The following is a 144179-nucleotide window of genomic DNA, read 5'->3' on the forward strand; positions in this document are numbered from 1 at the left end:
CAGGTTTCGCCGGTGAGGTACGTATTCTGAGATTTGGGAAGCCCCTTTGTTCATCGTAGCTTACCTGACTTGAGCGTCGGAGGGCCGTCGCCGGGACACCCCTCCCGGCTCGGTTTTGCTGCAGGTTCACCGGAGCACTCGAGGATCCAGCAGGGAGCGCCGCATCCCCAGCGTTCGTTGACTCTTGGTTCGGACAGGATCAAGAGGTATTAGTATTCAAAAGAACAATGGTGTAACAAGTTCAGTCCTGCATTGACATTTCGGTTGAGGATGGTATCCAACCTTATGGCAAAACCAAAAACATCAGTAGGACCGGAGCAACAAGCAACATCTGCGTCGGTGGCCGAGCGGAAGCACCCAAGCCACCGTCGCATTCCCTCGGGCCTTATTTCGCACCCCTGAAGTCGCACCACTCGAAGAGATAGAGGATCTTCTTCAGACGAAATGCCAAGGCGGGATGACAAAAAAGCCCGGGCGGACTCATCTCCCGGCGGATCAATCGCCAATTCTCGGAGGCTATTCTCGAGACCCTCTACCCAAGCACTCGTGCCTCCGACGATCGGCGATGCAGTGGAACAATGAGACCGGATGATCATCAGGTAAGTTCGATAACTGACTCGCTCCATCGGATATCTGAGATGGAGTAAAGTCTGAGTCTTTCTTACGACTCTCTGGGATCGGCTCAGCGGTGGTTTCGGAGGTTGCAGACGGATCCATCACTAGAGGATTTCCGAGCGGCCTTCCTCCACCACTTCGCCAGCGGCGTTACTGGAAGACAAGTGTCGACTTGTTTGCCATCAAGCAAGAGCCGAGAGAATCGCTTGAGCTTACATCCGGCGATTCAACCAAGTGGCGATGGATATCCCGACCACATCGGAGGCGATGATGAATGCCTTCACACAAGGCCTTGTAGATGGGGACTTCTTCCGGTCATCATCCGAAAGCCGCCTCGAGATTATGATCACATGTTGCATGCCAATGAATACATAAGCGTGGAAGAAGCGCAAGCCGCTCGGAAAAACGAAGAAAGAAGTAGTGTTCTCTCCAATACTCATTGCGACCACCTAGAGGACCGAGGGCTGAAGCAATCCGATCCCCCACGCCGGTCGCGTACAAGAAGTGGGCTGCGCTCAAGCCAAAGAAGAGGTGGACCCTATGTTCGCACCTTCCACGGACGGATACACACAACACGAGGATTGTGAAGTCTTCCCGTGGTCAATCCCGTTCGGAAAGCGAGCGGTCTCCTCCCATCGGCGGAGACAAAGGACCCATGAAGCCGACCGGACCCGCCGGCGACATCAGAACACCGTCGGCACGGATCTCGAGGCAGGAGAATCGCGGGCGTCGAAGCAGTCGCGACCGTCCACTCGAAGAGAAAGCAGAGCAATACTTCCGGGCGAGATCAGCGTTATTCTTTGGAGGGCCGGCGGAGGACTCAACCGAGCCGAAAGGCGGGCGTTCGGCTACTGGATCCACGCGATGGTGTAGCCAAGGCGGGCAAGTGGACGAAATCACTTTCGGTCCGGAGACTTGGAAGGGTAGAAGTGCCCCATGACGCTCCGTCATTAAGCGGTAATAGCAAATTATACTATTCACCGCATATTTGTTGCCACAGGGAGCTCGGTCAACATCATATTCAAGAAGGCGTTCGATCGGCTGCAAATTGAGCTGCTGCCCATGACGACCCGCTCTACGGGTTTCACGAACAGAAGTTGACGGTCGGACGGATCCGGTGGCTACCTCATGGGAGAGGAGCCGCTCGGGAGGACAGACAATAAACTTCGTGGTGGTCGACTCTCCCTCGTCCTACAACGTCATTTTGACGGCCGGCGCTCGGCGAATTCCGAGCGATTGTCTCAACTTTCCACGGAAGATAAAGTTCCCGTGGAGGACAAAGTAGGAGAAATGCGTGGAGATCAGCTAGCAACTCGGCGGTGCTATATAGAGATGGTCCGGCGGAGGCTTGTTCCGCTCGGAAGGCGCCCTGAGGTACACGCCATAACCCAGAAACCTCCTGCTTTAATTTACGATGAAAAGGAGGAAGTTCAGATCCATCAACCCGATCGGAGGCCACGACTTTTATCGCCGCGATCGGGAGAGCGAAGGAGGAGCTGATCAATGCCTCCAGCGAAATCATGATGTTTTCGTCTGGTCGACACATGAGTTGTCGAATTTCGCCGAGCCTAGCGCGGCATGGGTTGCATGTCGGCCGGACGCTCGGCGATGAAGCGAGAAAAAGGGACTTGACGAGCAAAATACCATCATCGGCGGAGTAGAAAAACTTGGAGGCCGGCCACATCTGTGTCAGGTTCAGTGGTAACGTGGTATTGGTCTCCAAGCCGGGCGGCAAGTGGAGTCTGCATCGACTTTCGGGACTTAAACAAAGCATGCCCCAAGGATTTTTATCCCTTGCCCCGGATAGATCAGCTGGTGGACTCTACAACCGGTTGTGAATTGATTTGCATGCTCGACGCATACCAAGGCTATCATCAGGTGCCGCTCGCCCGCGAAGATCAAGAAAAGGTTAGCTTTGTGACTGCCGACGGCACGTATTGCTACAATGTGATGCCGTTCGGATTAAAGAATGCTGGGGCCACCTATCAACGCTTGATGAACAAAGTGTTCAGGGAGCAAATCGGGCGGAATCTGGAAGTCTATGTGGACGACATTCTTATTAAATCCGCCCGAGCGGCCGATCTTTTCAAGGATATGGAAGAAACCTTCCGAACGCTGCGCAAATATGGAATCAAGCTAAATCCCCAGAAGTGCCTGTTCGGAGCCAAAGGAGGGCGTTTCTTGGGGTACATAGTGACCGAGCGGGGAATCGAAGCAAATCCCAGCAAGGTGAAGGCTCTGCAAGACATGCCGCCCCCAAGAAATACAAGAGAAGTGCAAAGGTTGACCGGTCGGATAACTGCTTTGTCCAGATTCATCTCCAAAACCGCCGACCGGAGCCTTCCATTCTTCAAGATTCTGCGCAAGGCTACTAAGTTCCAGTGGGATGAAGAATGTGATCGAGCGTTCGGAGAATTGAAGACATATCTTAATTCTCTGCCAGTGTTAGCCAAGCCGATCGGGGGTGAGTCACTTTATATTTATTTGTCGTCAACAGAGCATGTTGTAGGCTCAGCACTTGTGAGGGCAAGCGGCGAAGAGCAGGTGTATTTTCTAAGTCACATTTTAAAGATGTTGAATCTCGCGCTCGAGAAGTTGGCCTTTGCTTTGGTTCTAGCCGCTCGGCCGTATTTCTTGGCTCACACCATCATTGTCCGGACGACAGTCCACTCGGAAGAATCTTGTTAAATCCGAAGCGTCCGGACGGCTCATCAAGTGGACGACAGAATTAAGTGAATTTGACATCCAGTATCAGCCCCGCTCGGCGATCAAAGCCCAATCCTTGGCTGATTTTGTGACCGAAGTGCAAAGGCCAGAGCCGGAAGCTATGTGGAGAATATATGTGGATGGGTCCTCCACTCGGCTCGGAAGTGGGATTGGAATATTGCTGCTCTCACCTCAAGAAGAGAAGATGCACCTATCCGTCCGGCTGGATTACAAAGCTACCAACAACGAAGCAGAATATGAGGCCCTCATAGCCGGATTGCAGGCAGCCCGGCATGTGGGTGCCGGTCGGGTGACTCTCTATTCGGATTCACAGTTGGCCGCTCAGCAACTTTCTGGTACCTTTGAAATTAACAGCGCTCGGCTTAAGCTCTACGCTGAAGCCTTTGAAAAACTCAAAGCCACTTTCCGAGAGGTCCTTATTCAAAAAATTCCCCGAACGGAGAACCAGGCAGCAGATGACTTGGCCAAGCTAGCAAGTTCTATAGTGCCGGTCACCATTCAGCAACCTATTGAAAAAGTAATGCTGGTAGCGCACGTCGACCGGATGGAAAGCCTTATGTTTCCCAGCGACTGGAGGACACCCATCATAGAGTTCCTTCGCTCGGGAGTCACACCGGACGATCGGGATGAAGCCCAGCTGCTCAGGAGGAGGGCCGGTCGGTTCACACTTATCGGCGATCAGCTCTACAAGAAGGCTTTCTCTCGCCCATTGTTGAAATGTGTGAGCTCGGAAGATTCGGCTTACATCTTCCAGGAGGTACATCAAGGATCGTGCGGAGGACATCCGGGCGGACGATCACTAGCCAAGAAGATTTTGCTAGCTGGATACTTTTGGCCGACCTTACAAATGGACGCCGCTCGGACAGTATCTACGTGCCTTTCATGCCAGAAGTATCACAACTTCTCTCACCGACCGGCAGAGGAGATGAAAGCATCAACTGTTTCATGTTCGTTCGATCAATGGGGAATGAATATTGTGGGTCCATTTCCAATGGCGACCGGGCAGAGGAAATTTTTGCTGGTAGCGGTCGATTATTTCTCCAAATGGGTAGAAGCCGAGCCACTAGCCAGGATCACCGAACAGATGGTCAAAAAATTCATATGGCAACACATCATCTGTAGGTTCGGTATCCCTCGCCGATTGGTTTCCGAACAGGGAAGATGCTGGAAGATTGGTGCAAAAGCTACGGCATCGAGCAACACTTCACGTCCGTGGCTTACCCCCAAAGCAACGGTCAAGCCGAAGTAGCCAACCGGGAAATTCTCCGTATTCTGCGCGCTCGGCTCGACCACGTGGGAGGAAGTTGGCCGGATGAAGTGCCGGGTGTTTTATGGGCCATCCGGACGACTCCTAAGGAAGGAACGGGCGTTACACCTTTTCATCTGGTGTACGGCGGTGAAGCGCTCATTCCAGTTGAAGTCGGTGTAGAGTCCGTCCGGGTCCAGTGTTATGATGAAGTCAACGCCGAGCGGAGGAATATGGAGCTGGATATGGTTGACGAAGAGCGTGCCAAAGCATCCGTTCGGCTGATGGCGTACCGTCAACGGATGAAGCAAAACTACAACCGGCGCGTCATTCCCCGATCATTCCAGGTCGGCGACCTTGTCTGGAAGAAAGTCAAGCCGGTAGGCGACGTCGGCAAGCTTGAAGCTCCGTGGGCGGGTCCCTTCAAAATCATCGAAAAGTTCCGCTCGGCCGCGTATTATTTGGAAGATGAGGACGGTTGGCAGCTAGATAGGCCGTGGAGCGCAAACCACCTCCAGCCTTACCGGGCGGGGTGAAAGAAATGAAAAGTCAAAAGAACGAATATAAAGCATCGTCATCAAGGAACGAAGGCCCCGCGCTGCTCGGCCGGAGGTAAAAGGGTCGAACCGAGCGCGCGAGTATCGAAGGCCCCGTACCGTCTGGACGAAGGGAAATTATCCGAGCCAAAGTGCTCGACGAAGCAGATCCTGAGCCGTTCAGCTAAGCGAACGTTCTCCAAGTCGGGCGAAAGGTGCGCTAAATACAAATTTATATACTTTTTGGTCGCCTATGTACTTGCGATGCAGGAAGTAGAAAGAGGAAAGCACATTGAGTATTCTCTGCTGAAAGGAAGGCCAAGGTCGCTCGACCTGGCAAGGAGTTAAAAACCGTCTAGCCAGACGTTAAACCGTAGAGACGCCGACCGGAATACCGACGAGCTCGTCGTTAAAGATCAAGAGACGCAGGCGTCTATAAACCTTCCGAGCGGAAGACCGCGAGCTCCGTCGTTAAAGATCGAGTCGTTATCCAGGCCGCTCCAAGGCTCCGTCGTTAAAGATCGAGAGCTGTGCCGACCGGCTATAAATATCCGCGACGAGCTCCGTCGTTAAAGATCGAGAGCCGGGCCGACCAATATCCGCGCCGACGAGCTCCGTCGTTAAAGATCGAGAGCCGCGGCCGGCTATAAATATCCGCGCCGCGAGCTCCGTCGTTAAAGATCGAGGCGGCGTCTATAAACCCTCCGCGCGAGCCGGCGAGCTCCGTCGTTAAAGATCGAGCCGCGCCGACCGGCTATAAATATCCACACCGCGAGCTCGTCGTTAAAGATCGAGAGCCGCGCTAATATCCGCGCGCCGACGAGCTCCGTCGTTAAGATCGAGAGCCGCGCCGGCTGGCAATAATCGCGCCGACGAGCTCCGTCATTAAAGATCGAGAGCCGCGCTGACCGGCTATAAATATCCACGCCGACGAGCCGGCGTCTATAAACCCTCCGAGCGGAAGACCGACGAGCTCCGTCGTTAAAGATCGAGAGCCGCGCCGACCGGCTATAAATATCCGCGCTGACGAGCTCCGTCGTTAAAGATCGAGAGCCGCGCCGATCGGCTATAAATATCCGTGCCGACGAGCTCCATCGTTAAAGATCAAGAGACGAGCCGGCATCTATAAACCCTCCGAGCGGGAGACCGACGAGCCCCGTCGTTAAACATCGAGAGCCGCGCCGACCGGCTATAAATATCCGCGCCGACGAGCTCCATCGTTAAAGATCAAGAGACGAGCCGGCGTCTATAAACCCTCTGAGCGGAAGGCCGACGAGCTCCGTCGTTAAAGATCGAAAGCCTCGCCGACCGGCCATAAATATCCGTGCCGACGAGCTCCGATGTTAAACATCAAGAGACGCATCGGCGTCTAAAAATAATCCGAGAGGAACATCGTCGACACGACAATTACCTGCAGCCGATATTGTTAGACCGACGCTAAGTTCCGCTCAGACTCGAGGTATAAAAGGTTCTGGTCGGCCTATAACGAGCGAGTCTTGCTAGCAACACAGAATGATATTCGGCCGCACGGAAGGGCTGGGGAAAGCACTTGCAAGAATGCACCTCGAATGCCAAAGGGGTGAAAGCGGACGAGCGGACAGCACAGGTATTAGCAAGTGGACAGTGCAATAAGATAGAGTACACGAAAGGAAAACATTTCATTAAAATTAAAAACCTTAGGCCGAGTGGCCTAAGTACAAAAAGATTTATGTTCAGCCGAGCGGCGAAATTACAAGAATTACTCGATGTAGTCATAGAGGTCCCTCGGAATGTTGCTCAAGAGCCCCACTTGATCGCCGGCCGGAATATTGGTGGACTCCGGAAGAAGGCCCTTCGACTTCAGATAGGTCATAGTAGCCGTAATGGCCAAGTCGAAAGCCGAGCATATCCGCTCGCAAATTTTCTCCGAGAACTCGGGCGATCGGATGTGGCTTTGTCGGAGAGCGGCGACTCGGCTCGGCTCAGCATCCTGGTATTCTTTGAAGGTCGCCTGGGAGCTTGTGAAGGCCTCATTCAGACTTTCAATCTTCTCCGCATCGGCCGAGCGGCCTGCCTTCTCCCGGTCGAGCTGCTCTGTCAGCTCCTTTATCTTCAACTCCAGGCCCCGGGCCTCCACGTTTTTCTTCTCCAGATCGGAGATGGCTGTGTTCTTTCGAGTGGTGGCCAGAGTTATCTTCGTGTCAAGCGACTTAACTTGTCGCTCGGACTCTGCTAGAGCGTGGGCCTGGTCAGCTGTTTTCTTCTGCTCAGCAGCCAGCAGAGTTTGAGCTTTCTTCAGCTCTTTTTGCAGCTCGGAGTAGGAAGGGCCTTGGGAGCCGCTCGGACCGCCTGCCGCCCTCAGTTGCCTTATCTCCTCATCCGCCATAGCCAGGCGGCTGGAAACTGCTATCTCTTCCACCCACCTCTGAAGCAAGACGCATTTGTTAAAAGCCGGGCGGAAATATTCAGACAAAACTTCAAAAAACAACAAACTTACCCCCGTAGCCGCTTGCATATGGCTGTTGGCTAAGTTATGGAGAGGGATCGAGCATCAGCCCACATCTCGGCGAGGGCCCTTTCAAAGTAATGGTGTGCTCGGGCGCGGTGGGCCGGTCGGCTAGCAACTCTTGATTGGAAGATGAAGAGTAACTCGTATTGTGCGGCCGTGACCAGGATAGCCGGCGCGGAAAATCGCGAATGGATGGTCGAGCGTTGGACTGAACGAGAGGGGAGAGTGTCGACCGGAGTGGCCTCAACCGGAGTAGGCAGCTCGTCCCGAAGGCGTCCGATCGGACGAGATGGTCTCGAACCGGCGCCTTGCCTTTAGCGATCGCGGCCCGGTCGGGGTTGGACCGGAGGTAGCCGTGATCTCCACCGCGCCTCTTTGCGGTGTTGTTCCTCCTCCCGAGCGGATCCTTCCTCGGTGGCGTTGGTTCCGCTGGGGGCAGCTCCGATGGCCAGAGCGGCCGATTCAGCCTGGGTGCCGCTCTCTCCTTCGTGAGAACCGACCGGTTGAATGCCCAGCGCCTCCATTTCCCACCGCCGCTGCCTTTCTCTTTAGAACGCCGGCCATCACCGAGTCCATGACGATTTCATTGCATGAAAAGAAGAAGAAATCGGTTAGCAATTAAAGCAAGTGCCCAAGCAAATTTCGAAGCCGGTCGGAAGTGGGGTCCGTATAGGACTCAGCCCAAAAATGTACATCACTCCCTCGTGAAGAAGTTTGTTGATGTCAAGCCGCAGACCGGCTAGTACATTTGCGGCGTGAAGATAATCCGGTCGGGTCTTGAATTTCTTTAACTCGGGAGTAGGAGGTAGACTGACCTGCCACTGGGTCGGAAAGTTTGGCTGACTGGGCATGCGGATGTAGAAATAATAGTCCTTCCAATGTTTATTGGAAGTGGGTAGTTTATTGAAGAAGACCAAACCAGGCCGAGCTTGGAACATAAAGGTGCCCGGCTCGGCTTGTTTAGGATAATAGAAATAAAAAAAGACCTCCGGGCGGAGGGGAATGTTGTGAATCTTAAACAAAACGACAACGTCGCAGAGGAGACGGAAGGTATTTGGTACTAAACTTCCGAGCGGCACGCCAGGAAACCGCAGACCGGCGGTAAATTGGTCGCGGAAGACACAGAAACCACCGCGCGGCGGTCTGTGTGGCCGAGCGGCGGGACCAGCTAGACGAACTTCGATATCCTCGGGTATTTCGAAATTGTCAGCCAAAATATCAAAATCCCGTTGTTCGAAACGGGACCGCATGGTAGTATACCATGGGCCTAGGGATTGTTCTTCGGGATGAGAGGAACTGGCCATGATCCGGATAGGAGAAATCACAAAAGGAAGTTCCAAAGACGAAGAAATGGAATTTCAAAGACTGAAACTAGGGGAAGAAAGGCGAATTCGATACCGAAAAGGAAGGAGGAAAGCTCTAAAACCTTACTGAAGGGAGATGGATCGAGGAGAGGCGCCGGAGAGCGTCAGAGGGCAGCAACAAGATCGCCGGAGCTCCAAAGCGCAGAGAGCAGCAGTAGAGGTAATGGAGGCGTGTGAAGGTGAAAAGGAAACGAAGAATTTATAGGGTGAGGGCCGGGCGGCCTCCACCGTCGGATCCAGGTCACGGGAATCAAAGCACACATCTAGCCGTTTATTTCGAATTGCTTCGATCACATCACAATATCATGCAACCGCCTCCGTACTCTGGTGGCCTTGCTCCACGTGGCAGTCAATCATTCGGAGCATTTAATGAAGGTATGATCGGCCTTGACGGCGAAGATTGGCGCAGAACGCGAGGAGATCCGGTGAAGGTCATCGTTGATTCATTCAAGGATATTTCTACGGCTAACCGAGCGGAGAGTATTAGCATTGAGGAGCCGTTCGGCTAGACTCACAGTCCAGTCAGTCGGACTATTCGCCTCCTTCGACTAGACTTGAAGGGGAGGCAAGTGATCCGGTAGTAAGAGCGGGCCCCCCCTTCTTGCAAAGTCAACGCCAAGTGAAAGTCACCGGAGCAGCCGCCCATCCGAGGAGAGTGTGGTCCGACCGGACGGACGACCGTAGACGGCCGGCCCGACCGGACTGCCGGCCGGCCGATGGAATCGAATACCCGGATGGGTCCGGCCGGCTCGCACTTATGGTTGGAAGACACCCTGTCAAATCGGGGTTCCGACGCTCAGTTAAAAAGGTCACGGACCGAGCTGACCTTTTGACCGGCCACAGTCATAAAGCGCCCCTGTTTATTAGTCTCCACAAAGCACAGGTAAACCACTGCGTATGTCCGGTCGGATGTTGAGGGAGCTGTCCGCTCGGACGACAAGTTTGGAGCAAGGAAAAAGACCCGAGGATTTCTCCTCTGACAACCGGTAGGTTTCACGTGTGTGTCATGCTCCAAATCTTGTGACAGGGGATTCTGCTGTCCCATCGAGGGCATGCTTTGACTGTAGCGATATGGGTCAGGTAAGTTTTCTGACAGCCACATACCTAGGAAAGGACAGGTAAGCTTTCTGACAGCCGCATACCTAGGAAAGGACAGAGGACACGTATGCACCTAGGTACGCGTGCCCAGACCCTTCATAGCTCTATATAAAGAACCTCAGGTTTCGCCGGTGAGGTACGTATTCTGAGATTTGGGAAGCCCCTTTGTTCATCGTAGCTTACCTGACTTGAGCGTCGGAGGGCCGTCGCCGGGACACCCCTCCCGGCTCGGTTTTACTGCAGGTTCACCGGAGCACTCGAGAATCCAGCAGGGAGCGCCGCATCCCCAGCGTTCGTTGACTCTTGGTTCGAACAGGATCATAACTTATCATTAAACATTGATAAAATGTTTACTTATTCAAACTTGCACTCTAACTAACTCTAAACTTAATTCTAATTTAACTTTACTTTAATTAATAATTTAACTTAAGTTAAATCTAATCAAAACTTAAAGATGAATTAAAATAAAATTAAAACTAATACTCTCATTGATCAATTAACTTAGTTAATTAAATAGAAATTTAAATTGATTAATCAAATAAGTGAATTATGAGTTAATCAATAAACTATTACTAAGTTACTAACAAATCATTTCATTTAATTTGAAATTTAATTTTAACCTAATTAATTACATCTAAGGTTAATTTTTTTATTAATGATTAATTTAAATAATCTTATTTTATTTAATCAAAATTAAATTATAATAAGTATGCATAAATACTTATATAAATAATATATTTACTGAACATAAGTGTTACTAATACTAAATCCCCTAAACACTTAAGTAGAACTTCTTATTGCTAACAAAAATAAATAGAATGTGTAAGTTAAGGTGAGGAATAGCCTTAAAAATATGTTACAAAATTTAATATACTCAAACTGTAATACAAATTAATGGAGAATGTTAACTTAAGGGGAAGAGAATTCAAATACTATGAAAAATATTTTCACTTTATTCTGAAATATATTTTAAATTTTTTTCTAAAAATTAATTTACTGAATTTCTTTGAAACATTGCTTCAAAAACCCTTTTCAAAATCTACTTTGAACTACTTACTTTTAAAACTTAAAAAATTATTTTGAATACGTACTTTAAAAATTATTTTGAAAATCTTTGAATTTGAAAGTTTCCTTGAAAAAATATTATGGAAAATATTTTAAAAATAACTTTGAAATAGATTTTTAAAATATTTAAAAAATTATTCTGTTTAAAAATTATCTTCAAACTCTGCTTGTAAAAATTATCTTTGAAAAATTTAAACATTTAAAAAAATATTTACAAAATTTTGAAACTCCTTTCAAATTTGTCTTGATCGGATAATTTCTTTCATAATATTTTTGCAAAGTAAATATTTTCAAAATCATTATTTTGCTTGAACAATATTGAAACCACTTTTAAACATATTTTGTAAAGTAATTTTAATTATTTATCTTGACAACTAGTTGGTTAATTTTAATTGCAAAATCAATTTTTAAAATGTTGAAAAACTCTTTAAAAATTATTTTGAAATTATTGCAAAAGCTACTTTAATATTATTTTGTAAAAGTACTTTGTAAATCACTCTTCAAATATTTTTACAAGTTAGTTATTTGAACACTATTTTAAAAATATCTTGGAAACTACTTTAAAACTTTAGACTTTAAATTTATTTTGCAAAAGTTAGCTTTTCCAAAATCTGTTATAAATTTTGAAAACTTCTTTTTCAAATTGAGTGGATTTTTTTTAAAATTCCTCCCCCAATACACCTGAGAGTTTTGTAATATTTTTGCCACAATTTTATTACCTTTCATATTTATTTTACAAGACTTATTACATTTTCATATTTTGATTCATTTATCTACGCTTTTTTAATGAATATCAAAAAAGAAAGGTTAGAATTTAAGTAAAAAATCAATCTTAATTTTAAAATGATAAAGAAAATAAAAATTTACCTTTTTATCTTTATTTCTCTTAAAGTTATTTTAGTTTTGCATATCATTTCCTAACTTTAACACATGTTGTCATTGTATCAAAAAATGAGAGATTGTTGGTACAATTTGCACTAACAGTCTAACTCAGATTTTGATGAATGACAAGTGAATTAAATTATGTGTTATTGTGGTTTAATTACTTTACCAAGTGTGTAAGAGTTGACAGTCTTAGAGGACTTGACATCAGGATGAAACCCAACTAAGTCTTAGGACCCAATAATTGGTACGAAACTCAGATAGATCAAAGGGCCGACTTGATATCTGGCAGGAAGTCTAACTGGATCTACGAGGGTTGACAGCTGACCCAATGTCCACGAACCTGACAACTGACATGAAGATCTGGTGGGTTGTGAGGTTAATCAACTGACTATAAGTTAGTAAGTGAAAGTAAGTCACTGGAAAAAGAATGACTCGGTGAGGACACGCCCCAGTTGAGGGACAATAGGCGCTGGTCCAGCTAGGTCTATTTTTGATCCCTAAACTGAGACCTTGACTAGTTCCTGGTCCTGGGAGGGCATGAACTAAGTATTATTGCTTATTACTGTGCTAGCACTGTCTTGCAAGTTATTATTTGGTTTATTGGACTAACCAACCTTGTAGGAAAAAAGAAACAAATAAGACCTCCGGTGAACAGTACTTGAGGTGCCTTCAAGCATTGGAAGACGCCTTCATACTGTTTATGGAAGGCACCTTCGATGCTATGGAAGGCACATTCTGATGGATGGAATTTAACTTCGGCGATAAGAATCAGCACCTTTCAGGATCAGATTATACACGTTGGAGGTGTTGGTGCAATATCCCCTGGGTCAGGTTGACCTGGTTGACTAAGCTTGAGTTGACTCAAGGTTGAGTCTTGATATTTGGGTTTCGATGTTTGACAATAAATGGAGATTACAAATGCAATTGTCTGATTGGGGAGATTGTTGATACAATTCTCCTTTGGTCAAGGACTGACCAGTTTGATGTGAAGAAGAATCAAGTAGGTCAAGGTTGACTGGATACTTGACTGGGAAAGTCCTAACTGGATGTTAGGCAAGGGAAAATCCTGGTGAGTGAAGCCAGGTGAAAGACTTAGTGAGTGAAGCTAGGCAGTTGGAAAATCTTGATGCGTGAAGCCAGGTGAAAGACCTAGTGAGTGAAGCTAGGCAGGTGAAAGTCCTGGTAAGTAAAGCCGGGCAATGGAAAAATCCTGATGAGTGAAGCCAGGTGAAAATCCTAGTGAGTGAAGCTAGGTGAAAGTCCTGGTGAGTGAAGTCAGGCAGATGGAAAGTTCTAGTAAGTGAAACTATGCAGAAGGAAAGTCCTAGTGAGTGAAGCTAGGCAGATGGAAAGACCTGGTGAGTGAAGCCAGGCACGTGGAAATCCAGGTGGGTCAAGATTGACCGGACACCTGGTGTTGGGAAGCCCAAGTAGGTCAAAGGATTGACTGGATACTTAGCACGAGAAAATCCATATGGGTCAAGGGTGACCGGACACCTGGTGGAAGTCCAAGTGGATCATGGGGGCCCAGACACTTGGCACGAGATGATAAGTCCAAGTGGGTCAAGGTTGATCTGACACTTGTCACAAAGGGAAAAGTCCAAGTGGGTCAAAGGATTGACCGAACACTTGGCAAAGAAGTCCCAGTAGGTCAAGGTTGACCGGATGCTAGGCACAAGGAGTCCCAATAGGTCACGGTTGACTGGATGTTGGGCTTAGGGCACCTTAGACGTGACTCGGGCAAGCTAAGGTTGGTCAATTTGATCAAGTGATCAAATTGGACCGAGCCCAATCGATCAGCTGATCGATTGGGCATAATGTTGTGACAAACAACATCCCAATCAATCAGTTGATTGATTGAGAAGAAATGTCGCGAGCACAAAACGACCCCCAATCGATCAGCCGATCGATTGGGCACCGCCAATAGATCAGTCGATCGATTGGGTGCTGGAAATCACGTGTGACGCGAGAGAGCTTAATCGATCGAGCGATCAATTCATGCCATTTTCCAAAGAGCATAGAAGAAGGCTGAATCGATCAGCCGATCGATTCAGCCTCCCCAATCGATTGGGAAACGACCGTTACGCAAGATAAAGTCGTTGTCAAGCGTCTTCCTCCTCATCTCTTCCTCTCCACTTCTTGCGACAATTTCTCACAGGTTCACGCAAGATCTTCAAGCTTCTTGGAGTAAAGTGTTGTTGCACTTCCAAGGTTAAGAGGTGTTCCACATAAGGAGAAGCAAGCTAGGGTTTTGTAAATCTTGTAAGATTTGTATTGTATAAGCTTGTTTTCTTTATTCTTGTATTGAGAGGTTGTACAAGACTTCTCTGCCTTCGGTAGTTACCGAGAAGGAGTGTTTTATTAGTGGATGAGTGAGTGAGGGCTGGATCCTTGGATTAGTCACCTCTTCTTGAGGTGGATAGCAAGTAAATCCTAGCGTTAGCGTTGTGAGTGTGCTTTGTGTGTATTTCTGCTACATATCATCATCATCAAAGCAAGACAACGAAGCACGACAAGCTATTCACCCCCCTCAAGCTACAAATCGACCCTAACAAGTGGTATCAGAGCGAGGTCGCTCTTCACCGGAATCATCGCCGGAAGGGGCAACGAGCTAGAGGGAGAAGAAGTTGAAGCTCCAAAAGATTCAAAAGGTAAAATTCTCAAGAGGAGCAAGTGGAGACAAGAGCAAATCCAAAGATGTGAGGCCAATGATAAAGTGACCAAGCTATTGGTCAATCTATTACCTAAAAATATCTTGAAGCAAGTGGGAGAATTTAAAGATGTCAAGGAGCTTTGGAGCAAATTGGCAAAGATTCATGAGATCCCCTCCACTATACCAAATCAAGAAGGATCCAAAGAGTGTGACTCATTGGATCAAAATCAAGAGGAAGAGGACTCCGAAGTTGAGAGATGTTCAACTTCCGAAGAAGAAGTCCAAGAAGCTTTATCCTCAAAGGAGTGAAGGTAGGTAGAAGAAAAGTCCTAGTGTATAGGAGAAGAAAAGTCTTAGTTGTTAGGATCGACGGATGGCGGCTAGAGAGGGGGGTGTGAATAGCCGACCCCAAATTCGCGTTTCTTTCTACAAATCAAGTTAGCGCAGCGGAAAAATAATAACAGAAACGTAAATGGAGAAATCAAACCTCAAGCACAGCGATGTAACGAGGTTCGGAGATGAAACTCCTACTCCTCGGCGTGTCCGTAAGGTGGACGAAGCCTATCAATCCGTCGGTGGATAAAACCTCGGATAACCGGCTAATATGAACTCCTTCTGGGTGGAGAAACCTCACCACAAAGTCTTTGCAACAGCAAAACAGAGGAGTACAACAATAGAGGAAACAAACAAGAACAATAGAAATTGTAAACACACTTGCTTGACTTCTTGTCGGAGTCCGTTGATGAAGCAGCAGCTTCACGGCTCCAGCAGCTAGAAAACCAGCACGAAGCTCACGCGAAGCTTCAGCAAACTGATAGCTCAGCAAAGCTCAAGTCGCAGTTAGGAGGAAGAAGAAGAAGATCCACTGTAGAAGCCCTCGACCTCTTTATAACCTGCACCTGCTCACCTGGTGACAGAGTTCTGCGAAGAAGACGGAGATAGCCGTTGTGACTCAACGGCTATTGCCTGGACCGATCACCTGATCGGTCCAGGAGAGCCCTGATCGGTCCACAGACCGATCAGGCTAAGCCTGAACCGATCAGACCATATCCTGAACGGTCCAGGAGGGATCTGATCGGTCCCTGGACCGATCAGTCCTTTCTCTCCTTTTCCTCTGTGTTGCTTCCTGATCGGTCTCCAGACCGATCAGATAACTCACAGTACCACACTGACTGGTTACTGATCGGTCTGCAGACCGATCAGCCGTATCATTGGATCGGTCACCAGACCGATCCAGGTTTAGAGCTCCCAGCCCTAACCCTACCTGGTCCTGAGAACGAGCTACCGAGCCCTCTCTGACCTAGTCCGGAGAACGAGCTACCGAGCCCTCTCCGACTTCGTCCGGTCCAGAGAACGAGCTACCGAGCCCTCTCTGACCTAGTCCGGAGAACGAGCTACCGAGCCCTCTCCGACTTCGTCCGGTCCAGAGAACGAGCTCCCGAGCCCTCTCCGACTTCATCTGGTCCAGAGAACGAGCTCCCGAGCCCTCTCCGATCTCCGGTCCAGAGAACGAGCTACCGAGCCCTCTCTGACCTAGTCCGGAGAACGAGCTACCGAGCCCTCTCCGACTTCGTCCGGTCCAGAGAACGAGCTACCGAGCCCTCTCTGACCTAGTCCGGAGAACGAGCTGCCGAGCCCTCTCCGACTTCGTCTGGTCCAGAGAACGAGCTCCCGAGCCCTCTCTGACCTAGTCCGGAGAACGAGCTGCCGAGCCCTCTCCGACTTCCCATGCCAAGCTTCCATACTTGGACTTCTCCCGTGCCAAGTCTCCATACTTGGACTTTTCCCGTGCCAAGCTCCCTGCTTGGACTTTTCCGTGCCAAGTCTCCATACTTGGACTTTTCCCGAGCCAAGCTCCCTACTTGGACTTTTCGGTGCCAAGTCTCCATACTTGGACTTTTCCCGTGCCAAGTCTCCATACTTGGACTTTTCACCAGATGTCTGGTCAACCTTGACCTATCTGGATTTCCCTTGCCTGGCTTCACTCACCAGGACTTTCCAACTGCCTGACTTCACTCACCAGGACTTTCCAACTGCCTGGCTTCACTCCCAGGACTTCCCGAATCAGGTCGACTCACCTTGGGTCAACTAGGTCAACCTTGACCAAAGATTGCACCCACAATCTCCCAAGTTTGTATTCTGTCAAACATCAGAATACAACTTTTCTACTCTCGTCAAACATCAGAATAGAACTTTTCTATTCTCGTCAAACATCAGAATAGAGCTTTTCTATTCTCGTCAAACATCAAAATACAACTCGAGTCAGGTCAACTCGAGTCAGGTCAACCAAGTCAACCTTGACCTAAGGTTGCACCAACATTAGTGAGTGAAGCTAGGCAAAAGAAAGTCCTAGTGAGTGAAGCTAGGCAGATGGAAAGACCTGGTGAGTGAAGCCAGACACGTGGAAATCCAGGTGGGTCAAGGTTAACTGGACACCTGGTGTTAAGAAGTCCAAGTAGGTCAAAAGATTGACCGGATACTTGATACGAGAAAATCTAGATGGGTCAAGGGTGATCGGACATTTGGTGGAAGTCCAAGTGGGTCATGGAGGACCGGACACTTGGCACGAGACAGTAAGTCCAAGTGGGTCAAAGGATTGATCGAACACTTGGCGAAAAAGTCCCAACATGTCAAGATTGATCGGATGCTAGGCACGAGAAGTTCCAGCATGTCAAGGTTGACCGGATGTTAGGCTTGGGGCACCTTAGACTTGACTCGGGCAAGCTATGGTTGGTCATTTTGATCAAGTGATCAAATTGAACCGAGCCTAATCGATCAGCTGATCGATTGGGCACAGTGTTGCGACAAACAACATCCCAATCGATCAGCTGATCGATTGGGAAGAAATGTCGCGAGCACAGAACGGTCCCCAATCGATCTGTCGATCGATTGGGGGCTGGAAATCGCGTGTGAAGCGAGAGAGCTAAATCAATCGGGCAATCGATTCATGCCATTTTCTAGAGAGCACGGAAGAAGGCTGAATCGATTCAGCCTCCCCAATCGATCGGTCGATCAATTGGGAGACGACCATTACGCAGGATAAAGTCGTTGTTGAACATCTTCCTCCGCATCTCTTCCTCTCCGCTTCTTGTGACGATTTCTCACAGGTTCACGCCAGATCTTGGAGCTTCTTGGAGTAAAGTGTTGCTACACTTCCAAGGTCAAGAGGCGTTCCACACAAGGAAAAGCAAGTTAGGATTTTGTAAATCTTGTAAGATTTGTATTGGATAAGCTTGTTTTTTTTTCTTCTTGTATTGAGAGGTTGTATAAGGCCTTTCCGCATTCAATAATTATCGATAAGGAGTGTTTTATTAGTGGATGAGTGAGTGAGGGTCAGATCCTTGGATTAGTCACATTTTTTTGAGGTGGATACTAAGTAAATCCTGACGTTAGCGTTGTGAGTGTGGTTTGTGTGTATTTCCGTTGCATATCATCATCGTCAAAGCAAGACAACGAAGCGCGACGAGCTATTCACCCCTCCTCCCCCCTTCTTGCTACAACTTGACCCTAACAGGAGGCACCTTCAGCCTTATGGAAGGCGCCTTCAATAGTTTATAAAAGGAGTGCTCGACCAAGATTCAAAATACAACTTTCATACAAGTTTCTACGCGTCCAATTGAGATTCTGACTGCTCTAGCTTCCTATTTCTGCCCTGCTACGACTCTGCTATGCCCGATTGACGTTGAGAAGCTGCCCAAACACTGAACTCAAGCCGACTGACTACAAATAGTGTTGGGGTAACAAAAGTTAATTTCTCTAATTTATTTCTGCAATCGGAAAGTGTAGCGTGTTACACTTCTCCGAATATTTTACTCGATCCCCTCTTCCAATGGTTCCGGAAGAGAGTTTTAGTGAATTATCTGTCAATAGGTCTGCAGAACTTGAGTCTTGGAGTAGAAGTCGTAGAAGGCTCTGAACTAAGAAAAATTGTACAACTTAATCCAACAATTAGTTTTTTTATTCCTTTGTATATTTTTAAATACAAAGCATGTAAACTGATTTGAAATAGAATAAATAGATACAACAATCTTTTCTTTATAATGATCCAGTCCAAAAGTGGGAAGGTGGGAAGGTGGAAAACTGGAAATGTGACGGCTTCGCTGACTGGCTAAAGACCTCACTCCACTCTGTAAAACTAGTAACGTTCGTATCGAGTCAGGGAAGGGATCCCCGGCGTTGTCCCTCCGACGCTCAAGTTAGTCACCGGAATGTGGAGAAAAGTGGAACAACGATAGAACTATGTGCAAACAATAGATAACGCGTACCTTCGCTGATGATGGACCCTCTTTATATAAAGCCCTGGTGGGCGATGTGCGATCACCAGGTCCCGTTGTCAGGAAAGGACCTGTCAGGAAACTACCTCAGACAACATACCTTAATAGGGCATGTATATCCCTGACGAAACAGTAGAAGTTTCTACCGTATGATCCATCTATCGACCATGCCTCGTGTCAACGACACTACCTCCCAAAAGGATGTCGAGAGATACTACAATGGTCATGTTGCTTGGCCAAGTGGGGTAGCTGCTCGGCCGAGACTCCACTCCATCCATGGCAAGGTCCCGTTGCTTGGCCGAGCGAGGTAGCCATTCTGCCGAGATCCCGCTCCGTCCATGGTTAGGTCCCATTGCTTGCCCGAGTGGGGTAGCCGCTCGACCGGGATTCTTCCGCTCTGTCGACCTCAATTGCTCTCCCGTGCAATGACTGAGTAATAATCTATCCTTCCTCGTTCGGACGAGCTATCCGGTCCCCACCGGCGTCCTGCTACTCCATATTGAGCGTCGACTGTCTTACGTATCACCTCAAGCTGGATGGATGGTCTGCTCGAATATGTCTCCAGCCGATCGAGGCCTGACTGCCCGACCAACCATTGTCATTGTCCTCCGTTCAACCCTTTGACACCCGGATATTGACCACCTTGATTTTGACCTCCACCCTAGTAATTGACTCTGTGCTAAGTAGACCTCCCTCCATCGCCGCATCATATAGAATTACAATTCTCAACAAATTATGGCTTTGTGTCATCTAACTAGTTAACGAGTGTCAACCTATGCGTTTAAACATACAGAAGTGTAACTACTTTTAAAAATTAAGTTATACAGACAACTCGGAATCAAGTGGCTCCAATGAGTTAAATGATATGCTTCAAGAATCAAGATTGCCCAACATTTATAGTAAAAGAGTCGATCAGTGAGTCTACCAAGTCGCTGCAAACAGAAACTTGTATAAGTGCCTCAAGTTGGAGATGGACCACATGTAGGATTTCAACAGATAATTGAATCTACTGTCATCTAACAGAAAACTCAAAACCATCAAAACAAATACCACTTGTTTCTAATGTGTTCTGTTGCACATCATCAACAATGTTTATATTTTGTGATTGTTTGGTCCAAGGAGCACCATGTAAAATATTTTCCATTTCTGAAATGAATCTATCGAGTCCATGTTCAAGAATCTCAAGGGCATCTTTGGAAGGAGAAATTTTACTGCAACTGACTTGTGACACATGTGACTTTCTCAAAGTCAATGAATCTGGGGCACTGGAGTCCTCTACTTATGGTGGTACACTATACACTATGCCATCTTTGGCATACTTGGTCCATCTCAAAATATACTGAGGAGGTAGGAAGAGAATGTTATTATTATTAAGAACCTTCAAAGCATGCATACACAAGACACCCATTGATTCAAACTTCTTGCAGCTACATTTAATTGTAAGATTGGACGGACTAAACTCAACAATCCCAGTGCACTTTTGAGGAACTGAGACTGAAAGTATATATTGTCCCATTCATCGCAGTAAGTTCATATAGGCAAGCAAGTTGGCTCTTATACTCGTATTCAAAATCCACATATATTCTCCTCGTATATGATTCTGCGGCTTCAGCTAGAACAGGTATATCAACCAATAAGGCAGGTTTAGTTTGCCTAGATTCGTAATCTTCAATAAGTTCCTTCTCACGTAGTTGAGTTAAGGCCTTGAAGTATTGTGCAATAAATTTTGGAAGAGGCAATTTCCTGTAGAAATGAATCTTAAAGAGATTATCCATGCTTTCAGCCCATTGTTTTGTCATCATGGTAGCACAAAATGAACTGTTAAGGTAAGGAAGAGCCCATTTCTTTCTGCTCAGGTACAAATCCTTCAACCATACACTACTTCCAAGACCATGTTTAGAAAGCAAGTTGTCCCATAGCTTACTGAAAACTTCTTCAGAGCTACCTCCAAATATGCAATCTTCAAAATCTTTGTGAAAGTTGAGTTCACAATTGAACACAGAATGGTTTTTGGGAACATTTTTTAATATATGCCATAAACAAAACTGATGGGATGCATCATGGAAAGACATAGTAACTGCTTGGGATAATTCAGCACATTGATCTGTGAAAATTGTTTTTGGTTTTCTTCCAGACATAGCAGCCACAAAAGTATTAAATAGCCAAATGAAGGATCCAACAGAATCACTCAGAAGTAATGCATTCCCAAATATAACAATTTGCTTATGATGATTCACACCAACAAATGCTGCAAAAGGTATGTCAAAACTGCTCGTCCGATAGGTTGTGTCAAACAAGAATGCATCCCCAAAGTAGGCAACATCATTTTTAGACTGTCCATCTACCCAGAAGAAATTGGTCAAGCGTTCCTTTTCATCAATTTGTACTGCATAGAAAAATGATGGATCATCAGACTGTTTATTTTTCAGAAAATCTAGAACGAACTGTGCATCTCCTTTCTCAAGATCCCTAAGCCTTGTAGTGCTCAAGAATGACTGATTCTTCATATGTAATTCATTATCTTCTGTGCCATGTAACTCCTTTGAATGATTATCATGCATCTGAGATGGTTTAACCCCACATTAGTAATCTGCTTCAGTAAAATTTGCCCGTTCAACAAGTAATTTCTTTCTATGAGAACGCAACATGTGTATCTTATTTGGGCTTGAAAGTGGATGATTATGCTCTTCAACAAACTTATTTATTACCCATGCATTACAACGGTTCACTTTGAACTCAATACGAGCCAAACATTTTGTTCTCTCCAACGGTCGAGGTTTCTTAGTTACATGAGTGTGATGCTCTTGACGAGTACCTTCATTGCTACATACATAGTGTCTATCACGTATGCTATTATCTCTTCTTCGAGAAAGATGCCCCTTGCGTATGCTAAAACCTTTTCTTTTAGCATATGAATTATAGAAATTAAATGCTTCCTCTTCAAAGTGAAAAACCATACCCACCTTCGGTTCCAGCCGTAGATAATCAGTTGTCTCATACACCTTTTTCACTAGTGGATCCACGTTTCCAGTATTTTTTACAGATCCATCAACACCAATTGTACTTCTTCCTGTCGTATCTCTGTCAACTACATGTTATGTTGCTTGGAATCATCTACAGCAGTGGCTATTCCCTCTGCTCCATTGAGGCAAATTTCATTTTTTAAAGAGGCACTAATTCTTTTTGTTAATTTGTTTATTCCATTCGTACCTTCTCCCAATACATTAGAAGCCACACTTCCTTCTAATGACCTATCCATGGTCTTTGTGCTTCACACTGAACTGTCCATCGTTTTAGTATTTACTAAGGATCCATCCATATGGTGTGTTTACTATTATTTACCAATATTATTCCTGCTCTAGACGGTTACCTTCAAGCCAAAACTCCTACAATAACCATACATCTTCAACCCATGGAAATAATCAATAAACTTCAACCATATTTATTAGAGGTGCATGCTTTAGGATTTCAACCATATTCCTGCATGCTTTAGGATTTCAGAAAAACACAGTGAATATTTATTCAAACATATCTGCAGGAAAAAGAAAAAGTAAAATTATTGATCACTTAAGCTTGAGCATTTGACATCTAGTAAGCACATCAGTACATGACTGCAGACTCCAACTTGATACTTGCAGCAACATTTGTTGGCTAATGAAAGTCAACACAACCACAACAATAGGTGTTGCTGTTAAAAATATGGAAAGTAAATTACTAGCACGCATACTAAATCAAGAACATCAAAAATAGTCAAAACCCATCATGCAAAAACTTTGACAAGGAAAACGTGAAAAAAAAAATTGTAATTGCAATACAATCTAAAAGTGAAGTTCATCTAATTCAAGATTTTTGAGAAAATAAACTTATTCCATCATCATCTATGCCAAAAGATAAAACTTAAAGAAACAATTTCACACAAGTCATATAAAGAGGGGATGATGAACCCCTTGGTAAGACCAAATGTGCAACAAACAACAACTTGAAAAGATAAGATTTATCTGCTGATAGCATATCATGAATGGGCTAACAAAAGCAAAAACAAGTGGGAGGATTGTTAAGTAGTTTGTTAGCTTACGCCATCATTTGAAGATGTGATTTCATAAACCTCTTGTTGATAAATCTAATCCAGGATAAAAATGCCACTAACTTCATCGCTGAAGGAATTGAAGAAAGAGCATTGATGAAGTGCCCAATTGAAGTATACATAAATAAATAAACCATACAAATCACCTTATTTTCAACTTCAATAGCTTAAAAAATTGTGTTACTATATAGATTTATTATTGTCAGAACACTCAGTTGATACTGATGCGGATGGATTTAGTTGAATTAAATATGCTTGATTTTTTTTATCAATTCTAATGTGATTTACTATTGGAACAAATTTATTTCGTAACAAAAGCACTTCAACATTTTATAGTTCTAAACTTCACCCAGTAATTGAAAGAGCACAAAGCACTTCAAAGTTGTAAAATTGTGGTTCTCTCACCTCTTAGAACAAGCACATATAAACAATTGCCCACTGATATGACGCTCCAGTTCACAAATGAGCCTTCACAAAATGAGAAAAATTCACAGAACAAATCTTCCACGAAAACTTTCCATTTCTTCGAGAAATCCAAAAAAAAACATTTTGTGAGACGGTTCGTAACCTTTTTTTTTTTTTTGAGAAAGACAAAACTAACGGACACCTAATTCCATAATCTAAAACCAAGTCATTGCAGAAGCATCAAACAATGTATGCTGACTATGATCATAAAAGTTGTCTGGCATTTACGCCCGCAATGGTGATCGCCGTGTTGGATGACCACCGTAGGTACGGAATCATACAGTAAGAATTTAGAGCAAAATTAAGAAATTCGAGTCTCGGCCTGCATTTGGGAAACGAGTAAGACCTGTTCTACGTCGCTCGATCGCCCACGCCATCGCTCCTGAGTCCTGCCTCTCCTCAGCCAAAGGAACGTCGCCGCCGTCGCTCCTGCGCCACCGCCGTCACCGGGTAATCGCCGTCCTCAGTCCGACGCCGCCGAGCTTACGGGGCTAGGGAAAGGTTTTTGTCACTGAGGGGCCGAGAAGAGCGACGGGGATGAGCGGTCGGGTGGGGGAAATGGGGAATTCTCTGAATAGCCATGGGAGTTAGAAAACGTCTCCAGATTTGAGCTCGAGCTGATCCCAGCTCGACCAGCTCCAGCTCGAGTTGAAAAAACAACAGAGGCTCGGCTCGACTAGTCATGCTCGAGCTCATCTCGAAAAGTTCGAATTAAAATCAAGCTTTCGAGCTCGATCCTAGTGTACTTTTTTTTATATTATAAATCAAACAATAATATTCTTTTAAAAATAAACTTTTAAAATTTAAAATTTTACTTAATACTTTCCATTAATTACCAATATTTATATATATATATATAAATAATATATTATATATGGTCTGGTTCAATAGGACTTGATAAGTCCTCGAGCAAGTATTAAATGAGTTCAAGATCAACTCAAATATTAAATGAGAAGATTCGAGCTCAGTCAATTTCAAACTCGGTCAACTCCGAACTCGAGTTGAGTTTTGACCAAACAACTCACAAGCGACTTGATTCATTTGCACTCTTAAATTTGTTCAATAATATTGTCATTTTTTATTGTTTAGCCAACTTGAGTTTTGGCACTCAATTATTTTCATATACAAGAGGAAATTTCAATTTTATATTTTTCATTATTTTTTATTAAAATTTTTTTAAGGAGCTTGAAACATGATTTATATATGGAATAAATAAAATTGGAGCATTTAAAACAAAAATTATTTTAAAATATTTTTTCTTTTGTTTTCCCGCTCCTCAACTAAACAAGATGAATTAACAATAATATATTTCTTATTGTAACACAGTCTATTCTCGTATGGTAAATTTTGAATTAGTAAAAAGGGCTTTATAAGCTTGAACAAGTATCAACATTTTAGTATTCGATGCAGGGAAACAACTGTTTGTTATGAGGCCAGCAAAAACACTAATTCCTTTCTTATAGTCAAGGATGACAACATTTGGCCCGGACTGACGCAATGATTTATATAAGGATATTACTGTCAATAGATCTAGGATTGATTCTTAGATTATCTCAACTCCTCCTTACATATTATTACTAAGCAAAATTCTATATGATTTTTCTCCCTTATAAACAGTAGGGATCACTCTGGAGTCAACGAGATAACGATTTTATCTTTTACTGTTAAAGTATGACAACATTTGGCAGTGGCAAGCCAAGGCGTCGAACTCCCCCTAATCAAGCCTCTCATTTAGATCCGTCAAGATATCCAGGCGAAAGCCGCAGCAAGGGCCGGCCTTGCTAGACAAGGAGTGGTCATCAGCTATGGAAGTCTTACCCCATGCCAAAACATCAATTCACAATTTGACTTCTTGCAAATGGCGGGATACGCACCATTGACAAACTGTCGTGCGTAACTTGTAAGACATGCCCACTTTGTCAATAGATAGATGAGACATTGGACCACCACTTCTGCCATAAGTTCTTCGGGACGAGGTCAGGAATGGGCGGCATATAAGCCAACCGATGCCCGCGGCAACGACAAAGCTAACGGCTCCGCGGCAACAGCATACTCACCAAGACCTAGCACTTGGGGGTGTCATGCGCGGCGTTCTAAATTTGGCAAGTTCATAATAGATGTCAATATGAAGGTGTTACAAGCATTGATAGGATATTTAGGAAGGTCATGCGCATGTGTTTCGATTTTTGAGTGGCTATCATGTAAGTCTATGATAGACTTTTAATACAATTTACCTTTATAAAAAAACAAAAGGTTGACAACATTTGCCTCGAGACTATGATGTGATAATAAGAGGGAGATAGGACAGGCTCCTTAGGTAATAAGGATTCAAATATTATCTAAGGCACATTATATTCGGGGAGATTTTAAAACTTATGATTATGAACCGTCAGTTAAAATCCATCTGCACTTTCCGATTTGTCACCGATAAAAAATTTGCATGAGGTGAAACCAAAACAAAAACAAATATCAGAATATGAGATCATCATAAATTGAAGACAACGCTTGAAGCTCATGAAGTATGTTGATAAACATCATCATATTCCACCTGTAAAATTTCTCACCCATTCAGAAGTGTTCTGCAACTCTCTAAAGAAGAGAGGGGATGCCATTGTCAAGTTTACAAGGGCATAAAGAATACAGACTTGAAACGCCACTGCAACTCGGACAAAAATTCTGGCAGCATTGTGAAGATAAACAATTCAAATAAGTGGCTAAATCTTTTTCTTTTTTCCGGAAATCATGAAGTAGCTTCTACAAGTGCACAATGCCTGACATCCATGGCACGACAATGGGTGCATTGTGGTGATTGTTCCGGTATGACTCCGAGTACTTGTCTTTGAAATTCAATCGAGGTGTATCAGCCTGCATTTGCCAAGATTATTAAAGAAAAGAAAGAAGATGCACATGTACATTAAGTGATTGAGCAAGTTAAATCATGTAGGGAAGAGACTTGTGCCCATGTACTTTGCCAAAATCATTAAGAAAAGAAAATATTGTGACAGCCCAATTTAATCTCATAGTCGGTTGTGGTTTATAAGTTAAGATGAGTGAGTGTCAATTGTATTAAGCTTAAATATTTTAGGCCAATGGTTGGCCTTGTCAAGTTAATAGATCAGTCTTCACGAAGGTTGTGACTTCTTGCATGTTGTGACAAAGATTCAGCTTCAAGTATGTCGAGCACATTTTGCAGTTAATAGAAGAAGAGAATGATTGATCTTTGGAACAAACACATCATACTACCTGGAGTTAGCCAAATGCATGATTTACAGGCATTTAATTTTGTAGAGAAAACATAATCAGTAGAACAAGAACTAGTGGATCGTTTTTTAAGGTTTCTAATAGAATTTTTTTTATAACTACTTTCAGTAATTGACTTTACCTCGTTAAAATGAGGTATTTTTCACTTAGATAAACTTGTAGTTTCTCATTTTATTATCAATATCAGCTACATAACAATGGCTGAGCACAAATACAGATAAATCTTTCTTTTTATATTCCATAATCCACATTGAAAAAAAAAACTCTTCAAAACAGGTAATGTTTCATGTCTATCCTATTGAAAGTTGCTTACTAAAGAACCATTATCTTTTAAGGTGAGCATTTCAATATGATGAGCAGACCCCAATTTGTAGGTAAAGGTGTTGGGTTGAGGTCACTTTGCACTACTTGTTAGGAACACATGACCAAGAAACTATCACTATGACCAAACTCAACAAGGTCAATGCCTTGATCTACCATCTAGAGTTGCCATCAAAGATACAAGTCATTCTTACAAAGCCACACGACAGAAGCTAATACAGTATACAAATGCACATGAATTTCTAAAAAAAAGTAACATTAATTATATTAACAACAATGCATACATCACAAGACATATAATGTAATATTTCAACTGAATCACTTGAACAATATTTTCGTCAAACTAACAATTAAATTAGCATGCCTAACCAAGACATAATTGCATAAAAGAAAATTGCATATAACTAAACAATACATTTAGCAAATAATATAATACAACATCTTAACCAACTCATAAGTCTATGAAAAACGTAGATGCTGAACAAAGAAATAATAACTACAACAGGACTTCTTTATTAGATATCAATCAGCATCTCTAGTTGGGAGGACTGTTTGAATTGTTGATAGCCAAGTGGAAGGTATCCATGCATTAACTATTCATGTGGATGAGGGGCTCTTAGACCTCAAGCCAAGATTGTGACCTCTTTAAGGGTCATTTGAAGGCCCCGAAGGAGGGTGAATTCCTCCTTATAGGGGATGAGATATCAGGCCTATAAGATATCAGGCATTGACAAAAATAGGAATTCTCTCAACCCCAACAATGTTCTTTTGTTTATTTTCATTGTTACCTAGCATGATTATGGCATGCTTACTTTGGCCAATTCACATTCACCTCATCCTTAAAATGTTTCCTATGTTTATATGTGTTCTCTACTTGAACTGACTTTCAAATAATAAGAGATGAATCATTTCTTCAGTTACCACAGGAATAATCTGAAATTTAGCAGCAATTTAAGATGGTGATATGTGCAAAAATGAAAATTATGATACCTGCTTCAGCCAGCATTCCTGATGCTTGTGTTCATATATATCTGGTGAATAGCACCCAAATTCTGATGGGCAGTAAACCCATATATTGCATTTCATTCCCCCTGGCTTTGTGCGTTTTGCCTGATCTAAGCAAGCCTGACAACAATCTGCTGCACTTTCTTTATGGTGGGTAAGACCCCATCTAACAGCAGCTCCATCATAATCAGTATGAAGTTCAGCATGGCATTCAGGAGGAATTGGTCGACCAGGAATTATCTCTTTTACATAAAGATGCATTATAGAATTCATGAATTAGTTCCTCCAGATTGGTTTAAATGAAGTACTATATTTATACAACATAACTAGGAAAGATCATGAGACGATTATCAACTAAATTTTCACAATCATCACATAACAGAAAAGGTCAATGCTCAACAAATTATTAAAGATTTGAAGTAAATAAATTTACCAAAATCTGGTTCGTCTTTGGGTTTATCATCATGCTGAGTGTTGATAATATTAGTTGGAATCCAAAGTCCAATTCCTTCCATTAGAAGAGGCCAATTAGTCTCCAGTGCTTGTTTCAGCATCTCTACAAACCCCAGCAGTGAATTCAAGAACAATCATCAAGGTTGTGAAATAACATAAATGCACAGGCAAACGAAGAATACTTGCTTCCCTAAAAGGGATGCTTGAATTTGAAGGTTTTGAGTTTGTTGCTTTTCGAACTTCTTCAAGCTTCTGGACACGCCATATATTCACTGCAGCTGCTCAAAAGTCAAAACAACTAACATGTCAAACTAGAACTGTTAGACCCTCCAGCTGAAGTTTATTTTTCAAATAATAGCGTCCTTTAGCACGTAAATTTCCAGGCAGTGTGTGAAACCAGGATGTAAACAGCCATTGGCATCCACTCAACCAATAATTTCTTTTGTTGCCAAGATTGAGCATAGTTACTTTGTTAAAGAACCTAAAGACTACAGAAATCAAAATATAATGTTATTTACTTATTTTTGCCTTGAAAGCATATTTTGTATTGGCGATCTCCTTCCTGAAACAAAAGAAGAATTGTACACAATTACATCCATACATTCATAATTTACATACTTCTTCCCTTTGCACATTTATTATTATCAACAAGATGTCATTTTCTAAATTGACAGAATACTAGAGCGCAAATGAAAACTGTAAAACAGTGTAACAAATATTGAACAAAAAATCATCTCATTATTCAAATGACCAAGTGGCATTACTAAAATACGCAGAAAATCGAATCAAAGGTCTTTATCATGATCGAACAATGAAATCATTGTCCAGAAAGCTAGGTTCATAGTTGCCAATAAGAACTTTTGGTTACCCAAAATAAACTGTAATGTCAGAAATGTTAAAAATATGAAACAGAAAAACAGCAAGCAACTCCTGAAACATATTCTAACTATAATTTGAAAGTCATGCTACTGAAAGAAACACTTGCTTCATCTGTACCAACCAAAGGGAAACTATCAGTCTAACATCGTATAAAAATAGAGCAGTTAGGGGGAGGACAGGATTATGTTGAAGTTCAAAGTAGCTAAAGAATCAGAGCTAGTGTTATTGGATCTAGAAGTATAAAGTTGAACTTAACTAAAGTCTGGACTGAAATTTTGAAACAGGAAGTCCATAAGAATTTTAGAACGTATTGAAATATCAAAACAACCAATTTCTTAAAGATATCATTTTCTAATCCTGTGACCTTAGCTCACCAACGTCCCAACGATCAAGCTATCTATGCATGAACGTATGATCCAACTTGGTGAACAAATTCATGAAAATAACTGATCAACAAGCTCAAATAAACATCAACAGGATAACCAACCCTGTTGTTCCGTCACGTTAGTATTGTCGACACCTTGCAGCATCTGCAGAATCTCGCTGGCCAACTTATGCATCACCAGTTGTGACAACTGAATACGCCCCTTTTTCTCTTCTCTGGATAACTTCATTCTGAGCATCCTCGCCTACTCAAGTCCAATGAAACGGGAAGTTCCACCAGTTAAATCCTCAATCCCAAACCGTGTGTTAAAGAACAGAAATCAAGCCTGCGCGCTTACCGCATTAACGAGAGCCAAAGGCCCCATTTCTCTTCGTATCCGGATCGATTCTTCCATTTTCTTTGTCTGATCTGCAACAACAAAAAAGATTCAATTTTATTTTTAAAATTACCGGAAAAAAGTCAACATATGTATACCGCAACAAGAAAAGGTTGATCTTTGTACCGGCGAGATAATTTCGGTTGAGCCCAGACGAAGGGCGGAAGAAGAAGGAAGTGTAGAACGAATGAATCACGAGGAGCGCGGCAACCAGATTAACGCAGCAAATCACAAAGGTGATCCGCTTGAAGGAACAGCAGCATCTGCCGCTTCCGCCCCTCAACCACTCAACCGCGCTGACCCTCGCCATAATCCTGTCGTCGCATTCGCATCAACCGTGGTTTCATGGCATCATCTCCGGACCTCTGCCACGCTGGACTTGGCCGGACCTTGTATGGGGTTTCGCGGGGATGGAAATTCACAGCCGGTGTCCACGGACGAGGAGGATGTTGATGCCAAATAAAAAAGCTAAGATTTCCGGATGGTCACCGGCCTTCGCCTTAGGAACGGTGGAAGGGGAGAAGAGACTCCAGCAAAAGAAAGAAGAAACTCACATCAACCCCCAACATTAGGCATATTAAGAGAAAACTAAACATATTAGGTAGATACTTTTTCTATTTACTTCTTTAAACTTGTCATTTTTTCTCTCAAACATTTAATGTTACTATTTTATCCAAAATTATTAATAATAGGATTGCTAATTCATTAATTAAAGGTTAATCAATTATTCTACTTTACATCATGTCTTACTCTCAATGTATAAATATATAGATACAGATATAAATATATTGTTACTAGATATACAAAATATGTAAAAAAAAATATTATTTGACTAATTAACATAGTCTTAATTAGCTAAACTTATGATTATTATATGAAAATTGAAATAAATCACCTTAAAAAAAACCATATAACTTCGTCTGGCGTCCTCCATCTTCTGCTTCTAAGTTCAGGCTGAGATTCTCACAGATGACACCAATTTGATCCTGCCCTGAAGCTGAGTAGATGGCAACCGGGAAACAACGCTGAGGTGGTTCTTCGTCTTCGCTGATGCTCTCCTGCTCCTGCAACCACAAGTCGTTAGTGCCAAGCCGGGAGGGAATTCCCGACGACGGCCCTCCGACGCTCAAGTGGTGGATGCGCCCTCGGCGTACAACGTAATCTTGGGTTGGCCGGCCCTCAACGAGTTTCAGGCCGTAGTGTCAACATATTGCCAAAAGATCAAATTCCCTGTGGGGAACCTGGTGGGCGAGGTTCGAGAAGACCAGGTGGCGGCTCGGCATTGTTACGTTAAAATGGTCAAGTCAAAAGTTAAAGTGGCCAGCAAATGCCCCCGGTTGGAGGTGAACACCATCAGAGAGAAGCCTCCCACACTGGTGTACGACAATAAGGAGGAGGTGCAAATACACCCGAGCCGACCGGAGGCCAATACTTTCATAGCATCCGATCTCCAAGACCATCAAAAGGAGGAGCTGATCGTCTGCCTTCGAAGGAACCACGACGTGTTCGCCTGGTCGACACACGAGTTGCCCGGAGTCGACCCGAGCATGGCACAACATGAGTTGCACGTCCGCCCAGACGCTCGACCAGTCAAGCAGAGGAAGCGAGACTTCAGCGCCGAGCAGGATTTGATCATCCGGACCGAGGTCGACAAGCTCCTGGAGGTCGGGCACATCAGGGAAATTCAATTTCCAACTTGGCTCGCCAACGTGGTATTGGTCTCTAAGTCAGGTAATAAATGACGAGTGTGTATTGATTTCAGGAATTTGAACAAGGTGTGCCCCATGGATTCCTACCCATTACCGCGGATCGATCAGATGGTGGACTCGACGGCCGGGTGCGAGCTGATTTGCATGCTCGACGCCTATCAGGGCTACCACCAGGTGCCCCTCGCGCGTAAAGATCAGGAAAAAGTCAGCTTCGTCACGGCTGATGGGACGTTCTGTTATGAGGTCATGTCGTTCGGGTTAAAGAACGTCGACGCCACCTATCAGCGGATGATGAACAAGGTATTCCGGAACCAGATCGGGCGGAACTTGGAGGTATATGTGGAAGACATCCTCATCAAGTCTCTCCAATCTGTCGACCTATGTGCAGACGTAGAAGAAACTTGCCAAACACTGAGAAAGTATGGAATCAAGCTCAACCCGATCAAGTGCCTGTTCGGCGCTAAGAGCGGACGTTTTCTAGGCTACATCGTGACCGAATGGGGGATTGAGGCGAACCCTGGCAAAATAAAGGCGCTCCAGGACATGCCACCACCCTGCAATTTAAAGGAGGTGCAGAGGCTGACCGGGAGGATCACGGCTTTATCAAGATTCATCTCCAAGTCATCCGACCGGAGCCTACCGTTCTTCAAGATTCTGCGGCGGGCAACCAAGTTCCGATGGGATGGCGAGTGTGACCAGGCCTTCGAGGAGCTCAAGCTATATCTCAGCTCCCTGCCCATCTTGGCCAAACCAATTGTGGGGGAGCCACTTTGGATTTATCTATCATCTACCCAGGATGCGATCGGATCGGCATTAGTCAGGCAAGAAGGGGGGATACAACAACCAGTGTATTTTTTAAGTCACATATTGAAAGATGTTGAGTCTCGCTACACTGGTCTCGAAAAGCTCGCATACACATTAATCCTCGCCGCTCGAAGGCTTTGGCCTTATTTCCTGGCCCACTCCATAATTGTGATAACCAATAGCGCCTTGGGTCGTGTTCTGCTCAACCCAGAAGCATCCGACCGACTGATCAAATGGACCACTGAGCTCAGTGAATTCGACATCCAATACCAACCCCGGTCGGCTATAAAAGCACAAGCATTGGCGGACTTCGTCACGGAAGTGCAAAACTTGGAGCCAGAGTCCTCGTGGATGGTTCGTCCGCTCGTCAGGGAAGCGGAATTGGCATTTTACTTATATCCCCGAGAGAAGATCGGATGCACCTATCCATCCGGCTGGATTACCGAGCCACCAACAACGAAACCGAGTACGAAGCGCTTATAGCCGGTCTACAAGCTACTTGGCACATTGGGGCCACCAAGGTACTCCTACACTCGGACTCGCAGTTAGCGACCCAGCAATTGAATGGAACTTTTGAGATCAATAGTACACGACTCCGGCTATATGTGGAAGCTTTCGAGAAGCTCAAGGTGAACTTCCAAGAGGTTAGCATCCACAAGATTCCCCGATCAAAAAACCAAACAGCAGATGAGCTGGCAAAACTGGCTAGTGCAATGACACCGATCATCGTCAGTCGCCCAATCGAGTAGGTCTCCCTAGTGGCGTATATTGACCGACCGGAAGGGATCTCATTTCTGAGGGATTGGAGGACATCCATCATCGAATTCCTCCAATCAGGAGTTCTACCGGAAAACCATACGAAAGTTAAGGAGGTGAGCCGCCCGATTCACGTTGGTGGGTGAGCAGTTGTATAAGAAGGCATTTTCACGCCCTCTGCTCAAATGTGTGGGTGTTGAAGATGCTGAATTCATCCTTCAAGAAGTACATCAAGGGGGGGGGCATCCAGGTGGACGGTCGCTGGCAAGCAAAGTTATCCTGGCGGGATACTTTTGGCCCACACTCCAAGAAGATGCAAACCGGGTGGTAGCCACTTGCTTGTCCTGTCAAAAGTATCACAATTTGACACACCGACCGACCGCTGAGATGAAAGTGTCCACTGTCACTTGCCCATTCGACAAATGGGGAATGGACATAGTCGGCCATTTTCCTATGGCGACTAGTCAAAGGAAGTTCTTGCTTGTAGCTGTGGATTATTTCTCGAAATAGGTGGAAGCCGATCCGCTAGCGAGGATAACAGAAAGTATGGTCAAGAAGTTTTTATGGCAGAACATTACATGCCGGTTCGGCATTCCCCGCCGACTCGTCTCGGACAATGGGAGACACTTCACGGGCCAAGAACTAAAGGAATGGTGCGAAGGTTATGGTATACATCAAGCTTTTACCTCTGTGGCCTACCCTCAAAGCAATGAACAGACTGAGGTCATCAACCGGGAAATCCTCATAGTACTACGCGCTCGGTTGGATCACCTGGGAGGCAGTTGGGTGGATGAACTACCCAGTGTGTTATGGGCGCTGCGAACGACCCCCAAAGAGGGAACCAGCTTCACGCCATTCCATTTGGTATATGGCGGAGAAGTTGTTGTCCCAGTAGAGATTGGGGTAGAGTCCGATCGGGTGCTTCACTACGACGAGGGAAATGATGAGAGGCGGTTGATGGAGCTCGACATGGTCGATGAGACTCGCGACAAAGCAGCCGCCCGACTGACAGCATATAGACAAAGGATGAGGCAAAACTACAACCGACGAGTAATCCCTAGATCTTTTCAGGTGGGCGACCTAGTCTAGAAGAGGGTCAAGCCGATCGGCGATGTCAAGAAGTTGGAAGCGCCATGGGTAGGCTCATTCAAAGTGTTGGAAAAGCTACGATCAGGCGCCTACTATTTGGAGGATGCTGAGGGAAGAAAGCTGGATCGACCATGGAGCGCGAACCACCTCCAACCCTATAGAGCCGGGTGAAGAGGTGCGCGAGTGAATTCATGTATCCTTTCGCTTGTATATCCTTGTTGATGCAGGAAGAAAACAGTTCAGAATCTCATTAATTCCCCATCTAACCCACGCATCATCGACTGTCGAGCGGCGATCTTAAACCCTCGCGTCATCGGCGGTCGAGCGGCGACCTTAAACCCTCGCGTCATCGGCGGTTGAGCGACGACCTTAAACCCTCGCGTCATCGATAGTCAAGCGGTGACCTTAAACCCTCGCACCACCTAAATCACCCCCAAATCGTCGACTAGATAAGCGGGTATCAAGGCGATCGCTTTGTCACATTTGGAAGACAAACGTAAAAACAGCAAAAAGAAGAATGTCAAAAAGAAGACGGGTCCCAACTCTGTCTAAAAACTTTAGGCCGATCGGATAAAGGCAAACAGAAAGTACAACCAAAAGACCCCCAAACAAGGCATACAAGAAGATGTCAACACTCATTCCAAGTAATCCAGAGCATCATCCGGAATGGAGTCGTTGAGCTAGTCACGGTCAATGATTGTACCTGCCAGATCGGCGGGCAAGTGCCCCTTCTTCTTGAGTTGGTCAAAAACGTTGTCAATGGCAAGTCCAAAAAGTCGAAGAATCCGGTCTACGAACTTGTTAACAAAGGTGTCAGATCGGATGTAAGCCACCTTCATCTCCTCAAAGCAGCTAGGCTCGCTTTCTTTATGCATCTCTAGGGCCGACCGGGCGCTCTCCAGGTCTGCCTTCACCACCGCAAGATCGGCATCCTTGTCAGACAACTGGCTCCTTAAAGTGGCTTCTTCGGACTCGCGGGCTTGCCGCTCGGACGCCAACAGGTCCTCTGCCTTCTTTAGCTCGTCCTCGGTCTGTTTCAGCTTCTGCTCAAGAGCCCGGGCTTCACATTCTTCTTTTCTAGATCATCAACGGCCCTTTGTTTGTGGTTAGTGGCGAGCGTGATCTTGCTCTCGAAGGTGGTAATCTCCTTTTGAGCCGGTCGATGTACTTGGCCTGCTCAGTACTCTTGCCCCACTCGGCAGCGAGCAGCTCTTCACTCTTGGCCAAGTCGGCTTGCAGTTGAGCCACCTGAGTGTCGTTCAGATAATGAGTGGTACCCGACTGGCCGGGAGCTTCCTTCAGCCGCCTCAGCTCATCCTCCACAAAGGCTAGTCTATGGCACATCGCCAACCGTCCACCCAAAACTGCAAAAATCAAAACCCGGAGTAGATCAGAGACAAGGCCAAACTAGTTGGTGTAAGATCTTATAGAAAAACTTACTCCAATAAGTTGCCTAGTATGGCTATCCGCTAGCACACCCGTGGGCACGGTCGCCGCTCGGGCGTGTGCGTCTTCCCACACCTCAGCCAAGTGGCCTCGAATGATGATCCGGTATTCAGTCTAACCTGCCGAGCCCCCTGGTGTTGAAAGCTCTTCGGTAGGAAGGTGGAGGGTTGCTGTAACGCGTCTCCGGCCGGTCGGGGCCGAATGGGAAGAAGCCGACCGGCCTGCGCGGGAGGAAGAGGGCGCAGGGTTGATGCTTGACCTTAGAATGCGACCCTGACCTGATAGGGGCGACAGGTTGGCGATTGGAGAGGCGACAAGAGGGTCGGAGGGTGTCCGGTCGAAGGAGATATTGGTAGTCTCTGACAATATCGGTCCGGAAGCGCCAGGCCAATCGGCGATCCTCACTGCTGAAGACGTGGAGCGAGCAGCTTTCTCCGCTCGACGCCTCTTACGTGTATTCTCAAGCGGCGCTTCCGATTGCGAGCCCTCTTTTGGAGCTAGCTGATCGGTAGGAAACTCGGCGATTGGCGCATCAGTCGCAGCTCCTTCGATAGACACCTGGCCTGACTCCCCACCGGCCTCCTAAATAAGCTCGCGCTCGGGGGGTATCTGCTCTGGAAGATCTTCCTGTTGAAATCCCTGCTCGGCCAAAACTTCGACCACTACTTTGTCGACTTTGACGCTGGTAAGTTTTGATTGCCCGACCAAGCGTGCCCTCATCATGATGTCGGCTGCAAAATAAAGAAAGAAATCAGTTAGACAAAGAGAAAAAAGCAAGTGAACAGTTTACCTAAGTCGATTGGCTCGGACGAGCTGATCGGGCTAAGGCCGAAGAGTGTCAGAACTCCTTCCTCCAGCAACTTGTGAATATTGAACTTCTGACCAGTCAACATGGAGGCAGCATGCAAGTAGGCCGGAGCACTTTTATAGCGGGACAGTGAAGGTTGAGGCCCCAACGAAAGTTGCCAAGTGGTTTGGAAGGAGGGCCGGTCGGGAAAATGAACAAAAAAGAAATATTCTCTCCAATATTTGTTGGAAGAGGGTACCCTGTCGAAAAATACCAGACCGGGGCGAGCTTGCAAGAGGAAGGTGTCTGGCTGATCGGAAAGCTTTGGGTAATAAAAATAGTGGAAAATCGAAGGGGTCAAAGGGATACGATGCAAGCGGAACAAGATAATTATCCCGCACAAAAGACAAAAGGAATTTGGGATTAATTGGGAAAGGGATAAATCAAAATATTTACAAACATCTACAATAAAGGGATGGAGGGGAAGCCGCAGGCCGGTAGCAAATTGGTCTCGGAAGAAGCAGACACAGCCTCTCGGCGGAACGGAAGGCCGATCGGTGGCTAACAGAACGTGGATCTCGTAGCTAGGAGGAAGTTTAAAGGTATTGGCGAGCATCATCCTCGTCAAACTTGGACTCCATAGTGTCGTACCAAGGACCCCGGGTAGACACGAAGGCTGCGATGTACCAGCCATGGTCGAAGGAATAACCGTGAAGAGTCAGGAAGAAATGAAGATAAAAGGGACAAAGGGTGGGACAAAGAGCTCGTCGGAGGAGAGTTGGAAAGGGTAGAACAGAAGAGGGGCACAGAAGAAAGTAATGGACTCGCCGGAGGCGGAAGCAGCGAGAGGAGCAGAAGGATTCGCCGAAGATCACTGAGGAAATCGCCGGAAACAAAAGCACTAAAGGAAGAAGGCGGCAGCGGCGAGCTTATAAACATCAAAGAAGCAAGGCTAAGCAGTCCAATCGGCGGCACGAACACCTAGAAACAAATATGGCCATTGAATTCAAACCGCCAAGGGTCTTGTCCCCCCCTGTCATCTCAAACATGCGTTGGCAGGCGCATGACACGCGGCGTATGCCTATGGGACGGTTGTCAGAAGAATTAAGGAAGCATGCTCAGCATTAATGCATCAGAATTGATGCGGGTTCCAAGGCAACGACTCTACAGGTTGAGCCAACAAGAGTAGTCGACTCATGGTCAGGCGATCCCTCATACTGGCCGATTGGCCTGCTGAAGGTCTCACCTCGTAAAGAAAACTTAGGCCGATCGGTGGGTCTCCCACAAAGAAGCATAGCCGACCAAAGCGCAAAACAGGGAGTAATATTTTCACACCATTTTGTCCAGTCAGTCGGACTTACAGCCTCCTTCGACTAGACTTAAAGGGGAGACATGTGATCCGGAGATGACCCAGGAGGGCCCACCTCCAAGAAAGTTCAGCGCTTTGGTAGACGTCAAAGTCAAGTTGTGGTCAACCGAGAGACTAGCCGATCAGAAGGCCCTTCGTCCCCGTCCGACCAAAAGAGTTCGAAGGAGGTTGGCTGAGCCTACAACACACCGAGGCAAGGGACACTCACGCCGATCGGCCCAGACATAGGCGCATGATGACAAAGAAGAGGTCGGTCGGACCGATTAAGGGGAGTCCAGCGAGGCAAAGGACACTCACGCCGATCGGCCCAGACGTAGGCGCATGAGGTCAAAGAAGAGGCTATTCGGACTGATCAAGGGGAATCCGACCAGACGGACAGCCGACAAATAAGATGGGGGATACGTGTCAACATCCTTCTGAGAGTCAGTGTCGCCGATTAATGGTGCGTATGGATAGAATCTCCTTTTGGGAGTCAGTTTCGTCGACTGACGGCGAGGAAGGACAGAGGATCGTACGGAAGAAGATCCCGCCGCCATGGCAGAGATACGTTTGTCCCGTTATGGTAAGATGTCAGGGATCCTTTCTCAATGTTAGCTTTTGGGGAAAGTTTGGGAATGCGCATCTGTTCGGGAAGCGTGCAGTCTACTCGCTGAAGCCCTATATAAGGAGAGGAGCAGTCCCCCCCCCCCAGGGGTACGCGCACACGTCTTCGGAAACCACCATTCACTTCTTCTTTGCTTCCTTTGTTTTCTTCGCTGGCCAGTGTGTGACTTGAGCATCGGAGGGTCGTCGTCGGGAATTCCCTCTCGGCTTGGCACTAACGACTTGTGGTTGCAGGAGCAAGAGAGAATCAGCGAAGACGAAGAGTCACCTCAATATTATTTTTCGATTGCCATCTACTCAGCTTCAGGACAGGATCATACCCTATTGTCATTTTAGCATGTGATACTTAGTATTTGAGTTTTTACTTGGTTAGTGCATTATCTATATATCAGATAAATAATTTGTTGTGATAAATATCAAAAATAATAAAATTTATGATAATATTGTCATAAAAAAAATTTATGTTACATGTTTTTTTTTTACATTTTTCATTCTTTTATTATATAAAAAATGATATATTAAACTTTACTTAATTTATAATGTTAATGTTATTTCCTAAAGAGAACAAATACAATTATTCATTGCCCCCGTCCATAACGGAATAAGGGCTACTTCTTCTTTCTCTTATTCTCCCCAAATTTAACCCTTCATCGATTCTTAGATGAGATCTGAATCCAATTCGATGGAGATCATGGATTTTGCTCTCCAGTCGATTCTCCCTCTTCACGAATCCAATGCAAAAGTTAATAACAATGATCTCCCCCATTGACCACCACCTTGGAGGCTTTGAAGGGCCTGAGCCAAATAGGTAAGTTCACGTTATATCTCATGTATCAATTTAACTGGAAGTTTGATCATTTTAATTTTTAATTGTTTTAATTAATATTTATCTGTTCGGATTATTTAATTTTTTAATAAAAATTTTATCGCTCGATTTGATTAAAAAATCAATTTGTTTGATTTTGACTTAAATGATTTTGTCAATTCAATATTATCAACCTATTGTTAACCCCTAAACACTCTTTTTAAACTCATTAGAAAGCTCCAAGGACATAACCGAATTAATCATCATATATTATATTTGTATAATTGAATAAGAGTTGAATCTTTACGAAACCGTGGAAATATCCTTCTAGTGGTCATGAGAATCGTCAGGATGATAAATTTTATGTTTTTACTAAAGTAATGTCAAATGAAAAATTAAAAATAAGTCATGCCTATACTTTTTTTCATTATTGTAAATATATATTCACAAAATTATATTTGAGAAATAAATTTATTTTATTTTATCACATAAGTTGCAATGTATTCAAACAACACCCTATTGCAACTTTTAAGCTCATACTTGTTATTTTTGTTTTTCTTTGGTTAATGCATTTTCTATACATGACAAATAGGTTATTGATAGAGGTGATTAAAAAATTGATTACACTGAATTAATCAACCTAATCTATCAAAGTTAAAAGTTCAATTTGGTTAATATAAAAATTCAATTATTTTTTAAATATCAATCATTTTGATCAAATCAGTCTATTTTAAAAATTCAAATTTAGTTACCCGAATTGAAATGATACAACTAAATTTAACAATACCAAAAAAATTTGAGATTTTAAAATTCATAATTACATAATTCTCTTCCCCTCCAATAAAAAACGAGATATTTTTTTAGTTTTCTCCTTTAAACTTGTCATTTTATCTCTCAAACATTTAACGTTGCTATTTCACACAAAAATATTAATAATTTAAAAATCTTCCAGCAATTTTAATTATTGCTTTGGTTGCAAGTAATATAACTTTGTGAGGTAAAATAGAAAACCTAAAACAATGCATATTTTGTTAATATAATTATGAGAAACTATTACCACTTATTTCATCGATTAAAAAGATAATTAATTTATGAAAACGTTTTTAATTGTGAGTGATACACTGAATAATATGACCCTGGAAGTAGATAAATAAAGAAAGTTGATTGATATGATGATTAAAGATAAAATGTGGTTAATATTCGGGATTAGTACGGTCATATGTTTTAGTCGAGTGATTTAGCCGATGGAAGCACTGATCCAATCAGATCCTGAATCTCTCAGGATCGATGAAATCTCGAGTTGTATAAGAGTCATTTAGAGCCGAATCTTCTTGATCACACGAGGTTAGTACGGGCATATGTCTCGGTCGAGTGATCTAACCGATCGAATCTATGATCTAGTCGGATATGTTAGGCATACGATCTGACTAAACTCTTCAGTCAAGCAGAGACTAAGTCCTCAAGAGGATCATCATTCCTTAGCCGATCCAACCCCATCGACGAACAGGTCCGATCTGATAATAGAGAGGACACGGTTGACCTACTATCAAAGTATGTTAATGGAACTCAAAGGGTACCCTCGAGAGGATTTAATGGCTAGCGCATAAGGTGTTGCTATCATGAGGTATGAGATTCAAATTTTGACATAGTCGAGGTAAATGTCCCCCTCATATGTTAGTGACTATTCTAAAGGTTAGTAGTCACCCGTGATTTACTTCCTCCGTATTAGTCTTGGGACAAATTAACGGGGACGCTAGAGGCGAGCGTATCCATCTTTTTACCACCATGTTAAATTGTTAATGACACTCAAAGCCTACTGTTCTTTTTTATCATCACTGCATTCTTTTTCCTCTCGATCACTCAAATGACTTAAGCATTATAGTATCTGTGTAGGGACCCTTTCTAACCCGATTATTAATATATAGAATCGCTCGATACCTTTTACTTTCAGTTCAAAATCTTTTTATAGTGAATATCGATGTCATCTGTCTAATGTATTATCTTCTCTGATCGATCGGATTAGTGAGATTTGTTATTCCAATATTGCACGTCAGAAAATTATTTTAAAATCTAAAATATTATATTTCCAAAATAATAATTGTGCTACTTTCCTAGATTACTTGTTATGGAATCAATCTCATCTGTTTCTAAAAGTTCACGTGAATTAGTTGGGAGTTAGTGTGTTGTCCTCTTCATGACATAATTAAGTTTTTAAAATATAATAAATATGGTTAAATAAACAATTTAATCTCCTCAACTTTTATTTTCTCCTAAGAATTTCAAAGCTTTAATTTCTTCGTTTTTTTAATCATTTTCACTCCAGCTACTTAACAAAAATATCATTGAATTTTATTAGAATTGAAAAATATCATATCATTACTCAGTGTATATATTTATATTTTTAATATTATCCCTATTCATGAATACATTTTATTAAATTAATTTAAATTTAACACACAATTTGGTGAGATAATATTTTGTTAATAATAATACATGATGCCAAGCAAATGGTGCTCAATTATTGATCAAGTTTTATTAATTAATTATCTTTGAATAATCTAATTGTACTTTAATTTTGAAATACCATACTCCATCAACAACCTCCTTTGCCAATTAATTAAAATTTAAAGATACAACCGAACCAGGAGTGTTCTGGTTATAACGTTATACACTATTTGACTCCCTCGCAGGCTCTTATCAATTAAGTGGTATTGTTCATCCAAAAATCTCTTCGGAAGCTTCTGATAAGGGGTCGTTTCGACGATGGTGTCGGTCACTATAAAAAGTTTACCCATACAGTTTTGTCCCCGTGTTTCTGGGCTGGCCGCCGCGTGTGCTTCCCGATTTACTCTGATGACAGGTGAAAAACTTCCGTGGGGTCGAACCGTTCATCCCAGAGATAATCAATGAGGTTAACTAGGATTATCATTTTTTAATTAAAATTTAAAGATTATTGTAGGTGCATTAGATAAGGAATTGTGATCCAAATAAATTAATTAGAATTTGGACGTGGATCCATGAGCAAACATTAGGTTCCAAATCAGTGCTTCAATTCCTTATAGGAGAAAGAGAGAAACACTCCCTACCATTTAACTTACCTTGACAATGATCTCAATATTAATTTTATTCTTATAACCCCAACTAATCGTGGCTTTGACTAGATTGTTCACTGTCACCATGACCTCATCCAATCTGGTTAGAGTCTTTGTTTAATTTGTTGCTCGCTCTCTCGCTCATGCTTTAATTTGGTTCGAAGGTTTTTCTGGCTGACGTAAATATCGTTTTTATGTGTTAGTAATTAGCCTAAAGGTGAGTAGTCATTTCTGATTTACCTCTATTTGATAGATGTTTGATGATTTTTTATTTTATTGGAGACATCTTCTAGTTTGTTGGAAGCGTCTTCCAACTTGTTGGAGGCGCCTTGTAATCCCGGATAAGATTTTTCAGGGATTATAAAAAAGTCTCTGGACCTAAAAATTAAGTATCAACTCTTGTATTCATTTCTTAGCTACTATCTGAGCATTCAATGAGTGTAAAAGGTTTCTCTGCCTTAATCGAAGGAGACTTTTAGAACTTTTTGTTTGTCTTGTATTGATAACCACTTAGGTTGTAAGTAAATAAATCTTATGTCTCTTCTTTAATTTTGTAGTTGTTTAATTTACTTGTTATAATTATACTGTTGCTACTAATCTGAATTGAAATATCGAGAAAAACACTTCGTTTTACAGACAATTCACCTCCTCTTGTCGGTCCTGATGCGCTAACAAGTGTATCAGAGCTCAACCGCCTTAGAAGAACTAACCGCCAACTGAAGCACCGAAATGATGGCCGAACCGACAATCTTCCCATCGAAGTTCGAGGGAGAATTTACGTCTTGGAAGAAATGTATGGAGATATTTTTCAAAACTAATTTTGAAATTCTGTTAATAATTAAATATGATTTTGTAGCTCTCAAAGACTCCCAATGAAATGAAAAGGAAGAATACCAATGGACCAAGAAGGAGCAAGCAGACTTCGTAGCGAACGGATGAGCCGAGTTCCACCTACTCAGCGTACTTCCACCCTAGGAAGTAAATCAGATCAGAGATTATGAATCAACAAAGGAACTTGGGAGAAGTTCCTGGAGTTGCACGAAGGAACTTCCGAAGCAAAGCTCGCGAGACGAGATATGCTCCAGAACTAAATAACAAACCTCCTGATGGAAGAAAGTGAAACAGTTGCACATCTGCACTCGAGGATCAAAGAACTCATCACCGGACTCACGAATCTCGGAAAAAAAGGTAACGAACTGAGATTCGTTAAGGTATGCTTTAAATACATTTCTTAGGACACCCGAGTGGACATCTATAGTCGACTCATTTTACATATCTAAAGACCTTGAGAAGCAAAAGGAAGCAGCATCATTCGTTAAGGTATGCTTTATTAACACAAAATGAAGAAGCATTATGGGTAAGGAAATTCAATAGATTTATTAAATCTAATAGAGCAAGTCGCAAACAAAAAGGACTTCAAAAGCAAAAGGAAGGTACGATACTACAACTGCTAAGGACAAGGACACATCAAGGACAACTACCCCAAACTAAAGAAGAGAGAGAAAGATAAGAGTAAAATGTTGGTGCAAGTTGCACCAGAATCAAACCTGAGTTTTGATATTCTCAAAGGTTCAAGTTAAGTCTTGTTATGATCTAACAAATTGATTGAGTGTGCAGGATGTTTACTCAACCGAGAAAGATCTAGTTGGAGGCTAGGAAGGAGAAATCTTAGCAGATCGTGGAACCTAGGTGCAAGTCCAAGAAGGTCGAGGGGACCCGATGCTTGGCGGTGTGATCGAGAGGTCTGGAGGACCGAAGATCAAATGTAAAAGTCCTGGGGAGCCGATCAAGGCTGAGTGAAAAGTCCAAACTAGATCTGGAGGATCTAAGTTTGGCAGGTAGGTTGAGGTAAACAACTGGAGGAGCGACAGTGAGGTCGGGTTCCCGAAGGTAACAACCTTAGGTCGTTGATCCAACTGAAGAAACCGGGAAGGTTTCAAAGTTGAGATCAAGACAGTTCTACTGTCTTACATTTTATTCTTGCTTTATATTATTGCTCTAACATCTGTTTTACAGGAAAGTTTTTCCGTAATACTGTGCTACAGGTTCGACTGGATCGGTCGATTGAACCAGAGGTTCGGTCGACCGAACAAAGCAAACTCAAAGCAGTAATTCAGTTCAGAACAGATCAGACCAGAGTCTAGTCAAAGCATGATCAATCGATCGAAAAGTAAGATCGGTCGACCGAACCAGGGTGACTCAGCAAAGGATAGATCATCAGCAGCGATCAGCAGGAAAGGAAAAAAGGTTGATCGGTCGACCGATCCAATCAATATTAATGCTGCAATAAATAGAGATCTCGGCTGATTTCAACGAACAAGGAAAAAGCTTGTTCGATCGACTGAAAGGCATGATCGGTCGACCGAACCATTGAAGGCCAGTTAATGCAGAATATTGAGCCAGCGTCAGACTCTAGCTGGAAGGGATCGGAGCTGGTTCGGTCGATCGAACAGAGGGATCGGTCGACCGAACATCCATCATACCTATAAATTAAGGCTCGAAGTAAGAGGTCGGATAGAACTTTCTGATCAACTTTTATGCTCTTCTGCAAGCTGCTCACGCTACACGTCGTCATCAAGTTTGCAAGCAACTTCATCCAACAGTGCCGACCGAGCTACGATTTACTACTTCTATTGTCGGTATATATTCTTTTAGTACTGCACTTAATTTCTATAAGATAGTAAGAGTGTTACTATCTTACATATTTGTACTTGTACGATTCACATCTTTCCGTGGATTTCGGAAAAAAGGATTATAGTGTTTTGCCCATTGGTGAGGTCAAAGACTGCGGGCCTTCGAGTAGGAGTCGAGCTAGGCTCCGAACGAAGTAAATGCTTTTGTCTCTCTTTATTTTCCGCTACTTAATTCTGACTTTAAAAGATAAAGAATAGTTTTAAAAAGACGAGATATTCACCCCCCCCCTCCCCCCTATCACACTACTCGATCTATCAATTGGTATCAGAGCCGGTTAGCTCTGAAATTTCTTAACCAATTTTCAAAACAATTTTTAAAACTTTTTTTATTTTCTTTTAGAAATATTTTTTTTCTTCTCTATTTTCTTCTCAAGCACTACTTATCCCAAGACGAAAGTCTTGGAAATATTTTTCTCTTAATTTTTTCTTGCAAGAATGATGAACTCGTATCAAGGAGGGTACAGTACTGTCCAACCTCCACTATTCAAAGGAGAAAATTTCAGTTATTGGAAGAATAGGATGGAGTGTTACTTGAAATCTGACATCGAGCTCTAGTTCACAGTTTTGAAAGGCTATACTCCCCCAACAAAGGACGGAACAACACTAGAACCAGACGAATGGACTCCCTAAATGATCAAGAAGGCACAACTGAATTACAAGACGATCAACACCATTTAGTGCGGGCTCACAATGGAGGAGTTGAACTGAGTAGGTCCCTACGACAACGCAAAAGAATTGTGGGACTCGTTAGTCAAGCTACACGAAGGAACTGACGACTCAAAGGTAAACAAACGAGATTTACTTTTAAATAATTTATTAAATATAAAAATATTTCCTGGAGAGACGTCCTCGCAACTACACGCTCGACCGAAGGACATACTTAACGACCTCCACCTGATCGGACACAACCTGGAAAACCGCGACATGATAAGGTATACTCTGAATGTTTTTCCAAGGAATGCTTTGTGGGCATCAATTGTAGATGCGTACAAAGTTTCTAAAGAACTTTCAATTCTTAAGTTAGACGAATTATTTTGTGAATTGGAATTACACGAACAGTCTAACATAAGCCATGTCGAGAAAGGTGTAGCGTTGTATGCAGGTCCAAGAAAGGAGACAAAATCAAAAACCAAGATCGAGTCTGAAGGCGAGACAGACTCTGACTCAACAAATGAAGAAGAGTTGCTGAACATGGTGCAGAGACTTCTGACAAAGAAGAAGTTCAGAAGAAATATCAAGAAGACTCCACTCAACCAGACCCAAAACAAATCTGAAGTGATTTTTTACAGGTGCAACAAAAAAGTACATTTCAAAATCGATTGCCCGAATCAGAAGGAAGAAAAACCCAAATCGACAAGACGAAAGAAGGCTCTTCAAGCGACATGGGATGAGACTTCTTCCGGCGAATCTGACGCGGAGCAAACGAAGCACTCGAGTCATCTTGCATGTATGGCAAGAAACGAAGATTCCGGCTCTGAGTCCGACAAAGAGTACGAATCCGAGATCAACATCGAGTCCGACAAAAGTAACGGATCAGAAGATCCAAATATGGTAACAATTTATTCCAAGTCTAATTTACTTAAAGTAGTTAAATGTTTGTTTAAAAAATTATCGAAATCTGAAAAACAAAATAACTTGTTACTTAAGGAAATAGACGACCTTAAGCAACAAGTTAACTTAAGTTACTCGACTAACCAAGTTCAAATCGGAACTTCAACTCAAGTTGAAAAGCTTGAGGAAGAAAATTTCGATTTGAAAGGTCAAGTCGAGCGACTCAAGAAAATGTTGGAAAAGTTTGAATTGGGATCCAAGTGTCTAAATATGGTACTTGGATCGCAACGAGCCGTGTACAACAAATCAGGACTCGGTTACAAACCCAAACAAACAAACAAATCATACTTATCTCTAATCAGTCAAAATGTTAGAAGTCAAGTCTAAGCATGGGTTCAAACAAAACTTTTAACCAAACAAATTGAACCAAATCTATACTTGGTCCCTAAGAGTCAAATCCATTACTTAGATAGACCGTATCTAAGCTATGACTCAGGGGGAGCAAGTAGAAAAATAATATAACCAACTTGATTAACCAAACTCAACACTTAGGATTAGGTTTATTTTCTGCTTAGAATGGTTAGATGAAAAAGGTTTACCAAACCCTACAACATAGCATCGGAATGGATTGAGATGATAGTACGTCAAGGAAACTTTGTCGAAGGCATGTCTAGGCTGAATATGGAATTCTACCTGGTGCACTAGACTTAGTGGATTTGACCGAAGCTACCCTAGTCAAACATGGGCTAGTTAGACCAAAATTTAGTATTAAGTTTTTTGGGCGAGAACAGTTTGGAAAGTCTTCAGCAAGTGGTCCACTGTTGATACACAAGAAGGTCATATGCCTCACCACTGATTAACCCTAATTATCAAACCTAATTAAATTCAAACCTAATTAAATTTCAAACCTAATTAATTATCAAACCTAATTAAATTTCAAACCTAATTAAATTCCATACCTAAATATTTTTAAAAAAAAACTTATTAAAAATTATTTTTAAAAAACTTATTAAAAATTATTTTAAAAAACTTATTAAAAATTATTTTAAAAACTTATTAAAAATTATTTTAAAAAACTTATTAAAAATTATTTTAAAAACCTTATTAAAAATTATTTTAAAAAACTTATTAAAAATTATTTTAAAAATTTTAAAAATCATTTTAAAAACTTATTAAAAATTATTTTAAAAATTTTAAAAATCATTTTAAATAAAAACTTATTAAAAATTATTTTAAAAACTTAAAACTTAATTATTTTAAAACTATTAAACTTAATTTAAAAAAATTATTGTTTAAAAATAATTTAAATTAAATTTAAAAATTATTTTTAAAAAACTTTATTAAAAATTTTAAAACTTAATTAAAAACCTTTTTTTACTTAATTATCTTAAATCTTCATTAAGAACGTTTTCAACTTGATTAAAATTCATTAAATTTTTAATAACTTAATTAATGGTATTAATTCAAAAATTTAAACCCTGATTATAGCGTTGATTAAATTAATCGGTCGACCGATAAATGTTTCGGTCGACCGAACAATTTATGATCTGCCTATTTCTCTATGTTGGAAATCGAAAAGTCATTGATCTTTACTTTATCGGTTGACTGATACGGGTTTTCGGTCAATCGAACCTCTACCATGTTGCGTGAGATACCTTCGAATTTATTGGATCGGTCGACCGATCCGCTTATCGATCGACCGATAAAGCTCTATAAACACCCACAGAACCTCGAGTTCTTCATTCAAACGTCTCTTCCTATTCTTCACATCTCCGGTGATCTATCGAAATTCTGCGTTCACAAACCATGCCTCGGTATGATTTAAGGTTTAGTCTTTTCTTATCGCACATTTACTTATTGTTTTCTCTTTTCCTTTTGGTGAAAAACTGCGTAAACTTGGCCAAAAGGAGGCTAGTTCCTCCAATCCTAGCCAGGACCCTAGGTTCTCCACATAAGACTTGCATCAATCTTTTTCTAACAAAACTTTTTTAATTGTGGGTACTAGATGTCATTTTATCAAACCTACTGTCCTGAAATCGTTGACATAATCCATCATTACTCATTAGACAGTCTGGTTCTCTGTAGACATGCTTATAATCCAACCCTTTGTACTGAATTTTATCATAATTTATGTGAAATTGATGCCTATCATTTTAAAACGAGAGTTGCGTCGAGGGATATGATGTTTGATTTTAATGTATTCTCTCAATTTTTATGCATGTGTCCCTCGACTACACGTGTCTTCCCTTATCCATCATATCCTGCTACTTTGCCTGACCCGTTCTCTCATCTAACACTAGACCTCATGTATGCTGAATTCTTCCAAGGTCGTCGACCAAAGAAAATGTCTTCGATCGGTTCCATTAAGCCCGAATGACAATGCCTTATACAAAATGGTCATCTCATACATTCATCCTCTTTCATCTAGAGATCAAGCAGTTCTACGACCTGTTCATCTTTTTCTAATGTATGTCCTTAAGCATAAACTGGATATAGATTTTGGTTATTGGGGTTTTAAATCCATAATTTACTACTCTGGCTATAGTACCTCGTTTAAGGTACATATGATTCATTATCATATCCTTACAGCTTTCATAGCCCTATTGGTGTCCGATTTTGACCTCATTGGTGTACGACAAATGTCTTTGGCTGGGGTTAAGGCTAGTTCTCAGGGTCTGGTTTACAAGCGTACTCATCGTTTCGACTCTCTTCAGACGATGTTTCAGGATCAGCTGACAGATTTTCGTCAGGATATTACTCGACGAGTAGAGACGTTGGAGGCACAGCAGACTAGGATGTTTAGCTATTTTCGAGCTGCCCATGATCCTCCACCTCCTGATATCTGACTCTTTATATGTTTTTCAGGACTAGTGTGACCTATCAGACTTATGTATTTGAACCTTGTACTAAAATATGTATTTTTGGTTACTTATTCTTGCATACTTGTTAGGGATGTGCTTTATAGAATAGTTTTTCGTTTATTTTGAAAATTATTACTTAGTTTATTTTTCAAAATTTTATTTTTATAAAAATCCCTCTTTCAAAATTTTGATTTTCAAAAACTCTTAATTTTCTGGAGTAGCCTAGGTCTTACTGTAGAATTACATGATCCTATAGTCCTAGGAGCCAGCATCTCACAAGCACAGTAGGATCCCTTTTTTGATAACTTAGAATGGGTGAGATACTTAGGACTTCGCCCTAGATTTCAGATGCTTATGTCAGTGCATTGCTATAAATCTGAGCTTTAAAACAACATACATGAATCAATTTGAGTTAACTAGCTAGTAAAAACCTAGTTAGTACTAAATACTCAAATTGACCAACCTGAGTCTCTTGCTACTATCTTGTGGTAGTTAGCTATGTAAAAAGGTTGGACATTTCATCATAAGGACTTTTTTCCTTAGTCTTTTTGTCCATGCTTGGACTTTTAGGTTGTTATCAATTCTAGGGGGAGCCTTGAACTATGCATTTTTCAAAAAAAATTTCCTAATTTTTATTTTTATTTTTCAAATTATTTATATTTTTACACTTAGTAAAATTCTTTCATATTTTTCGACTTTTAAAAGTGTTCAAAATTATTTTTGAAAATCTTTTTCAAATTTTTTTTAAACATTTTACATTGAAAGTTGGGTTTAGAAATTTTAACTTAATAAAATTATTTTACTGGTAAAACTTTACTCTCTTCAAAAATATTTTTACTTAGGAATACTTTTCAAAAATTGGTTTCTTTAATATTATTTTTACCTTAGTAAAAATTTCTCTTTTTCAAAATTTTTTTAACTTAGGAAAATTATTTTTTCAAAATTATTTTATATTTTTAACTTAGTAAAATTTTCAAAATTATTTTATATTATATCAAAATTACCTTTTCATTTTCATGTATTTTTTTGAGCACTTAGTTAAAATTGTTATACATTTCAACCCTTTTTGGTTTGTTGGTCTTCCCCTGTTTTTGATGTGTGTCAAAGGGGGAGAGATAATGAATTTAGGGGGAGTTGTTTAACTCAGCAGGAGAATTTAAAAATCAAATTGCTTGTTTATTTATTTGTTGCATATTTTTAACTTAACTTTGAACCTTAGTTGCCAAACATCAAAAAGGGGGAGATTGTTGATGCAAGTTGCACCAGAATCAAACCTAAGTTTTGATGTTGTCAAAGGTTCAAGTTAAGTTTTGTTATGATCTAACAAGTTGACTAAGTGTGCAAGATGTTTATTCAACCGAGAAAGACCTAGTTGGAGGCTAGGCAGGAGAAATCTTAACAGATCGTGGAACCCAGATGCAAGTCCAAGAAGGTCGAGGGGACCCGACGCTTGGCGGTGTGATTGAGAGGTCTGGAGGACCGAAGATCAAAAGGAAAAGTCTTGGGGGGCCGATCAAGGCTGAGTGAAAAGTCCAAACTAGATCTGGAGGATCTAAGTTTGGCAGGTAGGTTGAGGTAAACAACTAGAGGAGCGACAGTGAGATCGGGTTCCCGAAGGGAACAACCTTAGGTCGCTGATCCAACTGAAGAAACCGGGAAGGTTTCAAAGTTGAGATCAAGACAGTTCTACTGTCTTACATTTTATTCCTGCTTTATATTATTGCTCTAACATCTGTTTTGCAGGAAAGTTTTTTCGTAACACTGTGTTGCAGGTTCGACTGGATCGATCGACTGAACCAGAGGTTCGGTTGACCGAACAAAGCAAACTCAAAGCAGTAATTCAGTTCAGAACAGATCAGACCAGAGTCTGGTCAAAGCATGATCAGTCGACTGAACCAGGGTGACTCAGCAAAGGATAGATCATCAGCAGAGATCGGCAGGAAAGGAAAAAAGGCTGATCGGTCGACCGAACCAGAGGACCGGTCGACCGATCCAATCAATATTAATGCTTCAATAAATAGAGATCTCGGCTGATTTCAACGAACAAGGAAAAAGCTTGTTCGATCGACAGAAAGGCATGATCGGTTGACCGAACCATTGAAGGCCAGTTAATGCAGAATATTGAGCCAGCGTCAGACTCCTGCTGGAAGGGATTAGAGCTGATTCGGTCGACCGAACAGAGGGATCGATCGACCGAACATCCATCATACCTATAAATTGAGGCTCGAAGTCAGAAGCCGGACAGAACTTTCTGATCAACTCTTGTGCTCTTCTACAAGCTGCTCACGCTACACGTCATCATCAAGTTTGCAAGCGACTTCATCCAACAGTGCCGACCGAGCTACGATTTACTACTTCTATTGTCGGTATATATTTTTTTAGTACTGCACTTAATTTCTGTAAGATAGTAGGAGTGTTACTATCTTACATATTTGTACTTGTACGATTCACTTATTTCCGAGGATTTCGGAAAGAAGGATTCTAGTGCTTTGCCCATCGGTGCAGTCAAGGACCGCGGGCCTTCGAGTATGAGTCGAGCTAGGCTCCGAATGAAGTAAACGCTTTTGTCTCTCTTTATTTTCCGCTGCTTAATTCTGACTTTAAAAGATAAAGAATAGTTTTAAAAAGACGCGATATTCACCCCCCTCTATCGCACTACTCGATCTATCATAAAAGATCTACAAGATCGAAGCACAAGAATCTGAAGGTAACTTGGGATGAGTCATCGTCCTCTAAGTCCGAGATCGAGGCCTACGCCGGACTAGCTTTAATGGCAGATCACCAAAGGGATATTGAAAGTTCCTCAGAGATGAGCATCGACGAAGAGGGAGGATCCTCTGAATAAAGCAGCGATGAAGGGGGAGCATCAAAACATAAGATAATGAGGTACGCGCCTTATCTCCTGAAAAATTATTTCAATTTATTAATGTACTTTTTAAGGATTTAGTAAATCTAGAAAAAGAAAATGGTAAGTTAAAATTAAACTTAGCAAAGTTTCCCCTAGAAATGTATGATTACTTAGCAAAGTTAAAATTTAAATTACAGACAGCTAAGTTGGTATATCAGGAACCATAGGAATCAAATTAGAAAAATCTCCAAAAATCATGTACCCCTAAATTTTTAGTAAATCCAGTAGGAAGAAACCTATACTGGGTTCCAAGATCATGCTTAGATTAAATTGTTATAATCCATTCAGTATACTCAAAAAGAAAATTAAATATTTCTTTTCATTAAGAGGTTTTGTCTAGAAGTGATTGTTGTTCCAATATCCAAGAAGGTCTAGTGTCTCACCACAACCTGAAAGTCAATTACTGAAATGAATGTTTAATTGTCTAAACTATTAAAAGGTTAACTGTTATAAATTTGTTTTTAAACATTTTAAACACTTCTTCAAACTATTCATGAATGTTTACCTAAATTTTTTCCCCAAATTTGTGTAACACTTTATTGTATTTTTCTTTTTTTTTTATGTGATTAAAGAGAGAGATAAGTAAAAGTTGAGGGAGATTAAGGGGGAGTTAGGTTTTTTTTTTTTATTTTGAATTTTACAACTAATTTGTTTATCATCATGTTATATATTATGCTATGTTTTTTTAAACCCTAACTTGAACTTGGGTTGATGCACATCAAAAAGGAAGAGATTGTTGGTACCCCGTGGTAGTTTTGATGTGATCAACCAAGTTAAGTTAGATCCTATGTATTTGATCTTTGTGTCTAAGTGTGCAGGAGCTTAAGAATACAAAAAGTCGAGCGGAAGACATAGCTAGCGAGAAGAATGGCACGGGAAGAGAGTCGACGGGTTCGGTGCATCCGAGAGATGAGGTGTTGCAAAAGAGTACACCGGCAGACAAGAAGGACGCATGCGGTTGTCCGAGGGACGAGAAGCCAGGGAGGAAGATTACTTGAGGAGAAGGTCAGAAAATAGGTTCGGGAGAGCTCTATTCTAGTTGGCCGAAATCACCAAAGCGAGCGGAGAGCGGAGCAATGGAAGAGACAAAGGAGAAGACTTGGAGCTCAGTAGTAGCTGGTGAAGGGTCCTTCAAGTGAATTAAAGGTGCCCTCGCACCCTTCTGGTTAAAGGCGCCTTCAAATACTTGAAGACGCCTTCAAGTACTTAAAGACACCTTCAAGCCTTTATGGAAGGCGCCTTCATTCACTTGAAGGCGCCTTCAACCCTTCATGGAAGACGCCGTCAATCACTTGAAGGCGCATTCGATTGGGCAAAATTGTCATTGGCAAAGGATAAAATTTTATCCTTTCTTGCCTTGCTGGAGGCGCCTTCCAGCATATTGGAGGCGCCTTCCAGCTCCTGATAAGATTTTCCAAGGGCTATAGAAAAACCCCTGGACCTAGGAATTAAGTTGCAACTCTTGTATTTATTTCCTAGCAACTGTTTGAGCATTAAACGAATGTAAGAGGCTTCTCCGCCTTCATCGAATGAGACTTTTAGAGTTTTTCATTTATCTTGGATTAACAATCACGTAGATTGTAACCAAATAAATCTGTATCTCTTCTTTCATTTTTGTAGTTGTTTAATTTACTTGTTATAATTATACTGTTGCTACAAATCTGAGTTGAAAGATCGAGAAAGACATTTCATTTTACGGGCAATTCATCTCCTCTTACTGGCCCCACTGCGCCAACAGATATTAGTGACTTGAAATCCATAGTCATGGGAGGAATGATATATCATTTAAGAAAAACCCTATTATATCTTGAAAATCAAGTAAAATAATTAATTTGATGATGATGCATAATGTACCGAATTAATTAGGATATAGGCTAGATGAAAAGATTAAATTATACCGTAATTGATTCAGGGTGATTTATAGTTCAAGATTAATATTAATTTTATCATATTAGATGATTAAAAATTATTAATAGATGATTATCTTAATTTGTATATGAATTTATACTACTGTAATGTATAAAATCTAAAGAATTGCACATATAGCATATAGACACCGTATACTCTATTGTGGGGTGAGTCATGACTTTCCAGAGACTTCAGCTTCTTTGTTTGGGAAAAATGAGATGGACTTTGGTTATTAATTAGGTCTTCAACTACTTTGAACTTTAATGACCTTTTCTCGTCATTAATTGATGCCAAATCATCACAACCTAAAATCTGTGTCGAATTAACTGCTATCTTCTGTAACCTAATCTAACTGCCATTTTTCCAAGTGTGCTTCTCATTCCATGATTGCAATAACCAAAATTCTATTTAAAATAGTGGTAAGATTTATTGCTCGGAGTGCTTTATATGATGCTACTAAACTTGGTTCGAGAAATTGATGGGGTCCTAGAATCAGAGTTTTACTTCTTCTTCTTTTTCCAGAGTTTTAGCCATACATATGCGGATAAAAGGGGATTTTATTTGATTTGCAAAAATGGAAGGAAAAGGAAAGTAAGCAATTCAGAAGAGGAAAACTATAATTTTTTTTTGTTGGAAAACAAATACAGTTGTAGTTGTATTCTAGCACTATATATGATTCTGGACTTGTTCATCAAGGCTTTTTAAGTTACTGATTTTGGTTTTATTGGTCAATTGCAGATCTACTTGTGTAAACACAGCACCAAAACTCGTGTTATTGTTTGCTTTAACTGTATTCTCTATTGTTCTCCAGGTAGATACCTGCTTGTGTGGTGGTTGCTTTGATGGGCTTAGTTGTCGATATTCCACTTTACACTGCTATTGCATTGGTAAAAAGCCCCTACATGTTATTCAAAGACTGGCAGAGGCTACTGCAGGATCTTATAAGTCGGGAAGGGCCATTTATTGAGACAGCTTGTGTCCCTATTGCTGGTCTTGCTATTCTACTTTGGCCTTTAGTTGTTCTTGGGAGTTTCCTGTTGGCTATTGTCTGAAGTATCTTCATTGGGTTATATGGATCTGTCATTGTGTATCAGGTCCTTTGCTGTCCTTAGCTATCTTCTTGGTCCATGCTTTGTGTTTGTTAAATTGCCTCTGCATTTGTTTTTGTTGAAAATAAATAACATTCAAAATTTGACTTCTTTATATAGGAAAGATCCTTCAAACGAGGAGTTGCCTTTGTGGTTGCCATAGTTGCGGAGTTTGATGAGTACACTAATGATTGGCTATACCTAAGAGAAGGGACCATTCTTCCACAGTAATGCCACTGAATTGTTTTTTTTTTTCATTCTTCTCGTAAACCATTGTTCTATACTAGATCAGCAAAAAAAAAAAAAAAAAAAAAGTTTTAAAGTTAGTATAAGCAAACTGTGGTTATGCTGATTCCTGAGCTGGTTCCATAAAATGACTTGTGGAACTTGGTCTGGAATCTTGGTGTCGTCCTTCACGTTTGGTTTTCTTCCATAAAAACTATGTTATTCTTTTGCAAAATATATTTATGGAAAGATATTTTGATTCCATGATCCTTTTGACCTACAATAAATGAAATGTCAACCGTACAGATATGGGGAGAGATTATGAAATCTTCTGAAACCAGGGGCAAGGAACTTGTGGATGCAAACATAATCACAACCTTCCATCTCAATGATTGGTTGCAAACCAAGGGATGCAGTCAAGAGACAACCGGCATTGGCCTACCTTCGTATGCTTTTCTGCACACTCTCCTCTTCTCTATCAAGTCTGGTTCTGGTGGAATATTGCTGAGTGGTGGTATCAAAGTTAGACACTTGGACCGACCACAAGATTGGTTGCTGGATTGGTTCTTCCATCCTGTGATGATACTGATGGAGCAAATCAAGGTCCTGAATTTGAAAGAGGACGAGGTTAGGCTCTTGGAGATGTTGATTTTGTTTGCAGGGAGTAGTAACACATCATCGGTGCAAGCAATGGACGACGGTGCCAGGGACAGCCAAGATGTTATTAGAACTGTTCAGATTCAAGCAATCAGTAGAAGGTAAGAAACAGTTTCAGTTATGAGCTTGTATATTGTCTTCTTTTGTTCAGATGATATTATCGCTTACCTATCTACTTCCATTACAATTCTGTTGATATATATGCTAACCGTTTTGTGTTTTTCGCCGTACAATTTTCTGTATTAAGTCTAAGGTGGTTGGTATGAAGAGAAGTGGCTCCAAGTTCCCAACCTACAAGAGAAGATTCAAACAAGTCGTCAAGGTTATTTTAGCTTACTCTCTTGAGCAAGAAGGAACTACCAAGAGAGGAAGGTTTTACAGAGCACATCCAAGTAGATCATCTGTAAGTACCCTATGATAATTTTGATATGATCAATCAAGTTAAGTTAGGTCCTATTATATTTTTAACGTGTCTAAATGTACAGGAACTTAAGAGCATAGGAAGTTGAGCGAAAGACGCAGCTAGCGAGAAGGACGACACGATAGAGAGTCGACGGACTCGATGCGTTCGAAGGACGAGGTGTTGTGGAAGAGTACGTTGGGGACGAGAATGAGGCGCAAGATGTTTTCGAGATACGAGAAGTCGGAGCAGAAGGTTTCTGGTCCGGGCGCTCGAATCACCTGGGCGCCTCGCCCAAAGGGCTATGTCAACCCAGTCTGGGCACCTGTACCAGAAACTTTATCGAAACGTGCGCTGTCACGACCCGGTACGACGAAGATAAAATTTCATCCCCTCCAGGTGTCTCGATCAGGGATATAAATACAGTGCTAATCCAAAAAGCTAAAAAAAACACTTGTAATCGATTCTAATTCAGTTTAGCTTTGTAGTTGTAAGATTTGACTACTGTAAGAGGTTTCTCCGCCCATAGGAGATTTTAGTGAGCTTTGATTTCTTTGGATTTATAATCCGCTAATTGCAAATCAAGTAATTCTTTTTGTGCCTCTTCTTTCTTTAATTAGTTTGTATTACTTTTTATGCAAGTGTTAATAAAGTTGTAAAGTTCGAGAAAAGTTCATTTTTATTTTCAGGCTATTCATCCCCTCTAGCCGGTCGTCAAGGGTCCAACAAGTGACATTAGAGCTAAGTTCTCTTCAGAAGGGGGGACCGTCAATCGAAGTACAAAAGATGGTCGGACCAAGCATCTATCCACCTAAGTTTGAGGGGGAATTCGTGATTTGGAAAAGAAAAATAGAGATATTTAACAAAACGGATTTTGAAATATGATTTTGTAGCACCAAAGGACAAAGAAGAGTATCAATAGATCGAGAAAGAGCAAGCAGACTTTGTAGCAGATGGATGAGTTGAATTCCATCTACTGAGTATACTATCCCCCCAAGAAGTCAACAGAATCGACGCCTACGAATCAGCAAAGGAGCTTTGGGAGAAGTTCCTTGAGCTACATGAAAGTATGCTCGAAGCTAAACTCACGAAACGGGACCTACTCTGGAACTATATCAATAACCTCCGATTAGAAGAAGGCAAAACCGTTGTCTCCTTCACTAAGGATCAAAGAGTTCATCACCGAATTCACGAATCTCGAAGAAAAAGTAAACAATCGAGATTCGCTAAGGTACGCGCTTAACACCTTTCCTAGGATTTCTGAATGGGTATCTTTAGTAGATATTTATTACATCATGAAACAAGATGCGTAGATCTGAAGAATGAGCCCAAGCACAACATTGCCTTAAAGACAAAAATAGATGAACAGGAATCCAAAATGACAAAACAACGTTCATAGTAAGGAAATTTAAAAAGTTATTTAAAACTAATAAATCTAATCAAGTGCAGGATAAAAGAAAAAGAAGAAAAATAAGATGCTACTACTGCAATGAAGAAAGACACATAAAAGATAACTGTCCTAAATTGAATAGCAAGGACAAAAGACCAGTCCAGAAAAGCATCGAAATCTAAAGGCAACGTGGGACGAAATGTCATCCAAATCAGAGATCGAATCCCTCGCCGGACTTACGCTAGTGGCAAGTCACTAAGAAGATGAAGATGAAGCAAGATCGTCCGAAATGAACATCGAGAGCATCAATGAAGGGGGAGTGATATCAAAAGAAAGCAACACTTCATGGGGAGTTTCAGATTATGGGATTGACAAGGTAAGTCAGGTACGATCTCTACATCCTGATAAATTATTTTAGTTTGTAATAATACTAACGAAAATTCCTGTAAATTAGAAAAAGAAAATGATGAATTAAAAGGAATTTTAACAACATCTTGACGATTAGAAGATTTCGACAAAATAATAATGAAAAATTAAAAATTGAAAGTAGAAATAGAAGATTTGAAAAATAGTGCATGCTCACATATTCAACAAGTTAGAAAATAGAATGAAATGCATTGACAGTTTAGATACCATAAGGGCCAAATTAGAATAATATTACAAAAGTGGTTGTTTCAATAACCAAGAAGGTCTAGTGCCTCATTACAGTTTGGAAGTCGATTACTAAAATGAATATTTAATTAACTAACTATTAAAGCATTTAATTATTATAAAATTATCTAATGCTTTCAAATAAATTGTTCAGTATAATTTCTCTTAGAAATTAATTAAAATTAAATTTTTTGAGAAATTAAATTTCATCACTTATCTATAGGAAAAATTTTATCCTCGTATTATTTTGAAATTTTTTTAACAAAATTCGTATTCTTTAAATTTAAAAATATCTTACAATGCTATTTTTTTTGTAAAATTTATTTTTTCTGTGGAACTTTACCATTTTCTCTATCTAAGAGAATTTTTGAAAACTTTTTTTTTAATTTATTTTTTTTTAATTCTTTCTAAATTAAAAAATTCAGATTTTCAAAACTTAAAACTTTTTGATTTTATCCTTAGATTTTGCATAGATTACCCCATTTTAACATAATCAATAGAGAAGAATTAGAGATTAAGTTTAGGGGAGGATATAATTCATTAATTTTTGCATATTTTGTACTTGCAAAATTCATTACCTTACTATTATTTATGTTTGATTTACCCTAACTTAACTTGGATTATTCACATCAAAAAGGGGGAGATTGTAAGTACTCTGCGGTAGTTTTGATGTGATCAACCAAATCAAGTTAGGTCTTGTTGTGTTTTTAACCCTTGTGTCTAAGTGTGCAGAAACTTAGGAGTACAGGAAGTCAAGCGAAAGACGCAGTAACGAGGACGCACTAGAAAGAGTCGACGGACTCAGTGCGTTCGAGGGATGAGATGCTGGGGAAGAATACGCTAGCGGACAAGAAGAAGGCGCGCGACGTTTTTAAGGGATGAGAAGTCGGAGTGGAAGGTTGCTTGAGAAGGTCAGAAAATGAGTTCGGGTGAGCCTTATTCTGGATGGTCGAAATCACCCAAGCGAACGGAACCGGAGCGGAAGAGCTGGACCAAAAAGTCAACTAAGAGTTGACTTTTGGTTCTGAGCACTCGGACCTGGTCCAGGCACCCAGACCAAAAAATTTATTGAAACGCGCGTTATCGCGATCCTGTGCGACGGAGATAAAATTTCATCTCCTTCAGACGCCTGAAACCCTTCCAGGTACCCCGATCAATATTATAAATACAATCGTGATTCAAGAAGCTAAAAAAAATACTTGTAATCGATTTTAATTCTGCTTAGCTCTGTAGTTGTGAGATTTGACTGCTGTAAGAGGCTTCTTCGTCCAGAGGGGATTTCAATGAGCTTTCATTTTGGATTAACAATCTGCTGATGGTAAACTAAGTAACGTTTTTTTTGCCTTTTTTTCTTTAATTAGTTTGTATTACTTTTTATGCAAGTGTTAATAAAGCTGTAAAATTCAAGGACATTTTTATTTTCAGGTTATTCATCCCCTTTAGTCGGCTGCCAATGTCCAACTAGAGCTTCTTCAATTGCAATTGAGATTGTCCAAACTGAAGTTTAGTGATTTTTTTTTCATCTCCTTTTATTTTAAAGTTCTTTTTGTGATTATTTGTAGTGGTAAAGTTATTCGTCCATAGGATCGGTCATTGAACAAATTCACTAACGCCTGAATCAAAATCTATTGCCCTAGGTTTGAAAATTTATCAGATTCTTTACCTTGCATTTTTAAGTAAATAATGCACTTGATTGTGATCATCATGGTGTTGCTTCGGTGTGTTAGTAAATGGATCCCTTTTCCTTCTCTCTTTTCTCTCCCTCTCTTGCGCCTCTCTCCGCAAGAATAAGCATGCCTTAGAATTTAGATGAAAATGGAAGGAAAAGAAATAATATTACTTAAATTTATTACATGCTTAAACTGTTGCTACCTCCATTTTTAATAGGAGTATCAATTCGGAAGGATCGGATGAGTTCGTAATAAGTTGAAACAAAGATAGTATAAAAAATTTTCAATTCAAAGCTGATCTGAATCCAAACCAACTTAAAAATTATAAATGAACTTTGATAACTGGACCAATTCGAATAATTGATCAACCTAAATAACCTGACTAACTTGATCGGTTTAAATATTTAAATTTAAGAGTTAAATTTTGTAAACTATGTCAAAAATGAATCTGATCCGGCAATCGAGTCAACGTGAAAAATAGCAATGCAATCCTAAATTTTAAAATTTTAAATTCTAAAACCTAAAATCCTATGTTAGATCAATTCGGATTAACTCAGGTTAATCCGAATTTGAAAATTTTTTTCAAGTCAGATTTGGATCCTATCCGATTTAATTCGAACCTTAAAATCTCTTCAGTTGGATTTATTTTTGACATCTTAATCGCTTCTCCATCCAAAATAAAATAAGAAAGACTTCTGCTTCTCTTTCTTCGGTTCTTCCAAAATAAACATGAAAGACTTCATTAATGAGCTGATACATGATAGAAGCTTAACTCCTTCTCACTTTGCCCCGATTAAGTTTTAACATCGTAAGAGTATTTTTTTTAAAACAAAATCTAAATTCTTTTTTTTTTTATAGAAGAAAAATATTATACATGATAAAATGAGATACACGATAGAACTATTCATAACATATCCAATCTAATTAGATGTGATCTGAAAATAATATTTTCATGAATATTAAAAATAAAAATTCAGGTTAGTATTTATTTATTTATTTATTTATTATTCGGTTGCTTGTCCCATACAGCTAGTCCGCGTTTTCGAGTTGGCACTGCCATTCAATAATTTTATGGGCCGAAATTTCGGGTCAAAGAAGCGTTAATTAGGCCGCGATTGCTTGCAGTTAGTCAAAAAAAAAATCTAATCCTTAATTACAATCCCGTGAATCCAACTCATTGCCCACCTATCTTTCCCTTTATATATATATATTTTGAAACTATAGAGGGCATTGTTAGAAAAATTAGATGAGCTATGGAATGAATTATTATTTTTAATTATTCTCTATATTGTCATTCTATATTTTTCTAAAATAATCTAATTTTCTTTATCGTACTTTTCTTTAAATTTTAAGTTCTAAAAAATAATTCAACAGTTTTACCAAAAGGATCCAATTTAATGTCTTTTAATATATTTTTTTTCTCTTTTAAATCTTTAGTGATCATCAATAGTTTTACCAAAAATTATTACGTGATTACAAATTAATTGGATCAGACAAAAACACACTATCTAATTATTTGACTGCAAATTGTTAAGAGTTATATTATATTTTAATATATATTTTTATGTTTATGTCCAATTCTTACGATATATCTATAAAGCTTAGTCTAAAAGTGCTAGATGATATCTTATATCATCTGAGAGAGTTGTGTAATTTTTGAAAAAAAATTGAAAAATTATTTGGGATTAAGGAACAAATTCATTGGTTCTAACATTAATATATATCATCTCTTTAAATATATATATAATGCATATGTCATATATCCATTATATTAATATTTTTTTTATTAACACATTCAAATTCATTTTAATATTAACCTTCATTATATTAAATAAATAAATAAATATATTAATTATGTTCAAAGAATATAACTCTCATCCATATTAAAATACCTAGACATTAACACTGATGTGTGTGCTAAAGGCGTGTAAGGTAGTTTGTTGGCTAAAACTGTTATATATATATATATATATAAAGAGAAAGTAGGGGTGTCCACGGAATAAAATGAAAACAAGGGGTTCCTAAAAAATATTTCTTCCAATACCGGAGAGAACAATACCCGACGTGTACGTGAGGCAAATGGCGCCGAAGCGTAGCTGGGCCCACACGGACTTCAGCATATCTACCCAATAATTAACAAGGTATTCTTTTTAGTATAAGCGAAACATTTCCTACAAAAGGAATTCGGACAGGTCGGTCGCTTCGTACCACTACGCGGAAAGCCAGCGAAGGGTTCGCGTTGGTGGGGAAGAAGTGTAAGAAGCGGCTGCTTCCACTTCGATTTACTCCCTTTCGATTCCTTGATTCCTCAAGCAATCCTTCTCGTTTTGCTTCCTTCTCTTGATCTAATCGAGATTTTCGTGGATTCGAGCTGTTTAAGGTAATGCGGCTCGCGTTTTGAGGTTTGTTTGAAGCCGCGATCTTGAGCAGGTGGAGTCGTGACTCGTCTTGGAGGCGGCTGCGGAACGGACGGAGATGGTGCCTCTGGCAGTTCTGTTGAGGAGGGAGACTTCGAGCGAGAAGATGGAGAGGCCGGACGTGTTGCATGGTCAGGCCAGCCAGAGTAAGAAAGGAGAGGACTTTACCCTCATTAAGACAGCTCTCCAACGCGATCCGGGTGATTCTGACGCCACATTCTCGGTCTTTGCGGTACGAGATCGTTTTTACTTACTTTTGTTTCGGATTCTGAACTATTCCATTGGAGGCTACTGTGAGCTTGTCGGTTCTTTGAAATTGTTCTTGACTTAAAGGGGTTGCTTGTATAAAAAATGGCATTTTGCAATATATATGCCGGATAAAATTATGTATTTTTTGTAAAATATTTTAAAGCTTTTGTTCTTATCTCAAATGAGAATTTGTTAGTGTTTGGTTGGAGACTTGTTTTTTTGTTTTTGATCCCAAATTTTGTGTTCATTTGAGGCCTCTCGATCTCTTAATTTCCTTTTCGACTGTCAGTTCTTCTTGTGCATAGATAAATGAAATGAAGTTTCTCTGAGGATATGTTCCCTAGTGTTTTGACGCCTTCTCATCTTCCTTGGATATATATATACATTTTTAAGAAAATAAACACAGAAGGAATTATTTCCATTGAATGGAATACTTCTAGGATACGTTTAAAATGCTCTTATTTGGTAGCTTCAGGACAATTCAGCTTGAATTTTCAGAATTGACCCAAATACCATTGTGTGTCTTCATCGACTGATTATACGGTAGGAGAGTCTGCCAACTGCTGATCATGTGTGGTCAAGTGGCAGTCTGATAATCTACTAATCAGTGCTAAGTCATCCAAAGAAAATAAGTCAAAGAGAAAAAAAACAATTGGATGCCTTAATTAGTTAAGGATTGACATCGAAGGTGTATATAGTGTGGAAGCATGTATCCTGAAGCATTCATTGCTTTATTCCAAGTGTTTAGATATTAGTTTAATGTCTCCAACTAGTGAGGCCCATAGGATAGTAAGGTGAGAAACTTTGACAAACAAGATAATTGTAATCTGAATGCCACTTGGTCAAGAGACTCAAGGTAGTACTTGGACAACAGTCATCTTCAATTCCTTATATCCATTTGTTGGAATCAAGAAGAGTTACTTCTGTGCAAATTATCTGCCAGAAGCAACTCTTCAAATCCTTTCTGCACTGATTGAAATCAAGAAGAGTTACTTCTGTGCAATTTACCTTCCAGAAGCAACTTTTAGTTGGTTATGCAGGTAAGTAAACTTGTTCAAAGGGAACAAAACTGTCCCTGCAGATATTCCAAATTTTGGAGCAACAATGCTAATCTATAAAGTCCAGATCCATAATGCAAGCTACACAAAACTGAATACTATTAGTTATCACATCTTGGCAGGTTTCGACAGCATTGTTGCAATGTAAAGAACTTAATCAAGTCATTTATGTGATCTACTGATGATCTATGACAATGAGATAATAAAGACCGCTTGAGTTTATTAACTACATATGATCTGAAGACAGTCAGATCAATACGTACATGTAGCATTACTATTTTATATGAAATATTTAACAATGTTGATAAAGAGGTTCCAATAAAAACTACTAAAATAGTAGCTTTGTCAATATGTGGCTTTGCAAAGATCTACTGTTTGCTAGCACATTCAATTTCTCTGTTTTAGCAAACACATTTTCTAACTCCAATATTCTGTGATCTTGCAGAATATTTATTAACATGATACTTCTGTTTACTTTTCAGCTATTTGACGGTCATAATGGTTCTGGAGCTGCTATATACACAAAAGAAAAACTTTTGGATAATATATTGGGCGCAATTCCTTCAGATCTTAATAGGGATGAGTGGTTAGCTGCTCTACCACGAGCTTTGGTCGCAGGATTTGTAAAAACAGATAAACAATTTCAAAATATAGGTACGAATGCACTGTTGCATGCCAACAATTTGGCTTGCAGGGACATGATTTTAGTTCTTACATTCTTTTCTTGCATGAAAATTGTTTTTTCATTTATCCTGAAACTTATGAAAGTAGTTGACTCTTACTTTCTTTTCTTGCACTTTGCTGACACATTTTTCTCGTTGACTCAAGCTTTTTGACCGATACTGCATTTGTAATTAATAACCATGGCATTCAATTGTGTTCTAGTTACTCACAGATCTGATTGTTCATTATGCTTGATTTATCCTCACTTTGCTATTTTGCATAGCCTAATTTAGCAAGTAGTTGCAATTATTTGAAGTTTCTATGCTACTACATCAGCGACTGGAATCATTCAATTATTAGAAGAAGATATATCAGACTACCGATGATCATTTTCAGAATTTTATGCTTCTCATTGTATTAGTATTTCAATGATTTTCAAGCTTGGTGCAGTGAAAATAGTATTTATAGTCAGTTACATACATTATATTGCCTATGTACAAATGCTAGCCTCAGATCACATTAAGAAGTATCATGCATGGTGCATTTCTGAAACATTAAAGTTTGTTCATCGTTGTTGCAAAGTTTGCTACTTATATCCAGAATTTCAACAGATCATTCCAGAACATTAAACTATTAGATTACTTTAATCTTAATTTACTTTGAGCCTGCTTTTTCTGTTTTCTTTTGAATCCTTGTGATATTCTATTTTCTGTATAAATCTCAATTTCAGTAAACTGTCTTTTGGTTGTTTTTCAGCTCTTACTTCAGGAACTACTGTCACATTTGTTATAATAGACGGATGGGTAGTTACTGTAGCATCAGTTGGTGATTCAAGATGCATTCTTGAATCTGCCGAAGGTTCTGTGCTTTATTTATCAGCAGATCACCGTCTGGAAGTCAATGCAGAGGAGTATGTTTCTTCTCTTGATGATCTTGTTGCTAAAAAATCCACCTTGTGCTGAATGTGTGATAGTTGATTCTTTTGAAGGGTTGATCGCATAATAGCAAGTGGAGGCGAGGTTGGGAGATTGAATATAGTTGGAGGCGCAGAGGTTTGTTTATTCCAGACCATTTTGCCTTATTTATTTATTTATTTATTTTCATGTTCAAAGTTGACAAAAGTAATGTATACTGATTTTTAATAGAAAAAAGGTTTAGATATTTGTATCATGTAGCTTTATGCTTGTTCATCAATTAAAAGTGAACTTTACTCTGGCAGCAAGATACCCCTTACCTATTCTTTCTCGATTTATTATAATAAAATTAGCATTTTTGGTGGTCTCAATTAAAAGGAAAACAAGAAAAAGCTCTGTTAACAAGAATATGCTGCCAGACCTAAATTTGGCTCCATAGGGTTTAAATTTGTCTTGGTAGATACAAGGAAAGCAATATTTGTACTGCTTGGTGTGGGTGATACACGGAGTTGGCATGGATAGGACCGGTAAAACATGTAACTTGTGCTCGTGCTTAGAAACTTAATTTTCTTTATAAAGCAATAGTTGGTTTCAGTTTTGGTAGATGAGTAGAAGTGGTATGTAAGCCCATGCTGACTGGCTCCAAGTGAAATTCTAAACTATGGAAGGAACATTAAACATATCCTCCTCATTTCTTGTTTCTGCATTATCAAATAACAGGAGAATAATCAAATTATCATGTTGTCACATTGAATTATAATTCTAATAGCTGCATGAGTACTCCGATTAAAGACCTATTTTTAGTTTCTCTATAGTCATGCTTTATTCTGGTTTGCTGCAACTTTTGAAACTATGATGTTCTTTTTATCTTAGTTATGACATTATACTCACATATTTCCTTTTCTTTTCTAGATCGGTCCTCTCAGGTGTTGGCCAGGTGGTTTATGTTTATCGAGATCGATTGGTGATAAGGATGTAGGTGAACTTATTGTTCCTGTACCTCATGTTAAGCAAGTGAAGGTATGCAATGATTTAAAGGGGATTATCTATGCTAGCATTATGGTCATTTGAAGCTAATTATATAAATAACATCGTCTTTTCTTTGAGTTGTTGCTTATTAAGTATCAGACTGTTGGTGGCTTAGATCAAAAAGGAAGGGATTGTTTAATCTCAACCCAAATCTAACATATTTAATAAATGGGTCAAAATGTATGATTCACATAAACGGCTGATCCGTTTACAATGGTTTAATTAAACAGCTTAGACCGCTTATAAATGACTCATGTGACATGACCTCTATAATTAAACAGGTCATAAATGGATTGAATGACACAACCCATTTAAAAATTTTAAATTACAAATAGCATACGAACTATTTTTAATTATATAAAAAATTAAAATATAATACATACGATTGCTACACTATATATTCTATTATATTATATATTTACAAACTTATATAGATTCCTATTAAATAACTAATGAACTATATATATATTTATAAATGAGTCACAAATGAGATGAACCATTTATGATCTTACCTGATCAGTTTTTGGTGGGTCATAAATGGTTTAACCAATTTAAGACCCAAACTCGATTACCTCAAATCTAAACTCACAAAATTGTGGGCCAGGTTGAGTCATGTAAATGGCTCAGGCCAACTTTTATTTTCTCTAGCTGAACCTGTTTGGAAATGGATCTTGTAACTAAGGATGGAATTGATGATTTGCAGTTGTATCTTTTTGCATTTTTCATGGTGAAATGTTGGAAAAGTAAATTGCATAACTTTAACAGGATACTCAATGTTTGAATGACCAAGTGTAACTTGGCTCTTTGTATTCTGGAGAAATCCACCATGAACAAATGGTTTCATGATTGCTGCAGCTCTCAAATGCTGGAGATCGACTTATTATCGCAAGTGATGGTGTTTGGGATGCTTTGACTCCTCAAATGGCATTGAATTGCTCGCGTGGCCTGCCGGCAGATGTCGCAGCCCATCAAATTGTCAAGGTACTTAGTGGCTTGCCTATTTTTTAGTTGTGGCACAAGCACACCCTTGACTCCTTTTGTCAATATTTGATATCCTCTTTTGCAGGAAGCCGTGCAAGTGGAAGGACTCAAAGATGATACTACTTGCATTGTGATCGATATATTACCACCAGAGAAAATAACTCCTACTGCACCACCAACCAAGAAACAAGGAATGCGTGTACTCAAACAAATGTTCAGGCGGAAGTCTTCCGAGTTATCATCTAATTCTGATAGGAACTTTGTGGAGCCAGATGTTGTGGAGGAAATATTCGAAGGAGAGTCTGCACTGCTCTCCCAAAGGTCAAAAGTTTTGGCTAAATTTCGATAACTCTTTTGCGAACAATTCTTCAGTTACTATGGCAACTTATCAAATCTTATAAGAAAAAAAAAATTAATCAAGCAAATTAGCTTGTCATGAGTCCCATGAGATTTGGCGTTTCTTGTGACACAATGAGTACTTTTCAAATGAAATGCAGGTTGAACGCAGCGTATCCAATCCACAACCTGTTCAAGCTTTACATATGTGCAATATGCCAGATCAAGATGAAACCTGATGAGAGCTTTTCTGTCAATGGAAATTCACATCAGTCTGGAAGACTGCAACCCTGGGATGGTCCATTTATTTGCCGAAGTTGTCAAGAGAAAAAGGAAGCAATGGAAGGAAGACGACCTTCAAGAGGTAAATGAAACCAATGGATCAATTTGTTCACAAAGTTCACATAGTTCCAAATACTAAACACTAACATTTTTTATACAATTCCCTTAACTATCCAGATTCTTCTTTTCGAAAAAGTTCAGGAAGTGAGTAGGCCTGTGAAATATCATTAGTGTAGAACTGAAGAATTCATGCACATGAAGCGACAGTGAGGATATATTTCCTGCATTCACTGACCATCATCAAGCTATGCTCTTGCAGAGATAAGAATGGAAGGTTTTTAATCCTTGAACTAAAAAACTGTATTTAGTTGAGCATCTCCTCACAAATTATAGAAGACTTAAACAAACTGATCTTTCTGCTTAAAATCTCTTCAAAGTTCCTGACCCAATTATTTCTAGATTTGTACATAACATCAAGAGAAAATTAGAGTGATCACTCGCATTTCTACCAATTTATATATACACTGGGCGATTGTAGAACTTCCCTCCTAATTGCTTATTGTCACATAAGATTATGCTCTCATCAAATGATTGGAGAAATTGATTAATTGGGTGTATTACTGTTTAATGTGATACTAATCTATGATATGTTCTTGGAATACTATCAGCTTCAATTTATTACTGTTCTGGTCTCTTTTTTTAGGAATATTTTTTTATCACTATTTACTCAAGTGGATTGTTTATTTTAATTCCGACTTTTAATGAAATGTTATTTCCCGGCATTTTGTGGCCGATGCAAATGATTAACGTGTTCTTCATGCCACCCAATTGGTTTCATTTTTGTTAAAAAAAAATCGATGAAAATTCATTGACAGTAAATCTCAATGTTTTCTTGAATGATTTATCATTCGATTTTGGTTTGAAATCTTAATAAATAGTTAAATATCTGCTTAGTCTAAGTCATAGGTCAATGTGTTGTTTGATTTATGTAAAATTTGTTAATTATATACTGCTTGTTTCTTCTCGCGCTTGTTGTACTTCAATAACGTTTGCATGTAAGGATGATCCCGCGGGTCATCCGAGTTGGTATGTGGCGGGTGTTGTCACAATGAGGTCGCAGGGTTGATCCTCGGGACAACTGAGGAATAAATCCTCTATCCCTATATTACACTCTGTATGTCACATGCTCGCTCGGATACTGTAATTTATCCTCCTCGTGATGATCTTGAGTCGGGTACGGCGGGAGCGCTGGGACGAGCGTTTCACCTTTTTGTCACAACGTTTGCATGTAAGAACAAGTTCCACAGACTTGTTTTATAATTATAAACACAGGCATGTCCCTCGGAGACTCAATCGTCCACTTTTAGAATTAATTGAGCGAAGACTCATATACCTAAATTAACCAAAAAAAAAAAATTATAAACACGGTCTTTCTTGTTTGAGCTTTTCATTCAGTCTATAGAAGCTTAAAAGTTTAGGGATGAGCCTAGGACATAATGCAAGTAGTGGGTGTATGATATTTTTGACGTAATGGACATGAATTGATTTTCAGTAACTGACGACTTGAGATTTATCTCACCATGTACCTAATGTCTGTGTATCTATATTTACCTCTAGCGCAGGCGATGGGTGTATGATATCTCTAGCGTAATGGACAGGGATCGATTCTCAGAAATTTTGATGAGATGGAGTTTATCTCACTATGTACCTAATACCTGTGTACTTACATTTATCTCTCTCCATATCCTTAGAGTTGACATTTGAAAATCGTTAAGATAACATATTTATCTTTAAAAGTTAAGGGACACTTCTATATCCCTGGGGATACTGGGGGCTGTTAAGATAGATCTTTCAAAGTAGCATAAATCTCTGTCGAGTGGGGGATCAGAGAAGTACTTGTTTCCTTCCTCTTCCAAGTTCCAGTATTGGTTGGGGTTTGGCGCCACGTAGCCGAACTCGGTGGTAGAATTGTCACACAGTTCGAATCCTCCAGGATTTGTTTCCGAGGAATTAAATTCCTCCCAACTAAGAGGCTATTTGATATCATGGTTTATCATCCTTCCGTGGCCCTTGACACAAACCGTGGAAAGATAAAGGGTTATCACTTTTTACCCCGACAATATTAATATTGATTGGGGTTCATGATAATAGACATTTCTGAAGCACAGGAGGAAATGGTCAGACTATCGTCTAATACAATCAGTCTAATGAAAATTATGTAAGCCTTTATGTTTTACAATGACATTTAACATTAAAATGAGAAATAATTTATAAAATTATATATACACACAATTTTATATAAAAAAAAACCTATCTAAGTTTTCAGATTGCCTCATCACTCTTTCCCTACAACAGCATTCACATCTTGAACATCAAGTTAGAAGTCACTGTATCATCATATTTATCAGGATTGACAAAAAAGGAAAAAAAAACTTGGTGTGAATGAATGAATAAGTTGTCTATGAACATATGCAAGTTTCTGTTGCTGCATTACAATGTGATTCCTCTCCATCAACTAGTCTTAGAAGATGCTAATTTGATACCAATTTATATTATTCCCTCTAATTTTTCACATTATACAAGCTGCTGGACTCCTATGAACTCCTACTACCACCCTGACAACTATATGAAAAATGAGAACTCCCATCGGATTTTTTTTCCCGAGACAATCGATCTGCAAACACTAGATTCTTACCCGGTCATGGTAACATGATCAGTGGAATCCTTTGCTATCTTTTCTGAGCAAACAATGAATACACAGCCACTAAGTCTACATAGCATATTCATACAAAATACGAAGCAGCTCAACTTGAAACTTCTGTCCAACACTTAAATTCATGGTGCAGCAAATAAGATACCATCTTTGATGCCTTCGGAATGCACAGTCAAACCTCAACCGAGGTGGCAATTGGGTCTCAACTGATCCTGCACAATTCTAGCACCTGAAACCTATTGTACACCTTGGGATTTAGGTTGCTAACTTCCACTGTGATTCGAGGAAATGGCACCGTCTTTGAGTTGCTGTAGCAAACCTTGCAACGTCCTCTGCAGTGCATCAGCAACTAGCCTCAACCTACCTTGGCTGGTGTCGGCTGCTGAATTGTCATTAGCATATTCCGCTGCTTTGGCCATCCTATGCTGGCAATTTTCCCAATCCTCGAGTCGCAACCAGCATGCTCTACCCCCGTGGCTTCCTTCCATTCCACGGAAGGAAAAATGGGCATTCTCACCAAATGAGTATCGTAGTCTAACAGACACACAATACGGTAGCCAAGCAGCTCCACCAGCAGCATTCATGTGAGGTATATTAGTGGGGTCAAGTACGAAAGTAAGAGCAAAATCTACCAGATTACGCATGCGATCGTGATGTATATTACTTTTTGCACAAGAGGACTCCACATTGTTGTCTGAAATAGACCCCGAATGATTCTCCAAGCATAACTCTATGCGCGACCTTTGGGCAGTAGCTATGTCTCCACCATGGGCTTGTGATAGTCCTTTCTTCCAAGAAATTAGCTTTAGGAATTCTTTAAGAACTGAAATAGGCAGCGTAAGGAGTGTGATGAAGGAAGCAACTCTAGAAGCATCATACGGCTCAGATGCAACCCTCCTGCTGAAGTAGTCACATATCTCGTTGATTTCTCCTTGAGCCAGTTCTTCTTGAGCATTACTTTGATTCTGCTGCTGCTGATGATGGTGAAATCGTTTCACACTCAGAACTTGCAGAAGTAGTTGAACTCTGTGCACACTGACAGCAAAGACGTAGCCTCTACATGGAAAGAAATAAATCCATTAAGTTAATGAAGTCAACTTGGAATGCCAGCTTAAATTGCAAAACGATTCAAACAAATAAGTTCGATCAATGTTTGCTACTTGATTGAATTTCTCAAAATATTTTCCTACTTAGATGTATGATGCAGTTAACCTACCAATCCTTTGGTCTCAAACCCATGAGAAGGACCGAGGGCTACATTAGCCCTCACAAACAATGTAACCTATAAAAAAAACTTGTCACTGAACCCAAACCGTTGGGAAACACAAGCTTGTTTTTATTATCATGGAAACAAATAGCAAACAGAAATAACATTCACAACAGCCTAAAAGTTGTAGCATATGTCAAAGGAACTAGATTTCTTACCCGACAAAAAAACGCAAGGCAGGCTGCTCTTGATCTAAATTCAGAAGAGCCCCTTCATTGTCCTTTAAAATTGAGCCTAGAATTTCTTTCAAGAGATCAGGCAACTGTGCAAACAACCACAAAACACCAAGATATTTGAGGATGCCACGTAACACCTTCTTTAAAGCCGCAAGAGGAACCCAACCACCACCATAGCCTCCATCATCACCGAGCCCAATAAAAGCTGTGTTAAGCTCTCCTTTCACATGAACTGGGAAACCAGTACCTGGAGGTATTCTCAAAGGTACCCCAGATATACCAGGAGCCAAACCTGAAGAGGCTAGCATGGCGCTGCTGACTCTTGTAATGCTACCCCCTACTTGATTTCCAACAGCAGAACTTGGTCTTGAAATACCAGCACCAGTTGCAATAGTTGCACGGTTAGCATTAGGTGTTAGCTGTTGCAAAACTAAATTTGCATTTGAATTGCTTGAACCCAGCTGCATACCACCCTGTGATGCACCGGAAAAATTGGGCTCCAAAGCATTCAAGCCTTGAGCAACATGTTCCATAATGAATGGTCGAAACTGTGGGCATGGTAATGATCCACCGACTGCAGGTCCTCCTTTAGGAGGTGTTGCTGGCTGTAGCCAAACCTGATCACCAGCAAAGCAGCGCATATCCACAGCAAACTTCTTCCGATATATTATCCGAATCCAATATGGACCTCTCAATACAACTGAAACATCAAAAGGCAATAAAGAACTAGGAACAAGTCCTGGCCCTCCTCTCCCTGCAGCAGATAAAACTGCAGCAGTTTGGAGACTGTGATTGCTAAGCTGGGCCATCAGTGTAGTAGTTGCAGGAGCACCAGAAGAATGTTGGATTGGAGTTGAAGGATTGGCTATTGAACCATGAGGTGAGAGAAAATGGCCCTGCCTCTGACCAAAAGAGTGGGAAGCAGTAACCACCGGAATACGAGCAGGACGTATTGCACCATAAAGAGCAAGTAAAGGACCAGCAGTAAGTCGAATGCAGTCCAAAAAAGATGCAACTTCACCTCCATTTATAAAATCTTCTAGAAACTGCATGTATAGAGTTAATTGCATCATATATCTCATTGAACTTTATCATGCTATAACAAATAAAAGGTAATCACCTTACCGGTGTGAAATGAAATACTTCAAAGGGGAAAAAAATCATCATACGCATGAAAGAGGTATACACTTGATGGTGAGAACGCTTCTAGTGCATCATCATTTATTTGTTATAGGAAAAAACAATGGAAGAACCAAATGGTGCATATAAGTCCCATGAAAAAAGGCTATGTAAATTTGATTCAAATGCAGAAAATTTAACCGAGTATTTTCATGGCAAATAGCAGTTTAAACCTTGAAATGAAATAGAAAAAAATGACGCTCTATTGCTCTATATTTAAATGCCATTATCACATGCAGATATTTATATATTGTCATTTTTAATTAGGAAATATGTAATTGCAGCGATGTTATTTTGAAAACTATGTACATACCTTTGTATGTGTCCAAAGTTGATCAGGGGAAACATGCATAGTACAACCTTCCTTGCCAGCTTCCCACTCAACAACAAAGTGAACTATAACAGGCATTGAACCATAGCTAAACCATAGACTCATCAAACCAACTGCTTCAATTTTGAAGGTTTTCCTCATCTGTTCGGATAACTTATCTACTGCTTCACTGACAACTTTAGTTTGTGTCTTTGAGTCAGTAACTGTGTTATCATCTGGTTGATCATCAGTTCCCAAACCAATGAGATTTCGCATTCCACAAGCAAATAATCGGGCATTTGAAAGCCGACGTAGATCTGATACAAGCTTCTGAATGCTATCATCTTCAACACTCTTATAACTTAACACAACACCATCTGGATCATAGTGGATGTGTGAGTCAATGTCAGATATATTGGCGATACGTACACCTGAGCCCCATGAAGTGGTATTTCCTCTGTGAAGTTCCCATAATTCCCCAAAGTAAGAATCATTGATTTTCACATCCCAGCACATGGTTCCAGGTTTACCAAGGCGCAAGCATATGTGCTGCCAAGAATCATCCCTGGCAAATGGCAATTTCAACCACAAGGTTGATGATGGAATTCTTAGGCCTACTTCTTCTACATAAGGAATATCTAGTGAACCCATTTGGCTAGTTAGCTGAGCATGCTTAATGCATAGTGAGCAGTGCCTGACAACATGTAGGAGGACAGAAACATACAACTTTGAAGGAGCAATGCCATTAATTGCTTCAGAAAGAAGATCCCCATATATATGTCCACTCGTTCTACGAGATATTTGTGAAGAAATTAGTGCAGTAGATGGATTATGAGCATCAGAGAGTTCTGATATTTTCCTCCTTTTATTGTGCAAACAACTTGCTTGTGTTCCAGAAAAGGATGGAATAAAATCAACCAGGGTGCGCTTTCTCCCCTTCTGTTTGTGGGTGGCATTGTAATCTGAGGTGTATGCTCCAGATTCTGGTGTAGGATCTATAAAATGTGGATTAGCAATGAAAAAGGTTATAGAACCAAACAGTTTAAATAAAAGGCTACTGTTACATAAGAAAAGAATCAGTCTGAAATATAAAACTTACAAGGATTAATCCAACCCGCTGAGTTATGCCCAGTAACTTTTGAAGATGCAAGCAAGTTGCCAGTTGATGAGTTTTTTAAAATATTTGGAGTCTGGCTATGGTTAGGGAGTGGAGAGCCAGCTATCCGAATGGAAGGCATTGGTTGACCTGGCACGTTCCCTTCAAGCATACTGGACTCTTTTGGTGGTTCATCCACAGAAGGGTACTGACCAGCCTCAGCAGAATATGGAGCCTTAGAATTCATGTCTTGATCAGACCTGAAGGTTGGCAATTTGTGAATGGATGGGAACTTAATTGAGCTGGAAGAGGAAAAGGAACCAGTAACATCATTCTGAATTGAGCCTTTTATGCTGTGTATCACATGCAGTGAATTAGATGAGCCAGGAACTTTTGCAAGTTTATGAACATGAGGCTGTTGTAACTCTCCTTCCAAATTAGGTGATGAAACATTAGCACTAATACCATGATAACTATTTGCATTTATTGTATTAGATAAAGGACTTTTATGAGACAAGGCCAACTGATTTGTTGAGGGCAAAGGTTTGTCAAACTCAAACACTTCATCAACAACAGATGAAAAGCTTGTTTGTGACAATCCAGGAAGTTGGAGAGTTGCTTCTGCTGTAAAAAGATGTTCTCCAGCCTGATTAAATGCGCTATTACTGGGTAAAGAATGAAGCTTCTCCAAGTCAAAAAGGCTCATATTCAGTTCATCATCAACTACTTGCATTTGACCAATATCAATTTTGTTAACGCGTATTACATTACCCGAATCATGGAATGAGTTCAAATTTCCATCTGAATCAGATCTAGATTCTAGTAAAAGAAAAATTGGCTTAAAATCTTTGTCAACTTGCATCAACAAATAATAAGAATTTGCACACTGAGGAAAACCCATTAAAAGAAAATCTGATCCATGCAATATGGACTTGGGAATCTTTAAAGTAGTCGATGAATGATCACAAGCCTGCAATGCAGACAGCATTATTTAGCAGAACATACAAGTTATAGAAGTCCACTATATCTCTAGAAAAGATCGACAATCTTAATGCAACATAAACTAGGCAGGCATATTTATGAAATGACTAGTGAGGAACATAATTTCAGTTCAGTTCTTCACTTCCATTTTTTCACAGCACACAGTTTTGACTTGATATTAGTTAGTATATAACTTCTTTCTTGCAATTGCTTCAGTTCCAACTATGTTGATACAATTGCATCCAAACTGACATGTTCCTAACAATAATATTTGTTGAAAGAGTAAACATGGTGAACAACTCTACTTAAAAATTGAAATGAGTTACACTCACTTCAAAAGAACCCAAACCTAAAATGAAGACTAATGTTATGGTTTGGCTTGAGGCCTTACTCCACCTAATCCAGAAAGAAACAAATGATATCTTCATTCTTTTCTTAGCACTTGTGTATTATTTATGTTACTCAGTCCTCTTTTAGCAAGGTTTAAATAGCATGCAAGTGTTTCAAATAGTTTAGAAACTAGCCATTTGGTTGGGAATCTAGGCAGGCACGCCCGCTTATTCAACCCAAATTTCATACACACACACCATCACGATAATATAAGCAAATCTCAACTTCATGAGCCACTATTTCCTAAAAATTACGAGCATGAGAAAGTAATTCTAAGTCTCTCATCACCAATTAATCATTTAGAAGCAAGCTAAAGGCAAAGCTCAGCTATAAAGGGGTAGCCCGGTGCACGAAGCTCCCGCCAATGCGGGATCTTGGGAAAGGGTCTATTGTACGCAGTCTTATCCTACTTTGCAAGATGTTGTTTTCGTAACTCAAACCCGTAACCTCTCAAATTGTTTACTGAAAAATGATACATAGTTTCCTATCATTAAAATAACATAGGATGAGACTTAGTCCAGCTTCCAACAAACTTAGCCAGATTCCTAGGAAAATTTATCTCAAATCTCTCTCAAACATGTTGTGAAAATTGAAGGATCACATTAATAACTATAAAAAAATGTTCAAGCAAACAGCATTACACAGATGCATATTAGGTTCGTTAGATGCAAGAAGGATCCTAGGCACCATGGCCTTCATCTCTTGAGGATCAAGGTGCTTACACAAGGGATGCAGGGACATTAGTTCCTAATAAGTCATGGAGAAATATACAGACATACATATTACATATACACTCACCAAATCTTACCATTACACGGGAAATGATTACTTCACATTAGGGAAAATGATTTAGCATGTGTGAATGTTTCATAAAAGGGCAGTCCAGTGCACAAAGCTCCGGCCAATGCGGAGTCCTAGGGAAGGGTATATTGTACGCAATGTGTGAAAGTTTCATATCCAGTGTAATTTAAGCTACTAACTTGTGAAGGGATCACAATTATAGCTAAATTGTAATTCAGAACACAAGTCCCATCCTGCGTGCAACAACAGGAGGGGTGAAGTTAAAAGATGAAAATAAGTCCTGGTGGTCTGATCAATGTGCTATTATAAAATAGAGGACGTCCAAGGTTATGTGCAAAGTGTAGCAGTTATATTAAAAGAGCAAGTAGAACTTGAAAAATTGAGTTTAAAAGCAAGGTAAGGGCTTGCACCCTCAAGCACATCAACCTTAGCAAGCGTCCAAGCAAGGATGACATAAATTGCCCTTCAAGTGATAACTAAGACATTTGGGATTTTAGTAATACTGATGCAAGTAAACAGGTAGAATTAATAAAGAAAAGATAATCCTTGAAAGTTTGCCAAACACCACAAAAATATATTGATCTTACCACTAGATATGCTTAATGCAGTCCAACCATTAGGTATAGATCAAAACCAACAATACGCTTAAGCGAGGGACAGACAAACAAATTTACCGGAGGAGAGAACCCTAAATTAATAATTTGGAAGCTTGTGTATTCATGTAGGTCATACATGAGGACTGACTCCTCACATTCAAGCCATACATCCAAAAGCCTAACTGCTTGGGATGACAAATGCTAGTGAATACCTACTGCTTTGAAGTCTCAAATAATAACATAATACATACAATCTTTTATATTCAATGCAGTAATATAGTTGTTTTATCTGAAGAGCCATGTAAGTTTTAATGTGCATTTTCTTTCTGATGTCACATTTATAAAAAGAATTGAAAGAATACCTGTAGGCCCAGAAATCTCCCAGCTGATGCAAACAAATTGAGAATACTTTTGCTTTTTAAACTTGTGAATACCTCCACCGCACTAAGGCTTCCTTGGTTTAAAGCCCCTTCAAAATCAACAAGGGTAGATGGCGAAAGGGCATTCTTGGAAGAACGTAGAAGGAACCTGCCACTCCTGTATCACAATACAAGATTAATACAACCAAACAACAGTATGCTTTCAAAGATAATCTAAGTTAAATCAGACTCAAAAGCAAGGTTTAAAACCTTTATTCATGCCATGCCAAAGTTTCGGTCTCTCACCAAAAGGATACAATTTCAGGTTGTGTCAATACAATTTTGGTGTGTATATATATTTATATATATATGGGTTTGATACCCTGAGCAATGTGCGTGCATGACGCCCAGGATATCAAGATGATCTGATATTTGTTGGCATATTACTGCAAATGCAAATCACAACAGGCTAAAAGCATGCACCTAAGTTTTGACTGAAAAAGATAGATATTAGGAGCTGAGTTATCATTGGCAAAGAGAATTCCCATGATCAAAGCTCACATAGCAATTGGTGTCTCTGCTAAACCTAGGAATTGACGTATATGATCATTTAATTATCACATTCAATATGATAAAGGAAAGAAAATTAAAAAGATGCATGTTGCTAGATGTACCTTAATTTTTATTATTCTCCAGATATGACAAGCAGTGAATTCCAATTATGTAGATTGCAGCTACATAGATCTTCTCCTGCCATTAAGCCCCAAGTAGCAATAATTTTTGCTAATAAATAATAATTATCCATATCATTAATTATGCTAAGTAGGGTTTTATGCCCTCTTCTATCTCTCATTCAACTCTTATTAATTCAATTAATCTATGGAATGCATATCATCCTAACTGAGTTTTTCCTTTTCTATATCATCCACTTACTTTGAATATAAACCAGATTCTGAGGGCCACTCGATTCTGTGCCAAATCCATGTTTTATAAATACCACAACAACAAAGTCAACACAGAATCAAAAGTTATATGATTTGCATTTAAATCCATTTAAATCACCTCCCCACTTGCACCAAATTCCCATGCTTCATCAAATAGGACAATCCAGTGATAGCCAAAATTCAAGCTGCCCATCCAAGCGTTCACCCAATCATCTTCAGGCATGTATCGTGCATTAGGCATCACCTAAGCACCTAATCATCTACAGTCGTGTATCCTGAATTTGGCATCACCTAAGCACTCAGCTTGGCTTAGGCAAGGCGAAAGGCATTTACTTGGTTTGAAATAGACAAGAGAAAGAAAAAAGAAAGTACACACGCACATCAGGCACGGCATTGCCTCTCTGACCTCAGGTCCCAGCAAGAACGTACAGCTCTTGGCAACACCAGTAAGGTCACCAAGGCACTTAATTTTCTACATGCATCAGCCCATATTTATGCATTCTCCTACAAAGCTATGTACATTATAAAATAGCCAAACTAACTGATCTACGAATGGCAAGATTACTATATCCTTTGACATGCACTCATGAAGCACTACTGAATCAAGGGTGTTATGCCTGATACAGTGAGTGGCATCATAATCATTTGTCATACATGAGGATATATTTTTCAGAAAATATTCCTTGCTGCTCCACTTTATACCTAGTAGACCTGCAGGATCGAGTCACAGGTCGAGATCCGAATCCGTACTTGGTCATGCAACACGTAAAGGGGAAGATAGGAGGAAAGACTCGTCCTAGACAGAGTTCAAATTACTCAAGTTTTTCTTCCCTTCTTCATTGATAATAACACTCTTATATAAGGAGTCAATTACATGGACTATTCAAGGAAAAAAGGAAAAGACCAATCGCTAAAGGAAACAAGGAATCAAAAATAGAAAGACCCTTTATTTATTTCTACTTATAGCAGTAGCAAATTTGGGCAGTAGCAAATTTATTCTAGTAGCTAATTAGGTAGTAGCAGATTTATTCCAAACTGACAATTTAGGCAATAGCTAATTAGGTAATAGCAGATTTATTCCAAGCTGGTAATTTGCTTTCGATTATAGTGGCATCCAACAGGCGTCCACCTTGGCGTCCACATCATCACTCCCCTCCTCGATGTTGAGCTTGTCCTTAAGCTCGAAAGCGGGGTATAATGTCACGAATAGCATAGAGGGAAATTTCCGAATCCACTTCCCCCTCTTTCTCACCTTCCCTGTCATCATCAGACACTTCAATCCAAAACAAACGTTTACACTTGTGACCCGTGGAGTAGGATTCATCATAGTTAAAACATAGGCCCTTGGAAATTCGTTCTGCCATCTCGGCGGGGGTCTAATGATGCAGGTGGAGTCTCCTTGTTGATGTCCCCCATTGTCTTGGTCTTCGCCAAAGGAGGACCTCCACTACTTGTGTTGAGCTTCGTTGTGGTCCCACCCCAATTCGTGTGCAATAACCCCCCGCCTTGATGGAAGCACTGCTTTCGTTCTAATGCCCTGGCCATATTCATTGCAATGCTTAGATTTTCAGGCTTCTACAATTCGATGTCGATATGGAGATCTTCGACTAGCCCTGAACAAGTCAACCTGTTGTTGTAGTCGGAGGTCCGAGGTTCGGGCGAGGTGGGACTGGAATTGCTGCTAGTAGTCTTCTATCGAGCCCGTCTGCTTCAAATTTGCTAGCTCTCCCAAAGGGTTGTTGCTCATAGGCGGCCCAAAGCGAATATGACAATGTTTTTTAAATTGCTTCCAAGTCATATCTGGCTCTTCTGTTCCATTTGATCAAACTAAAGTTGGGCTTCCCCAACCAATTGGAAGGTAGCAAGGCCAACCTTGTCGGTTTCTATGGTCCTTTGGTTGGCAAAGAATTTTTCGCACCTTTTAATCCAGCCCAGTGGATCCCCTTCTCCAGAATAGGTGGGGAACTCAATCTTCGAGTGCCGGAGAACCAAGGTCCCACAAATTAGTGATTCAGGTCTGACCTCCGAGGCTTGGGTCACACTCCACACTAGTAGGGTATTTGCGGTGGGCACCGACTGTCGTCTTGTCTCTTGAACAGTACGAGATAATTCGATCATCTGCTCCTCTAGTCCTCGCTGGCAGAAGGTGATCTACTCCATGAAAACTTGTTGTTGCGAGATCAATCTTTCTATGAAGGTATCGAGTTTAGATGTGATAGGATCCATGTCACCCATGATCGGCTCTGATTCTAAGTTGTTATGGTCCTGAGTGCAGGATCGAGCCATAGGTCGAGATCCAAATCTGTACTTGATCATGCAACACGTAAGGAGGAAGAGAGAGAGGGAAAGACTCATCCTAGACAGAGTCTAAATTACTCAATTTTTCTTCCCTTCTTCATTGATAATAACACTCATTGTATAAGGAGTCAATTACATGGACTATTCAAGAAAAAAAGGAAAAGACCAATTGCTAAAGGAAACAAGGAATTAAAAGTAAAAAGACCCTTTATTCATTTCTACTTATAGCAGTAGTAAATTTGGGCCGTAGCATAATTTGGGCAGTAGCAAATTTATTTCAGTAGCTAATTAGGTAGTAGTAGATTTATTCCAAACGGACAATTTAGATAGTAGCAGACTTATTCCGGTAGCTAATTAGGTAGTAGCAGATTTATTCCACGCTGGTAATTTGCTTTCAATTATAGTGGCGTCCAACAAAGGCGTTCACCTCGACGTTCACCTCGGCGTCCACATCAACCTCATGTCGAATCCTAACCTATAATGGTTGTTCATGAATGTTCTACTAGCGGCGAGATTACTAAACCTATGACAAGCACTCCATGGGGTATTATGAACCAGGGGAGTTATGTTTGATACAGTGAAAGCATAATCATTTGTCATACACGATGATATATTTCTATGAGAATTAACTCTCGACCACGTATTCCCTATGTAGAAACCAAACCTGTCAATGGTTGCTCTGGCAAATGATTCTTAATAAAGTTGATTGTCTGGACGTGAAATTGAAACAGGAAAAAAACCATGAAGTATCATTCCGTGAAATCTTGGGGGGGAAAGTTAAATAACCTGATATTTATTCCAAGGCTAATATATGACATCCCACAGGTTCGCACTTTTAGTACTTCATCCCCACAATAGTCCCCGATACTAGAGTTTTCCCTCTGCAAAACAAATTGGGAAAATAAGAATGTAATTATAATTATATTTTTCACGACAGGAAAGCATAGAACTCTCATGTGAAAGTAAGAGACCGTAATTCAGGGCATGTTCACAGCATCAATTAATTCATTGTTAACTAAATGATACTAATCGTAGTCACACAGGTCACATGAATGATTTTTATCTCTAGCAAAATAAAATAACATTAAAAGAGTATCCAAAATTTTTGACATGGTAATCATATTGGTTGGATAGTTAGTCAAAAGTTTCACTTTTTAGCTTAATCAATGTACGAATAAGTTGAAAACGTGTACGATCAAGCATTGATATAATAATCAAACTAGCAAACTAAACTATTGAGTAAAACAATCTCATTAGGAGTACCATCATGAATGAATGTGGGATAGATATTTAAATGTTCGCTCAAGTTAGCTAGAGATCCGTTAAAAAGACATTATAGAATAGCATCTTTTGATGAGAGATATTAGCAAGAGGCTTCGAGAAAGCTAGTGTTTTCTAAATTATATGTAGCCAGTAGGCAAACAAAAATCCATGGGTATTTGAACCGGAATATCTGGGAAAAAATAGTATATTTATGGAAGAACAGGAAATCCTTTTGAACAACCTGTCTTAATTTCAAATATATTGGAACAATTGATTATGAAGTTTTTATATGTTTATTAGTTAATGGTCAAACTCCTAGTTTTCAAATATAGATTATAAAAAAAAAGGCGGCCCGATGAATGAAGCTCCCGCCAATACAAAGTGCCAGGAAAGGATCTATTAATCGCAACCTTACCCTGCTTTGCAAGAATTGTTTCCGAGACTTGAATCTGTGACCTCTAGGTCACACGGCAACAATTTTACCATTGCGGCAAGGCTCCCCTTCGTTTTCAAATATACATTATAAAAGATAAAAACTTGAAAAGGTTCAATATACACAATCTAATAAAGAAACCATCTAGACAACAATACTTAAATTATCGTGCTACATACCTTTGTCAAATTTGCATCTATATTTTCATCTTGCTTCAACACAACATCACTTGAACTTCGACAAATGTTAACACTTGTGCTCAACTCTCTCAGGATTTCTAGTAGACGAGTGTGCCTATTGCATGAAATAGCTCTAAGAAGGAGTTTCTCTACATCAATACAACTTTGATCAAGAGAAAATGCAGCTTCCTTGCCACTACAAGGGTCCAATACAAAAGAACTATGGAAACACTTAATTTGTGTATCTTGCCCTGGTTCAATTTTGAGAAAGGGAGATGAACCAAAATCAGATCCCCCGGAACCTTTGTCAGCTTCTAACCAATAAATGATTTTTAAGCCAGGAGTTTTGAGGCTAGTTGAATCGAGTTCACCATCTTGAATTAGCTGTGAAGTACCAACATTCCCTCCTTGTCCTGTACTACCATCTGAAATAAGCTCAAAGCGTATTGCATCCTTCCACCTACCTTGACGTAGTATCTGAACTTGTCTCACTAAAGTGTCCATAACAAGAGCAACACATAGTTCATGTAGGACTGTGTATAAGGTTGAGAAAGGGTTTTCAGAAACAGCCATTCTGCGCTCAAGATAATCTCCAAGAGCACATCTCCGTGATTCTTCAAGTTTAACATATCCATTTTTCTCCCCAACAAGCAGCTCTATGTTTAGTATCTTCCATAATGATAGATGACCATAGTAGCCCAAGGTAAGGTAAACTTTAAACTCGCCATCCACACGGAGAACAGTAGTACCATTAGAAACAGTTACTTCATTTATTTCTTTTGGAATAACAACCTCCAAAAGTTTGGATCGGAGGATTGTGTCCAATTTCTTTAAAGTTGGTTTTTGCTCATCTTCAGAAAGCGTACTCTGAATATTCAAATCTTCTATGCATTTTGGTAGCTTTCGGTAGCTCCCAGTGAGAAGGACCTCAATAGCAGAAGGAACATCAAATACAGGAGCACGGGCATGTTGCAGCCCCTCATGCATATAAAACAAAGAATCTGCTGTTTGGGTGAAACAGGTATCATGGCTGGAAAGAGTTGCTGCAAGTTGTTGGCAATGTTGGATTAAGGTCGCCTGCACAAATCGAATGAATTTATGTTATATGAGGATGTGGTTTAAATGCCAATACTCTGGAACCATATGAGAATTCAATTCTCCAGCTTGATCCTGAAAGCTGACTGTTAACTGTAACTGAATTCAATTCATCATGTTTTACCTTAAAGCTAGCAAAAAAAAAAAAAAAAACATTTGCATAACTGGTAGTTTATGGTTCAGTAATTCTGTAACTGCACAGGGTACATCTTGTGAAAAGGAATTTCTAAGTACAAGAAAAACAAACCGTGACCTTTAACTATTTGGGAAAAAATATCAACTGATGAAGTGCGAAAAAAAACAAAGGAACCCAAAATCAATTTTGTAAGTGGAACACAAAAGACTTATTAGAGGCAAAAAAAAAAAATCATTAGATTGGTAATCAAAGAGAATTTTGTTTAGCTAAGTTTAAATTCATCACTATAAGTCGGTATAGGATGAATCAGAACCTTCTAAAAATCACATGCCAACCTGTACCACTGATCACTGCAATAGTTAGTTCACTAGGAGAAAATTGGAAGATGTAATAAACAATTATAAGATTAACCACAAAAGATGTAACCTTGAATAATTAAAACTTTCATCACTAAACTAAAAAATTAAAGATTCCTCTGAAATTACTAAAAATTGCAACTATATCATCAAATGAAAGCAATAAGATTGACTTAAGCATTATCGTTCATGACAAAGTTTGAGATTGCAAACATAAAAGCATCATATGATTTACATCCTAACCTATCATGTAACAGTACCTCAGTCTTCAACATCATCAAGAGTTGAAATATAGAATTTCACCCCATCTAAGGTATTTAAAAATCACAATTATAAATTATCAGTTGTATAAAATTTAAAAAAAAACACCTACTGACAAGATTGGTAATCATACTTCATCATCACACCATAATTGGCAGATGCATATGACAAACATACAGCACTCACAAAAAAACATAAAAACCAGTTCGCGATACATTAAAAATCCATTTTTATACACACAAGATTTCCAGTTATCCATATAGGTAATTATTTTTCCAGCTTATATCGAGCTTGTATTTACAATGTGATTGCCAATGCTAAATTCAGGCTACAGTTATCTCTATCACTTGAAACTTCACATGCTATCAATTGATCAACTCTAAGAGCTAATACAAATTCTAGTTGCACAAAATAATGAAGGATTACTTTTATTATGTAAGCAAAATAAAGCTACTCATCTCTTACCTCCTACATTGACTACACCTACATCCAACATTGACCAGAATCACATGTCTCTTACATTCTTGTGGAATAATTAAGATCCAAAATGATTTCACCTAAGACAGTTCATATGTGGCATGCATGCTCAAAGAAAATAACTAGCTTTAACTTTAACTTACAAATCAGATAACCAAAACATGCAAAATCTAACATCACCATGTTAAGGCTAGGAGTGAAATGAAATCACAAGCTCTCCTTCGTACAACCTGGTGGTGATCCACCCAAGAAGTTGGCATGTAGGACTGTAAGAAAGGTGTATGGAGTATGCATAAAAGCTAAGATGGTCTGATTCAGAACTCCATTTGGTCAAGCTTAACTCAGACTATCCAGGTGCAGAATACCAACCATTGCAAACTTTGACATGAGAACTATTTGATACAAGTAGCAAAAAAATAAAGCATGCACATATCTTGGGAAACATGTTTTGGAGTTGCACCATAAAAGTTGAAGTTTTCACTTGTTCCCTATACAAGCTCAAGGTCCAATAAATCTCAAGCTAACAAACACAAACACAAACACAAACACAAACACGAACACGAACACGAACACGAACACAAAATGTGCATGTGCGTGTGAGAGAGAGAAAGAAGGGTAAAGAAGATTAGCACATTGTAGGGGGATAGTAAACAGTTGAAACAACTATGCAGTGCCCAATTAAGCTATTATGATTCTCAGAGGCACTTTTTGATGGCATCAAAAGTCAATTGCTTCAGACTTGGCTTCTAGCGCAAAAAAAATTTAACCTCCTAAGCCAAAATCCAGATTTTAGCAATCGGTAAAAGGAGTGGCACCTGCTGGCACCACTTGGCGAGCACGTGGATCCGCAGAATCCGCTGTTGCGTCTTCGCAATGAACTTAAGAATGTCGATCTTCTTCTCAGAATCCGATCGCTGGTCCTCCCCCTGCCGGTACCTGTCCACCAGCTCCTTGAGCGCGAGGTACGAGGCATCCGTGGCCCTCTGCACGAGGGTGGAGAACTCCACAGTCTGCTGCCCAAGCTCTGCCGCCATCGCCCTCCCCGCGCCGCCGCCGTCTCCCTCGCAACCTGCGCCGGGGGCGGGGGCACCACTAGGGTTTCGATTGCGCACCCCGAATCCCGTCGATTGGATTCAAACGCCGGTCCTGAAAGGCCCAACCTCGGTGGCCCTCCGCTAATTCTGCAAATCCCAAATCGAAGCCCGTTGTAGGGCCGCGGAAGCCGACCGGAGAGGAGAAATCGCAGGCGAAAAAGCGAGGGAGAAAGGAGGCAGGAAAAGCAAGCAATCGCGAAGAGAAGAAATAAAAGAGGTAGTTTTAATTTATAAATTGGCGAAAAGAATTGGTCCACGTTGGATTTCCTGCCTTGCAGGGTCCTCTAATCCTCAAGTTCACTGTGCGTTTGATTGGCTGACACGTAGGGCCCACCGATAAATTTGAGATACATAATGGATTTCGGAGTATCATACATTGTGCTTTTCGTGCTTATCACCAGCAATTTTTGCTGTCGAAATCTTCGATTTTAGTTGAGTTATTGAGTGGATTCAAAATGTTTACTATTCTTTATTCGACGATTAGAGTATTTACATCAATTTTTCTATCCAAAATATATAATTTAAGATAAAAAAAATAACGGTTATTGCATTATTATTAAATGAGTTTTGTTATGTAAATATTGAGCACTTAATAGTGATAATTTTTTTAAAATACTCATTCGATGTAGAGTAACATTTTTCATTGTTAAATATGATAAAAAAAAAATAAAGAGAATATAGATTTTAAATTATCACTTAAATGAAAAAAATATGAAATTGCATTATTATTTAATAGTTTTAAAAAATATTTCCTTGTGTGCTATTTTTTTTTTTATTGTGAAAGGCTTAAACAACCGATGTTATTTTCTATCAATTTATTTGACGTCTAAGACTATCTAAATTTCTACATGGCATGAGGTTGAGATCATTCTGTACCTATTGGAAATAAAAGGACCTCAGATTTATTGGAAACAACAACACCCTTGTATAAAGGAATTGTATCAATCTATGGAAGCATGTTTAGCACGGTCATGACCATATTGAGTATAACTCAAATCACATTAGATTCTCTCTTAATTGGTCTAATTTTGTGGGTTGTGCTTTCTCAAACAAAAAGGAAACTCTTGATGTTAGAATTTTATCATTGCAAACTATGATGAATTTTTGTTGTCAACGACTATTTGTGACGATGAGAAAAAAATTGATGTTTCTCTTGATAAACTTGTAAACCTCACCTTTAATATAGTGATAGTTTGGTTCGTGTAGTTGAATTTAAAAGATAATATCCTAGACTATTACTCCATATCTAATTAATATTTGTTATGTTTGATAAGTAAAAATTTTTAAAATTTTATTTTCTTTATTTATTTCTCTTATCTTACTTATTTAATTAAGAATCTAGACACTTTAATAACTAATTTTAATAAATCCTAAAAATTAAATTACATTAATAAGGCCTCTTACTGATAGGGGTAATTATACATATAATTTATAGCAAATAGTCTCAATTAATATTAGTAGTAAAAAAAATCAATTAAAATTGTACAACTCACAATAAAGAATCAATGAAATTTTCTTCGCATAAACAATCAATTCATTAAAAAAAATATATATATACATCTTATAATTCTATTTAGTTTCACATCTTAGCATTGACAACATCACGAGTAAAGAAACTTCTATAGATACTTGGATCGGTGACGTTAGAAAGTATACATTTCTCGTCCTTTTAGTTATGATAAAATATAGTATCATTTTTTATCATGTTAATATATAATATAAATAATTAAATTAATTTTTTATAAAAAAAAAATCCATTACAAATAACTGTGAAATTCTAAGTGTCGCCATTAATTTGTTGCTCCTTTATCCCGTCGATATGATATTATATTATACATGTAATAAGTGTGCAGGATGACTAGTTTGTAGAAAGATTAGTTAAGCCTGCATGATGACTAGTTTGTAGAAAGATTAGTGTACGTGATGACTAGTTTGTAGAAAGATTAAGCGTACTGGTTTAATGTAAATGCCCCCTCTTGAAAGTTTGGAAACCATTAAAAATCACTATGGCTGAGGAAAATATTTGTCAAATTGAATTAGCCAAACAGGGAGTTCGAAAATATAATTTTTTTAATATTCATTTATTCAATTAAATTTTTAATTTAAAAAAATTTAGACCTTTAATAATTAATTTTAGTAAAATTTAAAATTAAATTATGTTAATATTTTTTTTTCTAAATTTAAGACTTATTAATAATTTTCTTTAATTATTTTTATATAAAATATGTACATCATAATTCTCTTGATTTAGTCCGATCCATTTTAAGGAATTTTGTATGTTTATTAATGAGAGCTTGACTGAAAAATTTCATAAGTTTTTAAAAATTGAAGATACATATCAAAAAATTGAATTTAAATTATTTGTAGAAAGATATATCAATACTTGGATCTATTAAAAATTATATCTTTCATAGCTAAAACTACTATCAATACCTTGGATCTATTAGAAATTATATCTTTCATAGTTTTTAACTAAGACCAAGTATCATATATATTCTTATTAATTTAATATTTTATATAAAAAATTAAATTACATTTTTATAAGTAATGTTGGGTCGATGGCCCAGACCAAAACAGCCACTACGCTAAAGTAAAATTTACCGTGGGACCGACATTCACCGTGGGACCGATACCACTGTACACTTGGAACGAATAATATCACTTTTTTGCTCCGATTACGAATCGAACAACTTCATAACTGGAGCCATATTACGCAGCCAACACAGACCGCTTATTTCGGCCCAGTACTCAAAAGCGAGCACAGATTAAGGTAGTATTTGACCGTCCGCCCTGATGCCGGCCGAATAAGTACATTGGGTTAAAAAAATTGACCGGTTTACAAGCAATCTTTTGTCCAATCATGACCCAGTAAGCAAACACGTGTCCGATAGTTAGACGTCACTTATTGTTCCATCATAATGTTGCCAATTAACTATAGGCGAAATTTCGAGTCTGTAAAACCTCCCAATGTTAATTTTCAAAGCATGGGTCAAATAGAGCAACAACTCAGTACGTACAGTCAACATTGTCGCTTAATCAGCGCATGTCCCCACATGCCCCGTTTGTCAACAAGGTTCCAGGCATCCGTATCAATAGTCAGCTTGGACCCGGCTGTCTGACCATTAAGTGGCAGACACTATCCATATTAATACATTTACACAGAGGCATACATGTATAACAATGATCGTGGCGAAATGGCTCCTGAACAAATCCGACGGTGCGGACGAAATAGCAGGCCTTGCCAAACAAAATAATCATAAAGCATGATATTTGCTATGACTACAACTTACGCCAAAAATAAGTTACATTGCATACCTTTTACCATAATCCTATTCTTTGCTCGGGGATGATGATGATGTTGGTTGATCTACCTTAACTGTAGGCTCTCCGGTAATCTCACTGGGTAAAGTAGAATCCACACTGAGCTCTTCCGTTTCTTTGGTACTTTGATTTTCAATTTCAACCAAGGAATGCGGGACCCCGAGTTCCACAGTGACACTTTCAACCATAACTTTACTAGCTTCAGTTGCTTCATGTTCAACATTAGCTGCTCCATCTGTTAGAACAAAAGGATAAAAGTTAGTCCCAGTACAGGTTTGCCAATTTATGGTAGACATTTAGAGGCCAATCTCACCGACACCGGTTTCAGTTGAAGCTGTTTTTGCTTCAGTCAATTCATTAGTGCAAAGTGAATCCAAGTTGTGAGCACTGTCATATGTAAGTTGAACATTTTCTATGTAACTGGTATCGCCTTGTAGTTTGACACCAGAAATCAACTCCATAGCTGGTATATCTGTAGCTTTGGCAATTTGCCTTCCATTTTTGCCCACTAGATTACCAGTGAAAAACTCTGATGCAACCACCGTACAACCAGGATGAGCATCGCCTACTTCATTACATTCGCTATAACATGTTACAGATTGTTGCTCTGAGTTGATAGGTATATCATCTACAGGATGAACATCTTCACCAACTATTGCTGGTTGATGAGCATCTTCAGCAACTATCACTGGTTCTACTTGTTCAGTATCCTCCACACTAATACACAAGTCTGTTTTCATTTCAGCACGAACATGCTCATCAGTGCTAGACTCATTGTGGCACATACCAATACTATCGTGAAAGAAATCAGAATCTTTCATATTGCCATTTATCACTTTAGAATCAATTTCTGTTTCTTCAGTATTACCATATGGTTCAATCACTTTAGGATCAGTTTCTGTCTCTTCAGTGCTACCATATAGTTCAGGAGCTTTTTGATCCATACCAACAGAAGAGTCAGCGAGAGACGCATCATTGCCCATGTCAGTAGCATTTTTATTGGAATCAAGTGTTTCTGTAACATCATCCATCATTTTAGAATCTGTTTCTGTATTTTCAATATCATGTAGTCGAGAAGATTGCATAATAGCAGGTACTTTTCGTTCAATGCCAACACAAGCATCATTCATGTTACGGTTTGGGTTTGTCACTTCAGAGTTGCCATATGATTTGGAAGTTTGCACATTATCAAGTGAATCTGCATTTAGTTCACCATCATGTGTCCGAAGAAGAGGCTCATCATTCCTTGTGCTGGTAACATTTTCACTGGATTCAGGAAGTTTTGCTTCATTATCCATCCTATCTGATCGGGTTTCTGATTCGACAGTAGTATCCTCATCTTGCTGAACAACATATTCAGATTGTGAAGGACTATTAGAAGTAACTAATTGTGTTTGCTGCTCATCATACTTAATATCCAAGTCAGAAGCTAAAGAATTTTCAATGGTGCCATGAGGTTTCCAATCGCCATTCTTTTGATTAGAAATACCATCCAATTCGATACTATCACCCATGGTGCCATCAGGATTTTCATTCACTTGGCTATGAGTGTGCCCGCTGCTACTGTCAACACCAGAAATTTGATCCTCTTGGCATATTGCTTCAGTAAGATCTTCACCGCCAGGATTGTCAAATGGCACATCATGAATATTTTTCTTCAAAGTAAAATTGTGAGGCACCATATCCATGCTACAACAGCCAACAATAGGGTCATCATTTTTTTCTAGCAAAGCAACAGATGAATTTTGAGGATTTTCGAAAGTTACTAACTTATCATTGACATCAGCTGAACATGAAGGCATTTCATCTATGACCATAGCAGCAGTCTCTGAGTGGGATGGACCTTTTGCTGCTTTTCCAGTTATGTTACAACGCAATTTATCAGGGAGAACAATTTTAGAACAAATATTTGTCTCCATGCAGCAATCAGAATAGTTTTCCTCGTGGTTCTTTATACTAGCTTGTGTGGAGATATCGACAACCTGAGCAGAAATGAATGTACCTTCACAGATTTTCACGACTTCTTTCTCTTTGATTTTGCCTTCGGCGCCATCTTGGTTCACATGGTGGGTCATAGCCTGCTCCAAAAGTTCAACATTATAAGGAAGATGATCAACATTTGCACCAACTTCAATGACCATCTTTTTCTCTTTTAACAGAGCATTGCAATTATCATGAGACGAAGCATCCAGAATACTTACTTCTTTCTCCTTGGTTTTGCCTTCACAATGATCGTGGTGCTCATGATGGTCCATAGCCTGCTCCTCAAAAAGCTCAACATTAGAGGATAGGTGATCGACATTTGTATCAACTTCAATGTCCGTTCCTTTCTCTTTTAACTGAACATTGCAATTGTCAATGGATGATGCACCCAAAAAATTTACTTCGGTCTCTCTAGCCTCGACAGTGGACATTTCAATAGCACCAACAGGTTGATCAAGTTCAACCAAGTTAGCTCCCCTAGTTTTTGACTCAGGTAGCTCCTCCAATCTAACTTCTTTGCATGGTTCAGAGATATTATCCTCGAGTTCTTTCTTCAACGGAGACTCTTCTGGTACAGCATCAAGCTTTTCATGATGACAGATAATCACAGAAGAATCTATTTTTGAAAAAAAGGCAGTAGAGCCCTGATGTCCTAGTGACTCTGGTAAACTAGTCTTTGCAGATCTTTCATTGTTGCAATGTTCGATATGTATAGTTGTCTCCACAATTTCTGGAATTTGCATCACACTCATAGCTTCACTAGAGGGCCCCACGATAGGAGATAGAGAAGCATCATTCAAAACAAGCATTGCATCCTTATTGCTTGATGAAGAAACAGCAACATCTGATAAGTTCAAGCTTGAAGATGAGCCTTTCATTGAACAGATAACCGCTTGAGTGCTACCAATGGATTTATCTGATTCTACCCATGAATTCTTGGAACTGTGATCAGAAGAACTTACATTTGTGGAAGGAAGAATAAATTCCATGTTGCATTTGCCAAAATCTGACATTTCACAACCTATCCCCGGCCCTGAAGATTGTGCTGAAGCAGATTGAGTCTCATCTTCTTTCTCTGCCTTTTCAGAACACACCCGTATTTCTGAAGATTGTGGCAAAGCAGTCCAATTCTCATTTACTTTGTCACCTGATGCAGAAAGTGCCCCAAGTGTTACAGGACCTCCAGCACTTTCACTATCCTGTTTCTCTTTATTAATAACTGCATGTGGAGCTTTTCCTTTGTTATCTGCTCGTTTAGCTCCTTCTGCCTGCTTTAATCCGGCAAGACGAGCACGTCGCTCACAAGCTGCTGTTGCAGAACCACTTCGAGCAGCTGCTTTTTTCCTAGTCACTGAAGATTTATCCAGCCCTTTTTGAACTGCAGGAGGCACAACACCATAGTCTTTTGTTGGAAGATATTGCACTTGAACCAAGGGAACTGCAACTACAGAGGGTGAAACTTTCGAATTATCCATTACTGCTTCTGTTGCTTTAGATGGATTAATCATTTCCTGATATTTGATGGCTTCAATAGACCCAGCAGGGCCATCCACTTGGGTAACTGCTTCAACACTTTTCTGAATCATAGATCTAGTATTTTGGGAACCATGGATAGATACAGCAACTTTAGAGTTCATCAATGAATCACCTGTTTGTTCTGGCATTACCTTCCCACTGCTTAAAGTGGAGATATTGCTATCTGTAAAGTTCTGCTGCTCTGTTAATCCAACACCACCAGATAATGTTTTCTGAGTGCTAACACTAGATAAATCACCTAAATTCTCATGTACTTTCTGTTTTTCACTTGATTTAGCCTCGGTAGAGCTCATGTTATCAATAGTGGCAGGTAATTTTGCCTTGCGAGGCACTGCTTTAATCATTGCTGCATCAGGAACCGCCCCAGATTCACTCATTTCAGCAGATGAAATTCCCTTATCAGATTCTTGAGACAAATTTGAAGTCTTAACTGATTCTAAGTCAACCCTACATAATTGTGTAGAAGGACTAAGATCATTATCAACGGCAGAAAGATTTGGAATCACTGTGCATTTGTCAACACTTATCTTCTCTTGCGGTATTGCAGGAACCTTAGGTGCATCTGATACTACTACAGTCTGAGTTGGAAGTTCAGTAGAAGCTGGTGGACATTTAGGTTTTCTGCCCCGTCCACGAAGTGCTCCAGTTTGACTTTTGTGAGCCTTGGTTTGAGCCAATGTGACCGGACTGGATGAAGGTAGTAAAGCAGGAGTTCCCACACCCACACTATCAGTAGTAGGAACCAGTCCCGAAACTGTAGGGGTTGCAGAAACCATTTCACTTTGGGACTTCACATCCTGCACCAACACTTCCCCTGCTGCTGTTCTCTTTGGCCTACCCCTACCCCGCTTAACTGGCGTAGACTCTTTGACTGACTGAGAAGGCTCTTTGACTGGCTGCTCTTTGACTGGCTGTACCAGCTCTTTAGATATAGTTGGTAATTCAGTTTGTAATGGTAATGGTAGATGTGTCTCCTTGTTTAGAAGTTCATCTGAATCCTTGGAGGGACATGGTTCTCTCAGTACCTTGATTGGTAATGTTTCAGGAGAATCAGCTTGACAAAGTTTCTCAAACTCTTCTTCGGTCCACTGATCTCCATAGGATCGTACCTGCAAAAGAAAATTTAAAGTGATGTACTAATATGTACATACACTACAGACATGATGTTCACTTGTTAGAGTTAGGTAGATGACTCAACCTCGCGAGCTCGTTTGCCCCTTCCATAGTGCTGTGTATCAAGGCCGCCAACATGTTCACCTTTTCTTTTAATGCCAGCGGTAGAAGGTTGTGATTCATATATCGACATTGCTTTATAGAAGGATTTCAAATCCTCATCTGTCACAAGACGAGAAGGCATAACAACAGAATCTGACCCATCTGGATAACCTTGAGCCAATCTTTGCCATGCTACCTGAAAGATACTCGGGTAAAATTAAGTGTTATAATGATATGAACTTCATGAATCAATCATTAACAAAATAACTGAAATAAATGTGAGGAGAAACACCATTTCTTCATCACGCCTTTGCTTGTCGATAGATTCAAATATATCAATCTCAGCTTCACTGCAAAGAGTAAGAGCACTATTTTTAGCATCAAAAAGGAAGAGTGCATTATTCACCATAAGATGCACTGTGATAAGACAGCTAATAGTTTCCACCATAAAAACAAAAATAATATATAAAAAACAGAAAATACCTTCGGGCAAGGATATCATTGAGAGAATCATCGTCCAAAACAGGCGCAGCTGCTTCCTTCTTAGATTCCCGAAGAAGATTTTCCAAATATTCCCTTCTGTCCTCAGCACTGTATGAAGTAGAACAAAAACAAATTCATTAAAAGATCATAGTTGGCTGGAGTTTACAATTTGGTGCATAGGAGAATACCAAAGTACCTTGTGTTATTGTCAAAGAATCCTGCAGTGATGCTCTGATTAGCAACACCGAGTTTGTGTTCTGCAGCAGCCCTTACTTGTTCTTCGACAGTATGTACCTGCACACATCGAGCCCAGAACAAGAACAAAAATTATACATAAAATGGAAAAGACAATTGTTACAAAAATAAGATCAAAGAATGCATTTTGGGATATCCATCGACAGAAAAATCAAGGGGAAAAAAGACAATTGCTAAAAAAAATTTTATAAAGTGACGAGTATGATATCAACATCCTTTATGTAAGCTTTACTAATGAATATACAACATACTGTCTCCAACCGTAGAACAAGTACATCCCTCTTTTGTCCAATCCGGTGGGCCCTTGCTTGAGCTTGCAAATCAACCTTCATCCTCAGGGAAAACGTTAGATGACAATCTTAAACTAACAATAGTTATAAATATAGGATCCCAAGAAGTGAATATTGCCTGTGGATTCCAGTCAGTGTCAAATAGGATGACAGTATCTGCAGCTTGAAGATTTACACCAACCCCTCCAGCTCGAATGCTAAAAAAAGCATCAGTGATACAGCAATATCAGACAACGAATCACAAAGAGTATACTGAAGATGGAAAATACTTAGTTTTCCATTTGATGTGAAAAAATATAAAACCTTAGGAGAAATATGAATGCTTGTGAGTCAGAACGGTTGAATTCGTCAACTAAAGCTCCACGGTCAAGCCCAGAGGTGTGTCCATCCAAACGAAGGTACCTATATCGTTTCCAACAGAGATAATCCTCCATGACATCCAGCAACCTCGTCATTGTTGAGAAAAAAAGAACCTGACACCATTCAGTGAGGAAACGTCTAATATAACAGGCATTGATTTTGGATGAAACAAAAAACAAATTCTCCAACTAAAAAATGAAGTGTAGCAAAATTAGGCCAAACATCACAAAGCTTTCTTCCCATGCAAGTATAGTCTAAGATCATGAGTTACACGTACAAAAAAGATGCAACAGTTATTGTTCATGATATATATATATATATATATATATATATATATAGACATGCATACACAGGCACACAAAAATACATACAACCCATAGAAGATGATGAAAGTGATTGAACATAAGAGAAACCAGGTTACAAACACCAACATTGAAATATGGATCTCTAGGATTATAAAATATAAGTTTTGAACAATAAAATGACCATAAAGATATAGCTAAACACACTGACCAGAAGAAGAAAAAAAAGATGTTGATAAAAAAACTGTAAAGTTTACATACTCGATGACCAGTTGCTTTGAGCTTGGGAAGCAATCTGTCCAACATCTCAAGTTTTCCACAAAGTCTAATAATAGGAGGCAGAAAATGTTTAGGCAGAAAACTGTCAACCTGCATCAACAATTCAATCATGAAATAGGGGCAAAGTTTTCAAGTGAAATGACATATATAACTAAACATGCCTCTTCAACATGAAGTTGACTAAGATATGGGTGATTGCATATATTACGCATTTCCATCACAGTATTGTGTATTGAGCGTGCCTGGTCAAAAAAGGAAATGTAACTCAAGAGCTATTTAAAGAGCAATATTGTTAAATGAAAGAGGTGAAATGATAAAGTTGGCACCTTAACACTTCCTAATGAACCAAGATTCTCCTCGACTCTTTTCATTAAGAGTTTCTGATAAGCAGAAGCCTCACATCTTACAAGTCTTTCAATTTTCTCAGGCAATTGATTCTCAACCTACCAATCAGAAAATCAAAGACAAATTATTTGGTATTTGAAAATAAAAGATGCATAGCTTACAAGTAAAGCGTGCATACAACAAGAAAAAAACTCCAATTTCAACATACATTTGAATATACATTATACAGACAAACACATACACGATTTTCAAGATCCAAGTATAAAATTATAGATAAGTAAAAAAGAGATGACACAAGAATGTCTACCATACTCTTTTTGTTACATAAAAGAAAACAAACCAAAAAGAATTTCCAGCCTGACTTAAGCAGCACATAAACAAAAATATAAACATGTTTGAACTATAAGCATAACAAACTTTTAGTCTTGACAGACTGCATTTTCGACAGTGAAGAGCAAAAAACTATAAACAACAATATAATTCAAAGAAATTTACAAGAAACTTAACTTCCAATTTTATCACATATTTTTTAGATAATAGACTATTTCAAGTTCATTTTTTGTTCCGCAAAACTAATGCATCTCCAGTTCTTTTGCATGGACTAGGACTAAAAGGAAATAACAAATAGGGAAATAAATCAAGTAGCGTGATAAAATGAGAGGGGAAATTTTAACAGCCTTCCATCCATAACTTACCACCATCAAGAAAATATTATTTAAAAATCATATATAACTCCGTCCGTGACAAACTAGTTATGGCCGGTCCCAAGCCCGGACAAAGGAGAGTTACGTTAGGTTGCCAACCAGCATTAAAACTAGGACAAATATTCAATGAATGGATTTATTAAACTATTAGGCTAATGCTAAGTTGTTTCCTAGAAGAAACGCGTTGCAAGATCCGATTGTAACATCTTGACAAGGACTGCTACATCTCCAAAACTCGGGTGTAGTGCTAAATATGCAAGAGTTCGCATTACAGGATCCAACTGTAACGTATCGGTAAAGACCGATACATCTCCATAAGAACTTGGGTGTAGTATTAAATAGGTAAGAATTCTCACATCATACCTTGGATAAGAATAAATATGATAGGAAAACTAATAATTTAAGATTTGGAACATGGAACATAAGAACCCTCACTGCTAAATCAATAAAGGTAGTAGATACGATGATTTAGAGAAAAATTAGTATTTTGGGTACAAGAGACAAAATGGATAGGCAAGAAGGCAAAACCAATAGAGAACTTGGGTTTTAAGTTATAGTACACAGGAAAGAGTAAAGCAAGAAATGGAGTGAGTATTGTTGTAAATAGTTCGTTAAAGGATGAAGTTGTAGTAGTTAGAAAAGGGATAGAATTATAACCCTTAAGATAATAATGACAAAAGAAACTATGAACATAATTAGCGTATATGCACCGCAAGTAGGATTAGATGAAGCTACTAAATCAAGGTTTTAGGACGACTTAGATGAAATATTACAAAACATTCCGTCAAATGAAATGATTTTAATAGGAGGCGATCTAAATGGGTATGTCAAAGTGAAAAATGAGGAATATGAGAGGATCCATGGGGCTATGGATTTGGAACAAGAAATGAGGAAGAGAAAACTATATTAGATTTTGCGATAGCATATGACTTTATATTAGCTAATACCTTTTTTAAGAAAAGAGAAGAACGCTTAGTAACGTTCAAAAGTAGAAATAATAAATCACAAATTGATTTTCTTATGGTTACAAAAAAATAGATAGAAAGATTTGTAAAAATTGCAAGATCATCCCTAAAGAAAGCTTAACTATCCAACATAGTATCAATAGAAAGAAAATATATGAAGTCAAAGGACAGGATGCAAAATATACTTAAACAGAAGATAGGAGTACAAGCATTAGGTGAAATCTACGATGATTTTGATACGACATGGGATAAGATGGTATCAAAATTGAAAATAGTAGCTAAGAATATACATGGTGAGTCAAAGAAACATGCACCACTAAAGAATCTTAGTGGTGGAATGAGAAAATACAAGAGAAAGTGAAGGAAAAACGAATAGCTTATAAGGAATTCTATATTGAAAACTTAAAAAAAATATACAATAGCAAAGAAAGAAATTAAGAGAGTAGTGAATGAAGTAAAGAATTAAACTTTTGAACGATTATATTAAAAATTGAATATAAAAGAAAGGAAAAGAGACATTTATAAAATAGCTAAAATGACAAAAAAGAAGACGAGATCTTATCCAAATAAAATACATTAAAGATGAATGAAATAGGGTACCAGTAAACGATGAATAAATAAAAGAGCGGTGGAAAAAGTATTTTCATCAATTTTTTAATGAAGATTTAGGTAGCCAACTTAACTTAAGTAATTAAGTAGGTCAAATGAACATAAAAATTTAAATTTTTATCGTAGAATTCAAACTTCAGAAGTGGAACAAGCTTTAAATGGGATACACAATGGAAAAGTCATTGGACCAGATGATATTTCAATAGAGGTATGGAAGTTCCTAGGGAAATAAGGTATTGAATGACTTATAAATTATATAACATGATATTGAAAATGAAAAAAATACATAATCAAAAGGAGAATAAGTACTCTAGTTCCCTTATATAAAAACAAGGGCGTTAAACTAATGAATCATACTATGAAACTCTGAAAAAAAAAATAATAGAAAAAAAGATTAAGGAAGGAGACTGCGATAACTGAAAATCAATTCGAGTTCATGCCTAGAAGGTAAACAATAGAAGTTATACATCTTCTTAGACAATTAATTGAAACATATCAGGAGAAAAATAAGATCTACACGTGATATTCATTGACTTAGAAAAATCTTATGATAAAATCTCAAATAAATTATATGGAAAATTTCAGAAAAGAGAGGTATTAGCGTAACTTATATTGAACTAATTAAAAATATGTACGAGAATGTAACGACTAGAGTAAAGACTTCAGGTGGAGTAACTGAAGCATTTCCAATAAAGATAAAGTTACATCAAGGATCAGTTCTACGTCTCTATCTTTTTACACTAATTATAAACGAGCCATTCAAGCACAGTATCGTGGTGCATGTTTATAAACAATATTGTTTTGGTAGATGAAACATGTGAAGGAGTAAATGCTAAACTAGAATCTTAGCGGGAAACACTAGAAGGGAAAGGTTTTAGGCTTAGTAGAATAAAAGCAGAATCTAGGAAATTTAAGTTTAGCAATATAAGACATAATGAGATAATTGTTAAGATAGGAGATGACGAGTTACCCCGAACCGAAAGCTTTAGATATTTAGGATCATTTTATAAAATAATGGAGGGATTGAGAAAGATGTTTTACATAGAATATAAGCAGAATGATTGAAATGGAGAAGAGCGTCAGGTTGTTTATGTGATCATAAAGTACCTCTAAAAGTTAAAGAAAAATTCTATAAAACCACAGTTAGACCTGCTATGTTATATGTAGCTGAATGTTTGGACTATGACTCGAGCACATGTGCAAAAAATGAGAGTTGCCAAGATGAGGATGTTAAGAAGGATGTGTGAACATATAAGAATGGACATAAAAAGAAATGAGAGTATTAGAGAGAAAGTCGGAGTGACATCTATTGAGAGAAAGCTTCGAAAGAGACGTTTAAGATGGTACGAACATGTACTTAGACGACCAATAAATGCTCCAATTAGGCAATGTGAAACTATGATAAACTTGTATATCAAATGAGGAAGACCAAAAAAAGACTTAGTTAGCAACAATAAAATAAAATAAAATTTATTTAAATATAAATGATAATATCGTAGGAGATAGAGCTCAATGACATAAAAGGATCAATATAGCCGACCTCACCTAGTGGGATAAGGCTTGGTTGTCGTTGTAGTAGTATAGATAAATCAGCAATTTTGACCGCTGAAATTTCAGTTCATGTTCTGATGCCTTTATCTTTAAGAACCTAGGTCTAAGTTGTCCACTAGTTAATAGCTCAATTCTAAGGTTTCTTGCAGTCAGGAGTCTCAAATGTCTTGCTTAAATATCAGTAGAGCATAGAAACAGAGCCGAACAACACTACCACTCAAATTTAATTATTATCAATAGAAGTTTTTCTTAAAAAAACACTCATCATAACATGTTTTATCATTTATCAAGTCATAGTTAAGGCATATTGCACAATAATCCATCTAAACTGTAACCAGTTTACCTTCGGACAAGCTCTTCAAATAAGTAATCATTGAATTACACCACAATAGAAACACAGGACAATCAAAATTTAACAATTTCAGAGTTTCAGTAGGATTGAGAAGCTAATCACCAACCTTATGTTTAAGTCTTCGGAGAACAAAAGGTCGAAGAACTTGGTGAAGACGGTTTATAATTAAAAGATTTTCCTCTTCAGAGAGTAATGCCTAAAAACATATTGAAGTCTCAATGTGGCATTGGTGATGCCATTTACATTAATTAAAGAGTCCCAGAACAACCAAAAAATAATACTTACTTCATCAGGATTATTATCTCCATTGGTTTCAAATGGTTTGTTGAACCATTGAGAAAAATCCTCTGATGAGTTAAAAATATTAGGCAACAAGAAATTAAGAAGGGCCCACAGCTCTTCAAGATTGTTCTGTAAAAATGACAAGTAAAATATCATGTAGCTAATACCACTAGAAAACAAATGCTACTGCACTACAAGAGAATGAACCAGCTAATCTTATAATTTATAAAACTATTATTGTGAAAGTCATATTCAGAAGATATCCTAAATTTGGCACATGAATCCGAATTTTCATATAGCAATGTGTTAATGGCCTAGAGGCAAAAAATAAATCATAATAATGACAGAAAGGGTAACCTGTAGTGGGGTTCCAGTCAATAACAACCGATGAGAACTCTGATAATTCCTCAAGTCTCCATTGAGTTTACAGGAGGCATTCTTTATGCGATGACCTTCATCAATAATTATGTAGTGCCAATGAATTTTACTTAACTTTGGTCTATCATGTTTGTTCATCAAGTACTCATATGTTGTCAGCAAAACGTTAAACTTCTGATGAATAATCAATTCCCTGCAAAATGGAAAATATTGTCGCTGGTTGAAAAATAATGGAAAGTAGATTCTTTGGAATTATGTTCTATTACTTAAATAGTCTACGCCTTTCTTCAGGAGGACCACAATATGATATTTTGTTTATGCCAGGTGCCCAGAAACTCATTTCAGTCACCCAACCTGGTAGAACAGATGATGGCACAACCACAAGAAAAGGACCTTTGTCGTTCTTTGTTTCCATCAAGTAACAAATTAGTGAAATTACCTAGAAAGTAGAAGATTGTCAACACAATGACAATGAGACAATAATTTACATAAGTAAAAATCGAAGTTCATAAAAATTCAGCGAAAATCATAAGCAAAAAAAAGTAGACCTACTTGAACAGTTTTACCAAGACCCATTTCATCTGCAAGAATCCCGTTTAAGTGATTGTTATACAAAGAAACCAACCAACGTAAACCATTCATCTGATACCTGAAACATTTACCAGTACAAATTTGCAAGTATGGTTGAAAGTTAATAACATAGGTAAGTTTACTTGAAGGATCAAGAATAAAGGGCAATGATTTGTGATTGAAAGGAAGACAGAACATTGAGCATACTTACTCCCGCAATTTTCCTCCATGAAGAGATATTGGTTGCTCACTTATACTCTCTTTTACACTGGATCAGATAAAATTTCAAAGCAAAAGATCAGTATAATCTAACAACTCTATTTTTGCCCAGTTTACAAAAAAAAAAAAAAAAAAAAGATCTCAAAGCAACTTTCATCAAAAGACATACTGCCTGAATTTTAAAGCATCAGAAAACAAAATTAGGAATTTGAATCAAATAGCATTCACACCTATGAGCCAATTTGTAATATTTTTCATTGCTCTCCAAATAATGCTGCACCACAGAAAGAGTAAGCCAGAGAGGATAAGTAAAGAATGCTTAAAAAAACACATTCTAGCATACTTGAGCCTGGTCACTCTCATCATCGTTCTCATTAGCAGTCTCATTGTTTTCAACCATAGTTTGGTCTCGACTTTCATCCATTTCAAATTGCTTTGCCACAGACTTGGCATCATTTATCTTTGAACCCAGCTTCTGAAGATACTTTTCAGTCTCCTTAAGAAGCTGCTTAACACGATCTGATTTTGTATCCTAGATTGAAAACATAGTTCATCAATAAAAGAAAAGAAGCTAGCAAATAAAATAAAATAGATGAATACAGAATATTGATGAACACCTGAACCATTCTCAGATATCCCTCTACATCATTATTCTTCAATAGATTAATCTTCTCACGTTGGATCCTGTCAATCTTCTCCCGGTATGCCCTCTCTTTTCTTTTATGAAATTCCTTCACGTATTTATTAAAACCCTTCCAACGCTCTCTCTTAATCTTGAATGACTCCTCAAGTTTCTCTCTGAAAAATTCGGATTTAGAAAAACAAAGTAATTCAGCATACTGCCACTACATAACTGATATACATTCCACATGACGACAACAACAACAAACAGTGCATCCCAATTGCTTGAGTCAAAACAAAAACAGCATGAAACACCTATTACAATAAAATGAACAATGCTACTGTAGCAAAAAGATGAACCCAAACACACAAATTTCAGAAAGATATATAAATGGGATGGATAAATGAAACATACTTGTGATTTTCTATTTCACCAAAGAATTCTTTTTGTCTTTCACGAATTCGCTTTTGCCTTTCTTCCTTCATTTTCTGTTCAAACTTTTCAAGCTGCTTAATTCGTCGTCCATGTCTGTGTTTCTTGAATGACTTTAGTCGATCCATCTCAGGTGTTACAGGCTTGAAAAAATCATTAAGAAAGTCACTGAGACCCAGTGAAAAAAAGTACCACCAATTAGAACAAATGATGAAAAGAAATGTGTTCACAAATATAATTAAACAAGGAATTCAATGCTGGTAAGACTAGCCTATGTTAGCATCAGTATCCCAGAAGGAAAAGGAAAACGAAAAACCATCAAACCTTCTTAACCGGCGCTGTAGCGGAAGAAGTTGGAGTTTTTTCAGTTCTATAACACTCTTTGTCTTAGAAGAAATATCTTCAGATGAACTCACCTTTTCCTGAGTCAACAAAGAAAATAAAAATAGATACCTTGTTGAAAATTAACACCCCGAACTGTAACTCAGCATGTAATAGTTATGAAAGGTCATTCAGTTTTTTTTAAAAAAAAAGAAAGGTCATTCAGTTTTGCTAGTATTGACAATTAGAATAGAATTGTCCTTCCAAACACCTCAGGTTTAGTGAAGGATTAAAAACTAAAAAAAAACAGTGGAGAATCATATCCGAACACATACAGAAGCATATGACACTAGAAGTTAAAAATTATGCAACAAATCATCATTATTTTAGTTATTTAAAGCATACCATAGTTGCAGTTAGAGGAATGAGATAATGGAAGAGTTCGAAATTCTCTTTTGGTGGAAAGTTTAAAGTGGATGCAAATCACTCAATAGGAAAGTTTACACCGCACTTGACTAAAGCTATATAGGAGTGGCTTTATTTCTTGAAAGATTGTTGAATTGATGATTCCTCTTGGTAAAGTAAATAGTGAATTCAGTGAATCTTTTTTTTCTCTGTTATTCCTTTGAGATTCTGTCTTCTATCAACTCAAGACACACCAATGCACATATCCTATCAACAGTACACAGGAAACTAGGCATTCATATATTTACTATATACATCACTCTAAATAAAGTAATGGTCATATATATCAATTTTCATCATCCAACAACAGACTCAATTTAATTATTCATACTTGAGCATGCTACTTTTCTTAAATTATATCATAAGGATAATCTATATTTTAGCAAAGGCATTACTTTTTAAGTTTAACAACTAAAAGGAACAAGGAAAAATATTAACAAAGATTAATGGATAGTGAGATTAGTATAGGCTTAAAACACGAGTATAGCAATGAATTAAGCAGAATGGTGTATCACCTGTTTAACAATAGAATAAACAGTGTTGGCCCTTTCAGATGTAGCTGCGATCAATGGAAACTCTATATGATTCTACTAGCCATTAAATAATTACCACGATAAATGATGTATCCTTTCTTTAGAGAGAGAGAGGAACAAAGTTAGCCCAAGAGATAATTTTTCCCGCATTGTTGATAAACATTTTCTCTTAATTAACAAGGAGTTTCCATGTCAAATACTTAAAACCCATATATCAGAATGAAAATTGTAAAGGATGACATAAAAAGGTCTTCTGTATTTAGTAATTATTTTTTTATATGAGAAAAACAAAACAAAAGAAAACATAAAGCACCAAATCATTAATATCCCATATGATGCAAACCTAATTAGACACATAGTTCTCACACATTAACCAGAAGAGAGGAGATCTAAAATATTCAAGTGTACTTTCTTTTCTTGCCAACATAGTATATGATCATTCAGAGAGGTTATAAGTCTGACAAAAGGAAAAAAAATAATCAAGGGACAGATATCTGGTACCTTCAATTTCTCATAGCATGCAGCTATTTTTTCCTCAGACTTTTTAAGCTTTGAAGCCCATTTTTGTTCTTCAACTAGTTTCCTCTTTTGATAATCCATAATACACTTCTCAGAAGTTGTGTACTTTGGATGAGATGCAAGCATCTCATTCAAATTTGATTGATTTCCAATGTCTTGATCAAAAGATTTCTCCAAGACCACCTCATTCATGATCCCTGTCATGTATGCATCAGGATGTTGTTTGTGAATGGCAGACATAGCTACACCATTTGAAGTCAAGGCATCTGGATAGGAAGACATTTTCTCAGGAATGAATCGATTTAAGGAGTTGACATCCTTTAATGGATGAAATGCATTTTCAACACTTTCACATCTGTTTCCTACAGAATGTGGATTCTGATCTTTTACAGGTAAAAGGGACTGATGCTTATCAGGATGGACATTGACTCCAGACAAGTTAGGATCTGGCAAATGTAAAGAGCCTGCATTGTTATTTTGACTGAAGTTATGAGACTGATTCAGATAAGCTTCCCGATGCAGCATAGCAGCAGCTGGAGTTTCGTTACTAGCAGTGTCCTTAATTTTGGCTCTTGGAGCAAATGGCATATCAAAACTCTTAGATTTACCAAATCCTACAGAAGGTGAGACTTGATTTGGCCAAACAGATTGGTGGTTAGAATTAGATGGAACCTCACTCTCGAACTGATTGCTGAAAATACCTGCAAAGGATGTGAAAAAAATCAGACTGCTGCAGCAAGAAGAGAAAGAAATGATTATAAAAGTCTATAAATTAATATTTGTCTGAGGAAGAAAACATATAGTTTCTTCTTCTTAGTGCTATTTTTTTAAACAAACGTGGCATTTCCTACCTTTTTTCTTTGCATTAGCTATGTCCTTTGAGGACAATTCTGGCTCGACTATACTGCCACTAGATGAGGAAGCTGGAGGTCCTCTAGCCATATTGCTTGGACCAACAAACGAATTCTCCTGACTATTACTCGGTTCCCTTTCAGTTCCTCTGCTATCATTCAAGCGAGGTTGTGTTTCATCTGTGTTAACCAACAATGGTACAGCATTCTCAGATTAAGAAGCAACACAAGTAGAAACTATTTCTGAATAAAATTGCAAAAAATGCACAAAAAGTGAGGCTACCTTCTTTTGCCAAACTAGCTCCAAGTGCTATTTCAAGGTGCAATTTCCTAGGCACTAAATTATTTCTGGATTCAATAGACAGGAAAAGTCAACATAAATAATAATCTAGGTTCTGCTATCATTAAAGCATTTACTTGGATGCATAAAAATAAAATAAAGAATTGTTTGTTATTCATACCTGAACGCAAGAAATACAAGGCATTGAGCCCTAAGTTGTTTCAGTTGTTGTTCCCTAAAAGGATGAGAAGGACTTGTGCCAAGTTTTATAACTGAGGAACTTGTTGGAGCACCTGTTTCCATGCTAATTGGTATACCACTTGATCTACTGTCTGATTTTGATCTAGAAAAGAGATCTTGGCTCACTTGACGCATCATGTCCATTTTTGCTCCACCTCCCTGCAGTTATTCTCTTGGTATTGAGAGACAAAATAAAAGGACACATTTAATCATAAAAAACAAGCTCGTTCTAGGTATTGCTTGACTGCCAGTGGAATCATTTGTAATTTTGTGATATGAGCTTACTTTATGATATTAGCAAATTATATGCCAATGTCGCAAATCTGAAGTTAGTATCCTTGCTCCTAGCAAAACACTTTATCCAAGAAAAAACATAATGCTAAGCATACAGGATAACCAATAATTTACATACTATGTTGAAGTTGAGACTTCAAATTAAAATTCAAGTTATGATTGGAGAATTAAACCGGTCCTGATAAGCATAGTTGTACTGGGATTGGCTGCAGATTTTTCAGCTAGGTCTTGAAGGGTCATCCAGATTGGGGCGAAAATAACAGAGATAGTTAAGCTCTGGCGAAAGATTGATAGTATCATATTGAAGAAGGAAGGGATCAGAAATTTTGTTCAAAATCAGTTGATTTCATGCAGACCCTAAGGATTCAACTAAGGAATCCTGCCAGAAGACGAGGAAAACCTGATTTACGGAGAATCTAGCCTCTGCTTCTACCGCTGACGAGATCAATTACATGAGCAGATCATTGTGATCCTACAACCTGCAGAGGGGGGAAGAAATCAGAGAAACCAGATTGCTGAAGCCTTCAAGGACATCGAAGGTTGATTTGGGAGGAGGAAGAGGACAGACACATTGGATGAGGATCATCCATCCTCTGGCCAATATTCTTAGTTATCAAGGAGAAGGGAGTCTCAGGATGGAGCAGTGTGAGTGTGAAGGAGAGTTTAGGGATGGAGGAGCATCCTCTGGCCAATATTTTTAGTTATCAAGGAGAAGAGAGTCTCAGGATGGAGCTGTGTGAGTGTGTCTAGGGATGGAGGAGTGTGAGTAAAAGGAAGGTAACTAATATGGAATATTTATTAATTTTATTATATCAATGGGCAATACATATAATTATGATAACTAGGTAGCTCCCGAGGCAACGGTGCAATGGCAGGAAGCCTCCTTAGTTTCCCAAACATCTAAGGATTGAATCTCAGTTTTGGCGAATTAACGGATGAATTTCCCTTAATGGACGATTAACCTAAGAATGTTGGGTTGATGGGCCACAACCCACTGCGAGCGCTTCCCGATTTAACTTAGTGGCCGGTGAAAAGTCTCCGTGGAAACAGGTCGATCAAGCCAAGATTAGTCGGCATAAGCTATCCCTGGTGCCAACTAAAATAAATAAATAAACTATGATAACTAGGTAAGGTTGTGTGGTAGCAATTTAATTAAGGATATGCTAGTTTAAATTAATATATTTTGATTCATAATGTTAATTACGTCAATGTTTAATGAAGTCATTGATATATATATATCAAATGGTCTTCTCCCTGCTTCGCCTACCAAGTAAATCCAAAGCACAGCTTATGCAAACTCAGAATTTGACCTCCAAGATATTCATCCCATTTGGGATTCCTCCTTTTCCTCTTATCGTTCCTCTAAGTGTTTTACCACTACACTACACTTGTGAGAGTGAATAGTTAATTTATTATAATATAGACTATAAAATGATATGGTAAAGATTAAAAATATTATACATTAGGTGATTGATTTAGCTATACGGATATTAATAATATTGAACCATTATAAACCACAATAAATTAAATCAATTGTTTCATGATTGATATCAAAACTCTAATTTAATTGGTTAGCAACATCTTTTAATAACAGATTACTCTTCTTAATATGACATGCTTACTCTAGCTATTTATTTGTTACAAAAACTATTATTATTAATACTAGGAATGTTAATAAAATTAAACAACTATAAATAACAACAAAAACTAAATTATTTGCAAAATTAATATTAAAAATTAGAAAATGCTGGAAATTAGAAGAAAAAAATAACAATAATTAGGGAACACTTGTTTAATAATTAATGACAAACTAATAGAGAAAAGCAATATTTAAACTAAATATTTGCTGATGAATCTCTACAATAGTCAATACTTAAAAATAGATTGATTCACATACCTGACTTGCTTCTACATGGAACGAATCTCCTTCTGTTACTTTTGTCCCATGTGAAGATAAACCAACCTGCCCTTCAAAAGCTTTTACAGAAAATCTTGATGCATCCTCTCTCACGGCAGAGGAATTCCAGGTATGTGACTCTAGAACAGGTTTACTGGAGAGAGGAATTTCTTTGGTAGTGCTGACGGGAAGGAACTCTTTGCCCCTGTTCAACAGATGAGAACTAGAGGAAGCTTCAAAGTTTCTTTGAAAATGTAACTTGGAAGCTGAATCATGGCTCTCCAATTGAGAGTTATTATATTGTGCAGGGGCTGAAAGGGCAACATTTGCCGCTGTAAAGGAATTAAAACCACCAGAAGAACATGTAGGAATACCATGCAAGCGACTGGTGGGCACATCAGCACTTGTTTCAGTATTTGTGTTAGCATTTGTTTGATTATTAGCATACAAAGATTCACCATGAATTCCAGGAGAAGGTTCTTTAAGAGAAGAAGTAGAACCCTGAGAATTATCTGATGGCATGGCAAATTTGTTCTGGTTCCAGAGATAATTTGAGCTAAAAGAGTTCATTCTCGATGCCATCAACCCTCCCTTTTGCAGAGCAAAAAATCGCTCAGCAGACAATACCTCCCGTTCTTCAGGAAGCTTAGAAATTGAATTTAGAGAAAATGTATTTGGTATTTTTGTGTTATCCATTGTCCTCTCAGTCATAACCTCACAACCTTCTTGTTTGCTTCGAAATGGAGCTCCAGAAAGATTAAATAAGTGGGTGTTTTGATGAAGATTATTTGATTGTTCGAGAGCACCTGATTTTGATTCATCTTGCCTTCCACCTTTATCATTCTGTTTGCCTTTCCTAGAACTGTGGCCCATGACAGAGGTTTCAGATAACTGAGGGCTGTCAGGCAAAGAATCTTCTGCCGTTTTTGAGTTTCCTCTTTTACGCTTAGGGGCAGTCTTCTTTATTACTTTCTTGTTTGATTGATTCTCAAATCTAGTGCTATCATGCCTTTCCGAAGAGTTTGCTGACCTTGTGTCCTCCGTTGGCATGCTGGCTGGACTTCCTTGGTCAGATGACTTACTAATTTTCTGAGATAAACTTTGCTGAGCTTCAAGTCCAACCATGTCCATCTTACTCATTCCCAATTTATTTGATACATCTATTGTGCCTGATGTATTTTTCATCATATCATAGCGATTGGACGGACCAGCAAAGGCTTCATTAGCTAAATTAGTGGATGCAACTTGCCAAGTTGCAGCACCCAAACCTTTTTGAGGAACATCACTTCCACCTGCATGCAACAAATTGTTAACTGCTTCCTTTTCCCTTAACTTTGCCTGGCCAGAACTTCCTGTTTGAGGGACAGCAGTAAATGGAAGGCGGGATGATTTCAAGACCTCAATGTCAAGCCCATGCTGATTTATAACAGTTTCAAGGGCCCTGAAGAAAAAACCACCTTTAAGTGTACTTCCTGGTATGACATGGAAACGTACTTCTGATATATTAAGTACAATATGGAAACTTTGCATTCCCAAAAAAATAATAATAAATAATAATAATAATAATAAAGCAAAGCTAACTATTTAATTCAGATAAGGGTTTCCCGACTATTTAGTGGAAATTCATATTGTGCAGATAGATACACCAATTAAAGCATAATTAGTTTGCAAATTGCAATGAATTAAAAAGAACTAAGCATGACTAGAGAACCCTAACAAGCAATTGTGGCCTGCCCATCCTAATTATTTGTCATTGGCTACATGGACCCTATCTTGTCATTAAACTCAATATATGGTCATATTGTTGGCAATTGCACAATCATTGTGTTCTAGATAAAATTTTCTTTAGTTTCCCTTGGATGCTACATGTTCAACTATTGTGAAGTTAATTTTTCCACCTATAGATTCCACATGTTACCAACGTACAAGTCCGCATCATCTAACTTACTTCAATCAATTTATCATCTATCGAAGCTACAACTAATAATATTTTTATTCTCTCTCCTAATCACTAGTGTTCAAGCTAACATTCTCAATTTTATTATATTAATGTTTGTATGTTTTGCATCTTTGATACTCTCGTTTGATTGGTTATCACATGGTGTTATAAATTTTTCATTATTACATGACATACACCCAAGATTCTAGAAGCTCCTGTACACATTTTAAACATTCAAATATATCTTATGGATTCAATAATTGATCTGAGATATCTAAATGTTATGGGATTTTTATGTTCATCCCACTGAACTCTCTTTACTTTTTCCCCACTACCCAATATATTTTACCTCCGACCCACTATCCAACACAAAGTTAATAATTAAAATATTAAATGTGTGATACTTATCATTACGTCTTATTTTTTTGATATTTATATTACTGCACTTGCAAATTTTTCATTCTTGTACTAGGGCATATTCAATTTAAATATGAAGTCTGAAATGTTAATACAATACATATGCATTAGACAGCTTAAATAATGGGTTGTCCTTTGTAATCGATCAATGTTCAATCTAGTGTGAGTTGTCAATTATCTTGTCTAGCTTATCCATTAATCAAATTATAAGGTTGTCATCTGTAGTAACATTCTGGTAGCACTATAGAATTTAGTAGTGAAAAGATAACAAATGCAAAGATATTGAGCTTGTTTCTTATATTTTTATTAGAGATCCTTATTACCTTTAATGTTAACCATCGATTTAGCCCTCAGAGTCTGGGAACATTATCAATCTACATCTTTGGATGGATAACATTGAAGTTCATGTTTTGTGCAAAACAATATTTACAATAAATACCAAAACAAGAAAGCTTGTTTGCCAAATAATGAATTAACAAAAAGGAAGAAAATTGAACTCACCTAGAAATGACTTGATATGGCAATGAATGCTCCTTTCCACTTACTTTCATATGTTGACATATCTGACAAAATTAAAGAAAACAAAACGTGAAATTAGGTTTTGAGAAAAGTTTTCTACCACACTACGAAGATTGATCAATACCACATAAAGCTTTGAAGCTAATTTAGCAGGCTCATCCTTCGATTCTTGGATAAGTTTATGCAAAAGTTTGGCAGCCTCTACTTCAACATGTTGAGAAGCTGCCATATCTGTGTAAAAAGGAATTTAAGTCAATCTCTTTTATCATCACCGAAAGTAACAGTATTTTGTTCAGATAAAGTGGCACTGATCCTATAGATTGGTATCAGTAACTCATTCCGTCTTAAACTGTTCATCATGTATCTCAAACTTGATTTTTCATACTCGTAGAAGTTTGGAACATTTCTATAAATAACAGAAGAATAACAACTATCAGTGCAATCAACGCGCATCACCAATTTAGACGCAAAGGAGCAAGGTACCAAACGCCAACTTAAATATGCAACCACAATAAAATAGTAGGGTTCAATATATTTGATAAAATCTAAATTTACTAACTATCAATATCTAATAAGGTAATATTCACTTGAAAAGCTTTCGAACTGGTGATCCGCCCATTCTGATCAGAGAAATCATATTTTTGAACTATACACAACGCCCGAAAACGACCAGATCAGCATGTTCCTAAGACTAAAAATAGTAAGGAAAATTTAACACAGATGACTACCTCCGGTTGGCACAAATTTTGATCAGGGGCTCAGTCGACGAGAAGGAAGGAGGGAGGCAGAACGATAGACGGAAAACTTGCCTTGTGACCGACAGCGAGCCGAAGCAGCCGGATCGTTGCGTAGGATCAGAGATCGGCACCTCGGGCTAGTCGGCGGAGCCTCCCCACCGCGTTCCACCGCCTCACCATGTCCCTTGCGCTAGGTTTTTAGGTGCGAGGCCTATGAGAGAGAAGGGGGGAAGTACTCTTGGAGTTATCGGGCGAAATGCGTCCCATAAAAAACTCTATGCGCTCGATGACCTGGGCATAAATCCCTGCGATCCCTCGCGCACGGTCGCAGGTACTAAGCACATAAAGTATATTTTTTTATATTTATCTAAAACCATAAGTGAATTTTTGAAAAAAAAATAAAAATAAAAGAATAATCATTATTTTTTTAATCTGATTATCTAATTGTTTGAACCGATTAATCCGGTTCGATCTAATTTATAACCAATTTTAAGGCGAAAGTGTTTTTTTTACTAATTATGATGATTTTTTTTTTTGCTGCTAATATCATTTCTGATTTATGATATTAAAAAGGCAAACACATTTCTTATAGATAAAGACATGAATTGGAAAAGTGATAAAAACGTATGATTTACTTTAGCGTTGACCACTTAACTAAGTATGCTGTACTTTATGGTTGACCACTTAACTCAGTGTAATCAATTTTTTCTTTATTCTGTAAATTAAAATATAAAAAAAATCAATATTTATTTCAGTATAAATAAATTTAAATGTATTAAGAATCAATTTAGATAAACAATAATTCAAAGGTGAGAAACATATCCGAAATTGAAAATGAGATTTTAATCTTTTTATTTTAAAGATGATGAATCATAAATATAATAAAAGGAACACTTCAATGTGAAAAACGAAGTGACTTGCCGTGTTGTCATTAAGAAAGGTAGCGTTCACCGTAAGAATTAAGAAAGGTTAATGATTCAGACCTGTTAATATAAGTTTGATGGTTAAATTTAAAGAATAATAAATTTGATTCATTAAAAATTCATATCAACTTGATCATTCCGCAAGAAACCTTAAAAAAAAAATTTGGCCCGTCCCTTGAACATATGTGCTTTTAGGATTTATCCGACTTCTTTTGCCTCAGGACGTAGTGCAGTAGATCTATCTTTTTATTAGGATTTATCCGATAATTGATTAAAAATTTTTATAGGATTAGACTAGTCATTTTCAAAACACTATAAAAAAAAATGATTTAATGATAAACTTCTGTGACGAAATACTTTCATCTCCAATCTATGACAAAATTGTTGGTTAGAAGTAGAAATCGTCATAAATCAGCAACGACACTAGTAAAAAAATTTGTCGCAAATTAGTAATAAAAAAACTTCCGTCGCAAAATTCATTGTCAATTAACGATGAAAATAAATATTCATCACATATACATGACTTATATAAGTTTCATCGTAAATTTTACAACCAATTTAGAATTTGTTATAAATTTTGTGATGAATTATAATTCGTTGCAAAATTCAGTTTCACCCGTTTGCAACAAAATCTAAATTCATTGCAAAATTTGTGACATATTTGATATTCGTTGCAAAATTTACAACAAATTTATAATTTGTTATAAACTTTTGCAATGGAACTAAAATTTGTTGTAAAATTTGATGACGAACTTTAAGTTGGGAAATTTGTAACGAATTTAGAATTCGTCACAAAATTTTAATATTTTACTAAAATAATCTCGAAAATGTTTGCTAATTTTATTTTTTTTATTTTTTAACATTTGCAACGAATCTATTGATTCGTCGTCAATTGGCTTTACTTGGATTTCCTACAAAATTTTAATTAAAAAAGTTTTTAGATTAAATGAGTTTAATGGTCAAGTAGAGCATACTAAATAGATTTAGGGGAACGATTCTTGCCGCGACAACCCTCCACGATCTTCCTCAGCGACCCAGTTGGCAGCCCATGTGGCCAACTCCACCTCAGCCCTCTCTCTCCGCTTCATTCGCGATTCAAGTCCCCTCACGTCAAAAGTCGTGTGCCCTAACTCTCTTCTCCTCTCCCTCGCGAAGCAGCAGCGACTGCTTTATTCCCCTCACGTCAAAATCCTCGGCGTGCCCTAACTCTCTTCTCCTCCCCCTTGCGAGGCAACAACGACCCCTTCTTCCCCCTTGGAATTTCTCCTCCTCCCCTCTCGCGAAGCAGCAACCTCCATCCTCATTTCTCCGCAACAACCCCCTCCTACCTCATCTCTCCACGACGACGACCTCCTTCTTCCTCTGCGACCGACCTCCCTCCGCGAAAGACGAGTGAGTTTTTGCCTAACCTAATCTTAGGTGCTGCTAATTTCTGAATCTTGGCTTGTAGTTGTGCATTGCAACCCTCATCTTTGTTCTATGTTTTATTTCTGGTTTATGTTATTAACTTTTTATGGCATTAGGGCATGTTCTCTGTTTTTTTATGATTTATGTTATTAACTTTTCTCTTAATAAATGTAGATGAAGAGACTATCATGGAAGAAGGAAAATTTGATTCAAATGAGATGAAGGATAACACCGATCATGCGGATCAAGACCTATCTCCATCTACCGTCGAAGAAGTCAAGCTACTTAAGATTGGAATGATATTTTCTTCTGAAGAAGAAATTCATACGTTTTATAATTCCTATGCTTCCAGTGTTGCTTTTGGTATTTCGAAGTTGGGTGGTAGGAATGGAGATGATGGAAAACAAAAATATTTTTCTATTGGATGTGCCAAAAATCATAAAAAAATATCTCAAGCAAAAAATGTTTTGCACCCTCGACCTTCTAGTAAGACAAATTACAAAGCTAAGATTAATGTAGTTGTTCGAAATGATGGGAACTTTGTGATAACTAGTGTAGACCTTGAACATAATCATCTCTTGAGCCCTGGAAAGTCACGACATTTTAGAAGTAATAAAGTATTGGATTCGGCTACGAAGAGAAAATTAGAATTAAATGATCAAGCTGGAATAACTTTAAACAAAAGTATTCACTCTTGTGTAGTTGAGGTTGGAAGTTATGAGAATTTATCATTTGATGAAAGAAAATGTAGAAATTATATTTCAGAAGCTAGAAGGTTGAGGTTAGGGGAAGGAGATGCTGAAGCTTTGAGTAATTATTTTTGCCGCATGCAAAGTAGGAACCCAAACTCTTTTTATGTGCTGGATTTAGATGGTGAATCTCGAATAAAGAATATTTTTTGGGCAGATGCAAGATGTAGGGTTGCGTATGATTACTTTTGTGATGTCATGACTTTTGATACAATTTATTTAACTAATAGTTATGACATGCCTTTTGCTCTATTTGTTGGGATGAATCATCACGGGCAATCTATTTTGTTGGGATGTGGATTAATATCAAGCAAAGACTCAACAACATTCACATGGTTGTTCAACTCGTGATTGACATGTATGCACAGATGTGCTCCAAAGGCTATAGTCACAGACCAATGTCATGCAATGGCAATCGCAATTGAAGAGGTATTTCCGAATTCTCATCATCGTCTATGTCTTTGGCATATTATGAAAAAAACTACCAATGAAGTTAGGTGGTCATGCTCAATACAAAATGATAAAGAAACAATTGAAGATCATTGTTTATAACTCTCTTACAGTTGATGAATGTGATGAGAATTGGTTAAAAATGATTGAGGAGTTTAAGCTAGAGAACAATGATTGGTTGAAATCTTTATATGAGGAACGAAATAGATAGATACCTATGTATGTTAAAGATCACTTTTGGGCTGGTATATCCACAACTCAAATAAGTGAAAGTATGAATGCATTTTTTTATGACTATGTTCATTCTAAAACATCTTTAAAGCAATTTGTTGAGTAGTATGATAGTGCATTGAAGAAGAATATTGAGAATGAAAAAAAAATGGATTTTGTTTCTTTTAATTCTATCATATCAGTTATTCTTAGTCATTCCATTGAAAGACAATTCAAAAATGCCTACACTAACAATATATTTAAGTTGTTTCAAGATGAAATAAGAGGGTTGATGTTTTATAATGTCTCTTTGTTGAGGGAAGAAGGGACAACTTTAATATTTAAAGTAGTAGAAAATATGTTAAAAAATAATGGGCAACCTGGAAGAGAAGTTTCCTTTAGGGTACATTATACTAAGTTAGATTACCAATTGAAGTGTGTGTGTCGTTTGTTTGAGTTCCGGGGAATTTTATGTAGGCATGTGATCACAGTGTTGATGAGAATGAAGGTTATTGAGGTTCCTATGAGTTATATTATGGACCGATGGTGCAAAGATATTAAGCGTGGGTATCAAAGCATCAGTAACATATATGATGAATATGGTTGTAGTGAAAAAAGACTTCGGTATAATACTCTCACCCCATTGATGCAAGAGGTTCAACAACTTGGAGCCGAAAGTGATGAGATTTGTTCTGTTTTGGTAGAAATCATGAAAGGCACTAAGGAAAAACTTATTATTGCTATGGAGAACGGACAATCAAGGGCTGGACAACTTGAAGAAGCATCTACATCTAGGGTAAAAGTGATACACTCTTCATTGAAAGTAAGAACCAAAGGTCGTCCACCCACAAAGAGGAAACAAGCTAAGGTTGAACAAATTATGAATAAATCAATTGCAAATGACCGAAAGAAGGTATGTGATGCATATAATAGATACCTAAAGTAATTATGTGTTATTGTTTTGTATAAGTATATTTTTATTGTTTTAGTTAGTTTAAAGTTTGTTTATAATCTATCTTGCAACTATGAGTATAGCTTTTCTTTTGGTACTATTTTTTTGTTCAAGATGGAATGAAAATTTAGGTTAGTTAATGAAAATGCTTGATATCATTGGCTTTGTTTTCCATTTCCACGCAAGTAGAATTTTCTAAGGCTTTGGTGCAGGGAGAATTTTAGAAGGCAGTTTTAGCTATCATTGGCTTTAATATCATTGTTCTCTGCAGGTAGTTTTCAGTGCAAGGAAGAACATGGAATTTTGTTAAGTGCTGGTTTGGAAGAACATGGATTCTGCTTCTAAAGTTGCGGCTTCTTTTTTATATTTGAATTTTTCCTATGTTAGCTGGGAGTTTTGTAGGTTTGTGAAGCAAGAAATCAATTGTTGATGTACTGTTGATTTTGTATCCAAGTTATCAAACTGGACTTGATTAATATGTGTTGTCTGTAAACTGTGACACTAAAGGTTTTGATTTTGTATCCAGGTTTCTAAAGTTTTGCCCGTCCTTTCTGATTTGGGTTGTCTGTAAACTGTGACACTAAAGGTTGATTAGTTTAAGAGCTCCTTAGTCTAATATGTGTTTTCTCTGTATTTGTGTTTTTTCTGTATTCATAAACTGAACAAATAAGGTCATTTTATGTCATTGTTGAATGTATATTGGATTATTCAGAAAAAACTCTGTATTTTTCTGATTAAGAAAAAGATGCTTCAATCCAGGTAATTATATCTATATGACATGTGGAGTAAGTTTTGTGAATATTTAATTTAATTTTTCTTGTGAATTACTGTGTATACGAATGGTACAATTTTGCATGATGCATTTATGGTCATGAATTTATATACCCTGAGTTGAAGTGGACTTAAAGCCAATTTTATGTCATGACATATTCACAACTACATAATTGTGTGAGTTAGTGTGCAAGAGCAATAGGCTAGTGATGGCATATTCAAAGATCAATCATGGATATATGGTTGGTTAAATCCAAATAATTTCAAAATTCAAATTAGCCAAAATGGAGGATTATTAGGATCCATCAGGTATATGCAGCTTAACTTTGCAATTTTACTTGATCTAAATATTCGTTGCCTTCAAAGTTCGATCTCTATTGCATAACATAACACGTCTTCAGGAGTTTTTTTTGGTCTTTACTATGGTTTGTTAGATTTTTCTCTATCTCTAAAATTTGGCCCCATTGTTGTGGGTGATATCAATTTTGATCTTATCTTTTCAATGTTAATTGCATTTGCTTATTAGTGCATATGAAAAATAATAATTTTGTTCTATAAGTAAACTTTTCTGGAAGATAAACTTTAGCCAATTCTAAACTATCATAAATTACATTTTCATGTAACTGAAAATTTTTAAAAGGAACGTTCATCTGGCAAGCAACACTCGTAGGGCTCAAAGCAGCCGAAGCAGCAGAATTCTGCATCGTGGATAATGTAGTTGTGCATTCATTTCTCTTTATCTTGGCAATTCAATAATACTTGGCACTAATTAACAAGATGAATTAACAAAATGAATTCAATAATAATATTTAATCAATAATAAAATGCTCCCATAATTTCAACACTAACATTATGGCTCCAAATCCAAACATACAACAGTTACATTACAACATCAACACAATTTAAAACAACCTATTTAGATAAACTAACACCAAAATCAGAATTATGGCTAAGAGAATCAAGTTCAAGCCCACTAATATCTAGATGAATTTCGGTACATTGATTATCCTCAGATTATGTCCATGAGCAGCAATGCATTCAATTTCACTTTTGTAAGCTGATCCGGCGGTTAGAACACGTAGCGAGGGGTCAACACCACGTGGAAGTCAAAGGGCCAGGTGGTCCATCGGGGAAGGGTGAGCCGACCGGACTCATGAGAAAAGGGCAGACCGATCGGCCGACCGGAGAAGGATGAGTCGGCCGCCCGACCGGCCGACCGATGAATATCCGATAATAAAAAGACACCCTGACAGGGATCGGGGTTCCGACGCTCGATTAAACAGTAACGAAGGGCCGAGCGGACGTCATGATCGTGCAAAGGCAATGTAACATACTGCTAGTAGTCCCTACACAATATCTTACCGAAGATCTCCCCAGCACGCCGATGGAGAGAGAAGGTCGGATGTGAAGTAAGTGCCGTCCGGCCAGGCGTAAGAAGAATGCCGGCCGGACGGACGCCCCGTCCCGCCGGCCGGCCGGACGCCCCGGCCTGTGGTCGGTAGAGGAGGACGAGAACATCTTATGACAGCTGTCAAGTCCTATGGCTAGGCCATATTCCAAGTCTGACAACGAGGTGTTCTGTTGTCCCATCGAAGACGTACTTGGACTGTAGCAGTATGGCGTCAGGTAAGCTTTCTGACAGACACATACCGAGGTATGGGCTGCGGACACGTATGCGCCTCGGTGGACGTGCAGGAACTCTTTCACCACTCTATATAAAGAGCCTTATACTTCGCCGGAGGTACACGTTGGACACCTTTGGAGCCACTTTTTTCATTACTTGCTTGCCTGACTTGAGCGTCGGAGGGTCGCCGCTGGGAACCCCTTCCCGGCCCGACTTCTGTGCAGGTTCACCGGAGGTTCGTGCAACCAGTCGAAGATCCACGTCAGTAGCTGGGGAGCGCCACGTGCCCAACGTCCATTGATTCAGCATTCGGACAGGATCAAATTGGCGCTGTCTGTGGGAACGCTCCTGCATCCGAACGGAAACAATGGACGAGGGTGGACGACAACACACGGTGACGCTTTCCACGGAGGAACTCGACGCTATGATCGAGTTAAGGGCTGCCAAGCTTGTGGAGCAAAAACAGAAAGCAACAGCCGAGCGGCTAGAGCAGCAAGCAACGTCTGGTGGTCGAGCGGAAGCACCACCTGCCACCGTTGCATTTCATCGGGCCCTATTCCGCACCCCCGAAGCCGCACCCACTCATAGAGATCGGGGATCTTATTCGGATGAAATGCCGAGATGAGATGACAGAAAAGGAAAAGCCCCTCGAGCGGACTCATCACCCGAGCGGATTAATCGCCAATTTTCAGAGGCTATTCTACGAGATCCTCTGCCCAAGCACTACGTGCCTCCGACGATCGGCGAATACAATGGAACCACCGATCCGAATGATCATTTGGGCAAGTTTGATAACACGGCAACCCTGCATCAATACACAGATGGGGTGAAGTGTCGGGTTTTCCTCACCACCCTATCTGGATCGGCTCAACGTTGATTTCGGAGGTTGCCGGACGGATCCATCACAAGCTTCAAGGACTTCCGGATGACCTTCCTCCACCACTTCGCAAGCAGTCGGCGCTATCAAAAAACCAGCGTTAGTCTGTTCGCCATCAAACAAGAAGCCCGTGAATCGCTCCGAGCTTACATCCAACGGTTCAACAAAGTGGCCATGGATATTCCAACGGCCACCTCGGAGACCATGATGAATGCCTTCACACAAGGCCTCGTAGATGGGGATTTCTTTCGATCGCTCATTCGGAAGCCGCCCCGAGACTATGACCACATGCTACACCGGGCCAACGAATACATTAACGTGGAGGAAGTGCAAGTGGCCCGGAAAAAAGAAACTCCAGCCGAGCGGGCTCCTCCTGCCGAACGGAAGTCGCACGTTGCTCATCAGCCACCCGGAGGACCACGGGCCGAAGCAATTCGAGCTCATCCAAGACCTCATGTCCAAGAAGTAGCAGTCGAGCGGCCTAGGACAAAGAAGAGATGGACCCCAATGTTCTGCTCCTTCCACCGGACGGACACACACAACACCAAGGATTGTCGCAGTCTTCCTCTAATTGCCCACCCCATTCCCAGAGGCGCCGGTCGTCGGTCGCCATCAGCCGACAGGTGGCATAGGCCTCAGGAAGCCGATCGGGCGGTAGCCGACAGGCGGCAACAACCGACTCCCGAGCGGCATCGCTCTCCGAGGCGGGAGAATCTCCGAATGTCTAGGGAACGCCCCCGACCTTCCGCCCGAGAAGAAGAAAATAGAAGCAATACTTCCCGAGGCGAAATCAACATCATAGCTGGTGGGCCGACCGGAGGAGACTCCAACCGAGCAAGAAAGGCGAGCGTCCGACAGCTCCAGATCCATGCAGTCGGCTGCAGCCGAGAGCAGGCGAGTGGACCCGAAATCAGTTTTGGGCCTGGGGACTTGGAAGGAGTTGAAGTGCCCCACGACGACGCTCTGCTCATCAAAGCGGTAATAGCCAACTACACTATTCATCACGTTTTTATTGACACAGGAAGCTCGGTCAACATAATATTCAAAAAGGCGTTCGATCAACTACAAATTGACCGCGCCGAGCTGCTGCCCATGACAACAAATCTGGCTGGCCATCTCACTGGGAGAAGAGCCGCTCAGGAGGACGCGGACAGCGAACTTCGTGGTGGTGGACTCTCCCTCATCCTACAACGTCATTTTGGGACAACCGGCGCTCAGCGAGTTCCGGGCGGCCGTCTCCACCTTCCACCAGAAGATTAAGTTCCCCGTCTAAGACAAAGTGGGAGAGGTACGGGGGGATCAACTGGTAGCTCGGCGGTGCTACATTGAAATGGTCCGAGCAGAAGCAAATTTCGCTCGGAAGTCTCCACGGATCGAGGTGAATGCTATAACTAAAAAGCCTCCCTCTTTAGTTTATGAAGAAAAATAGGAAGTGCAGATACACCCGACCCGATCGGAAGCCACGACATTCATCGCGTCCGATCTGGAGACGAATCAGAAAGAGGAGGTGATCCAATGCCTCTGGAGAAACCATGATGTCTTCGTCTGGTCGACACATGAGCTGCCCGGAATTTCACCAAGTATAGCACAGCATGAGCTCCACGTCCGACCCGACGCTCGGTCAGTAAAGCAAAGAAAAAGGGATTTCAGCGCCGAGCAGAATTCCATAATCCGAGCGGAGGTGGAGAAACTCTTGGAGGCCGGCCATATACGCGAGGTCCAGTTTCCGAGCTGGCTGGCGAATGTGGTGCTAGTTTCCAAACCCGGCAACAAGTGGAGAGTGTGCATCGATTTCCGGGACCTTAACAAGGCGTGCCCAAAGGACTTTTACCCCTTGCCCCGAATCGATCAACTAGTGGATTCTACAGCCGGCTGCGAGTTGATATGCATGCTCGACGTCTATCAAGGATATCATCAAGTGCCGTTAGCCCGGGAAGATCAAGAAAAATTTAGCTTCGTGACGGCCGACGGCACCTACTACTATAATGTGATGCCGTTCGGATTGAAGAACGCGGGAGCCACTTATCAACGCTTGATGAACAAAGTGTTCAAGGAGCAGATCGGGCGGAATCTGGAAGTTTATGTGGACGACATTCTTATCAAGTCCGTCCGAGCGGCCGATCTCTTCAAAGACATGGAGGAAACCTTCCGAACGCTACGAAAATATGGAGTCAAGATAAATCCCCAGAAGTGTCTGTTCGGAGCAAAAGGAGGGCGTTTCTTAGGTTACATAGTGACCGAGCGGGGCATCGAAGCAAATCCCAGCAAGGTGAAAGCTCTACAAGACATGCCGCCTCCAAGAAATACTAGGGAAGTGCAGCGTTTGACCGGTCGGATAACTGCTCTGTCCAGATTCATCTCCAAAACCGCCGACCGGAGTCTTCTTTTTTTCAAAATCTTGCGCAAGGCTACTAAGTTTCACTGGGACGAAGAATGTGATCGGGCGTTCGATGATTTGAAGACATATCTGAACTCTCTCCCGGTATTAGCCAAGCCAACTGCGGGTGAGCCGCTTTGTATTTACTTGTCTTCAACTGAGCGAGCAATCGGCTCGGCATTAGTGAGAGCAAGCGGAGAAGAGCCTGTGTATTTTCTTAGTCATATTTTAAAAGATGCTGAATCTCGCTACACTGGGCTCGAGAAGCTGGCTTTCGCTCTGGTCCTCGCCGCTCGGCGCCTTCGTCCATACTTCCTAGCGCATACCATCATTGTCAAAACCAATAGCCCGCTCGGGCGTGTATTATTGAATCCAGAAGCGTCCGGGCAGCTCATCAAATGGATGATGGAGTTAAGTGAATTTGATATCCAATACCAGCCCCGCTCGGCAATCAAAGCGCAGTCCTTGGCAGATTTTGTGACTGAGGTGCAGAATTCAAAGCCGGAAGCTATGTGGAAAATATTTGTGGACGGATCGTCCACTCGGCTCGAAAGCGGGATTGGAATACTGTTGCTCTCCCCTCAAGAAGAAAAGATATACTTATCCGTCCGGCTGGATTATAAAGCTACAAATAATGAAGCAGAGTATGAGGCCCTCATAGCTAGCTTGCAGGCAGCACGACATGTGGGAGCCGGTCGGGTAACGCTTCATTCGGATTCCCAGTTGGCTGCTGAGCAGCTCTCTGGTATCTTCGAAATCAACAGTGCTCGGCTCAAGCTCTACGCTGAAGCCTTTGAGAAGCTTAAAGCCAATTTTAGAGAAGTCATTGTCCAGAAGATACCCAGAGCAGAAAATCAGGCGGCCGATGAGTTAGCCAGACTCGTGAGCTCAATAACGCCGATCGCCATTCAGCAGCCAATTGAACAAGTATTATTGGTGGCGCACGTCGACCGTATGGAAGGCCTTACGTTTCCGAGCGACTGGAGGACACCCATCACGGAGTTTCTGCGCTCGGGCGCCACACCGTCCGATCAGAATGAAGCCCAGCTACTAAGGAGGAGAGTCGGTCGGTTCACACTCATCGGCGATCAGCTTTACAAGAAGGCTTTCTCACGCCCGCTGTTGAAATACGTGAGCTCGGAGGACTCGGCTTACATCCTCCAAGAAGTACATCAAGGATCATGCGGAGGACATCCGGGCGGACGATCGCTGGCTAAGAAGATCCTGTTGGCCGGGTACTTCTGGCCAACCTTACAAGCAGACGACGCTCGGATCGTGTCGACGTGCCTTTCATGCCAGAAGTACCATAACTTCTACCACCGATCGACAGAGGAAATGAAGGCCACTACTGTGTCTTGTCCTTTCGACCAATGGGGAATGAATATCGTGGGTCCGTTTCCTATGGCGACCGGACAGCGGAAATTTTTATTGGCGGCGGTTGATTATTTTTCCAAGTGGGTGGAGGCCGAGCCTCTAGCCAGGATCACCGAGCAGATGGTCAAGAAATTTATTTGGCAGAACATCATCTGTCGGTTCGGCATCCCTCGCCGACTAGTTTCCGACAACGGACGGTAGTTTACCGGAAAATTGCTCGAAGATTAGTGCCAAAGCTATGGCATCGAGCAACACTTCACGTCCGTAGCATACCCCCAAAGCAATGGTCAAGCTGAAGTAGCTAATCGGGAAATTCTTCGTATTCTGCGTGCTCGGCTCGACCATTTGGGAGGAAGTTGGGTGGATGAAGTGTCGGGCGTCTTATGGGCTATCTGAACGACTCCAAAGGAAGGGACGGGCGTCACGCCTTTCCACCTGGTGTATGGCGGCGAAGCGGTCATTCCTGTTGAAGTCGGCGTTGAGTCCGTCCGGATCCAAGGCTATGATGATGGCAACGCCGAATGAAGGAACATGGAGTTGGATTTGGTCGACGAGGAGTGAACCAAGGCGTCCGTTCGGCTGATGGCGTACCGGCAGCGGATGAAGCAAAACTACAACCGCCGCGTAATCCCTAGATCATTCCAGGTCGGCGACCTTGTCTGGAAGAAAGTCAAGCCGGTCGGCGACGTCGACAAGCTGGAAGCTCCCTGGGCGGGCCCCTTCAAGGTTATCGAAAAGCTCCGCTCGAGCGCTTACTATTTGGAGGATGAAGACGGACGGCAGCTGGATCGGCCATGGAGTGCGAATCATCTCCAGCCTTATCGAGCTGGATGAGAGGTGCACTGACGTAACTCATTTTTTCGTATATGCTAGTCGCCCATGTCCTTGTAATGCAGGAAGCAGAAATGAATTAAAAGATGGCTTGTGTGTCCGCCGAGCGGCTGTGTTAAAGATTAGGCTTTAAGGCCGTCGAGCTCCGACGTTAAATATCGAGAGACGAGCCGGCGTCTATAAACGTCCGAGCGGAAGGCCGTCGAGCTCCGACGTTAAATATCGAGAGACGAGCCGGCGTCTATAAACGTCCGAGCGGAAAGCCGTCGAGCTCCGACGTTAAATATCGAGAGACGAGCCGGCGTCTATAAACGTCCGAGCGGAAGGCCGTCGAGCTCCGACGTTAAATATCGAGAGACGAGCCGGCGTCTATAAACGTCCGAGCGGAAGGCCGTCGAGCTCCGACGTTAAATATCGAGAGACGAGCCGGGGTCTATAAATGTCCGAGCGGAAGGCCGTCGAGCTCCGACGTTAAATATCGAGAGACGAGCCGGCGTCTATAAACGTCCGAGCGGAATCACCACCTGCCACCGTTGCATTTCATCGGGCCCTTAAACCCTCTGAGCGGATAGCCATCCACGTGATACATTCCGGCGGTAAGAGCCGACCGACGACAGAGCCTGTTCTTTAAGGCCAGCATACGGCCGAGCGGCTCGCTTAGAAAAAATATAGGGGAAACCCCCTTTGAGATAAGGTGCAAAGCAAAAGATAGTTAATAAGAATTAAAGACATGAGCACGTGAACGAATGACGTTCGCTCGCCGAGCGGCTATGCAGTCGCATGGCGAAAGACGTTTTTCGAAGACAATCGGCTTGAGCTCATGTTAAGAGTATGGAGCCGAGCGGAGGAGTTTTAAAGAACACTTTAAACATGACAAAAGAAAATTTTCTTGCCAAAACAAAAGTTGCAAGAACAGAAAGATGATCTATTTACGCCAAACGCTGGGCAAACAAAAGAGGCTACAACAAAAATAAGTTGTGCCGAACAGCAAGAGTACAAAAACATAAACACTCCTCACGCGTCAAAATCAAAAAGAGCATCAGGAATGACGCCCATCACGATAGCCAGATCCTCTGGGGGGATGGTCAGCTCGGGGGGAAGGTGGCCTTTAGCCTTCAAGTAATCCACCGCCGCCTTGATCGCCTCTTCGAAAGTGAGGGAAATCTTGTCGGTGAATTTCTCTCCGAAATCATCCGAGCGGACAAATGCCTTCCTCACTTCGTCAGAGCGGGCCGACTCCCCATCCTGATAACCTTGGAGCGCGGCTCGGGAAGCATCGTTGGCGGCATGGAGATCCTTCAAGTCTTCTTCAAATTTGAGCAGATCGGCCGAGCGGCCCTCCTTCTCGGTGGCCAAGAGGACATCCAGCTCCTTGACGCGTTGCTCTAGTCCTCTGATTTCCACCTTCATTAGGTCCATGTCATCGATGGCCTTGCGCTTCCGAGTGGTCGTCGTCTTGATCTCTTTATCCCGTTGTTTGACCACAGCTTCAAGCCGAGCGACCTCGCTCGCCAGATCGGAAGTTCGTTTCCGTTCGGCTTCCAAAAGCTTTTTGCTTTTCTCCAAAGCAACCGTGGATTGCCCTTGGTTTACCTCCGAAAGTTTGAGTTTTTTCATTTCTTCCTCCAGCTCAGCCAGTCGATTGCTGACTGCGATCTGCTCTACCCAACTCTACGAATAAAGGTAGTTAAGTTAAAAGCTAAAATAAAAAATATCAGTAAAGCAGAAAGGCATACCCCGGTTGCCTGCTGCAGGTTACTGTCCCCTAGCTGACTGGGGGACATGAGCGCGACGCGTACGCGCGCGTCCTCCCAAACTTTGGCGAGCGGACCGGTGAGGGTGATCTGCTGTTCGGGAACCGATGGCCGATCGACGGCCAGTAAGTATTCCTCCGAGGGAAACCTGGGGACCGTTTTAATCACCCTCGGGCCGCTCGAGTCATCTTGAGACGCAGCCGCATGGCCAGAGGACTCGCCGATCGGGACCGGACGGTCACCCAGCCGCCTAAGACGACGTAGAGTCTGAGAGGTGGAAGGTTGCGCCTCAGTGATGGTCGGCGGCAAGTCAAGCTGAGTCGGAATGTGCTCCGAGGAGACTGCCTCAAAAACCACATGAGCATCATCGCTCCGCTCGGAAAGCTGCTCTCCTGGTGGAGGTTGTTGAGCGGCTTGCTCTAGCCGACGGCGTTTACGAGTCACCAAAGGTGCCTCGTCAGCCGATCGACCTTCCTCCTCGGCCTGGGTAGATGTTGTGATATTGGCCGCGGCCTCGTCAGTGGAGATGCGGGCGGCCGAAGCCTCGGGAGCAACTTGTGTTCCCTCGCTCCCTTCAGTTGTATGGCCGGTCAGGACCAGCCGCCGTTCGACCACTTCCTTGTCCTTCACCGCCTCAATATGGGCGGCTTTCAGCTTGAGCTTTTCGGTTGCCTTAGCACGCCACATAACTTCAGCTGCAGAAACCAAGAATAAATCAGTTAGAACAAAAGAAAAAGGGGGGATAAGAATCGCTTACTCATGCTACAAGGCAGATCGGCTTGGATGGGAGACAAGTCGAATATATACATCACTCCAGGAAGGAGCAACTTGTCGATATCGTAACGTTGGCCGACCAGCTGGTTGGCCGCATGAAGATACGCCGGATGGCTCTTGAATTTGCCAAGACCCGGTTGATTCGGCACCGCCGTCTACCACTTCGTTCGGAAGGTCGGCCGTTCGGGGAGACGCATAAAAAAGAAATGCTCCTTCCAATGCTTATTGGAGCTCGACATGTTAGTAAATAGGATGAAACCCGACCTAGATTGAAATATGAAGGTCCCCCACTCGGATTGTTTTGGGTAGAAGAAATAGTGAAAGACTTGGGGGTCCAAGGGGATATCATTCAACTTGAAAAGGACTATCACCCCGCTCAACAACCTAATCGAGTTCGGGACTAATTGTCCGAGCGGGAGGCGAAAGTGGTTGCATATTTTGATGATGAACGGATGTGGAGGAAAGCGCAGCCCGACCAAAAATTGATCACGGAAGAAGCAAATGGTGTCGGGCGGCGGGTCATTAGGCCGATCGGCTGGACTAGCCACAACTATCTCATGGTCAGCCGGAACTTCATACGTTTGAATGAGACGCAGTGCGTCTTCTTCATCGAATCGGCTCTCCATAGTCGTATACCAGAGACCAGGAGCGCCGACTATAGGCGTAGAAGTACTCACCATGGTCGAAACAGAAGAGATATTGACAGAAAAACTAAAAGATAATGCCGGCAGAATGAAAACGAAAGCAATACAGGAGGAGGGGAGCTGAAAAGGAAGGCTTACGAGTACGAGAAAGATCGAGGAAAGGAAGAAGATGGCGAGCGCACCAAACGGGCAGGGAATAAGGATCGCCGGAGCAGAAACAACGGCGGGGGGTCGAAGGTCGATGAAGAAGAAGGCGGCGGAGAGAGGGGGCCGCGAGATTTATAACGTTTGCCCCGTACGGCCTTAGCCGTCCGATTCAGGTCGTGAAGAACGAGGTCATCATCCAGCCGTTCATTTCAAACGGCGGCTGTCCCATCGGAGGTGACGCCACCGTCATACCCTGACAAAATAAAAATTGCCACGTGTCAGCAAGATACGGGTTACATTTAATGAGCGCCCTGTATCGCACGCAACGCACATGGCTGGCAGTAGAGAAGAAGATTCGGCATAAATTCTCACGCAATATAAGGCTGGGGCAAGATACCGCCGAACGGATGAGCATCCTTAAGCCTGGCCGAGCGGATTAATGTATCGGTCGTTACTCTATCAGATCGGCAGTCTAGTCAGTCGGACTTCGCCTCCTTCGACTAGACTTGAGGGGAAGGCAAGTGATCCGACGGTTAGAACACGGGACCCCATAGCGAGGGGTCAACACCACGTGGAAGTCAAAGGGCCAAGTGGTCCATCGGGGAAGGGTGAGCCGACCGGACTCATGAGAAAAGGGCAGACCGACCGGCCGACCGGAGAAGGATGAGTCGGCCGCCCGACCGGCCGACCGATGAATATCCGATAATAAAAAGATGCCCTGACAGGGATCAGGGTTCCGACGCTCGATTGAACAGTAACGAAGGGCCGAGCGGACGTCATGATCGTCCAAAGTCAATGTAACATACTGCTAGTAGTCCCTACACAATATCTTACCGAAGATCTCCCCAGCACGCCGATGGAGAGAGAAGGTCGGATGTGAAGTAAGTGCCGTCCGGCCAGGCGTAAGAAGAATGCCGGCCGGACGGACGCCCCGTCCCGCCGGCCGGACGGACGCCCCGGCCTGTGGTCGGTAGAGGAGGACGAGAACATCTTATGACAGCTGTCAAGTCCTATGGCTAGGCCATATTCCAAGTCTGACAACGAGGTGTTCTGTTGTCCCATCGAAGACGTACTTGGACTGTAGCAGTATGGCGTCAGGTAAGCTTTCTGACAAACACATACCGAGGTATGGGCTGCGGACACGTATGCGCCTCGGTGGACGTGCAGGAGCTCTTTCACCACTCTATATAAAGAGCCTTATACTTCGCCGGAGGTACGCGTTGGACACCTTTGGAGCCACTTTTTTCATTACTTGCTTGCCTGACTTGAGCGTCGGAGGGTCGCCACCGGGAACCCCTTCCCGGCCCGACTTCTGTGCAGGTTCACCGGAGGTTCGTGCAACCAGTCGAAGATCCACGTCAGCAGCTAGGGAGCGCCACATGCCCAGCGCCCATTGATTCAGCATTCGGACAGGATCATCAGCTAAACTATTATCGGTTAGTACCCACTATTGTCATCCATGTTGCACACATCTGTAATATTGTCTCCCAGGATTCTTAGTTGATTTAGGAACACACACCAATATATTTCGTCCGCAGTCTCTACATGTTACAGGTTGAAATCTCGTATTGTCGATGCTATTAAAACTTGATGACGCCATGAAAAAAACCAGAAATCAGACCCTGAAAAAGACAAATAATAGAGCCTTTGAAATAAACAGAAAAAGGGACAAGAACTGAAACAATCTGAGCAAAAATAAAACAAAAAATAGAAAAGAAAAAAAGTACAAAACAAAGATAGAACAAAACAGATAACAAGGCCGGAAATTAGACAAAAAACATAGACATATTAAAAAACACATGAAAGATCTTACATTTACTAGGCAATTTGAATCAACACTCTTGTAAGGAGCTGGGAGCTAAATTATATGAATCAACACTCTTGTATGGAGCTGGGAGCTAAATTATATGAATCAACACTCTTATAACTAGGCAATTTGAAATATAAAGGAAAAAGTAGGTATCAAGAAAAGGAAAAACAAACTCCTCAATTTAATCACTTAAAGAGATCCTTTCACTAAGAAGCAACAGATTCAAAAGCAGAGACAAGATAGTAATTGTAAACAAGCATTGACCAAATGCTAATATATTGTTTTAGAACACAAACAAACAAATAGGTCAAAGGAAAAAATTCCTCCACGACATAATGTAGGCAGCAAGAGCAGTTCATAGCATGAGTGAATCTAGAATTGAGTTCCCAAAATGACAGATTTGTAAAAAGTTTCCAATGCTAGCAAAAAGTTATATCTGCTATCCAATGTCATCATCTTACAAAAAGTTTCCAATGCCATTAAAATTCAATATCTAGTATGTAATGAATTTTTCATGTCCATTCTTATATGATTTCACTCAACCCAAAGATCCTACATTCCTACTTGCCAAGAATAGAGATGAGGGTTGCAATGCACAACTACAAGCCAAGATTCAGAAATTAGCAGCACCCAAGATTAGGTTAGGCAAAAACTCACTCGTCTTTCACGGAGGGAGGTTGGCCGCGGAGGAAGAAGGAGGTCGTCGTCGCGGAGAGATGCGGTAGGAGGGGGTTGTCGCGAAGAAATGAGGATGGAGGCTGCTGCTTCGCGAGAGGGGAGGAGGAGAAATTCCAAGGGGGAAGAAGGGGTCGTTGTTGCTTCGCGAGGGGGAGGAGAAGAGAGTTAGGGTACACCGAGGATTTTGAAGCGAGGGGAATGAAGCGGTCGCTGCTGCTTCGCGAGAGGGAGGAGAGGAGAGTTAGGGCACACGACTTTTAACGCGAGGGGACTTGAATCGCGAATGAAGCGGAGAGAGAGGGCTGAGGTGGAGTTGACCACGTGGGCTGCCAATTGGGTCGCAGAGGAAGATTGCAGAGGGTTGTCGCGGCAAGAATCGTTTCCCATAGATTTATCGTGCTAAATAAATCAAGTGGACAAGTGAAGCTAAATGAGTTGAATAACTAAATAAGTCAGTCAATTACAATAAATAAATTGAGAATATGTTGGTCATGTTGATCCAATTAAATTAATTAGGACAATCAAGCAATATATTGATCATATTGATCATACTAGTGAGAGGAGTTTTGATGAAGCAAACAAATTAGTTAATAAACTAAATGAGCTAATTTAGTTAAAGTAATCAAGTACGTTAGACAAGCTAATAAAGTCAAATATGTTCAATGATTTAGATAAGGTGGATGATTTGGATGAGTCAATCAATTTAAAATTATTGAAAATGAGTAGATTATTCCATTTAATTGTATTAGCTTATTGGGATTTTGGTGATATCACAAATGGGGATACATTTTATATTTGTTGCAAAATTTACAACGATTTAGAATTCATTGCAAACTTTTACGGCGAAACTAAAATTTGTTGTAAAATTTGGCAATGAATTCTAAATTTGTCGCAACATTCTAAAAGTTTACTAAAATAATCACGTAAATGTTCGCTAATTCTTTTTTCTAATTATTTTTAATCATTTGAGATAAATCCATAGATTCGTCGTCAAATTTGTGATGAATCCATGCAGGAGCGTAGCCAAGAATGAAAATTTTCTTGGGGTTGGTCATCGACTTTACATGCTTCTTCCATGCTCACATCCTTCACAGCGACAACTGATAGTCAAAAGAGTACAAGAGGTGGTGACGTCATGTTCACAAACCTCTCTGGATCAACACCCTCGGTCTCTCCCTTGCATCTGAATCCTTGCTAATGGTAGGGATGGCCTTGGTGTTTCGGAGACTATGGTCATGGCCAAGTCAGTACGATAGGGCAGAGTTGATGTCGCTTGTAGCAGGGAGAGCGGCGACAATGAAACTCTCAAAGAGTAATGAATGTGGCATGGTGGCGTTGAGGGAGGAAGGCATCAACGTCGGGCTGGGGCAGCCATTGCTGCGATGGTCATGCAAATATCGTGCGTTATTGGGGAGAAGGGAGGCCGCAATTATGCTCGTTGAGTCGCAGGTGGACACCTACGAGGATGGCCTAGGAAGTCGACTCCGACGTTGGTTACTCGCACTGCAAACAAATGCGGAGCTAGCCTGGGTGATCTACCCAGGCTGATTGCAAGTTGTGAGCAACAGCCGCTGACCCGACACTATCACCCTAGCCTAATTCCTCTTTCTCTCATGTTTTTCATTTTTTTTCCACTGTAAATTTGAGTTTGAAGTCGTCGACCCCTAGGCTACATCCCAAGTAAGCCATAACCTGGCTCCGCCCTTGACTGCAGATCATGAGCATTACGTTATAGCATCACACATAGGGAGGTGAAGTAACGATAATGGGAAAATTTTAAGTTAATTGAAAACGTGGGGCTGAAAAAATTTAATGTTTTTTTATATTAATGGAGCTGGAGTCCACCCTAGCCTAGGTGTGGCTCCACCCCTGAATTCATCGCAATATTCTAACTTAAACACCCTTACCTAATTATGAAAATTAAAACATGTGCCACCCTTATTTTTGTTTTTTAGGTTTCTCTCTCTCATCTTCGTCGTCGGCTGGTTGATCCTGTCTTTGGTTGATACAACAGTCAAATCTCGAATTTGTGCATGAAAGATCTGCAGTCACCTAGCTGGGTTGCTGTGTAGATTCGGGTGTGCCGCTGCGGATCTATCCGGATCCATGCAGGCAGCGTCAAATTTGTGCAGGAAACAAATTTATGCTACCAGCGCCAAATCTATATCGGCAATTCCGGATCTGTGCTGCATAGTCTTGCTTTGTTGGCAAATCTTCGTGACAATAAATAGTTTTTCATTGATCACCCTAGTGCTCAACCAATAAGTAATGCTCAAGTACCTAATGGCAACCGAGTTAGAGCATGAACTATTTACTCTATCATTTCATTCAAAAGCACTATCCAGTTTATTGATGGTAACTCTCGCTTGCTTGAAGAGAGAAGAGTTGAAAAGAACTATTGAAACAGTTGCCTATATCGAGTGCATTTCGAAGACCCAACAAGTATGTTGTATCCTCAATACCACAAACTTTTTACAGATCATAGCATCCTTTCTTATAAATTTTCACTTTATTGAAAATACAATATGCAAAATATTAAGGGTGTTTTCGATATGACTATCAAGGTGTTCTATTCTATGAATACAAAAACAAACACTACCACCATTCTCGTAGTCACTAGCTTGATTTAGGGGAATAGGTGTATATTAACCAACAATTACAACAACTCATGGAAACATCGGGTGTGGTTTTCTTTTAGTAATCATGAAACATATCACTTCTTGAGTTAGGATCTTTTCGTTGACGCCCTCAACGTATAAGCATAAGGTAGTCCTCTCTAGGTAATTTTTGGCAATCAAACTCAATTATTCAAAATAACATCTATCACTACACTAACCAATAATATGCAAGGAAAGCATTCAATCATGTCCAATAACTTAAAATATGTCTGTCAAACTTTTTAAAAAAATTTACGATTCTCAAGGTATTACTAAGAATGCATGGAGAATTTTATTCAAAGTTAAATGTTATATAAACCAAACAAAGTACAAAGTATGAAGTAAAGAAAAGAGCGAACCTCCCTTTATTCCTAATGGCTGCAACCAATTTAGAATCCATGCCGATAATGTAGTGGTCTGAGCGAATGAGAGAGCTATCCTAGTGTGATCGTAATGTGTCACTCTCTCCATCATCGTCACCGCATTGGTCCTTCTAGGTAGTTAGAGACAGTTCAGACATAGGATCCAATCCGGAAGTGGGGTATTCTGAGCTGAAGTGTGTGTCGCTTCCTCTATCATTTTCTCTTTAATTCTTAGCAGTTGGAGGTAGTTCAGTAGTAGTATATATCTAGTCTGGGGTCCTGTGAAAGCCTATAAGGCCAAGGAAAGAACGTACCTCCCACACTCATGTGGGGTAAAGAAGAGATGAAACAATATTCATTTTACCTAAATATGTATCCAAATATGAGTTACATCCAATAAAATCAAATATAGGCACCTCCATTTAATTTTCTAGATTATCACAAAAGATACTGACCTTGTCATGCTAAAAGATACCTGGAGGATCTAAACGAATGAATGTGACTTCCTCTTGGGGTTTTAGTTCTAGCTCAAGTGGTGCATTTAAGGGAAGTGATTCTTAAGGTTCTACCCCTACATTTTCATCATCAAGTAATTCTTGGAGCATTGCTTCCGCTGTGCAAATTCATATACTTTCATCATTAATAGCATCAATTCATGTAACATCAATAATGTCAGCCAAAATTTTACATCAAAAATTTACAGTAACAATATCATCAGAATCAGAATTATCTATAACTATAACATCACAATATAAAAAAATCAGAGGAGGCCTGCAGAGTAGTGGAATCAGGGTCAGACCTATCAGAAGCTCTACAATCCATCTCCTCATTGGAGCATTGAGCTTGTAGCCGGTTGATGGATGCTGCAATTTGATCCAACTATATTTGCAATTTTCAATTTATCTTAGTAGCTTCTTATTTTGCTTGAGCAACATAAGTTGCTTATTTCTCTATATGTTGATGTCACGCCCTGGAGGAGTCCCTGTACGAAGAAATTTTGGCAGCATCTCTCCTGTACGACGGACAATCTGAAACTTTACTACATCACCATATACCTCAACCACATGCGACTGAAATAAATAACAATAATAAACAAACCACAACATATAGACATCCATGCAGTTTAATAAGCAATGATAATAAGACTCAAAATCCACCCTACTCAATTACACCCATAAAGCTCAAAACCGATATCCTACTCCACTACACTCATAAAATACAAATCTGATGATCAAATCAACTTACCTCTTCTGACGTCTAGGCAGGTATATAGTAAAACAAATCCAATTAAAAATGCATCGATAAGTACAATCCATGCAAGTTCCAAGTATCCAAACAAAACAAGTCCAAACATAGTCTAGTACATAAAGCCAAAAGATAAATAAACATCCTCGTGGGCCACAGGGGACTAACAACTGGAACTCTCTCCTGACAGCATCAACCTGAAATAGCAACGGAGGAGGGTGTGAGTCCAACACTCAGCGGGTAACAACTGATATACATAGTAAGGAAATAACATCTAGCACTAATCATGCGTACAGTCTCCTGACGTAATAAAGATAAATGCAAACTGAAATAAACAGGAGAATACTGTACTAACCAGGACCTGGTACAAGGATAAACAGTCCGAGAGGTATAGAAATCCTATATGCATGTCAAGCATGGGCATCCAACCAATATGCAGCAAATAAATACAGCAAACACAATCATAAGAAACAAATGCATCAATGCGTATGATGCCAATGCAGTCATGGTCACCCCTGACGCCAGTCAGCCATCTCACACACAATGGTGGGACCGAGTGGGTAGGGCTGTGACAACCGTGCACTCTGCATCACTACTCCTGATGAGTGACCGAGTCGACGGGATGCTGTCGGAGTACACACATACTCCTACCCCAAATCATAAATGGGGGAGCGCAATGCTCTCATCTCCCGGTACACGATGACGGGGAGGGATCTCGACGTGCTACCACGCTGCAATCACACTGTTGGATCGAGACGCGCTAGAGGGGGGGTGAATAGCGCTCGTGGCTATTTTGTTCGATTATCGGAATCGTAAAAAGCGTAAGAGTTAATGCAGCGGAATAAAAACAAACACACAAAGACGCAAGAGATTTTTACTTCGTTCGGAGCCTAAGGCGACTCCTACTCGAAGGCCCGCGATCCTTGATCGCTTCCGGTGGGCAACAACTATAAGCTCGATTATTACAAACTAAGTATTACAAGAAATGCGATAAAAGAAATCTATATCGACGACGAAAAGAGAAATCTTGGAGCTCTGGGTCGTCGGAGACTTGTAGCAGCACTTCCGGGAGTCTTTCGGAGCAGCACGTTGAAGAAAGAAGACTTGGAATTCGTTATACTTCACTGCTGCTCGAAGACCCCTTATAAAGGGCATCCAAGGCGCCTTGAAGCCCTTCAAGGCGCCTTAAACAGGCCGAGTCACCCGCGGAGATCAGCACAGACTTGGTCGAACTTCATCCAGTTCAAGGCGCCTTCAGCCTACCCAAGGCGCCTTCAACCTTCGACCCAAGGCGCCTTGAACTTCATCTAAGGCGCCTCTAACCTTCTGCGCTGGCTTTTCCTGGTTCGCACCCGAGGCGCCTGGGCGCCTCGGACACTGTTCATCAGAGTTGTAACTTGCTCCTTTGTTCTGCAAAATGTGTTAGTCCCAAACACATACCTGCAAAACAAAGTTAGCACGAAACATAATAGAAGTGATAATGATAGTCTCCGGACTATCCGACTTCGGGTTTCCAGCAGGAAACCCTAGGTCGACTCGGCCTCTGTTCCTCTACGGGCAGCGTCCTCACCTACTCCACTCGGAGATTTACATTGCCGGTCGATCCTCGGATCGATGGACTTTGCTCGACACTCGATGCTTCGGACTTTCTGCTGGACATCCGCTTCCCGGCTAGTCCAGACTTTCACCTGGTTCGCGACACCAGGACTTTCCACCTAGGGTTACCACCCCCTAGGACTTTTGCCTGAAGCCACCGACCTGCCAAGACTTTCCGCATAGGGTTACCACCCCCTATGACCTAGGGTTACCGCCCCTAGGGTTTTCACCTGCCTAACTGCAGTTAGGACTTTCCTGAAACACTCAACAAAGCTGTCAGATCACAAAACCCCTTAACTTTGAATCCTTTGCCATTATCAAAACTCGGGTTTGATCGTCGGATGCTTCCCGCACCAACAATCTCCCCCTTTTTGATTATGGCAACAAGAAATCCAAAGTTAAGAAAAACATGCGATAACAAATAGATGCATTAAGTTTTAACCAAGCTTAAGTAAGTAAACTTTAAAGGCAAGCACAGTTAAGCTGGAAACTTTTAACTTTGTAATACTAAACTCCCCCTTAATAAAAGCCCTCCTTTTTGTTTTTTGAATTTTCCTACTTTTGAATTTTCCTACTCTCCCCCTTTGCCATATATCAAAATATACCAGTGTGAAATAAGTCTGAATTTTTTAGAAGAGCAAGTTAGTTTGATGCTTAACTTTTTAAAGAGGGATAAGAGTAGACAAGATTTGAAAATTTATCACCTTTTTTTTTTTTTTTTTAAATCTGAAATTTTTAAACACTAGTAATACTTAGAAAAATTTGAAATAGCTTTTATAACACTTAGCTTTGTTATAATTAATTTTTATTGTTTAACTTTTTGCTAAGTGAAATAAAAATTAAAAAATAAGAATTTTTCTTTTGAAACATTGACTTAGCTTTTAATTTTCATAGAAATCACTTAGCTAAGCCTTTTGCAAACTTGACTTTTGAAGGAGTCTTCAAGGGTGATTTTGAAAAGATGTAAAAGTTAGAAAATGTAGCTAAAGTTTTAAGTATTTTAGCTTAAAAACATTCTCAAGTTTGAAAGATATTTAGTTTAAAGTCTTTTTGTTAGCAAAGAGGGAGTAGCTAAATGTTTAGTTAAGTTAAATTCAGTTTGTCGTTAAGTCCAAGTATGAGTCAAGTTAATTAAATTTTAAATTTGATTTGATTAGGTATCAGAGCCCTAAATTACAAGCATGCTAAATCTAAATATTTCTATTTGAAAAGTTTTTTCAAAAGATATTTAATTAAATTTGAAAAGCTCTTCAATAGAAACTTGATAATTAGTTTGACTCCGTTCACTCCCCCTTAACTAATGCAAACATGAATCCCTATAATGAGTCCTAGAGTCCTAGAGTCCAAAAATATAATGGGTCTTTTATATTTTGTTGAATTTTTCATCTCACCCATTCTAGGTTTTCAGGCATGTTTGGCTTATGAGTAAGTGTCAGATAAAATAAACTTTGTCAATTAAGATTATTGAAAATATAAATTAGTAAATATTAAACTTGAAGACTATAGTGAAAATTAATTGGAGTTAACATTTGCAGTCATAATATGATTTGAGAAGAAAAGATTTTTAAACCCTTTTAATATTTTGAAATTAATTGAATAATATTCTGAAATTAATTGATTAATATTTTGAAAAAGTTTAAATGATTTTGGAATGATTTTTCAAAGATTTTGAAATAATTTTAAAATGTTTTTGAAATGATTTTTCAAAGATTTTTGAAATTAAGTTTAAAATGATTTTGAAATGATTTTTAAAAGATTTTTGAAATAAATTTTTAAAAGATTTTGAATAATTTTAAAATGATTTTGAAATGATTTTTCAAATATTTTAAAAGATTTTAAAATGATTTTGAAAAGATTTTAAAAGAATTTTGAAAAGATTTTTAAAATGATTTTGAAAAGATTTAAAATGATTTTGAAAAGATTTTAAATTGATTTTGAAAATATTTTAAGATGATTTTGAAAAGATTTTAAATTGATTTTGAAATTGATTTTTAAAATGATTTTGAAAAGATTTTTGAAAAGATTTTGAAATGATTTTTAAAAGAATTTTACAAATAAATTTTAAAAGATTTTGAAATGATTTTTAAAAGAATTTTACAAATAAATTTTAAAAGATTTTTGAAATGATTTTTAAAATATTTTAAAAGATTTTAAAATGATTTTGTAATGATTTTTCAAATATTTTAAAAGATTTTAAAATGATTTTGAAAAGATTTTAAAAGAATTTTGAAAAGATTTTTAAAATGATTTTAAAATGATTTTGAAAGATTTTTGAAATGATTTTGAAAGATTTTAAAATGATTTTGAAAAGATTTTTAAAATGATTTTGAAAAGATTTTAAATTGATTTTGAAAGATTTTAAATTGATTTTGAAAGATTTTAAATTGATTTTGAAATAATTTTGAAAGATTTTTGAAATAGATTTTGAAAGATTTTGAAATAATTTTGAAAGATTTTTGAAATAGATTTTTAAAAGATTTTGAAATAATTTTAAAATGATTTTGAAATGATTTTGAAAGATTTTTGAAATAGATTTTAAAATGATTTTGAAATAATTTTAAAAAGATTTTTAAATAATTTTGAAATTGATTTTGAAAATTAATTTTGAAAAGATTTTTAAATAATTTTGAAAAGATTTTGAAAATGATTTTGAAATTAAGTTTTAAAAGAGTTTTAAAATAATTTTGAAAAGATTTTGAAAATGATTTTGAAAATTTTCAAATAAATTTTAAATTGATTTCATTAAAAAACATGATATTAATTACGAATTTAATTTTGAATTTGAACTTTTAATTCCTTAGTCATCTCACTCGATATAAATTGTCAATCAGGGAACCCTATAATTGTTGTGAGATGAATTATGGTTGAATTTTGGGGTAAGGTTTAACTTTGTGTTAGATTCAGGTTTAGCTTTGGGTTCAACAAGTAAGCATTCTTTGGATAAACTTCTGGGCTATGGTGAGTCACAAGGAACTCATTAAAGTAACCATGCCTTCGAGGTTTCCCAAATAGTCCTACCCATTAAACTTAATACTAAACCCTGGTCTAACTAGTTAGGATCCATTTAAGGGTAGCTTCGGTCAGTTCCACTTGGCCAAATGCACCAGGTCGAAGTCATATCTTCCTAGACATGCGATGCCCAAGTTTCCCTAACGTACTATCATCCAAAAACTTCACCGGTACTGTGGTTAAAGTTAAACTCGGCCCTTTTTAAACTGTCCTTAATTACCCTGCCGGGTAATCTACTCTTGTTTTACCCATTTCGGGTAAATTAGGTTCAGTTACCCTGTCGGGTAGTTCAGTTGGAGGTGCCAGCTAGTCTGGATCCACCATCTATTTTTGAATTTAGAATTTCGAATTTAAATTAAATTTGAATTTTGAATTTGAATTTTTGATTTAGAATTTCGAATTTAGAATTTCGAATTTGATTTAGAATTTTGAATTTTTGATTTAGAATTTCGAATTTCAAATTTTGAATTTAAATTAAATTTGAATTTTAAATTTGAATTTTTGAATTTATAGTTTAATTTCGAATTTTAAATTTAATTTTGAATTTCAAATTTTGAAATTTGAATTTAATTTCATTTCAAATTTTAAATTTAATTTTGAATTTCAAATTTTGAATTTTGAATTTTAAATTTAATTTCATTTCGAATTTTAAATTTAATTTTGAATTTCAAATTTTTAAGATTGTTTTTCTTTTTGCTCCCCCTGGATCATAGCCTCGATATGGTCTATCGAGGTAGTGTATTTGATCCTTCGGAACCCAATATTGACCAAGTCCAACTTGATTGACCAAGTTGGACTTGGGGACCCATGCTTGGACTGATTTACTACTTTGTTTGTTTATTAAAGATAAATAGGATTTATATTTATTTTTACTTTTGTATCCTAGCCCAGTTCTATTGTAGACTGCTCTTTGTGTCCCAAGAATTAGATCCAAATTCTTGGAACCCAGAGAAAACTTTTCTAGAGTAATTTTTAACTCGTTTAACTGATTTTTCAGATTTGAATTTTCTTTCTCAAGTCGTTGTACTTGAGTTGAATCTTCAGTTAAAGATTTTGAGTTAGTTACTCCTTTAAGAGTGGTTATTTCTCTTAAAAGTGACTTAATTTTCAAATTTGACTTAGCTAATTTGCGAAGTAAATAATTGACTAAATTATTGAGTCTAGGAATACTTACAGCGGAGTCTGGTCCTTCGGAAACGGATGCGGATCCGTGGCTTTGCTCAGAGTCGGCTTCTGACTCGCTCTCGGATTCGCTGATCTGGTCCCGGGCCATCAATGCGAGTAAACTTGTTTGGTTGAGTTCGTCGTCTTCATCCTCCGTCCCAGGTTGCCTTTAGAGCCTTCTTTCTTCTTTATTTCTTGGCTTCCTTTTGATTGGGGCAGTTGGCCTTGATATGGCCCTTCTGGTTGCACCCGTAACATGTGACTTCAAATTTTGTCTTTGATTGGGCCTCCTTGGATTGAACTGCCTTCTTCAGATCTTTCTTGTTGAATCCCTTCTTCTTCTTGTAGAGTTTCTTTACAAGATTTACAAATTCGCCGGCCAGTTCATCTTCTGAATCTTCTGAATCGGATTAGTCTTCTGATTCCGATTCAATTTTTCACCGTCCTCTTGATTCCCGTGTTCGACTCGTTCCTGCAACCAAAGCAATCCCTTTCTCGGATGGCCGTGCATTAGTCTGTTCATGGAGTTCGAATTCACTAAACAATTCATCTAATTTTAAGGAAGACAAATCCTTAGAGACTTTATAGGCATCTACCATTGATGCCCATAGTGTACTCCTAGGGAATGAGTTAAGGGCATACCTTATTATATCTCTGTTTTCTACCTTCTGCCCGATTCCATGTAGAGAATTCAGGATATCTTGAATTCGGGCGTGCAAAGAGCTTGCCGTCTCGCCTTCCTGCATTTTCAAATTGTATAGTTTATTTAATAACAAATCACGCTTACTTACCTTGGTTTCCGAGGTGCCCTCGTGTAGTTCGATCAGTTTCTCCCATAGTTCCTTTGAGGAGGAGAATGGACCGACTCTGTTGAGCTCTTCTTTGGTCAGACCGCATTGGATGGTGCAGGTGGCTTTGGCGTCGGCTTTCACCTTCTTGATAAATGTGGGCTCCCAGTTTTCACAGGATGTAGGCTTACCATCGGTACCAGTTGGTAGTTGTAGTCCTATTCTGACGATCATCCAGGTGTCGAACTGGATCTTTAGATATATTTCCATTCGCCCCTTCCAATATCCGAAGTCTTCTCCGGAAAATAATGGGGGGCGAACGGTGCTATATCCTTCTAGTTGGGCCATTTAGATCTAAAAGAACAAAAAACAACAAGATCTATTCCAAGACTGAGTCTTGGATTAGTAGTGTGGGAAGAGAATAGTAATAATTACGAGCTCGAGTGGTGTTGCACCAACTTCGGGCAAAAAAATCGATTCGTAAAAAAAAATTAGAATATAGCTATGAGGCTAAATTCTAATTGACTCTGAACAAAACCACGAAAAAAAAATTGTCTTGAATAGTGGTTGCACTGATTCAAGACGACCCCGCTCTAATACCAATTGTTGGATCGAGACGCGCTAGAGGGGGGTGAATAGCGCTCGTGGCTATTTCGTTCGATTATCGGAATCGTAAAAAGCGTAAGAGTTAATGCAGCGGAATAAAAACAAACACACAAAGACGCAAGAGATTTTTACTTCGTTCGGAGCCTAAGGCGACTCCTACTCGAAGGCCCTCGATCCTTGATCGCTTCCGGTGGGCAACAACTATAAGCTCGATTATTACAAACTAAGTATTACAAGAAATGCGATAAAAGAAATCTATACCGACGACGAAAAGAGAAATCTTGGAGCTCTGGGTCGTCGGAGACTTGTAGCAGCACTTCCGGGAGTCTTTCGGAGCAGCACGTTGAAGAAAGAAGACTTGGAATTCGTTGTTCTTCACTGCTGCTCGAAGACCCCTTATAAAGGGCATCCAAGGCGCCTTGAAGCCCTTCAAGGCGCCTTAAACAGGCCGAGTCACCCGCGGAGATCAGCACAGACTTGGTCGAACTTCATCCAGTTCAAGGCGCCTTGAACCCTAGCCTTCAACCTTCGACCAAGGCGCCTTGAACTTCATCTAAGGCGCCTCCAACCTTCTGCGTTGGCTTTTACCCGAGGCGCCTCAAGCTCCATGAGGCGCCTCGGACTGCTCATCCGAGTTGTAACTTGCTCCTTTGTTCCCGCAAAATGTGTTAGTCCCAAACACATACCCGAAACAAAGTTAGCACAGAAACATAATAGAAGTGATAATGATAGTCTCCTGACTATCCGGGTCGACTCGGGTTTCAACCGGAAACCCTAGGTCGACTCGGCCCTCTGTTCCCTCTACGAGGCAGCGTCCTCACCTACTCCACTCGGAGATTTACATTGCGGTCGATCCTCCGGATCGTTGGACTTTGCTTTCGATGCTTCGGACTTCTTTGGACATCCACTTCCCGGCTAGTCCAGACTTTCACCTGGTTCGTGACACCAGGACTTTCCACCTAGGGTTACCACCCCCTAGGACTTTTGCCTGAAGCCACCGACCTGCCAAGACTTTCCGCATAGGGTTACCACCCCCTATGACCTAGGGTTACCGCCCCCTAGGGTTTTCACCTGCCTAACCGCAGTTAGGACTTTCCTGAAACACTCAACAAAGCTGTCAGATCACAAAACCCCTTAACTTTGAATCCTTTGCCATTATCAAAACTCGGGTTTGATCGTCGGATGCTTCCCGCACCAACACACACTACCCATGAGCGGACCAACGGAGCACCGAACGAGCAAACTGAAATGCTACCACGCTGCGTCACGCTACCCATGAGCGTCACAACGGAGCACCGAACAGTGATGAAACTGGTGATGCGCTCGACAATAATGGAGCAATCTATCACACAACATGCAA

At 39.8% G+C, this 144179-nt stretch overlaps 5 protein-coding genes and 1 pseudogene across 10 annotated transcripts; 2 read left to right on the top strand and 4 right to left on the bottom strand.

Moving 5' to 3' along the window:
* Positions 1–19788: 19788 nt before the first annotated feature.
* LOC122008623 (protein FAR1-RELATED SEQUENCE 5-like) lies at positions 19789–24113 on the bottom strand. Of its 3 annotated transcripts, none has more exons than XM_042564418.1 (2): positions 23847–24113; positions 19789–22483 (listed from the first exon to the last, which is right to left on the bottom strand). In XM_042564418.1, exon 2 carries the CDS (start codon positions 21510–21512, stop codon positions 20412–20414), a length of 1101 nt encoding a protein of 366 aa, XP_042420352.1. In that variant the 5' UTR covers positions 21513–22483; positions 23847–24113; the 3' UTR covers positions 19789–20411. The 3 variants fall into 3 exon arrangements, with proteins under 3 accessions (XP_042420352.1, XP_042420353.1, XP_042420351.1); XM_042564419.1 differs by having other exon boundaries at positions 19789–22431; positions 23847–24112; XM_042564417.1 differs by having other exon boundaries at positions 19789–22438; positions 23847–24112.
* A 1854-nt stretch (positions 24114–25967) lies between these two features.
* Positions 25968–30756, bottom strand: LOC122008624. The gene is made up of 7 exons (XM_042564420.1): positions 30307–30756; positions 30142–30212; positions 29907–30048; positions 28723–28818; positions 28521–28643; positions 28073–28329; positions 25968–26365 (listed from the first exon to the last, which is right to left on the bottom strand). The coding sequence occupies exons 1-7, from the start codon at positions 30488–30490 to the stop codon at positions 26255–26257; spliced, it is 984 nt and encodes a 327-aa protein (XP_042420354.1). The 5' UTR covers positions 30491–30756; the 3' UTR covers positions 25968–26254.
* A 15685-nt stretch (positions 30757–46441) lies between these two features.
* On the top strand, positions 46442–57339 carry LOC122012789 (annotated as a pseudogene).
* Positions 57340–62847: 5508 nt separating this feature from the next.
* On the top strand, positions 62848–69232 carry LOC122008626 (probable protein phosphatase 2C 12). Its single transcript, XM_042564422.1, has 9 exons — positions 62848–63291; positions 64849–65020; positions 65786–65939; positions 66018–66081; positions 66856–66963; positions 67828–67953; positions 68039–68274; positions 68451–68653; positions 68749–69232. The coding sequence occupies exons 1-9, from the start codon at positions 63118–63120 to the stop codon at positions 68781–68783; spliced, it is 1272 nt and encodes a 423-aa protein (XP_042420356.1). The 5' UTR covers positions 62848–63117; the 3' UTR covers positions 68784–69232.
* A 1778-nt stretch (positions 69233–71010) lies between these two features.
* On the bottom strand, positions 71011–87172 carry LOC122008625 (mediator of RNA polymerase II transcription subunit 14-like). Its single transcript, XM_042564421.1, has 8 exons — positions 86697–87172; positions 83557–84633; positions 82468–82562; positions 78443–78617; positions 75316–76282; positions 74220–75211; positions 72710–73773; positions 71011–72340 (listed from the first exon to the last, which is right to left on the bottom strand). The coding sequence occupies exons 1-8, from the start codon at positions 86913–86915 to the stop codon at positions 71548–71550; spliced, it is 5382 nt and encodes a 1793-aa protein (XP_042420355.1). The 5' UTR covers positions 86916–87172; the 3' UTR covers positions 71011–71547.
* A 2773-nt stretch (positions 87173–89945) lies between these two features.
* LOC122008627 (chromatin structure-remodeling complex protein SYD-like) lies at positions 89946–113276 on the bottom strand. 4 transcript variants are annotated; one of them, XM_042564426.1, is made up of 32 exons: positions 113113–113276; positions 112428–112534; positions 112286–112347; positions 109429–110869; positions 107179–107396; positions 107001–107065; positions 106718–106897; positions 105849–106567; positions 104353–104450; positions 104011–104196; positions 103592–103772; positions 103318–103506; positions 103205–103248; positions 102967–103023; positions 102738–102834; positions 102452–102624; positions 102165–102378; positions 101811–101936; positions 101632–101721; positions 97326–97442; positions 97161–97241; positions 96982–97089; positions 96362–96531; positions 96177–96255; positions 96020–96094; positions 95710–95807; positions 95514–95621; positions 95323–95380; positions 95014–95226; positions 92498–94924; positions 90610–92374; positions 89946–90531 (listed from the first exon to the last, which is right to left on the bottom strand). In XM_042564426.1, the coding sequence occupies exons 2-32, from the start codon at positions 112530–112532 to the stop codon at positions 90305–90307; spliced, it is 9771 nt and encodes a 3256-aa protein (XP_042420360.1). In that variant the 5' UTR covers positions 112533–112534; positions 113113–113276; the 3' UTR covers positions 89946–90304. The 4 variants fall into 4 exon arrangements, with proteins under 4 accessions (XP_042420360.1, XP_042420359.1, XP_042420358.1 ...); XM_042564425.1 differs by having other exon boundaries at positions 90610–91985; positions 92067–94924; XM_042564424.1 differs by having other exon boundaries at positions 89946–90212; positions 90291–90531; positions 90610–94924.
* Positions 113277–144179: the final 30903 nt, after the last annotated feature.

This window comes from Zingiber officinale, chromosome 8A (genome assembly GCF_018446385.1).
Source record: "Zingiber officinale cultivar Zhangliang chromosome 8A, Zo_v1.1, whole genome shotgun sequence".
Classification (NCBI taxonomy): Eukaryota; Viridiplantae; Streptophyta; class Magnoliopsida; order Zingiberales; family Zingiberaceae; genus Zingiber; species Zingiber officinale.

Excerpts from the sequence above, each read along its gene's own strand:
- LOC122008623 (XM_042564418.1), bottom strand. The coding sequence starts at position 21,512 with ATGCATGATAATCATTCAAAGGAGTTACATGGCACAGAAGATAATGAA.
- LOC122008624 (XM_042564420.1), bottom strand. The coding sequence starts at position 30,490 with ATGGCGAGGGTCAGCGCGGTTGAGTGGTTGAGGGGCGGAAGCGGCAGA. Across the intron at positions 30,049-30,141 it reads CTTTGGCTCTCGTTAATGCG|GCGAGGATGCTCAGAATGAA; the intron begins GTAAGCGCGCAG and ends GGACTTGAGTAG. Across the intron at positions 28,330-28,520 it reads CAAAGACGAACCAGATTTTG|AGATAATTCCTGGTCGACCA; the intron begins GTAAATTTATTT and ends TTTATGTAAAAG.
- LOC122008626 (XM_042564422.1), top strand. The coding sequence starts at position 63,118 with ATGGTGCCTCTGGCAGTTCTGTTGAGGAGGGAGACTTCGAGCGAGAAG. Across the intron at positions 65,940-66,017 it reads CTGGAAGTCAATGCAGAGGA|GGTTGATCGCATAATAGCAA; the intron begins GTATGTTTCTTC and ends ATTCTTTTGAAG. Across the intron at positions 68,275-68,450 it reads TCTGCACTGCTCTCCCAAAG|GTTGAACGCAGCGTATCCAA; the intron begins GTCAAAAGTTTT and ends AATGAAATGCAG.
- LOC122008625 (XM_042564421.1), bottom strand. The coding sequence starts at position 86,915 with ATGGCGGCAGAGCTTGGGCAGCAGACTGTGGAGTTCTCCACCCTCGTG. Across the intron at positions 78,618-82,467 it reads AGCCTTGGAATAAATATCAG|GAGTGGCAGGTTCCTTCTAC; the intron begins GTTATTTAACTT and ends ATTGTGATACAG. Across the intron at positions 75,212-75,315 it reads AGCGGGTTGGATTAATCCTT|ATCCTACACCAGAATCTGGA; the intron begins GTAAGTTTTATA and ends CACATTTTATAG.
- LOC122008627 (XM_042564424.1), bottom strand. The coding sequence starts at position 112,532 with ATGGCAGCTTCTCAACATGTTGAAGTAGAGGCTGCCAAACTTTTGCAT. Across the intron at positions 106,898-107,000 it reads AGCTAGTTTGGCAAAAGAAG|ATGAAACACAACCTCGCTTG; the intron begins GTAGCCTCACTT and ends TGGTTAACACAG. Across the intron at positions 102,379-102,451 it reads GAAAGGCGTAGACTATTTAA|GGAATTGATTATTCATCAGA; the intron begins GTAATAGAACAT and ends TCCATTTTGCAG.